General features: G+C 42.1%; 4 protein-coding genes and 1 long non-coding RNA gene across 60 annotated transcripts in view; 3 read left to right on the top strand and 2 right to left on the bottom strand.

Moving 5' to 3' along the window:
• The window catches only part of washc2c (WASH complex subunit 2C), a 33,390-nt gene extending 11,963 nt beyond the window's left edge, over positions 1-21,427 (bottom strand). For 15 of the 21 annotated variants that reach the window (XR_016491013.1, XR_016491015.1, XR_016491014.1 and 12 more), the window contains exons 1-16: positions 21,000-21,427; positions 20,224-20,367; positions 19,774-19,938; positions 19,116-19,184; positions 18,828-19,001; positions 16,191-16,284; positions 9,678-9,739; positions 9,469-9,522; positions 9,038-9,136; positions 8,730-8,814; positions 7,255-7,320; positions 6,482-6,606; positions 6,197-6,269; positions 4,796-4,849; positions 4,333-4,527; positions 21-187 (exon numbers count right to left, since the gene is read on the bottom strand). Coding sequence is in view for 17 of the 21 variants with exons in the window: in XM_021580826.3 (XP_021436501.3) it covers positions 21-187; positions 4,333-4,527; positions 4,796-4,849; positions 6,197-6,269; positions 6,482-6,606; positions 7,255-7,320; positions 8,730-8,814; positions 9,038-9,136; positions 9,469-9,522; positions 9,678-9,739; positions 16,191-16,284; positions 18,828-19,001; positions 19,116-19,184; positions 19,774-19,938; positions 20,224-20,367 (1,626 nt within the window). In the remaining 4 variants the exon portion in view is untranslated. The remainder of the gene's footprint in view (positions 1-20; positions 188-4,332; positions 4,528-4,795; positions 4,850-6,196; positions 6,270-6,481; positions 6,607-7,254; positions 7,321-8,729; positions 8,815-9,037; positions 9,137-9,468; positions 9,523-9,677; positions 9,740-16,190; positions 16,285-18,827; positions 19,002-19,115; positions 19,185-19,773; positions 19,939-20,223; positions 20,368-20,999) is intronic. The other 6 variants (XR_016491016.1, XM_090217168.1, XM_090217172.1 and 3 more) reach the window with 1 other exon arrangement.
• Positions 21,428-33,546: 12,119 nt separating this feature from the next.
• anxa11a (annexin A11a) lies at positions 33,547-59,937 on the top strand. 2 transcript variants are annotated; one of them, XM_090217166.1, is made up of 15 exons: positions 33,547-33,843; positions 45,384-45,646; positions 47,781-47,869; positions 48,437-48,652; positions 48,931-49,018; positions 52,095-52,189; positions 52,714-52,827; positions 53,027-53,117; positions 53,227-53,306; positions 55,047-55,103; positions 55,300-55,393; positions 56,417-56,512; positions 58,480-58,538; positions 58,795-58,917; positions 59,066-59,937. In XM_090217166.1, the coding sequence occupies exons 2-15, from the start codon at positions 45,394-45,396 to the stop codon at positions 59,123-59,125; spliced, it is 1,515 nt and encodes a 504-aa protein (XP_090073292.1). In that variant the 5' UTR covers positions 33,547-33,843; positions 45,384-45,393; the 3' UTR covers positions 59,126-59,937. The 2 variants fall into 2 exon arrangements, with proteins under 2 accessions (XP_090073292.1, XP_090073293.1); XM_090217167.1 differs by lacking the exon at positions 45,384-45,646 and having other exon boundaries at positions 33,660-33,843.
• Positions 49,901-63,113, bottom strand: LOC149972549 (uncharacterized). The gene is made up of 3 exons (XR_016491010.1): positions 62,848-63,113; positions 62,418-62,479; positions 49,901-49,925 (listed from the first exon to the last, which is right to left on the bottom strand). It is a non-coding gene; the product is annotated as an uncharacterized LOC149972549 (long non-coding RNA).
• A 10,905-nt stretch (positions 63,114-74,018) lies between these two features.
• Positions 74,019-136,174, top strand: dlg5a (discs large MAGUK scaffold protein 5a). Of its 13 annotated transcripts, none has more exons than XM_021580816.3 (35): positions 74,020-74,808; positions 92,448-92,516; positions 94,228-94,381; positions 98,424-98,567; positions 99,531-99,714; positions 100,692-100,951; positions 101,054-101,252; positions 101,473-101,586; positions 101,919-102,149; positions 102,771-102,955; positions 103,185-103,310; positions 106,624-106,756; positions 106,961-107,088; positions 107,195-107,370; positions 109,623-109,726; positions 111,181-111,273; positions 111,733-112,815; positions 113,811-113,931; positions 115,428-115,581; positions 116,097-116,233; positions 116,403-116,492; positions 117,170-117,338; positions 121,009-121,086; positions 121,787-121,949; positions 122,274-122,407; positions 122,714-122,878; positions 123,010-123,196; positions 124,680-124,828; positions 128,627-128,797; positions 128,878-129,071; positions 129,213-129,356; positions 130,201-130,328; positions 130,719-130,828; positions 133,410-133,519; positions 133,721-136,174. In XM_021580816.3, exons 1-35 carry the CDS (start codon positions 74,508-74,510, stop codon positions 133,822-133,824), a joined length of 6,192 nt encoding a protein of 2,063 aa, XP_021436491.2. In that variant the 5' UTR covers positions 74,020-74,507; the 3' UTR covers positions 133,825-136,174. The 13 variants fall into 13 exon arrangements, 11 of the variants coding, with proteins under 11 accessions (XP_090073290.1, XP_021436491.2, XP_090073288.1 ...); XR_016491008.1 differs by having other exon boundaries at positions 74,025-74,808; positions 94,204-94,381; positions 130,690-130,828; XM_090217162.1 differs by having other exon boundaries at positions 74,025-74,808; positions 106,624-106,732.
• A 5,441-nt stretch (positions 136,175-141,615) lies between these two features.
• kcnma1a (potassium calcium-activated channel subfamily M alpha 1a) overlaps positions 141,616-144,179 on the top strand; it is a 300,575-nt gene continuing 298,011 nt past the window's right edge. For 15 of the 23 annotated variants that reach the window (XM_036960301.2, XM_036960294.2, XM_090217146.1 and 12 more), the window contains exon 1: positions 141,622-142,830. In XM_036960301.2, the coding sequence (XP_036816196.1) occupies positions 142,543-142,830 (288 nt within the window). In that variant the 5' untranslated portion in view covers positions 141,622-142,542. Of the gene's footprint in view, positions 142,831-144,179 lie in introns of all 23 variants that reach the window. The other 8 variants (XM_036960289.2, XM_090217158.1, XM_090217155.1 and 5 more) reach the window with 1 other exon arrangement.

The following is a 144,179-nucleotide window of genomic DNA, read 5'->3' as shown; positions in this document are numbered from 1 at the left end:
GTACACGTGTGTATATTCACCTTTTTCTGAGGAGCCTGTTTCACCTCTTCTTCCTCCTCCACCACCACCTCATTCCTGCTCTGTAGAGTGGGTGGGGCGACAGAGCTCTCACCAAAGATGTCACCATCCTCATCATCTCCTCCAAACAGATCCACTGTCTTCTCTTGCTTGGATTTCTTCTGTTCAGCTGAACACGGGTAACATATTAGTGCTTGCGCTGAATACAGTTTTAGTGCTTCAATCTATAGCTAGATGACTTCTGATATCTCCAGGAGTGATAAGTATCATTTTGGTCTTAAACTGTTGTCTAGTACTGTCTTTTTGCTAGTTAGGGCCATCTGCTTTAAGTGCTGTCTATCTTCTCAGTAGCCTACTTGGTTTGTGAACTGCTGACAACTTGCAGCTGATTGTTGACACACCAACCACTATTAAAGGGGTATTTCAGTTTTGATTTCCACTTACTTTTAGTTTTGAAGCATCATCCAGACAGTTGGTTTGGAGTTCCATTCCTGAGATTTCTCTAGCTGGCTTAGTTGCTTGCATGAGCCATATAGTAGTAGTAGTGGCCAGACTCAACAAAAAAACGTGCTTCAAACGTCCCCACAAGAAACTCTACAGCCATCTCACGTCTTGTGGGCTATACATGCATATCAATATCAAAACACTTGGCTATTTTCACTATTACGTGCATAAATGTGTTTAACTTCAATTGTGCTCACTTCCTGTTTTCGCATAGTCACACCTACATATTATGGTTCTCGAGGCAAGCGCAGTGCAGACACAGCATTCAAGCTCTACACCACCCAAAATCATTCAATCAAAACATGTCTGAATCGGACAGCTACGAGCCTGAAAAGGATAAATACTTTGCAGAACCATATTTATACTGAACAAAAATATAAAAACGCAACAACTTCAAAGATTTTACTGAGTTACAGTTCATATAAGGAAATCAGTCAATTAAAATACATTAATTAGGCCCTAATCTATGGATTTCACATTACAGGGAATTGGTCACAGATACCTTAAAATAAATAAGGGCGTGGATCACAAACCTAGTCACTATCTGGTTTGACCACAAGCAGCGCGGACATCTTCGCATAGATTTGATCAGGCTGTTGATTGTGGTCTACGGAATGTGGTCCGTCTTATTCCAATGGCTGTGCAAAGTTGCTGGATATTGGTGGACCTGGAACACAGTCGTACACGTTGATCCAGAGAGTCCCAAACATTCTCAATTGGTGACAAATCTGGTGAGTATGCAGGCCATTAAAGAACTGGCACATTTTCAGCTTCCAGGAATTGTATACAGATCCTTGCGACATGAGGCCATGCATCATCATGCTGAAACATGAGGTGATAGCGGTGGATGAATGGCACAATGGGCCTCAGGATCTCGTCACGGTATATATGTGCATTCAACTTGACAAAGAAAAAATGCAATTGTGTTCGGTGCCCGTAGCTTATGCCTGCCCATACCATAACCCCACCATGGGGCACTCCGTTCACAAGGTTGATATCAGCAAACCGCTCGCACACACAACGTCATGCGTGCCATCTACCATCTGCCCAGTATAGTTGGAACTGTGATTCATCCGTGAAGAGCACACTTCTCCAGCGTGCCAGTGGCCATCAAAGGTGAGCATTTTCCCATTGAAGTCGGTTATGACGCCGAACTGCCATCAGGTCAAGACCCTGGTGAGGATGACGAGCACGCAGTTAAGCGAGTTTGTGCAAACCCACAGTTTCAGCTGCCCGTGCGGCTGGTCTCAGACAATCCCGCATGTGAAGAAGCCAGATTTGGAGGTCCTGGGCTGGAGTGGTTACACGTGGTCTGAAGTTGTGGGGCCGGTTGAACCTACTGCCAAATTGTCTTAAATGATGCTGGAGGCTGCTTATGGTAGAGAAATTAAAAAAATATTCTGTGGCAACAGCTCGGGTGGACATTCTTGCAGTCAGCATGCCAACCGCATGCTCCCTCAAAACTTCAGACATCTGTTGCATTGCCTTGTGTGACAAAACTGCACATTTTCGAGTGGCCTTTTGTCCCCAGCACAAGGTGCACCTGTGTAATGATCATGCTGTTTAAATCAGCTTCTTGATATGCCACACCTGTCAGGTGGATCAATTATCTTGTCAAAGGAGAAATGCTCACTAACAGGGATGTCAACCAATTTGTTCACATTTTACAGAAATACAGTAAGCTTTTTGTGCGTATGGAACATTTCTGGGATCTTTTATTTCAGCTCATGAAACGTGATCACGACTTTACATGTTGTGTTTATATTTTTGTTCAGTATATTTAAAGATAATCAAATTTAGATATTTTGTAGTTTTTTTTCCAACTATGTGCGTGTTTTCTATACCTGTTCGCTCCTCTCCCTGTAGGCTTTTTACAGATGCTCCCCACCCCTTGCCTGCAACCTTTCTAAATTTAGTGTACACTGCACTCACAACCTAAGTAGAATTATTGGTCTCAGCGTTTGGAACTGCCGATCTGTGGTCAAGAACGCTGAGTTCATCTCAGTCTATGCTGCTCTTCAGTCCCTAGACGTTTTGGCCATGACGGTGACATGGATCACCCCATAGAACACTGCTACTCCAGCTCCTCCCTGCCTACGTGTTCTGTCATAGTCCGAGACAGGGCTACTTATTTGTGGAGATACTCTTTTCTCCCTGACTCAGTTGTCTTGCTCCTCAATTGAATTCCATGCGGTCACTGTCACTTGTCCACTCAAGTTTAACATTGTGAGTTCCTCAATGAGTTTGACATTGTGATAAGCGCATTTCCTGACAACTGCTAACCGCTTTTCGTACTAGGTGACTTCTACCTCCCGATGTCTGCCATCGATTCATTTCTTTCCCCTACTTGGTCTTTTGATCTCACCATTTCCTAGTCCCCTGCCACTCAAGGCAGGCAATACTCTTGACCTCATCTTTACTAGAGACTGGTAGCCTACTAATCTCACTGCCCTCCCCCCCCCCCCCCCCCCCCCCAGGTCTCTTATCACTACTTTGTTTCCTTTTCTGTCTCCCTCTCCTCCAATCCTACCCACTCAGACCCTACCCAGATTGTCATGCGCCAACATAATATTCTCTCCCTTCTGCTAAATCCTTCTCCCTCCGTTCTCCTGATTCTGCCTCTTTGACCCTCCTCTCCTCCCTTTCCACATCCTATGACTCGCACTGTCTCCTTTCCTTCCGTCTCGGCCCTCCCCTCCTGTTCCATGGCTCATTGCAAGCGTACAGAAACGTCCGGGGGACCCATAATTTTTTCACTCCCTCCCCTCTACCTTGTCTTCCTCTGTATCCTCTGCTAAAACCACTTTCTATCACTGTAAATGTCAAGCTTCTTCTCCTTCTCATCCCTCCTTAATCCTCCACACGGATGATTTTGTCGACACTTTGAAAATAAGGTTGACAACATCCGCTCCTCATTCAATCAGCCTATTGAGTCCACTGGCCCCACTCCCACAGAACTACCCTATGTCTCGACCGCTTTCTCCCGTTTCCAGATTAAATCCTAAGACTAGTGAAGTCTGGCTGCCCAAGAACTTTCCCGCTTGACCCTGTTGACAACCCCACGATTCTCTGCAAATATCAAAGCAGTTACTCACTCCTGCAGGTTCATGCTCTACAACATCTGTAATGTACGACCCTGCCTCACACAGGAAGCGGCGCAGGTCCTAATCCAGGCACATGTCATCTCCTGTCTGGACTACTGAAACGAGCTGTTGGCTGGGATCCCTGCTTATGCCATCAAACCCCTACAAATTATCCAGAATTCTGCAGCCCGCCTGGTGTTCAACCTTCTTAAGTTCTCCCATGTCACTCCCCTCCTCCGCACACTCCACTGGCTTCCATTCGAAGCTCACTATAATCAAAACCTACACCCCAACCAGAGTACTCCATTCTGCCACCTCCGGTCCCTCCCAAAGGCCTTATGTGAACTAACACTCGCACTTTACTTTTTTCCTCCTTACTAGCTCTGACTTTGTTGATAGCTACTTTGAGGAAATATTTACTTACTATGACTGAGATATGTGGTTGTCCCACATACCTATCTTAAGACGAATGCACTAACTAAGTTGCTCTGGATAAGAGCATCTGCTAAATGACTAAAATGTAAATGTAGTGAGGCAAAATGTTAGATGTGAAACTCATTGCATGAATGAAAATAGGGTGAAAACAGGCTGACTCCTAACTTGAGATTCACATGACTAAGAGTAAATTATGTACTTGCGATTTTCACTGATATTTTACAATCGTTGATTTCAAGTTCGGATCTCACTAAACGTGCTAAAGAGATAAGTCAGTCAAACAGTAACCTACCTGAGCTGGACTTCTTAAGGCTTTTGCCAGTGAAGAAGTCATCCTCTTCATCATCATCGAACAGCCCCCCTCCTCCTCCCCCTAAAGAGGTCTTTCTAGGGGCTGATGTCTGGGTCTTGTTGGATTTGGCTAGACTGCCGTTCTCTCTGCCCTCCACTGAATCAGAGTTATTGGGAATGCCAAACAGGCTGTTCTCTATGGGAAAAGAGGAGGACAGGATAGATTCAGAGGATGATCTTCTCAATACCATTACAGAAATGTCAACATGTACTGTGTGTAGTCATGTTATGTAGCAGTATTTAGTTTGAATTGAACAAATTCCATTTCCATTTCAAAAGGGTAAGAGTGAATCTGTAGAGGCATACTGTCCTCAAGCCCCCCAAAATTGTTAGACAGTTATTACTGTTATAATCAATGTCATCTTTGAAAGGCCTTTGCTGTCCTTGGGGCATGTTTCTGTTACCTGGGAATATTGACACAGCCACTGAAGGAATCTTCTTAGCAGACTTGACAGGTTCTGGCAGAAACATAAGAGAAATACAAGTTCTGTAAACAGGTCCAAGTCTCAATACTGTCCAGGAAAAAGCATCTAAAAATTAACCTGTTGAGTCTATGGGGGCGCTATTTCATTATTGGATAAAAAAAACGTGTCAGTTTTAAGCGCAATATTTTGTCACGAAAAGATCGACTATGCATATAATTGGCAGCTTTGGAAAGAAAACAGTCTAACGTTTCCAAAACTGCAAAGATATTATCTGTGAGTGCCACAGAACTCATGCTACAGGCGAAACCAAGATGAAACTTCAAACAGGAAATTAGCAGAATTTCTGAAGCTCTGTTTTTCAATGTCTCCTTATATGGCTGTGAATGCACCAGGAACGAGCCTGCGCTTTCTGTCGTTTCTTCAAGATGTCTGCAGCATTGTGAGGTATTTGTAGGCATATCATTGGAAGATTGGCCATAAGAGACTACATTTTCCAGGGATCCGCCCGGTGTCCTTTGTCTAAATTGGTGCGTAATCTTCAGTTGCGGTCATTTTCTCCTGGGATTCAGGACAGAAAGCACACTTCCACGAACGATATATCATCGAAGAGATATGTGAAAAACACCTTGAGGATTGGTTCTAAACAACGTTTGCCATGTTTCAGTCGATATTATGGAGTTAATTTGGAAAAAAGTTTGCCGTTTTGATGACTGGATTTTCGGGGTTTTTTGCTAGTCAAACGTGACGCACCAAACGGAGCGATTTCTCCTAAACAAATAATCTTTCAGGAAAAACTGAACATTTGCTATCTAACAGAGTCTCCTCATTGAAAACATCTGAAGTTCTTCAAAGGTAAATGATTTTATTTGAATGCTTTTCTGTTTTTTGTGAAAATGTTGCCTGCTGAATGCTAATGCTAACGCTAAATGCTACACTAGCTAGCTACTGTTACACAAATGATTGTTTTCCTATGGTTGAGAAGCATATTTTGAAAATCTGAGATGACAGTGTTGTTAACAAAAGGCTAAGCTTGAGAGCTAGCATATTTATTTCATTTCATTTGCGATTTTCATGAATAGTTAACGTTGCGTTATGGTAATGAGCTTGAGTCTGTATTCACGATCCCGGATCCGGGATGGCTAAGTGCAACTGGTTGATGGTAACCCACGACAACTAAATTAGACACCATGACCACAGCCATTGTACAAAATTAACAACATTCTCAATTAATAACATGCCCAAACTGAGAGACATGGAAAGCTACTATTTGAACTTGCCCAACAAGAAATGTTGGTTTACAAAACATTTTGCTACAAAGTGCCCTAAATAAAAACGGTATTGTTGGGCAAGTTCAAATGTTAGTTGTAGGACCATTATTACCTGTGGCGTGAGCTGTGTTCCTGGTCTTCTCCTCTGCTACAGGCTGTTTCGGTGCATCAGAGAACAGATCCCCCTGGACAACAAACATATCATTAGGTCTGCTATGGATTGATTTAAATATAAATAAATAAATAAATAAATAAATATACACACACTCTCTCTCTTTGGGAGCCTTTAACAGGCCAGATAGATTTTGTTCTAACATATCAAATGAAATTACAATTGGTAAGTCACATTTAAAAATTAAGATATGGAAGCTACAAAAAGGCATTCAGGTGAGCATACTTCATCGTCATCATCAAACAGTCCTCTTCCTCCACTGAAGAGGCCTCCTTTCCCTCCGAACGGAGAGAAGTCCTCGTCCTCCAGCTTCGGCGGCCCAAACAACTCCTCACTTTCATCTTCAATAGCTACAACAACAAACAATCAGGTCTTTTGTCTACAAGAAACATATAAATATAAAAAAATATAAAAAATGGAATGTCATTTTATTATAAAATTACTTATAAAATGATATCCAATTCAGTTACTTTGAAGCGAGAATACCTCCACTGATGTTCTTCTGACTGAAGTGTTAGCTTAGCAGGGACAATATACACTGAGTGAACAAACATTCAGAACACCTGCTCTTTCCATGACAGACTAAACAGGTGTATCCAGACAAAAGCTATGATCCCTTATTGATGTCACTAGTTAAATCCAATTAAAATCAGTATAGATGAAAGGGAGGAGACAGGTTAAAGAAGGATTTTTAAGCCATTCTGAGGGTGAATGGGCAAGACAAAGGGTTTAGGTGCCTTTGAACAGGGTATGCCAGTTGGTACCAGGCATTGGAGTCAACATGAGCCAGCATCCCTGTGGAACACTTTCGTCACCTTGTAGAGTCCATGCCACGATGAATGAGGGCAAGGGGGGGTGAAACACAATATTAGGAAAGTGTTCCTAATGTTTGGTATACTCAGTGTAATTGGATGCATGGAGTGTGAGATTAGGTGCTTGTTCACGACGCAAAGTAACGGAAACCCTCCTTTACATAAGTGAGTGAATGAATGTCCTACCCTGTGGCCTCTCAGTCTTGGGCTCTTTCTTTGTTTTACTCTTCTTCTTAGAGGCAGACGATAATGCTTCATAGAGGTGACATGGGAAAGGAAACATGAGCATGCATATGCAGAACAATAATGAAGTGAAACATCTATGTACTCTTGTAATTCGCAAAGACAAACATGTTCTGCTGTATGGCATCACATTTGATGTATGGCCTACATAAACTGAAAACACATCTTCAAGTCTATATGGAGCAAACAGTGATGATACGATTCAAACAGGGAGGAAAGATGATTGACTTTAGGTGTGCCAAACGGTTTCTGTATACAAATTAGGGCCTGGTGTTTTGCTCAATCACATAACATAGCAAGATTTTATCCTGTATTTTAAGCATGAATTGAGAATTACAATAAAAATTGAAGCAATTGTCTGAGGATGATGCTGGACCATCTGACAAAAAAAGGAAACAAGTGGGCAAGGCAATAAGTTATCTATAGCAGAAACACACTGGTACCCAGGCTAGTAGAGAAGATCATACAGAAACAGGGAGTGTGTGCAGGGCCGGCCCGCCCATCAGGCAGGATTAGAGCGGCAGATTGACAAGGGCAGTATTTTCCGAGCTAAACTGACCAAGACGCACCCACTTTGACGAAGACAGGGGTGCACAATATCTATCTTGTCCATGCCCAGAGCGCCTCTCCACTGCTGCTGTTGGAGAGACGCAGCGGCACTCCACCAAAGCTCCGTCAATTTTCCAACAAGTAGAGTGTCTACAGCCTCTAGCGCCCTATCAAATAGCAATGTGCTTCGATGTGAATATTAATTAACATGTTAACACACCATATCCTACAAACAGGACAGGTCAAAATACAATTTTCCAACAGGTAGAGTCTCTATAGCCCTGGCAGATGGCCTTGCCCCTAAAATGATTCAAATTCTATTTTGCGGGTATAGTAGGAGGGCGGGATGTTTTTTTGTCTAGCCTAGGGCGGCTTATACGCCATTACTTAAATCTATAAGAAAGTAGAACTATAGGAAATCTAAGATGTGTCAAATAAATTATATCCATCTCAGGGCTCCAGCTATGCATTTGGCTTGCTAGCTAAGTGGCTATATGTCAAGATGAAGCTTATTGGTTACAGCAGAGACGTTCAATCCCCTCCTGTTGCCTAAATTGTTTTGTGCGTTAAAATTTAAAAAATACCTTTTTATTTTTTTAAATATGTTACATTCAGTAATATTGTATGGTACAGAAACGGTATGAAAATCTGGATACTGCCCAACTTTAGTGTTGAACAGTTTGAAATACAGGTCATCATAGCTGCGGGAACTACCCCATGATAAATCATAATTTATTATAAAAATATTTTTTAAATGTGTGCGCACTGGACCTTTATGACTCCTGTATGATCAGACATAAATAGTAGTCAGCAGCACAGGGAAAACACTCTCTCTCTGCAGCCATGCAGGTTATATCAAGTCAACTTACATGTGCGATCTCCCTCCGGCTTGCTGATAGGTTCCCCTTTAATTCTGGCAGCCAGCTCATCAGCAAAGGATGATGGTCCTGTGTTCTGAATGTGACACAAAGACTTACGTAAAAGAGAGGTGGAATAGAACATTTCATATTCATGCAAGGGGACATGTAAACATGCAATTAACTAACATGTTATATTCCCTTAAGTCATAGCAATGTTGACTTACCTGGATAAATAAAGGTTGTAATATTTAATACATTACCGGTTTGTAATAATGTTAGTATCATTATCCAGCAGTAAACTTTAATCACAAGCATACCGTTATGCACTCATCATCGTCGTCGTCATCATCTTTGTCCGATTCTCCGAATATGTCTGATTCTTCCCCCTCGTCGTCATCACTCAACATGGACGACTTCTGCAGAAGAAATCATTCAATGTCATCCATGCTGTTGCAAATTGCATTTACATTCCTGACTAAGATAAGAGAGTCCTCTAAATGACTAAAATGTCATCATTACCATTGTCACCATAAACAATAGCATTCTTATGGCCAGTGTCCAGTGTAGGTCCAGTGCACACTTTTCTGTTGTTTCGTCTTTGATTAAATTGGCAAATACCCTAATCATCCCTTGTCAGAATTATTCACAGAGATACAATCCTGTGCGTGTGTTATTGTTATCGCAAAGATATCCACCAACTCTGGGTTTGAACGTTGACCCTGACAGTCAAGAGTGAAATTGTCCTCACCTTCTTAATGCTGCTTGGCCCCTCCTCGTCCTGGTCAAAGTCTTCGTCTGACTGCTGTTCACAAACACCACAGGGATAATACAATTATCTGAATCAAATAGAATTTTCTGTATTTTCACCTCGTTTGGATCAAGATTTTAAATTATGCCAACTTTACGCTCTAAAAAACATCTGTTTCTTTCTGAATGAGTAGAGAAAAAAAGTCTTACATCAGCATCTTTGCCATCTTCGCTGTCGATAACACTGTCCCGATCGCTGTCGATTGATATTTCTGTATAGTAAAAAAAAAAGAAAAAAAGTTTCACAAAAAATACATGACAGAGGTTCTTCGACAGAGGTTACTCTTCCCAGCAGGGGTTGGAACCAGTTCTGGGAAGAGAAACGAAAATCGGAAAAGAACAAAATTTTTCAGGGAACAGAATCAGAACCGGGAACGAAAGTGACCTATACTTATCTTGAAACAGAACAGTTAATTTAAAAGTATGGGAACCAGTTAAAGTTATTTTACGTTGCGGGCATTTTTTTTGGAGACCCACAAAAAAACAGAACAAAAGCACCTATACAAAGCCCTCCCTCTGTCAATCAGTAATTTCTTCCAGTGTCTGGCTGCCAGCTGAGAATCTTTGAAGTGTGCGTTACAAGCATGATTCAAAAGATAAGGAGAGGGATTTTTAATTCGAGAAGAATGGATTCACTTTTCAAAGCTAGTTAGGGATACTATATTTATCGCATTGGATTTATTAACTACAAAACATTTAAAAGGTGTTATTAATTCTGGTGCTGCTCTTCACGCACAAGATTGTTAGCTAGCAAAGCAAACTTTAAAGTTCGAAGACATTCAAAGTTCTTCCATAGAAGCCCTCCTCCATATGTATAATTACAGGGCTAATTCAGATAATGCATGTCATCACAAGAACCCAAGCGATTCAATCTAAGGCTCCGCTCCTCCTCCACCCATCCTCAAAACTGCACCCTATAGTTGTCTTTCCATCATGCATTTAAACATCTCACTGAGCTATAGCTTGCCTGCTCCATAGCAAGCTGCTCTATCAGCACTGCATGATTGGGGAAGTAATTTAATGTTGAGCTAAATGTAAAAAAGTATGATTTCAGAGGTTTAAAAAGGAACATAAAGGAACAATATAAACCAGTACTTTTTGGGGGTTTGAACCGGTTCAGAACTTTATTTTACTGGTCGGACCTGTGGAACGGAACAAAAAAAAACAATACAATTTCATTTCCAACCACTGCTTCCCAGTACGTGGAAGAAGCGTATTGTGATGCTCTCCAAACTGTGCCAAAAGTTGCTGGGCAAAAGTGTGAAAACTGCTTTGTTACATGTAGAACCACATGTACCCCTAAAGCAAAAATGATCAAACATTCTGTGATGCAGCACTGGCATTGTTTATAAACTAATAAAAACTTGCTAGAGCAAGCATTAACTCTGGCTCCAAACAAACCCTCCTTGCGCCTCTCAGAAATGGCAATCATCCCTGTGGCAATTGCGCACAGAGTAAAGTAAAAAACCCTGACTTTAGACACCCTCGGTCTGGTAAAAGGTTTAACGTTAAAGGCTTTATTACATGTAACACTATGAATGTTAATTGCATCTTACGTTGCCCATGTGATATGGCCATAACATTTTTATTGACGAGTTCATCTGACTTTGAGAAAGTAGACAAAGGGCTTCATTGCCAAAATCCTGAAGTATCCCTTTAAGCAAAGAATTAGTGAGCATAAGAGCACTATAAGGCATAATGATGACAATTACCCTGTTGCCTGCCACTTGAAGAAAATGTTCAGTGTCTTTACGTTTTCAGGGTATTAAAAAAGTTAAACTTTCACGGAGAGGAGATAGCGCTGCCGCTATCAAGGAGCGGGAAACTAATCCGCAAGCTTATAAAAAATCCCACGACGCCTTCGACGAACCATCAAACAAGAAAAGCATCAATACAGGACTAAGACCGGCTCTGACGCTCGTCGATTGTGGATTACAGGGAAACACACCCACGAGCTGCCCAGTTACGCAAACCTACGTGACGAGATAAATGCTTCCTATGCTCACTTTGAGGAAAGCAACGCTGAACCATGCATAAGAGCACCAGCTGTTCCGGACGACTTTGTGATCAAGCCAATGTAGCTAAGACCATTAAGTTATTTGGGACTGGGGGGCAGTATTGAGTAGCTTGGATGAATAAGGTGCCCAGAGTAAACTGCCTACTACTCAGGCCCAAAAGCTAGAATATGCATATCATTTGATATGGATAGAAAACAAAAGTTTCTAAAACTGTTTGAATGATGTCTGTGAATATAACAGAACTCATGTGGCAGGCAAAAACCTGAGAAAAAAATCTAACCAGGAAGTGAGAAATCTGAGGTTTGTAATTTTTCAAGTCATTGCCTATCCAATATACAGTCTATGGGGTCATATTGCACTTACTAAGGCTTCCACTAGATGTTAACAGTCTTTAGAACCTTGTTTCAGGCTTCCACTGTGAAGGGGGAGAGAATAAGAGCTGTTTCAACCAGGTGTCTGGCAGAATGCCATGAGCTCAGTCAGGCGCGCGACCGTGAGATGTAGCTGCATTCCTTTTCCTTTCTAAAGACAAAGGAATTGCCCGGTTGACACATTATTGAAGATTTATGATAAAAACATCCTAAAGATTGTTTGACATGTTTCTACAAACTGTAATGGAACTGTTGTCTGAACTAAGTGCCTGTGCCGTGTGAATTTGTATTTGTGAACTAAACGCACAAACAAAAAGGAGGTATTTGGACATAAATTATGGACTTTATGGAGAAAAAAAAAACATTTATTGTGGAACTGGGATTCCTGGGAGTGAATTCCGATGAAGATCATCAAAGGTAGGTGACTATTTAGAACGCTATTTCTGAGTTTTGCGACACCTCTCCTTCTTTGGAAAATGGCAGTATGTTTTTGTGACTACGCGCTGACCTAACATAATCGCAAGGTGTGCTTTCGCCGTAAAGCCTTTTTGAAATCAGACACTGTGGTTGGATTAACGAGAAATTTATTTTTAAAATGATGTATAATACTTGTATGTTTGAGGAATTTTAATTATGAGGTTTCTGTTGTTTTGAATTTGGCACCCTGCAATTCCACTGGCTGTTGTTGAGGTGGGGCGCTAGTGTCCCACATATCCCAGAGAAGTTAAACAGGTTAACATTCACAAGGCCGCAGGATCATACAGATTACCAGGATGTGTACTCAGAGCATTCGCTGACCAGCTGGCTTCACTGACATTTTTTTTATTTCTCCTTGACCCAGTCTAACACCTACAGTTGAAGTTGGAAGTTTACATAAACTAGTTTTAATGAAGCCAACCTAAGTGTTTCATCCACTCCACAAATTTCTTGTTAACAAACTATAGTTTTGACAAGATGGTTAGGACATCTACTTTGTGCATAACACAAGTCATTTTTCCAACAATTGTTTAAAGACAGATTATTTCACTTATAATTCATTGTAACACAATTCCAGTGGGTCAGAAGTTTACATACACTAAGTTAACTGTGCCTTTAAACAGCTTGGAAACCCCCAGAAAATGATGACATGATTTTAGAAGCTCCTGATAGGCTAGTTGACATCATTTGAGTCAATTGGAGGTGTACCTGTGGATGTATTTCAAGGCCTACCTTCAAACTCAGTGCCTCTTTGCTTGACATCATGGGAAAATCAAAAGAAAACAGCCAAAACCTCAGAAAAATAATTGTACACCTTCACAAGTCTGGATCATCCTTGGGAGTAATTTCCAAACACCTGAAAGCACGACATTCATCTGTACAAACAATAGTACGCAAGTATAAACACCATGGAACCACACAGCTGTCATACCGCTCAGGAAGAAGAAGCGTTCTGTCTCGTAGAGATAAACATACCTTGGTCCAAAAAGTGCAAATCAATCCCAGAACAACAGCAAAGGACCTTGTGAAGATGCTGGAGGAAACAGGTACAATAGTATCTATATCCACAGTAAAACGAGTCCTATATCGACATAACCTGAAAGGCCGCACAGCATGGGAGAAGCCACTGCTCCAAAACTGCCATAAAAAAAGCCAGACTACGGTTTGCAACTGCACATGGGGACAAAGATCGTACTTTTTGGAGAAATGTCCTCTGGTCTGATGAAACAAAAATAGAACTGCTTGGCCATAATGACCATTGTTATGTTTGGAGGAAAAGGGGGGAGGCTTGCAAGCTGAAGAACACCATCCCAACCGTGAAGCACGGGGTGGCAGCATCATGTTGTGGGGGTGCTTTGCTGCAGGAGGGACTGGTGCACTTCACAAAATAGATGGCATCATGAGGGAGGGAAATTATGTGGATAAATTGAAGCAACATCTCAAGACATCAGTCAGAAAGTTAAAGCTTGGTCGCCAATGGGTCTTCCAAATGGACAACGACCCCAAGCATACTTCCAAAGTTGTGGAAAAATGGCTTAAGGACAACAAAGTCAAGGTATTGGAGTAGCCATCACAAAGTCCTGACCTCAATCCAATAGAACATTTGTGGGCAGAACTGAAAAAGCGTGTGTGAGTAAGGAGGACTACAAGCCTTACTCAGTTACACCAGCTCTGCCAGGAGGAATGGGCCAATATTCCCCCAACTTGTGGAAAGCTTGTGGAAGGCTACCTGTAACATTTGACCCAAGCTAAACAATTGAAAGGCAATGCTAATTTAGTGCATGTAAACTTCTGACCACCTGGGAATGTGATGAAAGAAATAAAAGCTGAAATAATTCACTCTACTATCATTCTGACATTTCACATTCTTAAAATAAAGTGGTGATCTAACTAGCCTACGACAGGTAATTTTTACTAGGATTAAATGTCAGGAATTGTGAAAACCTGACTTTAAATGTAATTGTCTAAGGTGTATATAAACTTCTGACTTCAACTGTACATGTTTCAAGCAGACTACCATAGTCCCTATGCTCAAGAACACTAAGGTAACCTGCCTAAATGAATATTGTTCCGTAGCACTCACAACTGTAGCCATGAAATGCTTTGAAAGGTTGGTCATGGCTCAAATCAATACCATCATCCTAGACACCCTGGACCCACTCCAATTCGCATACTGCCACAACAGATGCACAGATGACGCAATCTCTATTGCACTACACACTGCCCTCTCCCACTTGGAAAAGATGAACACCTACGTAAAAAGCTGTTCATTGAATGCTGAGCTGTAGTCAACACCATTGTGCCTTCCAAGCTCAATTAACTAAGGACCCTAGGACTGGACACATCCCTCTGCAACTGGATCCTTGACTTCCTGACGGCCGCCCCCAGGTAGTGGGTAGGCAGCAACACATCCGCCACTCTGACCCGCAACACGGGGGCCCCTCAGGGGTGCATGCTTAGTCCCCTCCTGTAATCCCTGTTCACCCACGACTGATTTGCCACACACGACTCCAACACCATCCTTAAGTTTGTAGACGGTGGTAGGCCTGATCACCGACGACGGTGTGGTACCAGAACAACAACCTCTCCCTCAATATCAGCAAGACAATGGAGCTGATCGTGGACTACAACAAACGGATTCACATCTACCAGGCTGTAATGGAGCGGGTCGAGAGATTAAAGTTCCTCAGTGTGCATATAACTAAGGGTCTATCATGGTCGGCACACCAACTAAGTCATGAACAGGGCATGACAACACCTCTTCCCCTTCAGGAGACTAAAAATATTTGTCAGGGGCCCTCAGATCCTCATAAAAGAATCCTCATCTACAGCTGCGCAACCAGAAAAAAAACTTTAATGTTAGCTAAGTGGCTAACATTAGCTTGCAAGATCAAGCTTCTCGGATTAAGATCCCTGCTGTCTAATATTTGTTTTGTGCATGCTGCAAACTGCGTTTTGAAATACTTGCATTAGCTGGTTTGTCTGTCTTAGTAGTGAATGTTTGTATGCGCTCATTATCATTTACCTAGCATCCACTATGGTGGTTCCGTAGTACTTGTTAACATTTTGTGAGCATTCTAGTAAGTAAAGTATATATATATTTAAAATGTTTACTTTCGCAAAATAAAAGAGCTCCCTACCATCTAGGACCTCTATACCAGGCGGTGTCAGAGGAAGACCCTAAAAATTGTCAAAGACTCCAGCCACCCTTGTCATAGACTGTTCTCTCTGCTACCGCACGGCAAACTGTACAAGTCTGGAGCCAAGACATGAGGGCCATGCTTTAATATGGTTCCCCCTAACCCCTAGCTTTATGTGGTTCCTGTCATTTATGACTTTTCTTTAGCCTGAGGATTTTCCTGGTCTTAAAAAAAAAAGAAGAAAAGAAATGTGTTTATGCATTATGTAAAAAGGTATAAAAATAAATGAACTGTCAAAAATATACTGAAACGAAAAAATATAAACTGTCTCGAAGTCTTTGAACTTTTGCTCATCATGTCTGATTGCATTGACGCACGTTGCCTATATGTGGTCTCTGTCATGTGTTTTGTATGCTCTGATGAAGGTCTGCCGACCAAAAGCGCAGCCTAAATAAATAGAAAATTGTGCATTGATCCGGAGTGTGCAGAGAATTATTTTCATTACGAAAAAATACATGAGAAACAATAATGTTACACAAGAAACACAATGCTTGGAAGAGAGTATTGAACACTAACAATATAAACACATGCTAAGAAAATACACAGACTTTCTTTCAGTAGAAATAGTATATTAAGAAAAGAGTTGAAGTGACCTACCTTCACTGGAAAGGTCTCCCAGTCCTACGTCGTCTTGCTCCATAAAAAGTTGAGAGCCAATAAGATACGGTAAAGGCCTGTCCACATACAGGTCCTACAGACACAGCGAGAGGTGGGTTGGAGAAAGAGAGAGGGAGAAGAAAGCAGACAGAGATAACATTGGTCAACACGGACAGAACCATTCAAATGTTCCTCAAAAACACCCCTTTTACATCAACAATTGTCACAAAGTAGTTATTACGACCTAGACCCAAAAGAGAAATCTGAAGCACAGTGGCAAGGAAAGATTAGCCAGGGAAGAAAACTTGAGAGGAACCAGACTCAGAGGAGTGCCAATCATCCCTTAGATGTACTGGATAGGTATTAATTAGGGGTGTAACAGTTAACCAAAACCAACATTTCGGTACGGATTGCAGTTTTGGGGGAAAGGATTGGTTAGGTTTCGGAAATGCCAACAGTTACTGTAGTTAATTTTGGTTGACTTACGAAAACACGAAGTGTTGGTATTCCTGATTACATATACACTACATGGCCAAGAACATTTAATTCCAAATTTATGGGCATTGATATGGAGTTAGCCCCCCCTTTGCTGCCTTAACAGCCTCCACTCTTCTGGGAAGGCTTCCCACAAGATGTTGGAACATTGCTGTAGCGTTAAGATTTCCCTTCACTGGAACTACAGGGCTTAGCCCGAACCATGAAAAACAGCCCCAGACCATTATTCCTCCTCCACCGAACTTTACAGTTGGCACTATGCATTGCGGCAGGTAGCGTTGTCCTGGCATCAGCCACACCCAGATTTGTCAGTTGGAATGCCAGATTGATCACTCCAGAGAACGGGTTGACTGCTCCAAAATCCAATGGCAGCGAGCTTTATACCACTCCAGCTGACGCTTGGCATTGTGCCTGGTGCTCCTAGACGTTTCCACTTCACAATAACAGCACTTACAGTTAACCGGGGCGGCTCTAGCAGTGCAGAAATTTTACAAACTGACTAGTTGGAAAGGTGGCATCCTATGACGGTGCCATGTTGAAAGGCACTAAGCTCTTCAGTACGAGCCAATGTTTGTCTATGGAGATTGCATGGCGGTGTGCTTGATTTTGTACACCTGTCAGCAAAGGGTGTAGCCGAATCCACTAATTTGAAGCGGTGTTAACATACTTTTGGCCATTTAGTGTATGATTAGGAGTCATATAATTAAGCAATAAGGCACCAGGGGGTGTGGTATATAGCCAATATACCACTGCTAAGGGCTGTTCTTAAACTCGAGCTGTGGTATGTTGGTCATATAACACAAACCCCTGAGGTGAATTATTGCTATTATAAACTGGTTACCAACGTAATTAGAGCAGTAACAAGAAACGTTGTCATACATGTGGTATACAGTCTGATAAACCACTGTCAGCCAATCAGCACTCAGTGCTCGAACCACCCAGTTTATAATACCCGATAAGAGCACAATCAGGAATACCACACGTTGTATTTTCTTAACTGAAAACACACGATTGCTCATCAACAACACTAAAATAAAGTGCAATATGTGTGTGAAATCAATATGTAAACATTGCTCGGACATTGTATAGGCCTATGCTATAATGTTTTCTAACCAAGAGAAAAATATGCGCACTTGTGTGACTCTCAAAGGGGGTGTGTCTGTAGCACTGTCCTTCACATTTCCCACTCAGGTGTAACGTGACGGGCTGTCACTGTTAAGTAGCTCTCTGAAGCCCTGGAGGTCCATCCATATGTAGTAAGCGGAACACTGGAAGGAATTGGCCAATTCTTTGACATCTTCTACTTTAGCTTTCTTATATAGAATGGGTACTACCTGTTTGATGAAATGGGTGCAAAAGCGCGATGTTCGTAATGTGGCTAGAGCATTTTCACGAGGTGTTAAAACCCCCTATTCTTCTCAACCACCAAGAATGGGCGCATATTCACGGCTATAAACATACCTAATCGCCCTTGTAATTTCTTTGGCCAGGTCAGAATCAGCTGCGAAGAGCTGCTTGAATACAGAGGGAAGACAAAGTTGTGTTGTTGGTTTATTTTTCCTCCGGTGGTAGGAATACTGGGGTGAAGTTTGCATAAATGTGTCAACGTGTTTGAGGTGATGGCAGCTACATAGGCCATTCTCGTTGAGCAGTGGCAACATACTCTCTCTGTCCATCGCCGTTGTAATCTACTGGAAGGCCAAAACGTTCCCAAACTGGAAACGATGGAGAATCCTCCTGGTTTGTCGACCCCACCATTAGCCATCATACAGAACAAGTTTCCGGCTGTGCCTCACAAAAGGACAGTTTGAAATGAGCCAATAAAGACATTAATTTTGATTACAACATGCCCATAGACTCTAGTTGTTTTAACAGAATAGCGTGAAATGTTTTTTCAGCTCAGATTTACTCAAGAGGCATACAACATAGCATAGGTTAGGTAGGGAAGGAATAGGTAGGCCTAGGTCTTTATGTATTAATTCGGATTCACAGTGAGGACTAAACCAAGGTCCCTGTACCGAACGGTTCGGTACGAATACACGTATTACACCCCTAGTATTAATCCTAACATGATATCTGCAGGCATAAGTAACTTGAATTTCATCTGTAATCCTGTATGTTTCCAGATGATTCCACCCTCACCTTGGGCTCTAGTATTGGCTCCACTCTGTCTGTGGCCTCCTCGTCCTCCGAGTCAGAGTTTCCTGCTTTGATGTCCAATTGTTCAAAGGCAGAGTCTAGCACCCTCAGACCGAAGTTCACTGCTTCCTGGACCTTAGGGATAAGCTCAGCTTCCTTCTGCTCACGAGTCTTTTCCTGGGGGGGAATTGAATTTAACATTAACTCGAGGGAGGAAATTAAGATGTTATGTGTAGACCTGTGACATCACAAAAAACGACATTCCCGGGAAGGAGCAGGTATATTATTTACCAGTTCAGGTTGTCTCTCCAAGGCCTCAGCCTTTGGCACTGGCTCCTCCACCTCCTCATCATACACTCTCTGAGGTCAACAAACACAAAGATCAGTAACATCACACAATCAATATAAAAATGAGTTAGAATCAAACATAAGACCCTCTGTGATATAGTCAGCAAACAGCGGAGCCACCATCAGTAACCACAAGATTAAATACAAGAGGACTCAGTTCCTCAGTCCCAGGGGGATGACTTCCACATTTTCCTTACCATGTAACACGATTAATATTTTCTTAATTAGGTTAAAAGCTTGATACATTTCAAAAGGTCTGGGAAATGTCAAACACAGCACAACCATCATCTAAAGAAGAGGGGCACCTAGCTCAACAGAGGAACAAGATATGGGTTGTGTTCATTTAGGCACACCAAAGTCAAATTAAAGAAATAAAAAATATATATAACAAAGCATCTTAGAGTAGGAGTGCTGATCTTAGATCTGTTAAATTACTCTTACTCATTATGAACTAAAAGCTAAACTGATCCTAGATCAGTACTCCTACTCAGAAGCTTTGTGGACACGGTCCCATGACAAGACTCTGTTTCAGTCCATTTTCTTCCGTTAAAATTATCTAACATACACAACCATGGTATTTCCTGTTCACACCACAACATACATTTTCAATGAACTGTGTGTTGGAGAGCATGAGGAAGTCGTTGAAGACAGTATGCAGGCAACAGTCTGTGGCCTTCGTGTCCCTGATCAGTCCATCCAGCTGCTTCTCTATCTCATGAGTCTTTGACAGCATTCTCTGGGAGAAGTCTTGCAGGAACAGGAAGAGCTGTGGAGGAGATGAAACATTGGTTTCATCTTCATCTATTCAATAGTGTATCTGATTGTCCACAAGCAGCCATTGTGTTTGGCCCTAAAATAAATAGTTAGTAATGCATTCACATGGAAGAGATCATGTTTACAATGCTGTGCGATTCCTCTACCCATAATATGTAGATTAAGAGGATTACACATTGCTGAATGCAGACAAAACAGGCAGGTAATCAGAGACTGAATAATAACTCAGGAGATACTAGCCTAAATGAAGGTCATAAACAAATGCCAATTAGCCTACCCCTGAGTCTGCAGCCAGGGACCAGTTGGCGCTGGTCTGTCGCATTTCTTCCAGGGTCCAGGGTCTCTCCCACACCTGGCCATCCTCTCCGGCGTGGTTGCTCTGGCTGGGGACATTCGCCATGCCATCTGGCAACCCGCTCATCTGAAACAATATTTGGGGCTTGTTCAAAGGTAATAAACAGGAGAAAACATTTGAAACGGGGGTTCAGCGTGGCAATTGCAAAAACCTATTATTTTGCAAAAAGTTTCGCCTGTTGTAAACTGTTTACTACAAACGGAAAACTAAAGTTTCTATTGGATAAATTCAGTTAAGTCCTTCCCCGTTTCGTTCGCTTCCGTTTGGTTCTTAAACGATAAACGGTTTCCGTTGCAAGACGTAATGAATAAATTACATTCCTGATCTGTCGAAAATAACCCCAAATTATAACTTATTAATAGCGACAGACATGTATTGGCAAATGCGAGCATAAAATGAGCTGCCACCACCGGCCTCTTTCTTGCATGCATGCCAGATTAGCTAGTTAACAAACTACGAACACAGCAGTGCAAAAATGTTTCTTTGGGAAGTCACAATCTTTCGCAAAATGTTATTTGGAATGATAGTTAGTTGAGTGAATGTTTATGCACCTCCTGACACTGGCTTGTTAAAGTCAAAGATATGTATAAACCCGTCTATATGTGTTATCACACGAGCTAACAGTTAGCTAGCTAACGTTAGCTAGGCAGTTTGAGAGCCTACTCTCGCACTTACATGGATCTTCTTATTAAACTCACCTTAGTTACTGTTGGCAAATGTTGTCCACGATAGTAAAATATGAGCCCAAACCAAACGACGTGAAAAGAGAATCGATTATGCTAAACTCGACCGTTTCCTCATTGGGCTTCTGACAGGTCGGCCATGTTCTGTCTGTCTGGAGACAATCAGCTGACCGCAGTCACCTGACTAATGTGGCGGGGTAACACCAACGCAATACCACATAACATTCTCTAACGTGATCAATACATTATGTTGGATGTCAATAATACACAACAGCCACGTAGCCACGGGTGGGCCTGGGTCACCCACCAGGGAGCCAAGCCCACGCAATCAGATTGAACAAAAAAAGCTCTCTACCTGTCAGTGTTCCCGAACGGGACATTATTTGTCTTTTTACCGAAACATGCAAACACCATCAGATAGAATTCATAGCTAGCAGTGCACTGTAAAAAAAAATATATATAATAATCCAAGAAGGCTCAAGGTCATTGGCCACAGATAAAATGACGTCACTTCACGTTATATCTACCTAGCTTTGATTGGACTGATCATGTCAACATACACACTTTCAAAATTTTAGCATAAAATTATGATAATCTACTGGCAAATCATTTTCAATCTTTCTCATATGAAGATAAATTATAGAGCCATTGGACATTACACAATACACATTAAATTGGAAATCGCAAATTCAACAATGAGTGGTTTGGAAGGAATCAGTGGCTAACTGCAAGCATTGCAAAACAATCACTAGCCTGCTATTCAGTGGAGTGCGTGTGTGGTCCAAGTCTGGGTTTTAAGGGTCTCTTTTTCAAGATTAAAAGGGGAAACATTCAACATTGGCCATGCTGTCAATCCAGCATGACTTCTTCTGCTTTCAAAAGAACTGGAGATTTGGAATTGGGAAATCTCAGATTTCGGAAATCCCAGCTCCGACTGGGAAAATACGTTTTGAACGTCATCCAACTCGAAATTCCAAGTCAGGAACTAGGGCCTCTTTCTAGAGCTCCGACCTGAAGATCACTGACATTATGATTCAACCTTGTTTGTTTTCGAGTTCCCAGTTGTCTTGAAAGCACCATAAATCCAGAGAATGCCAGACTTTGATGACAGTTTTATGACAAAATTTGCCCACGAAGGACCGCCGTGCCACCTTCCTGTTCAAGTCAGCACTGTTCAAGTCAGCACCTTGTCCAAGAGATATTTACATGGTTATCAAAATGTCACAACAGGGTAAGTGTAACAGTATAACTTTAGACCGTCCCCTCGCCCATACCCGGGCGCGAACCAGGGACCCTCTGCACACATCAACAACAGTCACCCACGAAGCATCGTGACCCATCGCTCCACAAAAGCCAGGGCCCTTGCAGAGCAAGGGGAACTACTACTTCAAGGTCTCAGAGCAAGTGACGTAACCGATTGAAACGCTATTTAGCGCACACCACCAACTAAGTTAGCTGTTTCACATCCGTTACATAAGCCTACACAAAACACAGCCCTTATTTGAAACATGCCCCCAGGTGGTAAGGTTAGGCAACAACCCATCTGCCATGCTGATCCTCAACACGGGGGCCCCTCAGGGGTGCGTGCTTAGTCCGATCCTGTACTCTCTGTTCACCCACGACTGAGTAGCCAACGCACGACTCCAACACAATCTTTGTTTTCCGACGACACAATGGTGATCACTGACAACAATGACCAGAGGACACTTCTCCAGTGTGCCAGTGGCAATCGAAGGTGAGCATTTGCCTGAAGTCGATGACAATGCCCAACTGCAGTCAGATCAAGAACCTGGTGAGGACGACGAGCACACAAGTGAGCTTCCCTGAGACAGTTTCTGACAGTTTGTGAAGAAATTCTTTGGTTGTGCAAACCCACAGTTTCATCAGCTGTCCAGGTGGCTGGTCTCAGACAAGTCCACAGGGGAAGAAGACAGATGTGGAGGTCCTGGGCTGGCGTGGTTACACATGGTCTACTGTTATGGGGCCGGTTGGACGTACTGCCAAATTCTATAAAGTGACGGTGGCGGCTTATGATAGAGAAATTAACATTCAATTCTCTGGCAACAGCTCTGGTGGACATTCCTGCAGTCAGCATGCCAATTGCATGCTCCCTCAAAACTTGAGACATCTGTAGCATTGTGTCGTGTGACAAAACTGCACATTTTAGAGTGGTCTTTTATTGTCCCCCGCACATGGTGCACCTGTGTAATGAGCACAAGTGATATTTACATTTCTATACAGGCTATTGTTAAAAAAGAGGATAGTCTTAGTTTGGAACATTGCTAACGTTGTCTATCAACTGTAAAAATTGAGTGCAACTGAACCAGTTACAACTGAAGTATCTGATCATCAATGAATTAGAGAAAATGCCATGCATTTTTTACAACAGCAGCTGCATATCATCAGGTAGGCCTATATGCACTTGTACTTTTTATCATTTGGGAAACTATCATTTTCAAATGTATTCTATTTTATTCCATGATATTGTTCTTACAAAATAGATTTGTGTTGACTGTGGGCATGGGAATATAAGATCATCTGCTAGGCTAAATGAACAAACAAGGCTCACCACATGATCCTCAAAACAGAGACTGGCCAAACTCGTTTTTCTAAAGTGATTTCAAAGGCATTTTAAAATGACTGTATAGCCTAATAAGGAATTTTTTCTTCAGTATTTAATAAAATGTTTGTTTTTACATTTCATTTTATACAGCCTAAAGGCTAAATCTATAGGCATGTTGCCTAGTTAAATAAAGTTTAAGTAAACATATAAAAAAATTAATGCATAAATGCTATTGATGTGTTGTTGAAATGCTGAGCGCTCCTGCCAGCCTGTGGCTTGTCACAAATGCTACACAATTGATTTCTTAAATGGCAGGGTATATCCTTGAAATAATAGTAATATAGAACAAATTATTTTTAGACTATCTGACTTGTTCCTGACTGATTTATGTTCGTTTAATAGCCTGTTGAAACGTCAAACTGTCACGACTTCTGCCGAAGTCGTTGCCTCTCCTTGTTCGGGCGGTGCTCGGCGGTCGACGTCACCGGTCTTCTAGCCATCATTGATCCATTTTTCATTTTCCATTGGTTTTGTCTTGTCTTCCCACACACCTGTTTTCAATCCCATTCATTACTTGTTGTGTATTTAACCCTCTGTTTCCCCTCATGTCTTTGTCAGAGATGTTTTTTTTTTTTTTTTTGGTCAGTGTTGTTGTATAGGTGCGCGACGGGTCCTCGTACCCATGTTTGTTTATATCTGTTCTTATTAGTGTTATGGAGCATGTTACGTGGACATTCATTAAAAGACTCCATTTTACACTTTGTTTGACTCTCCTGCGCCTGACTTCCAAGCAAAGTAATTTTTTGTCTCCTCGGCTACAGAAGGTTGTAGTGAGGCAGACAAACCAAAGATATCCCATATGCATTGGAGTCACGTCTTTCCCCGGCATTTTACAGCTTGTTTCTAGCATAAACCATTGCGGACTAAAGTGTGTTTGTAGATTAATTTATATAATTAGGTCCATTGAATTTGCTTCGAACTCTTATGCTCTCTCCCTCTCAAACTGAACAGGACATCCGATATTGAATTGTTGTACAAATTAAAAGAAGCTTTTGACTCGCTTCCTGAAGTGCCACCTTACACAGCACAGCCATTGGTTAGGCAGCACAAAAGGCTTTAGGCCTACATCAGTAAGGGCAGGGCTGGCCAGGGCCCATGATTGAGAAAGCCTATTCATTGTGGTGTGTAATGCAGTATATCGGTCCGGACTGGGAACTGTCACAGGAAGCTCTGGACTGCACAGGACGTACTGGACTGTGGATGCGCACTGGAGGCTTGGTGCATGGGGCCGGTACAGGTGGCACCCGGCTGATGACACGCACCTCAGGGCGAGTGCGGGGAGGAGGCACACGACATACTGGACTGTGGAGGCGCACTGGGGAGACAGTACGTATGGCCGGCGCATACGTACTGTGTGGGCCGGAGGCGCACTGGAGGTCTGGAGCGTAGAGCTGGGCCAACGAGTCCTGGCTGGATGCTCACTTTAGCCCGGCAAGTGCGAGGAGCTGGCACAGAACGCACCGGGCTGTGGATGCGCACTGGAGACACATTGCGTATCTCCGCAAAATATGGTGGTTTCACGCTCCTCACGGCGACTGTCTTGTTCCAGACACCAAAACATCCACTCTACTTCATCACTCCCCTCATCTATCTCACGCTCAGTCTATCCCAATATTCCTCTTCGATCTCAGATTCGCCGACCAACCCGTGTGTCCCCCCCAAAAAAGTTTGAGGGCTGGGCTTCCGTCGTGCTCGTAAACTTCGGAGTCACCGTTGATCCTCCTGCGTCTGCTTCCATGGAAGGCTTTCGTCTCCTGCCATTATCTCCTCCCAAGTCTAGGATCTCTTCTCCTCCTGTCCACGCTGCTTGGTACGTTTTTTGGTGGGATCTTCTGTCACGATCGTTATAAGGAGTGGAACAAGATGCAGCATGGTATGTTTCCATCCTTTATTTTGGAATAGAAAACATTAAAGAACAAAACGAACAAACGAAACATGAAGCTACTATAATGCTCACAGGCAACTATACATAGACAAGATCCCACAAAGCACAATGGGAAAATGGCTACCTAAATATGATCCCAACAATAAACAGCTTCCTCTGATTGGAAACCATACTAGGCCAACGTAGAAATATAATTCATCTTGATAACCCACCCTTAAATCACACCCTGACCTAACCAACATAGAGAATAAAAGCTCTCTATGGTCAGGGTGTGACAAATACCTACACACAAACAGTAGATAGCCTACGCACATACATACACACGAACAGTAGGTGAGATGTATCCTTCCCCATAGTTCTCACCACTGTTTATCACTACCCAGCCGACAGTTCCATTCCCACGAGATTAGAGGAACCTTGAAAGGACTCCCTGTCCTATTGTAAGTTTCTCAGAGTTGTAGCCAGGTCAGGTCATACAGTTTAATTGTTCTCAGTATCTTCTTAGTCACACACACACATACACTTCTCTCCCTCACATGTCTCTACCGAACATTATTGGACTTACGTTTACGTTAATTATTCATTATACATGCTATATAAACTAATAATCACTAATAGTTATGACTCAGGGTGGAATTATTTAATCATTACCTTAAACCTATAAATTCCCTTATCAATGACCCTCCCCCATTTTCCTCCGGGTAATAATTGTGTACATTTTGACGGTTCCCTTAGCTATAAAACTGCACATTTCCCTCTCTGCCCGATGGCAAAATGTGTAGAATTACATGAATTTAGCAATTGAACTGATCAAAACCATCTGATGTGGTCCCCTATAGGTATATTTTCAGAATTTTATTTTATGTATAGCTCAGTGGATAACGTACAGTCACAACCAAAATTATTGCCACCCTTGATAAAGATGAACAAAAAAGACTATAAATAAATTAAATAAATAAACAATAAATTAAGACAATAAATTAAAACAATAACTGACCTTATTGTATGCTGCCCAAAAATGTCAAATTACATTATTTGAAAGAAATGTTTTTATTTAACAACTAAAAAACAATTATCAACAAGATAGGGGTCAAAATTATTGGCACCACTGTTTTCGATACTGAGCCTTTCTCTAAAATGTTTTATGAGATTAGATAACACATTGGGAAGGATCTTTGACCATTTCTCCATACAGAATCTTTTCAGATTCTTGATATCTTTTGTCTGCGCTTGTGGACTGCCCTCTTCAATTCAACCCACAGGTTTTCAATGGGGTTCAAGTACAAAGACTGAGCTGGCCATTGCAAAAAAATAATTTTGTTGTCTTTGTGGGTTTTGATTGTTTTGCAGATCCACTTGCAGCCAAGTTTCAGCCTACTTGCAGAGGCAAAAATGTCAAAAATATCCTGCTGTGTAAATTTTGGCAGCTTTTTTGTTGTTTTAGTTTTAGTCATAAAATACCTTTTTCAGTAATTGAATATTTTGTTAGTTTTAGTTGTCAGTCGACTAAAACTCCGGACAATTTTAGTCACAGACATTTTAGTCACATTTTTGATCCTATTAGATAGTGAATATTTAGTCTATTTAGTTTAACTTCCATCCAACTAGGCCTACTATCCCTTCCTATACCTAAGCTGACAATGTTGCCAGCTTAGGTATAGGAAGGGATAGTAGGCCTAGTTGGATGGAAGTTAAACTAAATAGACTAAATATTCACTATCTAATAGGATCAAAAATGTGACTAAAATGTCTGTGACTAAAGTTGTCTGGAGTTTTAGTCGACTGACAACTAAAACTAATTAGTAATATTGCGGCAGATGCATAATTAACCATATAAACTTTAAAGCAAGAGGGGAAATTGTATTATCCAATTGGCAGTTAGAGTCTTGTCCCATCGCTGCAACTGTGGAGGAGAAGGTCGAAAGCCGTGCATCCGAAACATGACCCAGCCAAGCCGCACTGCTTCTTGACACAATGCCCTCTAAACCCGGAAGCCAGCCGCACCAATGTGTCGGAGGAAACACTGTACAACTGCGACCGTGTCAGCATGCATGCGCCCGGCCCGCCACAGGAGTCACTAGACAAGGAAATCTCGGCCTACCAAACCTTCTCCTAACCCGGACGACGCTGATTGTGCCAATTGTGCACCGCCTCATGGGTCTCCCAGTTACAGCCAACTGTGACACAGCCTGGGATCGAACCCGGGTTTGTAGTGACGCCTCCTTAGACCGCAGCCTTAGACCGCTGCGCCACTCGGGAGGTCCCTGCAAATTGATTTTAATTAACAATTGGTCCCCCAAAAAATGCGTCCCTCCATTGAATTTCAAAATCCTGATGTGGCCCTCGAGCCAAAAAGTTTGCCCACCCTTGCTTTAAAGCCTTGGCTACAGGTTAAACAATTTATAGCTCTGATTTTCTCCCCATCATAAACATCAAGTTTGGTAAGGGGTTTTCTTTAAAAGGTGAGAATTTCAGCTTCTAATATTCAACAAATAGCATTAATTTTCTTCCCATAGGAGAAAAGCAACCGCAACTTGCATTTGTGGACTGCACCGCACGAGCAGCAGCACAGATTAATAAATAACCATGCACATGGAAAAATAGACCTTCTGATGTGATCAAAGCAAATATAGCCTACATGAAAGTAAGTGAGAGAGTAAACATTGTAGTTGAGGTTAGTTAGTGAAGTGAAGTGCCCTGGCTTCGCATCAGTTCAAAATATTGAGGGGTGACTGAAGTGACCACCTGAAAGATGTCAATTCTGCCAATGAGAGGATTGCATGAAATATTCTGCATGCATGAACAAAACAGATGAAAGGGAGGTTCATGCCAAATTTAATGTCCAATAGTCTCACATGGAATTCTCGTCTCGTCACATTTTCGTTGATTAAAATGAAAAGTAATTTGTAATAGTTATAATTTTTTCCCCCAAGGCATCTCGTCTTGTTATCAGAGTTTAGCCTTTATCATAAATAAAGGTAAAATAAAATTTAAAAAAAATCATAGTCATAAGAATATTTTCCGGCATAGTTATTGTTGTTAACATTGATATCCTGGTACTGGGAAAAATTATTGACGTAGTTGACAAGGGCCCCAAGACTCGTGGAAGCAAAATAGCCCCATACTGGTGTGCATGGCCAAAGAGCTTTATTTTCATGTCATCCAACAAATGTAAACGCTTGGACATTGCTGAACGGCATTGGCACTTGAAATGGAACCGACTCTGTGGTCAGATGACACAAAAATAGAGCTCTTTGGCCACACACACCAGTGGGTTTGGCGTCGAAAGAAGGATGCATATGCAGAAAATGACCCCTTACCTACTGTAAAATATGGTGGTGGATTTTTGATGTTAAAGGGGCTATTTTGCTTCCACTGGTCCTGGGGCAGTTATTAAGGTCAATGGCATCATTAACCTTTCCCAGTACCAGCACATTTTTGCCAAAAACCTGATTGCCTCTTCCAGGAGGTTGAAACTTGGCCGCAAGGGGATCTTCCAGCAAGACAATAACCCCAAGCACACATCAAAATCCACAAGTAAATGTTTAATTGACCAAAAAAAAATCAACATTTCACAATGCCATCTGTCTCTGGACTTGAGCCCCATTAAAAACCTGTGGTTTGAATCAAATAGGGCAGTCCTTAGGCACAGACATAGGATATCATCTGGAAAGATGCTGTATGGTGGAATGGTCTAAGATCCCTCCCAATGTGTTAGCCAATGTCTTAAAACATTTTAGAAAAAGGCTTTAGAATACAGTCTTTTTTGCTCATCTTTATCAAGGCTATCAAAAATGTTAACCTGAAGCCTTGTGGTCCAGCAGCTTCCTAAGCTAACTGCATTTGCACAAAAAAACAGAAGCAGGAAGAGAGTAACAGGTTGCTGTGCATACAGTATCTCTGGTCTTTATTGAGGCAGAGAGAGTTTCTATCTTGACTTTGTCGAAACATCTCAAAACCAGGGTTGTGGTCTGAACACAGCGGGTAAAGTTTCTCCTAGGTACAGAAAGATCTAGGATCAGATTCCCCTTCCCAATCCTAACCGTAGCCATTTGTGGGGGAAATGACCCGGGATCAGCATCTTGGGGCAACTTCACCCTACACTGATCTGAACCATGGACAAATAACCTTTTTTTAACCTATGTAATACTTTTGTAATAAACACAAAGCTTTCTTTTCATAAAATAAATAAATAAAAATAAAAGCCTATTCTAAATAACCAGCTGAGAATAACCTGAATAATCAGCATAATAACCTACACTTACACATTTACTGAACAAATTCTTCATTGTTTTGTTTGTCATTTTTAAAATGTATTTTTTATTAACAAATATCAACAAACAAAAGAGGAATAGTCACATGCAAACAAGCATACATACAAACTATTTACCTTTCAAGGAATCCTAAACAAACAAATCATATTCATTGATAATACAACAAGTTTTAATTGCGTTTTTGTTTTCCATTTTAGTTCAAGTAGTGCCATATTGTTTAAATTAATTTATAAAGTGAAGAAAGTTAAGTTTTGAATTAGACCTTAGGCATTTGTGAATATGAAATGTACCTAGTATTATTAGCAGTTGAATTAAATATACTACATCTTCATCTGTGTCAGAATTTCTGAAATAAATCATATCAAAACCATTAAATAGTACAACCGGTCCTATTTTTTTTGTAACAAAATTCTGTTTGATAAATTGTTCGTCATCATTAAAGGTAGACTCAGCGATATGACTGACGTAGGGGCTCAAAATAAACAGCATAGTGGGTCAATTTCCGAAACAACTAAGAGCGTTGAAGCACGAGTCTAAACTCTCTCATTGTTTTGGACCCGTACCTACCACGCTCTATGCGAACCCATGCACATGTGCAGATACTGTGTGTGACAGTGTGGGAGCGAAGTCTTGCATCTCGCTTATTGCAATATCTGCGGTGCTGCTCATGGCAGCATCATTTTGCTGAGTCTACCTTTAAATTGTCCTGTAGGCTACACTAGTCTAGTCTATAGTAGATCTTCAATTCCACTGTGAATGAAATAGGCCTATTCCAGAGTAGCTTAACCAAATAATTCACAATGCTATTGTTACAAATTCCCTGCCAGTGACTGTTATAATCACCTCACATCCCTGAGCTGCACACTCCACTCCAATCTCCCACAACCAGAGCTTGAGTGTCTTAGGGTACCATGAATCTGCCTCTCAAACTCTCCCTGGCCTGTGTCCTGATAGGTTGCTAGGGATGTTACTCGGGCAGGTCATCTGCTTATCCGAGTTTCCGTATCCCATGAAGCCTTGCGCGAATTATGAGCATTATTTCCGGCTCTAAGTAAACAAATGGTTTCTTCATTCATTCATAAAGAGCTTGCCAAACAAATAATGATGTGGGAACACAACCTAACGGAGATCAAGAAGGGTAAGCCTACCTTTACCCTCCGTAATTGATGGTTGGTTGGGAAGGTGATGTGAAGAAGTGACCTCGTATCACGTACGGTAGCATATTTACTTACTTTGTTGAATCCGTAGCTTGCGATGGTAAGGCGATGAGCAACTTAAAAAGTTTGGAGGCGTACTAATATCTACACAGTAACAAAGTCGGACGGGTGTTATTGAAAGATGCTGGAGACGACCGTGTCTACCTAAAAGCAGACATAGAGCCGAGTCAGAGCCTGCGCGCATCTCATCACAAGGCGTGGGTACTTGCATCAACGACAGGTTGCTCATGTATTGCAGGGCCAGGACACTCTTGTAGTCATGCTGCAGCAATTCTGTGGAAGGTCAGGAAAGTAACAACCAAAAATGACATGAAAGTGCAGAACAACGGGTACTCAAAGAGAGGTTTGGGTCAAATGGTCTTCTTCAACTAAGTTGCACATGTAGACAACAGCAGCAAAGCAGGCCCACGCCAACATGATTCAGCCTACACGAACACACTGTCACACTGAGCACAGCACAACACTAACCTGAAGGAAGTGCACAATGTTTTATGAGGCCTACATCAAATGATCCCCCGTACAAGCAGCTACATTGATGGAGGAAACCAAGATCCAAAGTGCTTCACAGCTATGGCATGATGCTTGGAAGCTGCGTCTAACAGCCAGCACAGCAAAACGAGAACCCCAAACTAAACACCACAGATCCCAAAAAATGTGAATATGAGCATTTGTACCAAACCTTCACTGGCAATACAGCAACAAAGCATGGCAAGGAAAATTAGGTCAATGTCATCACACTCCTGGAGAGCAGAGGGCATGTTGTGGAGAACAGAGGCCTGGTGGTGCACCCTGACCATCCTTGGTTGGTAGCCAGCCCAGATAGGATCCTTGATGCAACACAGCTCCTTGAGATCAAGTGCCCCTTTAAGAGTTCCACATCTCTAACAGAATTTCTGAGTCGACCAAATGGTGACATCAAAAGCTTGGATGATGGATAGTACCTAATTTGTCCCAATGGAAAAATGGATACTACCTTCAGGTGGGTAAAAATGTTTAAGAAAATAGATGATTACCTGTATTATTACAACTACTGAACATTGTATTGTAAACTCATATTAATCAGAATTGTGTGGCAATGTGCTTTCGTATTCCTTCTTTCAGACATAAGTGTCCATGATGTGCCTGGGCCTACAGAGCTGCAAGCTGGTTGTCTGGACACCAAGCAAGCACATAGAAGTGGACATTCCATTTGATAAAGACTACACAGTTGCACATGTGCAACAGCTGCATAAGTTCTACTTTTTACAGATGCTACCTAGGTTGGCTGATGATTTGGCTGAAAAGAAGATACATCTCTGCCCAAAGTACCTGGTCTCTGGGCATACACAATTCAATTAGTTTGGGTGTGGACTTACTTCAAGAAGTACTGTTTTAATAAATATATATATTAAATAATACATAAGATACTAATATTAGATAATCAATTTATTAAGAGATATACCTACACAAACACAGTGTAATGATAAAACACAGTGTAATGATAAATTACCCTGAAAAATCTGTGGCATAGTAGCCTTTGTCTCACAAGGCAGCCATGGAATGAGATCCTTTGTGTGCTCAGCAATGACATCTATCCAGAATTTCGATGTTTTACAGAACTGACCGGGTGACCTTTTGAAGAGTCTTGCTAAATCAGCTACAACAAAGTTCTGTTTAAGTTTCATTAGTGTCAACAGAATTTGGTCTACAACTGGCATCGTTGATGATGTGGGGGCAAAAACTTTTAAGCAAGACACAAGTGTTGAATTCTAGTAGTGGAATCCCTGTGTTCAGCAGACAGTCTGCATCCTCTTTCAAAGTAACATCTGCAACAGACAGTGGTGACCTCTCGGGCTGGTGCAGTCGTCATGCCACATGTAATGGAGTAGGTGTGGTCCTCCATTGCTGGGTCTGACTGCTGTGTTTGGGCATCATGGAAGGTCTTTGAAATAGGACCTGGCTCCTCAGAAACCTCCACCACACCTGACTCACCTGCAGGTGATTAGTTGAAAATGAATATGAATATAGATGATTAGTTCATGAGATTATTTGTTAAGGATCTGGAAAAGCAAATACACTCATTTGAGATACTTTTAGAAACATTTTAAACTCCCTGTGCCTTAAAGCGTTTATCAGACTGTTCTCTACTGCAAATAAGCACTCTAAACCCAGTGGGATACATAGACTAGGTTTAATATTTTCTAAATAAATATGATATCTATTAGCTAGAACAGGGAATGACATTAACACTTGCCAAATACATATTAAATGTTGGATGTGGCAGGCAAACATTTCAGGTCACTTGCCACCATGGCAGATAAAATAACCTATTAATATTATTATACTTTAAAAAATAATAATGGATTAAGGTTACACTATGTACCATATTTGTAATGTCAAGTAGCCTACCACTCACTCAGAGTTTACAATTATAAAGCGTTTAACATAGATTTCATAACTGGCAGATTTTTTTTTAAGTGTCTGGGAGAAATTAAAGAGATTAATTTCAGACCCTGACAAGAAGCTATCGTAGTCAAATATCTAGCAAAAACTGAAGACAAACACGCGAGATCAAAACTACTCGACATGTCTGTCAACCATCCTGCTGAGGCGGTGTCTCTTCTCTGGTGGCCTCTCATTGCAACATATGCATGTGACTGAGCAAATGTGTCATCATTTGTCATTTTTTCCCTATCTCGATGATTCACCCAACACGTCACTGTCATACGTTTGTACATTCAATAGTGCACCACTGTGAAGTAATTAGTGAGAGACTGAGTTGGAAAGTATGAGGAGTCCCACCCACCTTCGTTATATACATACAGGCTGAGCTTGAAAAATAGAACAGCGCGGGCAGGGAGAGACGTCTAGCAAACCAAAAGTAAGTGACAAACTAAATGCATTTTTTGCGTAAATCGAAGCTGAACTAGCTATAATATATCAATCGTTTCCAGTAGCGATAGTGCATAATACATTTTTCGGGTTTTTGACACATTGCTTGGATATATTCATTTCTCTACTAGCGAGCCTTCTTGCGCGAAGGCTATACACAGTATAACAAAATGTCTCATTGCAATGATAAAGTAGGCTAGGCCTATGGTTAGTTATAGAACTACTTGAAATTTATGTTTGAGTAATTTGCCTGACAACGACAGGCGGCTTCGGTAAATTTGCTTTTCTTCCGATTAGCTTCCCGATGCGGAAGCTTGACAATGTAGCAAAAGTACAACTTAAAGTGTAAAATGTAAAGTTTCCCTGGCTACCTTCCGCCTAAAAAGTCGACCAAAAGTTTAGTGGTGTCATTTTTGCATGTTTTCGATATTTTGCTTTCGTCCCTCTCCTCACCCCAACCTGGGCTCGAACCAGGGTCCCTCTGCACACGTAGACAACAGTTACCCTTTGCCCAGGTAGGGGCGAGGAGAATAACGGGAGCTATAATGGTACATTGATGATGTTGACCCGGATCACTGGTTGCTGCGGAAAAGGAGGGGGTCAAAAGGGGGGTGAATGTAACCGGTGTGAAATGGCTAGCTAGTTAGCGGGGTGCGTTTCTAAAATGTATTTTTCGTTTTTATTTCACCTTTATTTAACCAGGTAGGCTAGTTGAGGACAAGTTCTCATTTGCAACTGCGACCTGGCCAAGATAAAGCAAAGCAGTGTGACACAGACAACAACACAGAGTTACACATGGAGTAAACAATAAACAAGCCAATAACACAAACAAATCAATGACACAGTAGAAAAAAATAGTCTAGAGTGTGCAAAAGGCAGAGTGTGCAAAAGGCATGAGGAGGTAGGCAATAAATAGGCCATAGGAGCGAATAGTTACAATGTAGCAGATTAATACTGGAGTGATAAATGAGCAGATGATGGTGTGCAAGTAGAGATACTGGTGTGCAAAAGAGCAGAAAAGTAAATAAAATAAAAGCAGTATGGTAATGAGGTAGATTGGGTGGGCTATTTACAGATGAACTATGTACAGCTGCAGCGATCGGTTAGCTGCTCAGATAATTGATGTTTAAAGTTGGTGAGGGAAATAAAAGTCTCCAACTTCAGCAATTTTTTGTTTTGTTTTTTGCAATTCGTTCCAGTCACTGGCAGCAGAGAACTGGAAGGAAAGGCGCCCAAATGAGGTGTTGGCTTTGGGGATGATCAGTGAGATAGACCTGCTGGAACGTGTGCTACGGGTGGGTGTTGTTATCGTGACCAGTGAACTGAGATAAGGCAGAGCTTTACCTAGCATAGACTTATAGATGACCTGGAGCCAGTGGGTCTGGCGACGAATATGTAGCGAGGGCCAGCCGACTAGAGCATACAGGTCGCAGTGGTGGGTGGTATATGGGGCATTGGTGACAAAACGGATGGCACTGTGATAGACTGCATCCAATTTGCTGAGTAGAGTGTTGGAAGCTATTTTGTAGATGACATCGCCGAAGTCGAGGATCGGTAGGATAGTCAGTTTTACTAGGGTAAGTTTGGCGGCGTGAGCGAAGGAGGCTTTGTTGCCAAATAGAAAGCCGTTTCTAGATTTGATTTTTGATTGGAGATGTTTAATATGAGTCTAGAAGGAGAGTTTACAGTCTAGCCAGACACCTAGGTATTTATAGTTGTCCACATATTCTAGGTCGGAACCGTCCAGGGTGGTGATGTTAGTCGGGTGGGCGGGCAGCCAACTGTTGAAAAGCATGCGTTTGGTTTTACTAGCGTTTAACCTCTAGTGACACCCCATCCTGTGAACGGGACCGTTGTCATCATCTGACACTAATTAGCATAACGCAACGGACATAAATCTTCCTAGAAAATATTCCTATTCATGAAAATCACAAGTGAAATATATTGGAACACAGCTTAGCCTTTTGTTAATCACCCTGTCATCTCAGATTTTCAAAATATGTTTTACAGCCAAAGCTAGACAAGCATTTGTGTAAGTTTATCGATAGCCTAGCAGAGCATCATGCCTTGCTAGCAGCAGGCAACCTTGTCACGAAAATCAGAAAAATATTTTCCTTTGAACTTCGGATGTTTTCACTCACGGTACTCCCAGGTAGATAGCCAAAGTACAGTGCCTTGCGAAAGTATTCGGCCCCCTTGAACTTTGCGACCTTTTGCCACATTTCAGGCTTCAAACATAAAGATATAAAACTGTATTTTTTTGTGAAGAATCAACAACAAGTGGGACACAATCATGAAGTGGAACGACATTTATTGGATATTTCAAACTTTTTTAACAAATCAAAAACTGAAAAATTGGGCGTGCAAAATTATTCAGCCCCCTTAAGTTAATACTTTGTAGCGCCACCTTTTGCTGCGATTACAGCTGTAAGTCGCTTGGGGTATGTCTCTATCAGTTTTGCACATCGAGAGACTGACATTTTTTCCCATTCCTCCTTGCAAAACAGCTCGAGCTCAGTGAGGTTGGATGGAGAGCATTTGTGAACAGCAGTTTTCAGTTCTTTCCACAGATTCTCGATTGGATTCAGGTCTGGACTTTGACTTGGCCATTCTAACACCTGGATATGTTTATTTTTGAACCATTCCATTGTAGATTTTGCTTTATGTTTTGGATCATTGTCTTGTTGGAAGACAAATCTCCGTCCCAGTCTCAGGTCTTTTGCAGACTCCATCAGGTTTTCTTCCAGAATGGTCCTGTATTTGGCTCCATCCATCTTCCCATCAATTTGAACCATCTTCCCTGTCCCTGCTGAAGAAAAGCAGGCCGAAACCATGATGCTGCCACCACCATGTTTGACAGTGGGGATGGTGTGTTCAGCTGTGTTGCTTTTACGCCAAACATAACGTTTTGCATTTTTGCCAAAAAGTTCAATTTTGGTTTCATCTGACCAGAGCACCTTCTTCCACATGTTTGGTGTGTCTCCCAGGTGGCTTGTGGCAAACTTTAAACGACACTTTTTATGGATATCTTTAAGAAATGGCTTTCTTCTTGCCACTCTTCCATAAAGGCCAGATTTGTGCAATATACGACTGATTGTTGTCCTATGGACAGAGTCTCCCACCTCAGCTGTAGATCTCTGCAGTTCATCCAGAGTGATCATGGGCCTCTTGGCTGCATCTCTGATCAGTCTTCTCCTTGTATGAGCTGAAAGTTTTGAGGGACGGCCAGGTCTTGGTAGATTTGCAGTGGTCTGATACTCCTTCCATTTCAATATTATCGCTTGCACAGTGCTCCTTGGGATGTTTAAAGCTTGGGAAATCTTTTTGTATCCAAATCCGGCTTTAAACTTCTTCACAACAATATCTCGGTCCTGCCTAGTGTGTTCCTTGTTCTTCATGATGCTCTCTGCGCTTTTAACGGACCTCTGAGACTATCACAGTGCAGGTGCATTTATACGGAGACTTGATTACACACAGGTGGATTGTATTTATCATCATTAGTCATTTAGGTCAACATTGGATCATTCAGAGATCCTCGCTGAACTTCTGGAGTGAGTTTGCTGCACTGAAAGTAAAGGGGCTGAATAATTTTGCACGCCCAATTTTTCAGTTTTTGATTTGTTAAAAAAGTTTGAAATATCCAATAAATGTCGTTCCACTTCATGATTGTGTCCCACTTGTTGTTGATTCTTCACAAAAAAATACAGTTTTATATCTTTATGTTTGAAGCCTGAAATGTGGCAAAAGGTCGCAAAGTTCAAGGGGGGCGAATACTTTCGCAAGGCACTGTATTTATATACAGATCTGTATACATGTGTAACGTTACTTACATTTGATCAATAGAAAGCTGCCACATTTCATTCTAATGTATCAGAGCGATTGTGTTCCAGGTGGTAGCCTGTTTCTTAATTTAGGCTGTATTTGCCATTGATTTGTGGTTTGATTATTATACAGGATGTTAATAGCCTATGGGCTTTGGTGAGTATGCTGAACTTGTGTTCTGGTCAAATGCTTTGGTTTCTTATGTTGATGTCTTTGTGTCACAATTTCACTCCTGTATTACACTGTTGCTTGTTTACTTGAAATCTATAGGCCTCAGGCCACTGATAAGGGAAAGAGAAATACATTTGTGTTGAAATTAGTATTAGTTGTAGATAGGTTAGATACATGAGAAGCATGGTTGATTGCTTTAGCCTCTGGTGTTTGGACTTTGGCTTTCTCGCTTAGTTTCATTTTAGGCTGTTGTCTTAGACTTGTGTCCGTATGGTACACTCCTAGAAAAAATGGTTCTGTGATTGTCCACATAGGAGAACCATTTTTGTTCCTGGTAGAACCCTTTTTGGGTCCAAGTTGAACTCTTTTGGGTTTCATGTAGAACACTCTGTGGAAACGGTTCTACATGGAACCCAAAAGGTGTTAATTAAAAGGTTATCCTATGGGAACAGCGAAAGTACCCTTTTTGTTATAGATAACACTTTTTTTCTAAGAATGTAGATTAAATGGATGACGGTGTAATAACAATTATGTAGTCCTTAAATCCATAAATATTATACTATAAAATTAGTTTGACACCCCTGCTGAACTTTGTACTGAATGTGCTTTTTATGTTGGCACACCTTGGGTCTAGTCAGTGACATGAAATAGAATGAATAGAGCTGACATGATTCCCTATTCTATTTGACACATAAATGTATGATGTAGAACAGATATGACTATCTGAACATTCTATAACTTTAAATCAAATCAAACGTATTTATAAAGCCCAGCTGATATCTCAAAGTGCTGTACAGAAACCCAGCCTAAAACCCCAAACAGTAAGCAATGCAGGTGTAGAAGCACGATGGCTAGGAAAAACTCCATAGAAAGGCCAGAACCTAGGAAGAAACCTAGCGAGGAACCAGGTTATGAGGGGTGGCCAGTCCTCTTCTGGCTGTGCTGGTGGAGATTATAACATAACATGGCCAAGATGTTCAAATGTTCATAGATGACCAGCAGGGTCAAATAATAATAATCACAGTGGTTGTCGAGGGTGCAACAGGTCAGCACCTCAGGAGTAAATGTCAGTTGACTGACTTTACATCTTCCGGAACAGGCTCTTGACCTAGAACTGTGTTCCTATTCAAATACAAAAAACAGTCTGTCATTCTTTTCAGTGTCACTAAAATGCAAATGATGAGAAGGAATACTTCCATGGAACCATACAGTGGCAAGAAAAAGTATGTGAACCCTTTCGAATTACCTGGACATACCTGGTCATACAATTTGATCTGATCTTCATCTAACAATAGACAAACACAGTCTGCTTAAACTAATAACACACAAACATTCATATGTTTTCATGTCTTTATTGAACACACCGTGTAAACAATCACATTGCAGAGTGGAACAAGTATGTGAACCCTTGGTTTTAATAACTGATTGACCCTACTTTGGCAGCAATAACCTCAAGCAAACGTTTTTTGTAGTTGCAGATCAGACCTGCACAACAATCAGGAGGAACAGCAATTTTCTTGTGATGTCTGTTGTGAACCACTATCTTGAGGTCATGCCACAGCATCTCAATCGGGTTGAGGTCAGGACTCTGATTGGGCCACTCCAGAAGGCGTATTTTCTTCTGTTGAAGCCATTCTGTTGTTCATTTACTTCTGTGTTTTGGGTCATTGTCCTGTTGCATCACCCAACTTCTGTTGATCTTCAATTGGTGGACACATACGATAACATTCTCCTGCAAAATGTCTTGATAAACTTGGGAATTCATTTTTCTGTTGATGATAGCAAGCTGTCCAGGCCCTGAGGCAGCAAAGCAGCCCCAAACCATGATGCCCCTTTCACCATACTTTACAGTTGGGATGAGACTTTGATGTTGGTGTGCTGTGCCTTTCTTTCTCCACACATAGTGTTGTGTGTTTCTTCCAAACAACTCAACTTTAGTTTCATCTGTCCACAGAATATTTTGCCAGTAGTGCTGTGGAACATCTAGATGTTATTTTGCGAACTTCAGACGTGCAGCAATGTTTCTTTTGGACACCAGTGGCTTCTTTCGTGGTGTCCTTCCATGAACACCATTCTTGTTTAGTGTTTTACATATCATAGACTCGTCAACAGGGATGTTAGCATGTTCCAGGGATTCCTGTAAGTCTTTAGCTGACACTAGGATTCTTCTTAACTGTCACGCCCTGACCGTAGATTGCTTTGTATGTTTCTGTTTTTTGTTTGGTCAGGGTGTGATGTGGGTGGGCATTCTATGCTTGTATGTCTAGGTTTTGTATTTCTATGTTTTGGCCGGGTATGGTTCTCAATCAGGGGCAGCTGTCTTTCGTTGTCTCTGATTGAGAACCATACTTAAGTAGCCTGTTTTCCCACTGTTAGTTGTGGGTGGTTATTTTCTGTTTAGTGTTTGTTGCACCTGTCAGAACTGTTTCGGCTATGCTTTTTGTATTCAGTTCTCAGTCAGAATAAATAATATGAACATGTACCACGCTGCACCTTGGTCTTCACCTTCTTCTAATGAAAGTCGTTACATTAACCTCATTGAACATTCTGTGCTGTGCTCTTGCAGTCTTCTTTGCAGGACGGCCATTCCCAGGGAGAGTAGCAACAGTGCTGAACTTTCTCCATTAATAGACCATTTGTCTTACCGTGGACTGATGATCATCAAGGCTTTTAGAGATACTTTTGTAACCCTTTCCAGCTTTATGCAAGTCAACAATTCTTAATCTTGGGTATTCTGAGATATATTTAGTTTGTGGCATGATTCACATCAGGCAATGCTTCTTGTGAATAGCAAACTCACATTTTATGAGGGTTTTTTATAGGGCAGAGCGGCTCTAACCAAAATCTCCAATCTCGTCTCAATGATTGTACTCCAGGTTAGCTGACTCCTGACTCCTATTATATAATTGGAGAAGTCATTAGCCTTGGGGTTCATACTTTTTCCAACCTACACTGTGAATGTTTAAATTATGTATTCAATATAATTTGTGTGTTATTAGTTTAAGCAGACTGTGTTTGTCAGTTGTTGTGACTTAGATGAAGAACATATCTAATTTTATGACCAATTTATGCAGAAATCCAGATAATTCCAAAGGGTTCACATACTTTTTCTTGCCACTGTAGGTGTCTGAGCAATGCAGCAAACAACCCACTTTCAAAATAGGGGTGCAAACGTATGTTCTGGCATTCCACATTTTTAACCAGAAAATGATCATGGGTCATTGGGTAATTTGTCATTTTCAATTATTATCAATTAATTATTATGTTTTGAGCTAGTCTGTATTAAAATAGATATGTGCATTGTATATATGATATAACAATTAACAGATTGTATTTTGCACCCACTCCCCACTCAAGATTAATGGTTTTGCCCAATCAAAGTTTGATTTGCTCCAGTGCACCACTGATTTGGTTCAGTGCAGTTAGGAATCACTAGATGCACCACTGGTGTTTAAATTGAAAAGGCAACTGCAAAATATAATTATATATTTTGTGCTGTTAAATTTGTATAATTGTTTTATATATTTTGTTGTGCTATTGTTACATTTGTATAATTGTTTCATGTCCTATGGTGTTGGTCCAATGGTGTTACATATAATTTGAACTGTGTGCACCAGGAGCAAATTCAAGGCGTTCACACTTTATCAGCCCAGGGCCAAGAGCCTCTTTAGCCAAAGGGAGATTTTAGCCCGGGGCTAAGCGAGTGTTCACACTTGCACATTCTAAAGTGGGCTAGCACCAACCCAGGGTTAGCTGGCCCAGCTCCAGAGCAGGGTTAGCACCGATTTATAGCCTCTGAAACGCTGTGCCAAAATGGCCAGTTTGAATCAGGGTCAATAACAATGCCTAGAATGCCAAAGTCACTTAATTTACATAGCTATGCTTAAATTTGTATAATTGTTTTATATATTTTGTTGTGCTGTTGTAGTGCGTCCTGCTATCTGTCAATCGCCAGAATGCTTACTGTCCAATCACAAAAGCTCCACGGTCACTTAATTTACATAGCTATGCTTGTGACGCCTGTACGTTATGCAAATTGTTATGCAATGTTGGCTGCAAATCTATACGATTTCATCCTTCCATCTGTGGACAAAAAAAACAATACTTTAATCTGTGCAAAAACATTGGTTGCTATGCAGCAGGCTGGCTAACGTCTTCTCCCTTATCCAACTAAAGTTACAAACTCTACAGCTGGAAAGGCAGTAAACGCTCAATGTTTGTCCGTTTTCATAGGTTTGTATTTACATTTAATTTAATATATGATAATAGTGTTCCATGATTTCACCTGAATCAGAAAAGTTTCTCGTGCGGGCACAGCATGCTCTGTGACGTTACTGGGGCGAGATCGTGAAACATTTCAAAAGTGAAACATTGTTTCCGAGGTCAGACAGGCAGAGAGCAAGGTTTATACAGACCGTCACTGTTGGAAATCAAATGCTAGGCTAGAAGCAATATGAAATGTAAGGCATAAACGCCGACGTTCTGTAAATTGCCTTGGAAATAATGGAGGACGCCGTTCCGGAAAACAGCTGGTCAAACTAGAAACACGTGGAAGGATTTGACAGCACAGAGCCACTTGAGGGACCACTTGAGACATTCATGTTCATCACTCACCACGTTAGGTTACCAATCGATGGTCTCTGCAAAAACAAATCACTACGTTTTTCTTCCTCGTTGGACCAGCGTTTACAATGTATATCATTTCAGCTTGTGTAGTTGTTGGTTTAGCTTTCTATAATGTTGTAGCAAGTAAGGTCTGCATGTATGTGTAGGCGCATATTGCGTCATGATTGCAAGGTGTCCCGATAACTTTTCCAACTGTCCCGTTGTCTGGTTTTAATGTCCATTATTGAATGCCCTTCTAGCCAATCAAAAACGAGTATTCAACAACGTTGTGGTATATTTAAAGTGTAATTTTCCTCCACACGCGGTTTACAGGCATTTAACACCATATGGCATTTTTTTGCCATCTATTTTCCAACTTCAATCGGTTAAATCACATTCGTAAAATGTTTTTATGCAGTTACAAAGGTAATGGTCCTGGCTGAGCCCCATATGCGAGCTCAGCAGTGCACCATGGCCGAATCACGGTTACAAATCAAATTGTATTCCTGCTTATGCTTTGTAAACAACAGGTGTGGACTAACATTGAAATGCTTACTTTCGGCCGTTCCCAACAATGCAGGGACGAAAGAAATAGAGAAAGTATAGAAAAGTAAAACACATAATAATACAAGTAATAATAGTTACACAATGAGTAGGCTAATGATAACAATATACACTGAACAAAAATCAAAAGGCAACATTTAAAGTGTTGGTCCCATGTTTCATGAGCTGAAATAAAAGATCTCAGAAATGTCTCTCAAATTTTGTGCACAAATTTGTTTACATGTCTGTTATTGAGCATTTCTTCTTTGCCAAAAAGAAGAAGTTCTACTGGCATCCGCCAAACCCAGATTCGTCTGTCGGACTGCCAGATGTTCTCTGGAGTGATGAATCACGCTTTACCGTGTTTCCACTGCTCCAGAGTCCAATGGCAGCGAGCTTTACACCAAGCTTGTGTGGCCTACCACTTTGCAGCTGAGCTGTTGTTGCTCCTAGACGTTTCCACTTCATGATAACAGCACTTACAGTTGACTAGGGCAGCTCTAGCAGGGCACACATTTTACAAACTGACTTGTTGGAAAGGTGGAAAGTCACTGAGCTCTTCAGTAAGGCCATTTTACTGCCAATGTTTGTCTGTGGAGAATGCATGGCTGTGTGCTCGATTTTAAACACCTGTCAGCAACGGGTGTGACTGAAATAGCCGAATCCACTCATTTGAATGAGTGTCCACATAACATGTGTATATATAGTGTAATTTATTGTGGCAAAACCTAAAAAAATGTTCTGTTCTCTTCATGAATATGGATTCCCACTGTTAAACAGTGTGGAATTGTAGGAAAAATGTATCTAAAATATTCTGGGGGAAATACCCCAGACCCCCCCCCCCCCCTTACAATTGTCTGTAAGGTCCCTTAGTCGAGCAGTGAATTTCAAACACAGATTTAACCACAAAGATGAGGGAGGGTTTTCAATGCCTCTCAAAGAAGGGCACCTATTGGTAGATGGGTAAGAACAAAAAAAGCATATCCCTTTGAGCATGAAATTAATAATTACACTTTGGTTGGTGTATCAATACACCCAGTCACTACAAAGATACAGGTGTCCATCCTAACTCAGTTGCTGGAGACGAAGGAAACCGCTCAGGGATTTCACCAAGAGGCCAATTGTGACTTTAAAACAGTTGCAGAGTTCAATGGCTGTGATAGGAGAAAACTGAGGACAAATTAACAACATTGTAATTACTCAACAATACTAACCTAAATGACAGAGTGTAAAGAAGGAAGCTTGTATAGAATAAAAATATACCAAAACACGTATCCTGTAATAAGGAACTAAAGTAAAACTGCAAAAAACGTGGCAAAGAAATTTACTTTAAGTCCTGAATACAAAGCATTGTTTGTGGCAAATCCAACACAACGCATCACTGAGTAACACTCTTCTTATTTTCAAGCATGGTGGTGGCTGCATCATGTTATGGGGGATATGCTTGTCATTGGCAAGGACTAGGGAGTTTTATTAGAATAAAAATAAACTGAATAGAACTAAGCACAGGCAAAATCCTTCAGAAAAACCTTTTTATCTGCTTTCCAACAGATACTGGGAGAGGAATTCACCTTTGAGCAGGACATTAACCTAAATCACAAGGCCAAATATTCACTGGAGTTGCTTACCAAGACATCATTGAATGTTCCTGAGTGACCTAGTTACAGTTTTGACTTAAATAGGCTTGAACATCTATGGCAAGACTTGAAAATGGCCATCTAGCAATGATTTACAACAAACTCCACAGAGTTTGAAGAATTTAAAAAAAAGAATTATGTGCAAATATTGTACAATCCAGGTGTGAAAATATCTTAGACTCACAGCTGTAATTGCTGCCAAAGGTGATTCTAACATGTATTGACTCAGGGGTGTGAATACTTATGTAAATGAGAGATTTCTGTATTTCATTTTCAATAAATGTGCAGAAATGTCAAAAGTGTTTTCACTTTGTCATTATAGGGTATTGTCTGTAGATGGGTGAGAAAAAAAAATATTTTGAATTCTGGCTGTTACACAACAAAATGTGGAATAAGTTAAGGGGTATTAATAGTTTCTGAAGGCACTGTATGTGTCCCAAAAATATTATTTCTGTGTTTATTTTTTGTAAACTTCATGTATGTAGTTGTTCCATTTATACACAGTTACCCATAAATTGATCATGTTAAAAATTAAACCATCAGCCAAGGAAATCACGATTCATTCCTGCTTAATGGGTCATCCTGAGAAATATAGCCATGTTTCTTCTCCCCAGCTAAACTTCATGGAGAGGGGAGTGGCCCACTGCATTTTCCTGTCATCATAACCTAACCCGGAACAGAAAAACTCCAAACAGAATGCATTTACACATAAAAAATAGTCCTTACATTTAGATATTTTTCCTTATTTCAGACCATAAACCATGAGTTATCCAGGATACCCCGCTCAAGCTGGTGGCTATCCCCCTCAGCCGGGCGCCTACCCACCCCAAGCTGGAGGCTATCCCCCTCAGCCGGGCGCCTACCCACCCCAAGCCGGAGGCTATCCACCCCAGGCAGGTGGTTACCCCCCACAGGCAGGTGGTTACCCCCCACAGGCTGGTGGTTACCCCCCTCAGGCTGGTGGCTATCCACCACAGCCTGGAGCTGGAGGGTACCCAGCCATACCCCCAGCAGGTAAGGCCTCAGGACAACAGATGCCTAATACAGTGCCTTGCGAAAGTATTCGGCCCCCTTGAACTTTGCGACCTTTTGCCACATTTCAGGCTTCAAACATAAAGATATAAAACTGTATTTTTTTGTGAAGAATCAACAACAAGTGGGACACAATCATGAAGTGGAACGACATTTATTGGATATTTCAAACTTTTTTAACAAGTCAAAAACTGAAAAATTGGGCATGCAAAATTATTCAGCCCCCTTAAGTTAATACTTTGTAGCGCCACCTTTTGCTGCGATTACAGCTGTAAGTCGCTTGGGGTATGTCTCTATCAGTTTTGCACATCGAGAGACTGACATTTTTTCCCATTCCTCCTTGCAAAACAGCTCGAGCTCAGTGAGGTTGGATGGAGAGCATTTGTGAACAGCAGTTTTCAGTTCTTTCCACAGATTCTCGATTGGATTCAGGTCTGGACTTTGACTTGGCCATTCTAACACCTGGATATGTTTATTTTTGAACCATTCCATTGTAGATTTTGCTTTATGTTTTGGATCATTGTCTTGTTGGAAGACAAATCTCCGTCCCAGTCTCAGGTCTTTTGCAGACTCCATCAGGTTTTCTTCCAGAATGGTCCTGTATTTGGCTCCATCCATCTTCCCATCAATTTGAACCATCTTCCCTGTCCCTGCTGAAGAAAAGCAGGCCCAAACCATGATGCTGCCACCACCATGTTTGACAGTGGGGATGGTGTGTTCAGCTGTGTTGCTTTTACGCCAAACATAACGTTTTGCATTTTTGCCAAAAAGTTCAATTTTGGTTTCATCTGACCAGAGCACCTTCTTCCACATGTTTGGTGTGTCTCCCAGGTGGCTTGTGGCAAACTTTAAACGACACTTTTTATGGATATCTTTAAGAAATGGCTTTCTTCTTGCCACTCTTCCATAAAGGCCAGATTTGTGCAATATACGACTGATTGTTGTCCTATGGACAGAGTCTCCCACCTCAGCTGTAGATCTCTGCAGTTCATCCAGAGTGATCATGGGCCTCTTGGCTGCATCTCTGATCAGTCTTCTCCTTGTATGAGCTGAAAGTTTAGAGGGACGGCCAGGTCTTGGTAGATTTGCAGTGGTCTGATACTCCTTCCATTTCAATATTATCGCTTGCACAGTGCTCCTTGGGATGTTTAAAGCTTGGGAAATCTTTTTGTATCCAAATCCGGCTTTAAACTTCTTTACAGCAGTATCTCGGACCTGCCTGGTGTGTTCCTTGTTCTTCATGATGCTCTCTGCGCTTTTGACGGACCTCTGAGACTATCACAGTGCAGGTGCATTTATACGGAGACTTGATTACACACAGGTGGATTGTATTTATCATCATTAGTCATTTAGGTCAACATTGGATCATTCAGAGATCCTCACTGAACTTCTGGAGAGAGTTTGCTGCACTGAAAGTAAAGGGGCTGAATAATTTTGCACGCCCAATTTTTCAGTTTTTGATTTGTTAAAAAAGTTTGAAATATCCAATAAATGTCGTTCCACTTCATGATTGTGTCCCACTTGTTGTTGATTCTTCACAAAAAAATACAGTTTTATATCTTTATGTTTGAAGCCTGAAATGTGGCAAAAGGTCGCAAAGTTCAAGGGGGCCGAATACTTTCGCAAGGCACTGTATATGCACATGCAGCATGTTTTATATGTTTTATTCTCTAAACAACCTTCGCTGTGCTGAGAGACAACACTCACAGACCAACTTGTGACTGACATAGTACTCCCATTCTGCTGACTAGAATTGGCAAGTGTGTTTATTGCTAGTCCTGGTGTTTCATTCCAAAGCCAATTTAATACGGACCCATTTCTTTACCTCTCTGCCCTAGCAGCAATACCAGATATTTGTTAAAACTTCTCTAGTATGAAGTTTAAGCACTTTCTATTTCTATTTAAAATAGAACAATTATCCTCTGGTTTCTGGTACCCCTGATTGAAGGATTTATTGATTGATTGATTAATCAATTACTTGATAGGTTGACTACAATCATATACAACCACAACATCAAAGCAAAACAGTCCAAACTTTTGTAAAACAGTAGTAATAGTACATAGTGATTTGCCATAAACAGTTTAGTGGCATGCCCATCTATGTCATCTGTTACAGATAGTTGGGGAGGTGGTGCTGGTTTCCCCGCCTTTGGTCTTGACAATCTGTCCAACCCTGGATTCAGCGCAGGCAATCTCCCAGCCATGGTAAGTCTGGCATGAAAATACAGTACAACCCCCCCCCCCCCCCCCCCCCCCCCCCCCCCATGAATTGCACGGCCAATAATGGAAATCACAACCCAATTATTGACTTTTTACCCAGGTCATCTTTTTCTCATATCTATCGATGTTGCAGCTTTCTTGCTAACCTTCCTTAATAGTCTCTCGCGTGACTAAAATAATGTAGCTCATGTTTATTAGCTTAGATAGTGCTTCAAAAACATAATTTGCTGCAACCTTCTCTTTCACTGTTGTAATCCTTCAAAACTCCATGTTTTGTATACTTTATTTTTTATATTGTCTTTTATTTTCTCTTTATTAAACAAACAAAAGCAGATGTTTAATCAACATCTATAATACATAATTGATTATTTACAAAACAGCTTTGCTTGCAGATTAATTGAAACCAATCAGCTTCCTGCACATTTTATTGGATGCCCACTTCTGCTCCAATCACATGCCAACCCGATCTCCGCAGCCATGTTCATCTCTGGTGGATACCCCCACCCTGCCCCCCAGCCCCCTAACCAACAGCCCTATGTTATGTACCCCCAGCCAGGAGGGCAGATGCCCCAGCCTCAAGGCCCAGGCATGGCCTATCCAGGCCAGCCCATGCCTGGCTACCCACGGGCACCCTCACCCAACCCCTCCATGCCGGGTTACGGAGGAGGACCAGCGCCTAATCAGCCCATGCCAGTGTACCCTCAAGCCCCGTCGCCCAACCCGTCCATGCCTGGAGGTGGAGCCATTCCAGTCTCTCCTGCCATCAATGTAAGACACACTGGGAGGATTTAACCCTATTTTGACAATAGTCCTTCAAAATACCATTTTAGGACAGGCATACATCTGTTTAAGGGTCCATACTTTATCCAATGGTTTAAACTTGAATACCTAAATGTTCTGCACTAATATTGATTGGGCTTCTATCGTTTTCTTACTCTTCTTGAGATGTCAATTATAAGAGATTTTGCCAGGAGTTTTACTAGCAAATAACACTGACAGTGTTAAGCAATCAGATTTCATTATGGATTAATTCCCTTTTCTTTCAGAGAGGATTCAGGGGAAGCATCAAGGATTATCCGGGAGCAGACCCACTGAGAGATGTGGAGGTTCTGAGGAAAGCCATGAAGGGCTTTGGTGAGTTGGTTAAATAGACCCTGTCCAGAAACAACCCCTAGCCCCTTAAACTGGAGTCTCGTGAGTGAGTTAGACCCTGTCCAGAAACAACCCCTAACCTTTTATACATTGGTCCAGTGATTGAGTTAGTTAGTGGCCAGCCATATTTGACTTTTGTATATACAGTGTGTATGATATTATAAATACCTCACATGCGACTCGTAATAAGACTAAGCAATAGGCCAATATTTTTTTTAATCTGACTCATAAAGATAATTACGAATATGCAAAAGACTACAGTTAAACCATGTGCAATCGAGTATAATGCGTTTAGCTGACTAAGGAATGGTCATGGGTAGTGACTATCAAAGCAGGTATTATTTCATAACTGTAAAATGAATACAAGACATAAAGCTTAAGTTATAAGGTTAAACTGACATTAACAAAGCATTATTGTAGGCATATACACTATCGGTCAAGTTTTAGAACACCTACTCATTCAAGGGTTTTTCTTTATTTTTTACTATTTGCTACATTGTAGAATAATAGTGAAGACATCAACACTATGAAATAACACATATGAAATCATGTAGTAACTAAAACAGTGTTAAGCAAATCAAAATATATTTTATATTTAAACATTTTTAAATAGCCACCCTTTGCCTTGATGACAGCTTTGCATAATCTTGGGATTCTCTCAACCAGCTTCACCTGGAATGCTTTTCCAACAGTCTTGAAGGAGTTCCCACATATGCTGAGCACTTGTTGGCTGCTTTTCCTTCACTCGGTGGTCCAACACATCCCAAACCATCTAAATTTGGTTGAGGTCAGGTGATTGTGGAGGTCAGGTCATCTGATGCAGCACTCCATCACTCTCCTTCTTGGTAAAATAGCCCTAACACAGCCTACAGTGTGTTGGGTTATTGTCCTGTTGAAAAACAAATGATAGTCCCACTAAGCCCAAACCAGATTGGATGGCGTATAGCTGCAGAATGCTGTGATAGCCATGCTGGTTAAGTGTGCCTTGAATTCTAAATAAATCACAGACAGTGTCACCAGAAAAGCACCGCCACACCATATCACCTCCTCCTTCATGCTTCACGGTGGGAAATACACATGCGGAGATCATCCGTTCTACCATACCGCGTCTCACAAAGACACGGAGGTTGGAACCAAAAATCTCCAATTTGGACTCATCAGACCAAAGGACACATTTCCACCGGTCTAATGTCCTTTGCTCGTATTTCTTGGCCCAAGCAAGTCTATTCTTCTTATTGGTGTCCTTTAGTAGTGGTTTCTTTGCAACAATTCGACCATGAAGGCCTGATTCACGCAGTCTCCTCTGAACAGTTGATGTTGAGATGTGTCTGTTACTTAAACTCTGTGAAGCATTTATTTGGGCTGCAATTTCTGAGGCAGGTAACTCTAATGAAATTATACTCTGCAGCAGAGGTAACTCTGGGTCTTCTATTCCTGTGGAGGTCCTCATGAGAGACAGTTTCATCATAGCGCTTGATGGTTTATACGACTGCACTTGAAGGAACTTTCAAAGTACTCCATGTGTACTCCATGTACTCCATGTGTAACTCCATGTGTAACTCTGTGTCCTTGTATCTGTCGAACTGCTTTGCTTTATCTTGACCAGGTCGCAATTGTAAATTAGAACTTGTTCTCAACTTGCCTACCTGGTTAAATAAAGGTAAAATAAAAAATAAATAAATAAAAAGTTCTTTAAGTTTTCCGTATTGACTGACCTTCGTGTTTTAAAGTAATGATGGACTGTAATTTCTCTTTGCTTATTTGACCTGTTCTTGCCATAATATGGACTTGGTCTTTTATTATTACCAGGGCTATCTTCTGTATACCACCCCTACCTTGTCACAACACAACTGTTTGGCTCAAACGCATTAAGAAGGAAAGAAATTCCACAAATTAACTTTAAGGAGGCACACCTGTTAATTGAAATGCATTCCAGGTGACTATCTTATGAAGCTGATTGAGAGAATGCCGAGAGCATGCAAAGCTGTCATCAAGGCAAAGGGTGGCTATTTGAAAAATATAAAATATATTTAGATTTGTTTAATACTTTGGGTTACTACATGATTCCATATGTGTTATTTCATAGTTTTGATGTCTTCACTAGTATTCTGCAATGTAGAAAATATGAAAAAGAAATACAAATTCTTGAATGAGTAGGTGTTCTAAAACTTTTGACCGGTAGTGTAGATTCTAAGGTTAACTTACAAGGCAAAGCATGGACAAAGAGACGCTTACTAGCCAGAGGCCTAGAAGCCGAGGAAATGAGAATTGATCATACAACCTCCTCCATGGACTGGATACAGGATAAGAGACAGAACAAAGGCATTTAATTCCATTTATAACATCTGAAGGTGTATCCTTTCAACTCAGAACCAATCACCTTTGATCAATCAAACGATACAAAGTTTACAGTGTAACCTGACCACCAAGGCCCAATCTCCCCAGGGTGTCACAGCATTTAAATGGTTTTGTGGGGGATGAGACCAGTGTAAATATGACATAATTCCTGAGAGGACCATAAAACCTTTTTGCATATAGCAATTCAGATTTCACCCTGTACAGATACAAGTAACCACAGAGATCATACATGCACATAGTTAGCATCAGAGTTATCCTCAGTGAACACGTTTCAGATATATACCAAACATGGATACTATAGTACTATTCAATCACATTCAATAGTCAGTCTTCTGAATACTGTAACAGAGAGAAACATTTTGGTGGAGGGAGGGGGGGGGGGACCAGAAACAAATATTACATGCGTAATGGCCAGATGTCACGAGAGAATAGGCCCTGTCCAGAAACAACCCCTTGTCAGTAACCTTATACAATACACACTTGTGTAGATCTGAAAGGAATGGATAGGTAAATTCAACACTAGCAACGACATTGCCTTCTATCATTGAGCCTCAATCTTTGAATTACTTAATTATGTATGAAGACCTGGTAATGATATTTGCTGAGCTATACTAGTAAAAAAAAATGATGTTATAAACTCATGAAGGGAAATGGATGGGCAGTATTGAATATGTGTTCTGACAGGGAACTTGTCCAACAGGTACTGATGAACAGGCCATCATAGACCTGCTAGGGAGTCGCTCAAACATACAGCGTGTTCCCATGCTCGCGGCCTTCAAAACTTCCTACGGAAAGGTAATACAGTTACATTTAAAAACGTGATACTTTATTTATCTAATTTGAGTTATTATGGAACAAATGAATATAATGAGTGTTACAGCATCATACAATGATCTGTATAAGTGAGGTTCAGGGAGGGTCAGAGGGTATATCTCAACAGCAGCTGATGGTTCTGCCAGTTAACAACGTAGCTGGGGGACTTGATTCCCTCAGACCCCATAATAGCAGTACCTGGAACACACATGGCACAGCAGTTGAACACAGATAGCATTAATGCTTGAAGTGAACTGAAGTAGGTCCCGCCACTCATTTTGGGTGCCGGTACGCTTTCTATATATTTGCCGTTACTTATCATATTTTACAGCCAATATTCTAAAAGAGGTGCCAGTACTCAAGCAGTACAGGAAATGACGGTGCCGATATTCAAGTTATAGAACAGTGAAAGTGCTTGTTCTCTGTACCACTGAGCACCAGCCCAACTCAAGAATATCTTGGTTAGCATTGAATTATACCAAGCTTGTATCCACTTACCTTCCTAGGATCTGGTTAAGGATCTGAAGTCAGAGCTGTCAGGGAACTTTGAGAAGCTGGTGCTGGCCATGTTGAAGACCCCAGCCCAGCTTGATGCATATGAACTCAAAGATGCCATTAAGGTTTGTGAAAGGGTTTTTATAATCACTGACATGGATACTCTCTCTTAGCGTGTGTGTATGTTTGCGTTCGTACGTGCAAACAAGTGGAATGTTTTTGTTTTGTGTTTGACACAACTAGCTAAACTAGTTTAACGAATAGAGAAATAGTAATATTCATGTTGTAAACCTACCAACTGTTCTCTACTGTATGTTCTGACAGGGTGCAGGGACAGACGAGGCTTGTCTGATAGAGATCCTGTCCTCTCGCTCCAACGCAGAGATCAGAGAGATCAACATGGTCTACAAGACAGGTAAGTACAGGGATGACAGACAGCGTTGAGGAAAAAACCTTTGAAATAAATATGAGAAGTGTACTGCTCTGTACTGTGCTGTGTAAGAAAGCTGTGTGTGTTATTTCAGAGAATAAGAAGTCACTGGAAGATGCCATCAGTGGGGACACCTCAGGACACTTCCGTAGACTCCTCATCTCTCTGGCCCAGGTACAGCCTATGGCCCATAGATGTAGAATAATGTATACATTGGAAATACATATACATAGGAATAGATACAGTACATACAGTTGAAGTCGGAGGTTTACATACACCTTAGTCAAATACCTTTAAACTCAGTTTTTCACAATTCCTTACATTGAATCCTAGTAAAACATTCCCTGTCTTAGGTCAGTTAGGATCAGCACTTTATTTTAAGAATGTGAAATGTCAGAATAATAGTAGAGAGAGTTATTTATTTCAGCTTTTATTTCTTTCATCATTCCCAGTGGGTCAGAAGTTTACATACACTTAATTAGTATTTGGTAGCATTGCCTTTAAATTGTTTAACTTGGGTCAAACGTTTAAGGTACCCTTCCACACGCTTCCCACAATAAGTTGGGTGAATTTTGGCCCATTCCTCCTGACAGAGCTGGTGTAACTAACTCCTAGCTCGCACACGCTTTTTCAGTTCTGTCCACACATTTTCTTCAGGATTGAGGTCAGGGCTTTGTGATGGCCACTCCAATACCTTGACTTTGTTCGTCCTTAATCCATTTTGCCACAATGCTTGGGGTCATTGTCCATTTGGAAGACCCATTGCGACCAAGCTTTAACTTCCTGACTGATGTCTTGAGATGTTGCTTGAATATAGACACATAATTTTCCTGCCTCATGATGCCATCTATTTTGTGAAGTGCACCAGTCTCTCCTGCAGCAAAGCACCCCCACAACATGATGCTGCCACCCCCGTGCTTCACGGTTGGGATGGTGTTCTTCAGCTTGCAAGCCTCCCCTTTTTCCTCCAAACATAACCATGGTCATTATGGCCAAACAGTTCTATTTTTGTTTCATCAGACCGGAGGACATTTCTCCAAAAAGTGCAGTCTTTGTCCCAGTGTGCAGTTGCAAACTGTAGTCTGGCTTTTTTCATGGCGGTTTTTCAGCAGTGGCTTCTTCCTTGCCGAGCGGCCTTTCAGGTTATGTCGATATAGGACTCGTTTTACTGTGGATATAGATACTTTTGTACCTGTTTCCTCTAGCATCTTCACAAGGTCCTTTGCTGTTGTTTTGGGATTGATTTGCACTTTTCGCACCAAGGTACGTCGATTTCTAGGAGACAGAACGCGTCTCCTTCCTGAGTGGTATGACGGCTGCGTGGTCCCATGGTGTTTATACTTGCGAACTATTGTTTGTACAGATGAACGTGGTACCTTCAGGCGTTTGGACATTGCTCCCAATGATGAACCAGACTTGTGGTTGAAGTCTGTAGTTGTAAAAATTGTGAAAAATTAGTTTTACATTTGTAAAGTTTTGTAACACATTTCATACAATTATACTCTTTGTGCCATGGGGCAGAGATACCTTTTTGAAGTTTTAAAGCAAATTTCCTGCAATTCTACACATTTTGCCATGACTTATGCCATGTTAGTGATATCTGAGTGAGAGTGACTAACAAAATCAATGGGCCCTGCGTGCCCTGTCAGTATTCGCCCATTAACACTACAAGGTGTAGATAACTGGCTGGACTAATTTACTAACCTACTTGTTAGCTGATATGGTTAATTGAGTGACTGTCAGTGACTGAAAAAACAAGAGAAAAACTGCTGATGCACAACCAAATGTCTAACTTGCACGTTGGGTATTCTACCATTCTAACTCTCAACAGTTCCAGTCGGGGTCCCTAAGCGATCGCTTATGTTGCCTATGCCTGCATCTGGCCCTGATTATGTGTTGTGTTTGTGCTCTCAGGGTAATCGAGATGAAAGAGAGACAGTGGACATCTCTGTAGCCAAACAAGATGCCCAGGTAAATTGTCATTTCTTATCTATAATGAACCTTGTGACGTCTAAATCTACAGACTGTATTGTGTCTTCAACATACTTAGGAACAGGTGTTTTTCATCAAATTTGAGCTGGAAAAACTCAGGACCCTACACGGCATACTTTAAATCTCTACCTACTCATTGAAAGATGCCTGTGTGTATTGTCTGCCCTCTGTCCAGGCCCTGTATGCTGCTGGAGAGAACAAGGTGGGAACAGATGAGTCCAAGTTCAATGCCATCCTGTGTGCCAGGAGCAAACCCCACCTCAGAGCAGGTAACTACAAGGGAGAGGAATGGTACTGTAAGAAGTCAAATATAAATTAAATGTACACTCACTTGCCAGTTTATTATGTACACCACCCATTCACGAATATGGTTCACTCCTTCAGACGGTGAGTAACGTGGCCGTGGCTTGCTATATAAAGCAAGCAGGCAGACAGGCATCGAAGCATTCAGTTACTGTTAGAATCTACGGTAGAATGGGCATAACTAGTGACCTAAAGGACTTTGAGCATAGTATGGTCTTCAGTGTCAGGCGCACCGGTTCCAGTGTCTCAGAAACGGCTGCCCTCCTGGGCTTTTCACGCACGAGAGTGTCTAGGGTTGACAGAGAACTGTGGGACAAACAAAAAACATCCAGTCGGCTGCGGTCCTGTGGGCGAAAACATCTTGTTGATGAGAAGGAGAATGGCAAGAATCGTGCAAGCTAGCATGCTGGCCACAAACATGCAAACAACGCCGCAGCACAACAGTGGTGTGCAGAACGCACAACTCGTTAAACCCTGTCACGGATGGGCTATTGCAGCAGACGACCACACTGGGTTCCTATCAGCTACAAAAAGCAGCTCAAGTGGGCACGCGATCACCAACACTGGACAATTAAGGAGTGAAAAAATATTGCCTGGTGTGACAAATCCCAGTTCCTGTTGCATCATGCTGATGGCCGAGTCAGGATTTGGCGTAAGCAGCATGAGTCCATGGACACATCCTGCCTGGTATCAACTGTACAATCTGGTGGTGTAATTGTGTGGGGAATATTTTCCTGGCACACGTTAGGTCCCTTGATACCAATTGAGCAACGTTTGAACGCCACACCTTGTAGAATCCATGCCTCGAGGATTCCGGCTGTTCAGGAGGCAAAAGGGGTCTGACCCGGTACTAGATGGCCACTGAGTGTATATGAAATATCAGTCCTCTGGTGCTGTCCGCTCATCTTGATTCATAGCTTTTGCCACTACCTTATCTGTGTGTGTGTGTGTGTGTGTGTGTGTGCCTGTGTGTGCGTGCATATGTGCAGTGTTCCATGAGTATCAGCAAATGTGTGGCAGAGACCTAGAGAAGAGCATCGACAGAGAAATGTCTGGAAACCTGGAGAGTGGAATGGTGGCCGTGGGTAAGAGGACACCTTTTCGTTAACACACACCCACACCCACGTCTCTACGCAAACACATACTAACACTCTATGTCACACCACTACACACACAGAGTGAAATACCCAGATGTATGTGTAGGGGATTACCAAAAAAAAACTTGAACAATGGTTCCACCCAATTCCTGTATGGGGTTTCACTGTTTGACGTAACAGTAGCTGGGAATTTATTTTTAAGCTGAATGTGTTATGTTATGGGATTTATATGAATAATGACTAAATTATGTATACATTTAACGTAGAACTATAACTAAACAGTAGAATACTACCCTGTCACTGTATGAATGTATGAATCCTATTATAATCAAAACACTGAATATAATGTGTGTAGTTTTAGTCAAGAATTAGAACGAGGACTTTCTGTTCCTTGTTCGAAACGAATGGAGCTATCGCCAGACCGGCTGGAATACTGTGTTCCTTACAGGACATTCTGTAGATTGTAGTAGATTGTCTGTCACCTGTTAAACAATGTGAGAAGGCTTGTCAACTATATTGCCATTGTATCTGAGAGGAGGAGGGACATTTATGACGAAATGTGAGGTATATAAACCAATGTGCATGGTATTATGAGCAGAGCTCTCGAGAATAAGCACTATTGGCTAAGTTGACTGATCTCTGTCCGTTTCATTTAAATAAGAACCTTACAAATTCTTAGAAAAAGACAGAGTGTGTTAATTGCATTGGAAAATGAACATGAGAACAAAATTCTCTTGACAGTTAACACCCATAGCTTACTCATTCTTACTGTGAAAATATGTTATAGAAGATGCAATAACAATATGTGAGTTGTCACACTGTTGCTGTCTGAATGAGTAATTGTTGTTGTTATTTTCCTTCACTTGGCTATCGTTGCTCCGGTTAATGGTACAGTAACATGCTTTTAGATTATTTTGACTGGGTGACATCGTTGTTATTATCTGACTTTGTATCAAGAGATGCTCACTCTCCATACACACTTCATAGTAATGATGTGTTGTTTGCTTGTTCCATTATGCATGATGTTTGTCCGTACAGAAGTCATGTTGATGTGATGTTTAAAAATGTATTTCACGCTTCTGACTGTGTTTATCAAACTACATTCATATATTTTCATATACACTGAGTATACAAAACATTATGAACTCTTTGCATGACATAGACTGACCAGGTGAAAGCTATGATCCCTTATTGATGTCACCTGTTAAATACACTTCAATCAGTGTAGATGAAGGGGAGGAGACAGTTTAAAGAAGGATTTTTAAGCATTGAGACAATTGAGACATGGATTGTGTATGTGTGCCATTCAGAGGGTGAATGTCCAATAGAGAAAATGGGCTTTTGAAAGGGGTATGGTAGTCGGTGCCAGGCACATCAATTTGTGTCAAGAACTGCAACACTGCTGGGTTTTTCACGCTTAACAGTTTCCTGTGTGTATCAAGAATAGTCCACCCCCCAAAGACCATCCAACCAACTTGACACAACTGTTGGAAACATTGGTGTCAACATGGGCCAGCAGCCCTGTGGAACACTTTCGACACCTTGTAGAGTCCAGGCCCTGGCGAATTGAGACTGTTCTGCGTGCGGGCAAAAGGGGCGGGTGCAACTCAATATTTGTATGTTTTGTACACTCAGGGTATTTTCAAGTTCTGGTTTCAGATATGACTTGACAATCTTTTCAGTTTTATCCCATCATATAATTTTTAACCGTTAGTTTTGTTTGTTTCTGAGAGTTTCCTTCAACACACAGTATCAGTCACCTTGTCTCAAGTCTGTTTTTGCTCTTGCAAACTCAAAGGGTTCATTTTCAAGCTAAACATTTGGCATGACAATGACTGACTAGGAGTTGGCATTGTAGCACAAACAGACTGGGCCATGTTATCAGTCCCTCCCTCCGAAGACTAGCGCCCGCCTACTAAGGTTAATTCTAACCCTCTGCTCTCTCTGTGTTCCAGTCAAGTGTATTAAGAACACACCCGCCTACTTTGCTGAGAGACTTTACAAGGCCATGAAGGTAAGACACGCCCCGTTTCTGTCTGTATGTCTGTCTGTCTGGACTGATTACAACATACTGTACATACAGCACAGAACAACAAAACTGTCCACGACAGATAAGTGAACACTGTTTACACTCACTAAATTTTCACTTTACCAGTCCCAATGATATTGCATTGTTATTACAGTAATTGCTTCTGATAACTGTACTCTTTAAATAAGTGTGCGTGTGTGTGTTTGTGTTTGTGTGCGCGTGCATGTGCGTGTTTTCTCAGGGGGCCGGGACCAAGGACAAAACCCTGATTAGGATAATGGTGACCCGTTCTGAGGTGGACATGTTGGATATCCGTCAGGAATACGTCAAGACATATGGCAAGTCGCTCTACACAGACATCTCTGTAAGTATCTCTCCTCATCACTACACAAATTCCAACACACATACACACACCAGTACCTTCAATAATGCTACTGCTATAGAGCAAGTTAGGCATTCTAGTATGATGTTCTGGACTAGTTTGTTGATGTGTTTGTTGTTGTCTATGACAGGGAGACACTTCAGGGGACTATAAGAAACTGCTGTTAAAGCTGTGTGGAGGGAGCGACTAGAGGAACCATGTCAGCTTTCTTTACAGGATGTCCCCCACACTATATCTCCAATGTTTACATATATACCCATTTACTGACTAGCCTATAATAGTGTGTATATATATATATATATATGTGTATGTATGTATGTATGTATGTGTGTGTGTATATATATATAATATATATATGTATATGTGTGTGTGTGTGTGTGTGTGTATATATATATATATATATATATATATATATATATATATATATATATATATCTATGCATGCACCACAGTCAGCAATACTGCATGCCCTGCCATCCATTTTCTTCATTGCAACTTTTAGCACATGTTATGATATGAGAACCTCCAATCATAAAAGCTGTTCCTTTTCTATATTTTGTATGAGCAAGAAAGTATATGTTTTTCCATAAGTGTAATATCAGTGCTGGATATTATAACTTAGTCAGGGTAAAAATGCCCTAAAGGTGCAACTTTGATTAGAATTGGAATTTAAATCAATATATATTTTATTTTTTCAAGCCTGTGCCAATATTATGCATATCTAATTGTAAATGTTAACTAAGTAGTAATTGGTTTAGTTGAAATGTTAAATCCATGACTCTGAAGTCAGAATACTTAGCAGCTAAAGTACCTAAAGTACCAAAGTGTTCGGTTTATATTTGTGTTTATATGGTGTGTGTGTACACTATCATTGTGTTTTTTTGTCTGCTGTTTGCTCCAATCTCTTTGAGCATATCTGTCAATCTAACTTCTAACTAAAATCTAATTTCATTAACGGTGCTCTGATTTAATATTACATCTGAAAATAAATGTTGAGAAACACTGCTGTTTTTTCCCCTACTGATGATTTCATCCATTTAAAAAAAATGTTTAACCTTTATTTAACCAGGCAAGTCAGTTAAGAACAAATTCTTATTTTCAATGACAGTGGCAGAACGACAGATTTGTACCTTGTCAGCTCGGGGGTTTGAACTTGCAACCTTCCGGTTACTAGTCCAACACTCTAACCACTAGGCTACCCTGCCCATCCATGCTAATGTTGTTGTTGCATTATACTGTGTTTTAGTCTTGAGGCAAGGAAGAGCACTAATTCCTGTTTCTGACCCCAGGCCCCTGACACTTTCAACAAATGGCTGATGTTCTTGGCCTGTTATTTGTGGAGTCAGTGAGCAAAGGAGAAAACCGTGCCAGTTGCAATGACCTTTATTTGAAAGCAGTCACAGCAATATGATTTTGTAGACAAGTCGTTTTTATTTTTTTATTTCACCCTTATTTAGCCAGGTAGGCAAGTTGAAACAAGTTCTCATTTACAACTGCGACCTGGCCAAGAATAAAGCATACATACAACAACACAGAGTTACACATGGAATAAACAAAACATACAGTCAATAATACAGTTGTAGAAAACCTATATACAGTGTGTGCAAATTAGGTAAGAAAATGAAGGGAAGGCAATAAATAGGCCATGGTGGCGAAGTAATTACAATATACCAATTAGACACTAGAGTGATTGATATGCAGAATATTAATTTGCAATTAGAGATACTGGGGTACAAAGGAGCAAGATAAATAAATAAATACAGTATGGGGATGAGGTACAGTGCCTTGCGAAAGTATTCGGCCCCCTTGAACTTTGCGACCTTTTGCCACATTTCAGGCTTCAAACATAAAGATATAAAACTGTATTTTTTTGTGAAGAATCAACAACAAGTGGGACACAATCATGAAGTGGAACGACATTTATTGGATATTTCAAACTTTTTTTAACAAATCAAAAACTGAAAAATTGGGCGTGCAAAATTATTCAGCCCCTTTACTTTCAGTGCAGCAAACTCTCTCCAGAAGTTCAGTGAGGATCTCTGAATGATCCAATGTTGACCTAAATGACTAATGATGATAAATACAATCCACCTGTGTGTAATCAAGTCTCCGTATAAATGCACCTGCACTGTGATAGTCTCAGAGGTCCGTTAAAAGCGCAGAGAGCATCATGAAGAACAAGGAACACACCAGATACTGTTGTGAAGAAGTTTAAAGCCGGATTTGGATACAAAAAGATTTCCCAAGCTTTAAACATCCCAAGGAGCACTGTGCAAGCGATAATATTGAAATGGAAGGAGTATCAGACTACTGCAAATCTACCAAGACCTGGCCGTCCCTCTAAACTTTCAGCTCATACAAGGAGAAGACTGATCAGAGATGCAGCCAAGAGGCCCATGATCACTCTGGATGAACTGCAGAGATCTACAGCTGAGGTGGGAGACTCTGTCCATAGGACAACAATCAGTCGTATATTGCACAAATCTGGCCTTTATGGAAGAGTGGCAAGAAGAAAGCCATTTCTTAAAGATATCCATAAAAAGTGTTGTTTAAAGTTTGCCACAAGCCACCTGGGAGACACACCAAACATGTGGAAGAAGGTGCTCTGGTCAGATGAAACCAAAATTTAACTTTTTGGCAACAATGCCAAACGTTATGTTTGGCGTAAAAGCAACACAGCTCATCACACTGAACACACCATCCCCACTGTCAAACATGGTGGTGGCAGCATCATGGTTTGGGCCTGCTTTTCTTCAGCAGGGACAGGGAAGATGGTTAAAATTGATGGGAAGATGGATGGAGCCAAATACAGGACCATTCTGGAAGAAAACCTGATGGAGTCTGCAAAAGACCTGAGACTGGGACGGAGATTTGTCTTCCAACAAGACAATGATCCAAAACATAAAGCAAAATCTACAATGGAATGGTTCAAAAATAAACATATCCAGGTGTTAGAATGGCCAAGTCAAAGTCCAGACCTGAATCCAATCGAGAATCTGTGGAAAGAACTGAAAACTGCTGTTCACAAATGCTCTCCATCCAACCTCACTGAGCTCGAGCTGTTTTGCAAGGAGGAATGGGAAAAAATTTCAGTCTCTCGATGTGCAAAACTGATAGAGACATACCCCAAGCGACTTACAGCTGTAATCGCAGCAAAAGGTGGCGCTACAAAGTATTAACTTAACCTTTCTGATCTCCCCATCCCGGATCCGGGATCGTGAATACAGACTCAAGCTCATTACCATAACGCAACGTTAACTATTCATGAAAATCGCAAATGAAATGAAATAAATATGCTAGCTCTCAAGCTTAGCCTTTTGTTAACAACACTGTCATCTCAGATTTTCAAAATATGCTTCTCAACCATTGCAAAACAAGCATTTGTGTAACAGTATTGATGGCTAACGTAGCATTTAGCATTAGCATTCAGCTGGCAACATTTACACAAAAAAACAGAAAAGCATTCAAATAAAATCATTTACCTTTGAAGAACTTCAGATGTTTTCAATGAGGAGACTCTCAGATAGCAAATGTTCAGTTTTTCCTGAAAGATTATTTGTTAATAAAATTATTATTTTTTCTGCGTCACGTTTAGCTATGAAAAAACCCCTGTATCCAGGATTGTGTAAATCTATCAGCAAGCTCATTAGCATAACACAACGTTAACTATTCATGAAAATCGCAAATGAAATTAAATAAATATGCCATCTCTCAAGCTTAGCCTTTTGTAAACAACACTGTCATCTCAGATTTTCAAAATATGCTTCTCAACCATAGGAAAACAATCATTTGTGTAAAAGTAGCTAGCTAGCGTTAGCATTTAGCGTTAGCATTTAGCGTTAGCATTAGCGTTAGCATCCAGCACGCAACATTTCAACAAAAACATAAAAGCCTTCAAATAAAATAATTTACCTTTGAAGAACTTCTGATGTTTTCAATGAGGATACTCTCAGTTAGATAGCAGATGCTCAGTTTTTCCAAAAAGATTCTTTGTGTATTAGAAATAGCTCCGTTTTATACATCACATTTGGCTACCAAAAAAAATCAGAAAATTCAGTCCTCAAAACGCGAACTTTTTTCCAAATTAACTCCATAATATCGACTGAAAACATGGCAAACGTTGTTTAGAATAAATCATCAAGGTGTTTTTCACATATCTCTTCATTGATACATCGTTCTTGGACACATGGTTTCTCCCCTATATCAAATGGAAAAGTACGAGCAGCTGGCAATTGCGCACCGAATTCCACGCAGGACACCAGGCGGACACTTGGAAAATGTAGTCTCTTATGGTCAATCTTCCAATGATATGCCTACAAATAGCTCATTCCTTGCGCAATCACAGCCATATAAGGAGACAATGGAAAACAGAGCTTCAGAAATTCTGCTAATTCCTGGTTGATGCATCATCTTGGTTTCGCCTGTAGAATGAGTTCTGGGGCACTTACAGACAAAATCTTTGCAGATTCTGAAACTTCAGAATGTTTTCTTTCCAAAACTGTCAAGAATATACATAGTCGAGCATCTTTTCGTGACAAAATATCGCGCTTAAAACGGGAACGTTTTTTATCCAAAAATGAAATAGCGCCCCTAGAGATCTAACAGGGGGCTGAATCATTTTGCACGCCCAATTTTTCAGTTTTTGATTTGTTAAAAAAGTTTGAAATATCCAATAAATGTCGTTCCACTTCATGATTGTGTCCCACTTGTTGTTGATTCTTCACAAAAAAATACAGTTTTATATCTTTATGTTTGAAGCCTGAAATGTGGCAAAAGGTCGCAAAGTTCAAGGGGGCCGAATTCAAGGTACTGTAGTTAGATGGGCTATGTACAGGTGCAGTGCTCTGACAGCTGGTGCTTAAAGCTAGTGAGGGAGATATGAGTCTCCAGCTTCAGTGATTTTTGCAATTCATTCCAGTCATTGGCAGCAGAGAACTGGAAGGAAAGGCGGCCAAAGGAGGAATTGGCTTTGGGGGTGACTAGAGAGATATACCTGCTGGAGCGCGTGCTACGGGTGGGTGCTGCCATGGTGACCAGTGAGCTGAGCTAAGGCGGGGCCTTACCTATCAAAGATTTGTAGATGACCTGAAGCCAGTGGGTTTGGCGACGAGTATGAAGCGAGGGCCAGCCAACGAGAGCGTACAGGTCGCAGTGGTGGGTAGTATATGGTGCTTTGGTGACAAAACGGATGGCACTGTAATAGACTGCATCCAATTTGTTGAGTAGAGTGTTGGGGGCTATTTTGTAAATGACATTGCCAAAGTCGAGGATCGGTAGGATGGTCAGTTTTACGAGGGTATATTTGGCAGCATGAGTGAAGGATGCTTTGTTTCGAAATAGGAAGCCGATTCTAGATTTAATTTTGGATTGGAAATGCTTAATGTGAGTCTGGAAGGAGAGTTTACAGTCTAACCAGACACCTACGTATTTGTAGTTGTCCACATATTCTTAAGTCAGAACCGTCCAGAGTAGTGATGCTGACCGGCGGGCAGGTGTGGGCAGTGATCGGTTGAAGAGCATGCTTTTGGTTTTATTTGCATTTAAGAGCAGTTGGAGGCTGCGGAAGGAGAGTTGTATGGCATTGAAGCTCGTCTGGAGGTTAGTTAACACAGTGTCCAAAGAATGGCCAGAAGTATACAGAATGGTGTCGTTTGCGTAGAGGTGGATCAAAGAATCACCAGCAGCAAGAGCGACATCATTGATGTATACAGAGAAGAGAGTCAGCCTGAGGATTGAACCCTGTGGCACCTCCATAGAGACTGCCAGAGGTCCAGACAACAGGCCCTCCGATTTGACACAATGAACTCTGTCAGAGAAGTAGTTGATGAATCAGGCGAGGCAGTCATTTGAGAAACCAAGGCTGTTTAGTCTGCCGATAAAAATGTGGTGATTGACAGAGTCTAAAGCCTTGGCCAGGTCGATGAATACGGCTGCACAGGAATGTCTCTTATTGATGGCAGTTATGATATTGTTTAGGACCTTGAGCGTGGCTGAGGTGCACCCATGACCAGCTCTGAAACCATATTTCATAGCAGAGAAGGTACGGTGGGATTCGAAATGGTCGGTAATCTGCTTGTTGACTTGGCTTTTGAAGACCTTAGAAAGGCAGGGTATGATAGATATAGGTCTGTAGCAGTTTGGGTCTAGAGTGTCTCCCCCTTTGAAGAGGGGGATGACCGTGGCAGCTTTCCAATCTTTGGGAATCTCACGATACGAACGAGAGGTTGAACAGGCTAGTAATAGGGGTTGCAACAATTTCGGCAGATAATTTTAGAAAGAGAGGGTCCAGATTTTCTAGCCCGGCTGATTTGTAGGGGTCCAGATTTTGCAGCTCTTCCAGAACATCAGCTATCTGGATTTAGGTGAAGGAGAAATGGTGGGGGGTTAGGCGGGTTGCTGTGGAGGGTGCCGGGCAGTTGACCGGGGTAGGGGTAGCCAGGTGGAAAGCATGGCCAGCCTTAGAGAAATGCTTATTGAAATTCTCAATTTTAGTGGATTTATCAGTGGTGACAGTGTTTCCTAGCCTCAGTGCAGTGGGCAGCTGGGAGGAGGTGCTCTTATTCTCCAAGAACTTTAGTGTCCCAGAATTTTTTTAGTTTGTACTACAGGATGCAAATTTCTGTTTTAAAATGCTAGCCTTAGCTTTCCTAACTGCCTGTGTATATTGGTTCCTAACTTCCTTGAAAAGTTGCATAACACGGGGGCTATTCAATGCTAATGCAGAACGCCACACAATTTTTGTTGTGCTGGTCAAGGGCTGACAGGTCTGGAGTGAACCAAGGACTATATCTATTCCTAGTTCTACATTTTGTGAATGGAGCATGCTTATTTAAGATGGTGAGGAAACTACTTTTAAAGAATAACCCGGCATCCTCTACTGACGGGATGAGGTCAATGTCATTCCAGGATACCCCGGCCAGGTCGATTAGAAAGGCCTGTTCGCTGAAGTGTTTTAGGGCATGTTTGACAGTGATGAGGGGTGGTCGTTTGACCGCAGACCCATTACAGATGCAGGCAGTGATCGCTGAGATCTTGGTTGAAAACAGCAGAGGTGTATTTGAAGGGCGAATTGGTTAGGATGATATGAGGGTGCCCGTGTTTACAGATTTGGGGTTGATCATTTGTGTGAGGTTGAGAGCATCAAGCTTAGATTGTAGGATGGCAGGGGTATTAAGCATGTCCCAGTTTAGGTCACCTAACAGCATGAGCTCAGAAGATAGATGAGGGGGCAATCGATTCACATATGGTGTCCAGGGCACAGCTGGGGCAGAGGGTGGTCTGCAGGCTATCTCTGAAGTAGATTGCAATACCGCCCCGTTTGGCAGTTCTATCTTGGCGGAAAATGTTATAGTTAGGGACGGAAATTTCAGGAGTTTTGGTGGTTTTCCTAAGCCAGGATTCAGACACGACTAAGACTTCCGGTTTGGCAGAGTGTGCTAAAGCAGTGAATACAACAAACTTAGGGAGGAGGCTTCTAATGTTAACATGCATGAAACCAAGGCTTTTATGGTTGCAGAAGTCAACAAAGGAGAACACCTGGGGAGTGGGAGGGGAGCTAGGCACTGCAGGTCCTGGATTAACCTCTACATCGCCAGAGGAGAAGTAGGATAAGGGTACGACTAAAGACTATAAGAACTGGTCGTCTAGTATGTTCAGAACATAGAGTAAAGGGAGCAGGTTTCTGTTGGGGTTACATAAGCCATCACATAATTCATCCATAGGCTGTACCTGAGTGTTTTTATTAATGAGGGTTCTATCCACTGGGCTGGGGTCTGGTCCTGCAGACGTTACCACTGACTATCTTCCACATGATAAATCATTCTCCTGTTCAGGGATGACTCACCCCACACATTTGAAGGGACATTACACGATTTTTCAAATTCATATTCATCATCTCCAGGAGCACCCCAACATCAATATATTTGAGAAAGGCATGATCCTCTCTTTTGTAGTCAAAAAGATCAATGAGGAGAAGTGTTTACGATGCCATCATCTGGGGTGCATCACGTGATTTTATTAATCAACTATGAGTAGACAAAAGTAGCCAAAGGTCATAGTTGATTAAAATCATATGATACACCGGATGTCATCGGAAACACTGCCCTTTTCACATGTGTTGAGGTGGTGCTTGATATGATAAATATGAATAAAAAAATTGACATTTCCCTTGACCCTTTTCTTCACACTGGTCAATAAACTCTGCTCCAATACAGAAGACACTGGGACTGGAGTTCAGGCATAATCAAGAGGCCAATAGTTAATACATGTGATCAATGTTAATTTGGTGCATATATGACTAGAATTATGTTTATGAGATACAATGTTTATGTTTATGAGATACAACCTGCCATACATGTTGTTTTCATTCTGGCCCCCAGATGGCAATAATGCCCTGTAGCTCAGTGCAGTTCACAGACCGTGCTTGCTGAGAGACCATGTTTGTATTAGTGGTTGATAAAAATCCATAATGTGTAACTACATTGTATGTACACTTTATCTTCCTATATACACTAACTACCATGTAAATACATAGGTATTAGGCACACAGCCGGTCACATGAGCATTATCCCTGTGAAGTTGATTGTTTTGGGGTGATTTTTAGTCCCTGTAGCTGGAAAAGAACATCAGCCATCTGTTCATAACTAATCCTGTCTATTTTTACAGACTGATATTTTCTTCTGCAATCAGAATTTGTGTGTGAGTAGTGCAGCATTATTCCTAAAACCACTTACTGAGAAACAGATTTTCAGCATTTTTTAGAAACTTATACAGGGAAATCTGGTGATATATTTAGATTGAGTAGCCAGGGTCTTAGCTGAATATTTTCAGCCCTGCGGAATATCTGTTAAAGTGTGCCGTCAATGAAGGCTAACATGACCTTCCATACACAGACACCATCAGCCCAGCAACAATCCATACATGGCCAGGGCATCCATTCTAGAATTTCTTACAAATCCACAGAGTTCTTAGAATCTTCTATTTATTTGACTTCCAAGGCATTCTAGGGATTCTCTGAATTCTTAAAACCTAAGATGTATCTGATGGCCATGATACACAAGTTATTCATAGCATTAGGTAATGGAAGACACTCATATGCTTCTCCGTTGGAGTGCCTCAGAAGTAGAGGATGTGTTGTGAAGTGAATGGAAGAAGTAGCCAACCTCTCAACTCTTATTGTAATGTTGCAAGTAATATGGTCAGAAAATAAAGGGATAAGCTGTGTTGGAAGTGCAAGGAAAGACATATTGCTGAGCAAAAATGTATTTTAAACCATTTCTGAAGACTTTAGGCAGAATACAAAGCAATAAGACAAGGGTTGGTGTAACATCAGGAATTGAGAAAATATAAACTCAGCATAAAAATAAATGTCTCTTTTTCAGGACCCTGTCTTTCAAAGATAATTCATAAAAATCCAAATAACTTCACAGATATTCATTGTAAAGTGTTTAAACAGTGTTTCCCATGCTACAATTAATGAACATGCACCTGTGGAACGGTCATTAAGACACTAACAGTTTACAGACGGTAGGCAATAAAGGCCACAGTTATGAAAACTTAGGACACAAAATAGGCCTTTCTACTGACTCTGAAAAACAGGCATGAGGACTGCAGATCTGGCCAGGGCAATAAATTGCAATGTCAGTACTGTGAGACACCTAAGACAGCACTACAGGGAGACAGGATGGACAGCTGATCATCCTCGCAGTGGCAGACCACGTGTAACAACACCTGCACAGGATCGGTGCATCCGAACATCACACCTGCGGGACAGGTACAGGATGGCAACAACTGCCCGAGTTACACCAGGAACGCACAATCCCTCCATCAGTGCTCAGACTGTCCACAATAGGCTGAGAGATGCTGGATTGAGGGCTTGTAGACATGTTGTACAGCAGGTCCTCACCAGACATCACCGGCAACAACATCGCCTATGGGCACAAACCCACCATCGCTGGACCAGACAGGACTGGCAAAAAGTGCTCTGACAAGCCGCAATTTTGTCTCACCAGGGGTGATGGTCGGATTCGCATTTATCGTCAAAGAAATGAGTGCTACACCGAGGCCTGTACTCTGGAGCCGGGATCGAATTGGAGGTGGAGGGTCCGTCATGGTCTGGGGCGGTGTGTCACAACATCATCGGACTGAGCTTGTTGTCATTGCAGGCAATCTCAACACTGTGCATTACAGGGAAGACATACTCCTCCCTCATGTGGTACTCTTCCTGCAGGCTCATCCTGACATGACCCTCCAGCATGACAATGCCATCATCCATACTGCTCGTTCTGTGCGTGATTTCCTGCAAGAAATGAATATCAGTGTTCTGCCATGGCCAGCGAATAGCCCGGATCTAAATCCCATTGAGAATATCTGGGACCTGTTGGATTGGAGGGTGAGGGCTAGGGCCATTCCCCCCCAGAAATATCCGGGAACTTGCAGGTGCCTTGGTGGAAGAGTGGGGTAGCATCTCACAGCAAGAACCGGCAAATCTGGTGCGGTCCATGAGCAGGAAATGCACTGCAGTACTTAATGCAGCTGGTGGCCACACCAGATACTGACTGTTACTTTTGATTTTGACCCCCCCCCCCCTCCCCTTTGTTCAGGGACACATTACATTTCTGTTAGTCACATGTCTGTGGAACTTGATCAGTTTGTGTCTCAGTTGTTGAATCTTGTTATGTTCACACAAATATTTACACCGTTTTTCAGTTTGCTGAAAATACATGCAGTTGACAGTGAGAGGATGTTTATTTTTTTGCGAAGTTTAGGTCTGTTCCCTTTACAAAACTGATATTTCTAGCCTTAAAAAATATTAAAAACACTAATTTTATCTACAGTTGAAGTCGGAAGTTTACATACACCTTAGCCAGCTACATTTGAACTCAGTTTTTCACAATTCCTGACATTTAATCGTAGTAAAAATTCCCTGTCTTAGGTCAGTTAGGATCACCACTTAATTTTAAGAATGTGAAATGTCAGAATAATAGTAGAGATAATTATTTATTTCAGCTTTTATTTCTTTCATCACATTCCCAGTGGGTCAGAGGTTTACATACACTCATTAGTATTTGGTAGCATTTCTTTAAAAATGTTTAACTTGGGTCAAACATTACAGGTAGCCTTCCACAAGCTTTCTGCAATAAGTTGGGTGAATGTTGGCCCATTCCTCCTGACAGAGCTGGTGTTTCTGTCAGATTTGTAGGCCTCCTTGCTCTCACACATGCTTTTCAGTTCTGCCCACAAATGTTATATAGGATTGAGGTCAGGGCTTTGTGATGGCCACTCCAATACCTTGACTTTGTTGTCCTTTAGCCATTTTGCCACAACTTTGGAAGTGTGCTTGGGGTCATTGTCCATTTGGAAGACCCATTTGCGACCAAGCTTTAACTTCCTGACTGATGTCTTGAGATGTTGCTTCAATATATCCACATATTTTTCCTCCCTCCATGAAGCCATCTGTTTTGTGACATGCACCAGTCCCTCCTAGAGCAAAGCACCCCCACAACATGATGCTGCCACCCCGTGCTTCACTGTTGGGATGGTGTTCTTCAGCTTGCAAGCTCGCCCCCTTTTCCTCCAAACATAACTATGGTCATTATGGCCAAACAGTTCTATTTTTGTTTCATCAGACCAGAGGACATTTCTCCAAAAAGTACGATCTTTGTCCCCATGTGCAGTTGCATGCCGTAGTCTGGCTTTTTATGATGGTTTTTGAGCAGTGGCTTCTTCCTTGCTGAGCGGCCTTTCAGGTTATGTCGGTATAGGACTCGTTTTACTGTGGATATAGATACTTTTGTACCTGTTTCCTCCAGCATCTTCACAAGGTCCTTTGCTATTGTTCTGGGAGTTTCGCACCAAGGTACGTTGATCTCTAGGAGACAGAACGTGTCTCCTTCCTGAGTGGTATGACGGCTGCGTGGTCCCATGGTGTTTATACTTGCGTACTATTGTTTGTACAGATGAACGTGGCACCTTCAGGCATTTGGAAATTGCTCCCGAGGATGAACCAGACATTTGGAGGTTACAATTATTTTTCTGAGGTCTTGGCTGATTTCTTTTGATTTTCCCATGATGTCAAGCAAAGAAGCACTGAGTTTGAAGGTAGGCCTTGAAATACATCCACAGGTACACCTCCAATTGACTCAAATGATGTCAATTAGCCTATCAGAATCTTCTAAAGCCATGACATAATTTTCTGGAATTTTCCAAGCTGTTTAAAGGTACAGTCAACTTAGTGTATGCAAACTTCTGACCCACTGGAATTGTGATACAGTGAATTATAAGTGAAATAATCTGTCTGTAAACAATTGTTGGATAAATGACTTGTGTCATGCACAAAGTAGATGTCCTAATCGACTTGCCAAAACGATAGTTTGTTAACAAGAAATTTGTGGAGTGGTTGAAAAATGAATTTGAATGACTCCAACCTAAGTGTATGTAAACGTATGACTTCAACTGTATATAGCAAAGCAATAAGCACCCACCCACCTTTGAACATGCAGGTAAGTGTTGGAACTCAACCTCTAATTTACAGTCATCGTCACAGGGGTTTATAGTTGATTCAGTGACGGACAAACCTGTGGATGGATAACAATGAAAGTGAAAACCAAAATAAACCAAAATGGAGAGAAGATTGAATACTTATATGTATGAAGATTTGATTTTCCCTTTTGGACTTCTGTTTGCTGAGAAGATCATGTTTCAACATAGGGAAGAATAAGATGCAATAGCTTGTTGGCTCCACCACTTGGTAATCAACAATTCCAGCATTCCAATCTTGCTGGACAGGGACATCTGAATCTAATCATTATCTTGGCATGAGTTTGTGAGCCTAAAGTGTGACCAGAGAAGTATTGAACACTATTCCTGCAGCCTACAGGGTTTGAGTTTGACCTGGATAATATAAACAGTGTTTCTTCGCTGCTACTTGCTATTACAGGCGTGTGTCCCCCAAGAAATATGGATTCAGAGCTAGCCAAACTCCTTACAGATCCAGCTGAATTCCATTTTAGCATATGAGAATTACATGTCGCATTGTCTAAATAGAGAATGTTTAACCATGCTGTGGATCAGGTGGAAATGAGGTTCAATTTTCATAAAATCCCCAGACCCCCTATGAAAAAGTTGGACATTTTTGTCTCCCCCATGCCACTTTTATTTTTAATGCGTGAAATGACTTTAGCTTGAGCATTAAAGGATTACTTAATTTCTTTAGACTTGGCTCTTTTTTTCAACTACCCTAACAGTAGTCTATGGGACAGGAGATGGTCATTCACCATTCAGATTTGTTTATAAAAACCCTGCTAAACCAGAAAGTGATGTGAGCAATCTCACCATGTTACACTTTTTGGGCCAAATCACATCTAACTTCAAAAACCAAGTCATACAATTTTGGACATTGTGAGTTTGCCCTGATCACTCCAATTGATGTTGATTTGCAATGGTTTCTGAAACAAATCTGAAGGTGAATGACAGTTGCTCCATAAACTACTTTCAGTTCATAACCAAGTGGGAATGTGGTATTTACCACTTAAGACTGAGAAACATCTACGTAAACACCCTCCAACTGGTAGTTACTAGTGGGAAACTTGTCTATCATCCCTGAGCTGATAGTCTTCTCCCACATGCTGGCCTCTGAGGTCACCTACTAAGGGAATTACCTAGATAACAGCATTTTCTGCAGTTAATGCAACAGCAAAACATTATTTATAAAAATCAATCTATTAATATGGTTTTTGAACACGATAATTTGTTTACAAGCATGATAGCTGTACTTTTAATTTATGGTTGACGCAGCTTGTTGGCCATTAGCCAATTGCCATTTCTCACAAGTTCAAAGCACGTGAATGCATCCAACTGGTATTCACGACTTCACAACTGGTGATAACCACCTTCCCACTTATGACTACTCAGCAGACCTGGGGTGCATTCAGTTAGATTAAAATATGCTACATTGCGTAATGATTCCACAAAATGTTCAACGTTCTTGAACATTTTCTACATTTGATGGGTGTGGTAGGATGTGACTTGAAGCAATGAGTGATGTATTTAAAGGCTGACATGCTGACAGCTTTTCCCAACCCACAGCCCAAACCCTCCCAGTTTTACAACTGGTCGTTCAGAACAGCTGAATTTCTGTTTAATTGAAATTTGCATTATGTTTTTTCGTACTGAACACAGACATTGGTTAGACTAAATGTGTATTTGAGTATTTGTTAAATACATTTTAAAAAGTGTTTTTGAGTATTTTGAAATACACAGCCCAAAACTAGTACATTTATTTGAGTACTTGAATGCTTATTTGTAAAAACCAAATAGTCGACCAAATTGTATTTTAAAATACTTACTTCAAATACTATTTTCTAATACCTGGGTTAAATGCATGGGAGTGTATTTGAGTATTTTCAAATACTTTTCAAATGTATTTCCAAATATATTCCAATGTTCAACCTCTTGTTTTTTTTTTCAAATAAAGGTTATCTGAATACGTGTCGTGAAATGTAGTTTCATTACCTGAAATTGTTTTTAAAACCAGGTCTGCTACTCAGTGACTATTTGATCTGATTCACAACCAACATGGTATTCATCTTCTTGGTTGCTGCCTCTCTTCAATTAATTTTGGCTGCACAGCAATGTGGTAGGAATGTATGAATCTTGTTGGTACAGGTGGCACACTGGTAAGAATTGTTCCTATCATATGTATATTTTGCAATGTAATAAAACAGAAAACATTTTAAATTAAAACAATATGATATAATATAATATTTTTTTTTATCTATATCTAAATATATTAATTTATATGTATATCAATGTCATCAAAAATCTCCTCTTCATCTCACCAAAATGGTTATGTTGGATACCAAAGAAAATGTTTAAGTGGCTAGAACAATGTTTGCTGAGTTGGTTGTCACTTCTGCCTCTGCTTCAATGTACTGTATCTCTGATACAATGTATCACAGAAACGTTTGCATGCAAAATAAATTATCCATTGTCATCTTTTCCGCCTGGAATTTCAGAACGTACTACGGAGCACGCCCATTGAAAAATCAGGTGTGTCTTGGGGTAAGGCCCGCCCCGTTTTTACCTTACATGGCATTGTATGGGAATTTGATTGACAGCATGCAGCAGCTGCTGAACAGCCCAGACATGGCGGAGGATACAGTGTAAGTGGGGAACGGCGAGAGAGTTACGATAGTTTGCCTAGCAGTTCAGTCGGTTTAGTGCTTTATAGAAAAAGCAAATGTGTCAGGCATGTTTTCTTCGGAATAACACAAAAATGGACGAAGTTGCCAGACGTAAGTAAGCTGGGAAAATGTATATCTGTTTAGTGCAGTTTACGGTCGTAGACAACAAATATGGCTTCTTGTGCCTTTTCCTATTTGTTATAAACAACTGCTCTCCCATGCCATTACATGTCATGGCTGTAATGCAAAATTCATACAAGTGACAATTAGGAAGTTAGTTCCTTGTTCGCTTATCGGGCAGGGGGTCATTTTGGAGAAATAAAGCCGAGGATACGTTAGCTAAACAGACTGCTAGCTAGTTAGCTAGCTACGGAACTGAAGCGAACGGCAATGGAGCCAAAGCACAAAGAGTTGTTAGAACAATTCCACCAAAACTTGCTGGACTCTATAACAGACGCAGATCGACTGATAGAGTTACTGATACTCTCCGGTACTCTGAGCCAGCTCGACCGCTTCGAACTGGACCAAAACTGCTCTTCCAGCGCGGAGAAAGTGGACCAGCTTTTGAAGATGCTTGTGAACAAGGAAAGCGACCATTTCCTCGAGCTGTGTGTGGCCTTGGAAAAGGCGTACCCTGACCTGTATTCTGCACTCTTTACCAACGGCGGTGGACCCGTGGACCATTCCTCCGGTAAGTCACCATGCACGCAAATGTTGGATGCATGCTTGCTACATTCCTCTACACAGCCTTTGAGATATTGAACACGTTTTACGGCTACCCCAAGTCTCATAATTCACTTACAGGGTGGTCACCCGTGCAATACTTCTATGGATAATTGACTAGATCATTCTCATTTATATTTATTATCAGAGCATGTTTACGTTAGGGATGTTGATATGCCGCATTCGAAGCAAGAACTTGGACTTTGCTAACAACCTAAAATGTTACCAAAGTTCCGTTTCAGCATCACATTGTTCATTCCACAGCAATATTTAACATTAAAAAAGCTAGTAATCACCAGGAGAGGCATAGATGCCACAGGCTCTAAAACCAAATTCCATCACTATTTGCTTCATGGGAGTGAGTGGACTCTGCTACTCTGTGGCTAGGCAGTAGATGAAAAATTAACACGCTTGCCAACCCTCCCTTTGAATGAGAACGGTTTCGTAATTTAGCAGATGCTCTTATCCAGAGCGACTTACAGAAGCAATTAGGGTTAAGTGCTTTGCTCAAGGGCACAATGACAGGTTTTTCACCAAGTCTACTCTGGGATTCCAACCAGCGACCTTTCGGTTACTGGCTCGCTCTTAACCTCATATTTTATTTATTCCAGACACACTTCAGAGACCTCATGTATCCAGGCCCCAACATGTTCGGCACAGTTGCAATGTGTGCTACATAGCCTGTAGTAAAATCATGGAGTAGCCTACATATACCTATTCTACAATGTAAAGGATACAGATGGGTCTATTTCACTGTATTTAGGTTTCAGATTTTCCATCAAACTAATTTGTTCTTTTACTTTAGATTTATTAGTGGAAATTAAATGCAGTAGGGTAATTCCATGGTAACAGAATTACCCTGACTTTTTCATAATGTATTCCAACCAAAAAACATTGATTTCAAAGTTTGATCAAACCATATAACTCTATGCACAATGACTACTTTTAACAATTTCCACTGACAATTTTATAAAAACACATGTACAGGAAGAACTGTGCAGATACTACGTTCTGTAACAGAATAAAACTGCTGAAGACAATTTTACCATAATCATGTTACCAAACTATGCACCTGCACTGTTATTCTCGTAAAATATTTTATTTACTGTGTAAATTGTTTAAAGTAGTCATTGTTCATAAGGTCCTGTTGTGGTTTTTATCTCCATATTAAATCATTTCCGGGTAACAATTTAAATACCTTACTGTTTTCAATTAAAATGGTCAATAATAACTAAAAATAGCTATTGATGGCAGAGGTTTGGGACCCTCTTTCTTATTGGTCTTTTAACTAATCTGGTTATGTCATCAGGCAGGCCAAAACGCCATCTATACCAAAACAGGTTGAAATTTCAAGCTGTCTTTTCAAACAGAGCTTATACTAAAAGGGATATTTCATCCGCGTAGTGTGGAAATACATATAAAACACAGGAAAATACTGTTTTTGACTGCAATGGGTCTTTAATCGTTGAAATCTATGTTTGATTTTTTAAAACTTTAAACGTATGTTAAAAAACATCTCCGCATAATTCCATGGAATTGCCCAGTAGCCTATTCTAGGTAGGTATAGATGTGCACAGCAATCTCCCAAGTTGTCATCAATGGTTTGCAATACTAATATCATGTCTTTGGATGGAAAAACAAATTACAAGTGCTTCCTCTTATGTTATTTGCTCACAGATAGCCTGAATTGTTTCTATGGAAACGCTCTTGCGGCTGATGTGACGTTTCATATCGACCCTTGCGTGGTGTGCGTACGTATAACCATGCTTAAGAATCCATAATATTGCGCCAGTCATATTCTCTATTTTCCATGTACAGTAGTGGGCCTATAAGCCAGTAGTATACTATACCCCCAGTTATTGTCCTACGAGACCATTAAAATGTCTGTTAAGACAGTGGCTGTGTGGGGAGAGGAGAGGCTAAATCGAGACAGACTCAAGTCGTTGTATTTATCAGGAGTCTACTTTATAGGCCTAGTTTGGTCATCTGAAAGACTATGACAACTTTCATTATGAAGAGTGCTAACACCAGTCTTAAGGTCTCATTCCAGGTCACTCATCACACCGGCATGGATCACTCACTGAACCACATTCGGTACACTTGCAACATTTGCAATTTGCAACCTTGGTGTATAATGCTGTAGACGAGGGGAGCAGCAGCAGGGCTGTAGGTATGTAAACTTGCCTGCGTCCCACAAGGCACCCTATGGGCTTATGGGCCCTAGTCAAAAGTAGTGCACTACATAGAGGATATTGTGCCGTTTAGGGCGCAACCCTAGTGAGTTCATGGTGGTTATTCACCAGAGGATTAGCTCTACGCTGCCTGCCTGTTGTAAGCTCTCTCTGTGAGACGTGTATTATCATGCCTCCACAGCCCTCTCTTCTGTATTTTCTCCTGCTCCCTCCCGGCTGCTGCTGCTTCGACACAGACAGAGAGAGAGCGTGGCAGGCAGATGTAGTGGAGAGGTATTTTTGAACACTTTTCATTATCTTTAGTGCAGCGATTCAGGCTGACGCGATTACTGCATTTAACCAGGCTGCCTGGCTGGTGAGAGAGTGGAGATGAGCCTCCTCGTTGCTTCAGGCTGAGAGGGAAAGGGACCGTAGAGATGAAAGACTGAGCTCCAGTGCGTGTGTGTGATCTGCGCTGATAACAACCTGCTCTTAAGCCATTCTCTCATACTGGCTGCCTTTGCCTTTACTCACTGGCAGGTTTCCTCTGCCCTTCAATGAGAGACACACACACACGAGACACACCCCTATAACTTAACTGCACACACATACACTTGCATGCATGTAGACAGTGACAGCGGGGATGGTTCAAAGCAGGGTTCTCCCCCCCAACATGGCTGCTGTAGGAAACCGAGAGAAATATTGTCACGTTTATTTTATGCACTATTTATTGAATCTAAATCCAGGCATGTCACATCATTGCACAAAACACAGCGCCCTAATTCCACATTTGTTTATCATGTTAATTATTTTAATAAGATATTAAGTAAATTTATCCTGTCAGTCCATCAAACTGCCAATATGATCATTTTTATTTAGTTAATATGAGAATATCTTGCCTATGTAGACTACACCTGTATCAGTGCTTTGCCGATAAGAAACCGTGCTAGAGCATTTCAAGCTGATTTAATTCATACACATTGCAATAATCAGAAACAATTTCATTGCCTTTACTTTGTCTTATGCAGTGCTTTGACGTTAGACTTCTCTTAGACCTCTGCAGTGCTTTGTTGTTTCACCTATAGAGTAGTTATACCTGTAACTCTACTTACGAACTGTGACATTGATTCAAACACACACAAAGAGGAAGGTGTGACGCAATGCTCCTTGACAGGATGCTGTGTTTGCGTCCACTCAAAGTCCTACTCCCTCCCTCACTGTGTGTGTAGAAGATGGGCCATTCCCTTTGGGTGACTACTATACCTCAAATCAGCTGAGAGCTGTGTGCACTAGGGCTGGAGCAATTACCGTACAACTGTGTAACCGACGGTTATGGGTGAAGACTGTCATGAAAATAAAATAACCATTGAATAGATAGACTACAACAGGCTTAAAACCTTGGCAATTTGACTGGTAAACTCATTGGTACACACGCAATGGCTGCCTGGTCTTGTGATGCAATAATTCCCATTCAAATGATATTAACTGATGTGGCTCATGCAGTGGAATGTATTTTTTTTTGTAATGCGAGTTGAATCAACCAATCACAGCAAATTTTAGCGCGTATTTTACTAGCTGCTTTTCTTCTATGGGTACACTTGCAATGGCCGCCAGTCCACCAATTCTGGCGTCATTGACCTGAATGGGGAGGAAATGTCTTCTATTATTTATATGGCAGCACATGCAGTCAGGAGTGGAAGAGAGGAGAAAATGTACAAATAAAAAATACTTTTTTAAACGTGCAATCTGCAGCAATCGCTCCACCATTTCCTGGTTGCGAAAATTCTAATAGCCTAATTTCAGTTTGTGACGAAACAAGCAATGCATAGTGTTGAGAATTATTGTACCATCTAAACTAGAGGTTGACCGATTATGGTTTTTCAACACCGATACCGATTATTGGAGGACCAAAAAAGCCGATACCGTTTAATCGGCCAATTTAAAAAATATAAATGTATTTGTAATAATGACAATTACAACAATACTGAATGAACACTTATTTTAACTTAATATAATACATCAATAAAATCAAATAAATAATGAAACATGTTCAATTTGGTTTAAATAATGCAAAAACAAAGTGTTAGAAGTAAAAGTGCAATATGTTCTATGTAAGAAAGATGAGAACATATGAAAGCTGGTGGTTCCTTTTAACGAGTCTTCGATATTCCCAGATAAGAAGTTTTAGGTTGTAGTTATTATAGGAATTATAGGACTATTTCCCTCTATACCATTTGTATTTCATTAACTTTTGACTATTGGATGTTCTTATAAGCACTTTAGTATTGCCAGTGTAACAGTATAGCTTCCGTCCCTCTCCTCGCTCCCTGCTGGGCTCGAACCAGCAACACAACGACAACAGCCACCAACGAAGCAGCATTACCCATGCAGAGCAAAGGAAACAACCACCCCAAGGCTCAGAGCGAGTGAAGTTTGAAACGCTATTAGCGCGCACCAACTAGCTAGCCATTTCACTTCGGTTACAACAGCCTCAACTCGGGAGTTTATAGGCTTAAAGTCATAAACAGCACAATGCTTGACGCACAACGAAGAGCTGCTGGAAAAATGCACGAAAGTGCTGTTTGAATGAATGTTTACTCGCCTGCTTCTGCCTACCACCGCTCAGTCAGATGCTTGTATCCTCAGTCAGAATATATGCAACGCAGGACACGCTAGATAATATCTAGTAATATCATCAACCATGTGTAGTTAACAAGTGATTATGGTTGATTGTTTTTTATAAGATAAGTTTAATGCTAACTAGCAACTTACCTTGGCTTACTACATTCGTGTAACAGGCAGTCTCCATGTTGAGTGCAACGAGAGGCAGGTCGTTATTGCGTTGGACTAGTTAACCGTAAGGTTGCAAGATTGGATCCCCCGAGCTGACAAGGTGAAAATCCGTCGTTCTGCCCCTGAACAAGGCAGTCAATCGGCGCCCAAAAATACTGATTTCCGATTTATGAAAACTTGAAATCAGCCCTAATTAATCGTCCATTCCGATTAATTGGTCGACCACTAATCTAAACTGCTGTGAAATATACAGTTGAAGTCGGAAGTTTACATACATTTAGGTTGGAGTCATTTAAAACTCGTTTTTCAACCACTCCACAAATTTCTTGTTAACAAACGATAATTTTGGCAAGTCGGTTAGGACATCTACTTTGTGCATGACACAAGTCATTTTTCCAACAATTGTTTACAGACAGATTATTTCACTTATAATTCACAGTATCACAATCCAAGTGGGTCAGAAGTTTGCATACACTAAGTTGACTGTACCTTTAAACAGCTTGGAAAATTCCAGAAAATGATGTCATGGCTTTAGAAGCTTCTGATAGGCTAATTGACATCATTTGAGTCAATTGGAGGTGTACCTGTGGATGTACAGTGCTCAAAAAAAATAAAGGGAACACTTAAACACAATGTCAATCACACTTCTGTGGAATCAAACTGTCCACTTAGGAAGCAACACTGATTGACAATAAATTTCACATGCTGTTGTGCAAATGGAATAGACAACAGGTGGAAATTATAGGCAATTAGCAAGACACCCCCAATAAAGGAGTGGTTCTGCAGGTGGTGACCACAGACCACTTCTCAGTTCCTATGCTTCCTGGCTGATGTTTTGGTCACTTTTGATTGCTGGCGGTGCTTTCACTCTAGTGGTAGCATGAGACGGAGTCTACAACCCACACAAGTGGCTCAGGTAGTGCAGCTCATCCAGGATGGCACATCAATGCGAGCTGTAGCAAGAAGGTTTGCTGTGCCTGTCAGCGTAGTGTCCAGAGCATGGAGGCGCTACCAGGAGACAGGCCAGTACATCAGGAGACGTGGAGGAGGCCGTAGGAGGGCAACAACCCAGCAGCAGGACAGCTACCTCCGCCTTTGTGCAAGGAGGAGCAGGAGGAGCACTGCCAGAGCCCTGCAAAATGACTTCCAGCAGGCCACAAATGTGCATGTGTCTGCTCAAATGGTCAGAAACTCCATGAAACTCCCTCCATGAGGGTGGTATGAGGGCCCGACGTCCTGCACGGTGTTGGGCTGTAAGCACAACCCCCACCTGTGGACGTTTTTCATTTGCCAGTGAACACCAAGATTGGCAAATTCGCCACTGGCGCCCTGTGCTCTTCACAGATGAAAGCAGGTTCACACTGAGCACATGTGACAGTCTGGAGACGCCGTGGAGAATGTTCTGCTGCCTGCAACATCCTCCAGCATGACCGGTTTGGCGGTGGGTCAGTCATGGTGTGGGGTGGCATTTCTTCGGGGGGGGCGCACAGCCCTCCATGTGCTCGCCAGAGGTAGCCTGACTGCCATTAGGTACCGAGATGAGATCCTCAGATCCATTGTGAGACCATATGCTGGTGCGGTTGACCCTGGGTTCCTCCTAATGCAAGACCATGCTAGACCTCATGTGGCTGGAGTGTGTCAGCAGTTCCTGCAAGAGGAAGGCATTGATGCTATGGACTGGCCCGCCCGTTCCCCAGACCTGAATCCAATTGAGCACATCTGGGCCATCATGTCTCGCTCCATCCACCAATGCCACGTTGCACCACAGACTGTCCAGGAGTTGGCGGATGCTTTAGTCCAGGTTTGGGAGGAGATCTCTCGGGAGACCATCCAGGAGGCCTTACAAACCTGACTCCGTTACACCAGCTCTGTCAGGAGGAATGGGCCAACATTCACCCAACTTATTGCAGGAAGCTTGTGGAAGGCTACCTGAAATGTTTGACCCAAGTTAAACAATTTAAAGGCAATACTACCAAACACTAATTGAGTATGTAAACTTCTGACCCACTGGGAATGTGATGAAAGAAATAAAAGCTGAAATAAATCATTCTCACTATTATTCTGACATTTCACGTTCTTAAAATAAATTGGTGATCCTAACTGACCTAAGGCAGGACATTTTACTTGGATTAAATGTCAGGAATTGTGAAACAGTTTAAATGTATTTGACTGAGGTGTATATAAACTTCAGACTATAACTGTATATATTGTCAATAACCAAAAATATTGTATTTTCAACTGTTTGTAGCTAGTGTACAAAACCGAAGGTGGAACAAACACGAAACTTGAGAGCAGGAAGCATAGAAATGGCACTCATTGAACAAGTCTACGGCTGCTTAGACTTGCTTTCAGTTAGAATGACAGATCTATAACTCACATTTCTATGTGAATTTAGTCATGTCGCCCAAGAAGTTACAATATTGCAGCTTTATTGAAGCTTTTCAAGTGGTTATTTTTGTGACCGCGGTCATTTGGCTGGCAAATTACCGTCATCCAAAATGTTATAACCGTCAGAGCCCCAGTGTACAGTGTACTCAGAAAACAGCTCTGTTTTTTCCACATCACTCTACCACTCAACACTTTGTGGTGAGGTGCGAGGCAGTTAACAGCAGGCATCTCTTTCTATATTCTTCTCTCACCAAATCCTCTATCTCACCCACCTTCCCAGTTTCTCTCTTTTCTAGGCTCCACGATTTCTCTTTCGTTTCTTCTTCAGACTTGGCTGAGTGGTGGTTACTCCTCTGTGGTGTTAGAGGGACTGGCGAGAGGTTGCTAGATAAGAGAGAGAGGGATACACACAGACAACGGGCCCTTTGTTTTGGTGGGTAGCAGGCCCAAAGTGCTCAGTCAGGAGCTCGCTGTTGTGTGTGTTTGTGCGGCCTAGGACAGGACCAGTGGGGCTGTCTGCCTGCCTGTCAACCAGTGTCCCACTCCCGGCAGCACATAAACCATGGGGACACAATGAGTTATGTCCTGACACTGTGTCACTACCAACTAATGCTTTTATATCTCTCCTGGGATCTTACTACTGTAGCTTCTAGCTACAGTCTATCCTTCTCTCTACTCCCTCTCCCTACCACCCTACTCTTTCTCTCCCTTTCCCTCCCCCCTCTTTTCCCCCCCTCCCTTTCTCTCCATGCATGTGTGTCTAGATTAGGCCATCAATCCATCCATTGTACACCCAGCCTGGCTGCTGGGTGTTATTGATGTCATTTCATAGCCCTTATTTTATACTACATGTCACTGGGCATTTTATTATTGCGCATTGCCGTGCTGGTGTATCCACTCCAGCATAACAGGTTACAACTAAAATGGGTATAGATTGCTCTCTTTTGTCAGACATAAACTTTAATGTAGTAGGAACGATCATAGCTGGAGGTGTTGTGACTACTCACTAATGTTGACCAATAAAGCCATCTGATTAAGCCACATGTAGCCAATAAGAGATTGACATTTTTTTCTGGGTCAGTGGTGCCTTGTCCCAATTTAACTCAATTGAGCTCTGATAGCCTATTTAAACATGTGAACTGAGTACCCTGCTCCTTTCTTTTCAATGCAGTGGGCTGATGTAAATGTTGATTTGGAAGTGGTGAGAAAGGTCGTCTCCTCTTCTTACTCTCGATGCTGTGTGGGGTTTGTATTCTGACTGTTCCAGAAGGCAGTGCAGCAGTAAGAACAGGGCTTCATTACCATTTACACGTGTTGTTGCTGTGCTTCCTAATCACCCCGCAAGGCAGAGGAAATGCCACAGTCTAAACTCGCACAGTGTGGTGAGGTCATGGAAATAAACAGACAGAACTACTCCCCTCTACCCCTCTCTCTTGATCATCTACCCCTCTGTCTTTCTCTTTTGCACTGCTGTTTGTTCTTTCTCGTCTACAACGCTCTATCTCCTCTACCCCGGTTCTGTGTTTTTGTTGCAATGCTTTGCTTTATCTTGGCCAGGTTGCAGTTGTAAATGAGAACTTGTTCTCAACTGGCCTACCTGGTTAAATAAAGGTGAAATAAAAAAAATAGACAGAACCTGTTTTGTAAAATGATCTACCCTGCTCAGTCTCTCCTTCTGCTCTCTCACTCCTTTCTTTCCTACTGTGTTGCTTCTCTCTCTACCTTTCTCTCTCTCCCATTCTATTTCTCCTCTACCCCTCTGTATTTTTGCTCTCTTCTCTATCTCTCTCCCCCATCCAGTCTCTGATGCATGACAAAAGGCCTGTGTTTTCCTTCACTGTTTTTAATGTCATGATAATATATAGAGGTGTGATAATAACATACTTTTGAATTTATAGTGCATGTTGACACCCCTTAAAAATAGTGGATTCATCCACACCTGTTGCTGACAGGTGTATAAAATCGAGCACCCATCCATGCAATCTCCATAGACAAACATTGCCAGTAGAATGTCCTTACTGAAGAGCTCAGTCACTTTCAAGGTGGCATCGTCATAGGATGCCAACTTTCCAACAATCATTAAGTCACATTTCTGCCCTGCTCGAGCTGCCCCGGTCAACAGTAAGTGCTGGTATTGTGAAGTTGAACTTCAGGAGCAACAACGGCTCAGCTGTGACGTGGTAGGCCACACAAGCTCATAGAACTTTAGCGCTTAAAAATCATCTGTCCTCGGTTGCAACAATCACTACGGATTTCCAAACTGCTTCTGGAAGCAACATCTGCACAATAACTGTTCGGGAGCTTCATGAAATTGGTTTCCATGGCCGAGCAGCCACTCACAAGCCTAAGATCACCCTGCGCAATTCGAAGCGTCTGGAGTGGTATAACGCTCGCCGCCATTGTACTCTGGAGCAGTGGAAATACGTTCTCTGGAATTATTAATCACTCTTCACCATCTGGCAGTCCGACGGATGAATCGGGGGTTAGCAGATGCCAAGAGAATGCTGCCTGGCTGACGGCATAGTGCCAACTGTAAAGTTTGGTGGGGGAGGAATAATGGTCTGGGGATGTTTTTCATGGTTCGGTCTAGACCCCAAAGTTCCAGTGAAGGGGAATCTTAACACTACAGCATACAATGACATTCAAGACGATTCTGTGCACAATACGAGGTCCGTATTTTGACCGGCACAAAGCCCCAACCTCAACCCCCATCAAACACCTTTTGGGATGAATTGGAAAGCAACATCAGTGCCCGACCTCACTAATGCTCTTGTGGCTGAATGGAAGTAAGTCTCTGCAGCAATCTTCCAACATCTAGTAGAAAGCATTCCCAGAAGAGTGGAGGCTGTTATATCAGCAAAGGGGGGGACAAACTCCATATTAATGCACATGATTTTGGAATAAGATGTTTGATGAGCAGGTGTCCAATTACTTTTGTTCATGTATTTTACTTACTTACATTGTTCATAAAGGAGCTACAGTATCGCTCAGGGTTCTGCTCTGAGGAAAGTTTAGAAAATTCAAGATTACCTTCATAATTTAAAGATGATATCATCTGTTCAGAATATATGACACCATACCTATGTAACGCTATAGCCAAATGATGATAAACTTAGTACATTGCCAAGTGGTCACCGCATTCTGCTGCTCCCTGGCATTTGATGCTTCTGATTGGCTAGAGAATGCGCAAACTTGAAGTGTTTCACTTGTCATAAGACAAGGGTGAAATACAGCAGGGCTACATCCCCCAGAGGACCAGTGCTGTTCACCTCTGGGTAGAGTCATGAGCTTCTATCCTATTTCAGTTTTTGCTGCCGTTCAGCGTTTTTGATGGACCTTAGGCACTTGGGCTTCACCCCAGACAATGTCTTTCTATTAGAGGGGCAGAGAGCAGACTCTTTACCCCAGCCTAGTCCCAGATCTATTAAGTGCCACCTTGCACTTAGCATAAAGATGACTAAATGCCAGCACCTATAGGATTTGGGCGATACAGCTCTTGAGAGATCTAGGTCCAGGCTGACTTCAGCCAGCCTCGACTTCTTCAGTGCTCAAAGATCTGAAGTGGCTGGATTGGTATAAGAAGGATGGTGATCATGGCGTGTTGTACGGAAGTTCCTCCATGTTTTTCTCTTATCAAGGTATTTTCAGATGTTCTGAATATTGAATAATTGTCATTTAGGAGGATTTGTTCTCAAGCAGTAAGGGTGTATTACACTGCTATACAGCACACGACTGCTCAGTGATGACTTTTAGCACCTTTTATTTAGCAAAATTAGTTTAGTTTGAATTTCAGTCCTGAGGAAAAGACTAGGTACGACTCATGAGTGGTCTCAGATTTGTTTAGCCTGCGTTCGTCGGTTAGGCCATGTCTCTAATAGAAAGACATTGTACTGGGTGGGATTCAGAAGGGCACAATATTGCAAAAGATTTTTGCATGGGTGCAACTAAAACAGGAGTTTCTGTTGGACAAATTCAGGTTATGTACCTCCGTTTTGTTTACGTTTGATTCCGTTTAAGAAACCATTTGCAACAGAATCAATGTAATGAATACGCCCCTTGTAGTACCTCCCCGTTTCAAAATGTTTTCCTTCTGTTGACCACGACCCTGGAGACTCTTCTGGTCATGTGGCACAGCAGCCATTATCTCACTCCCCAGAATCCTGGCTCTTGGTGCCACTGCCATGCATGGCCTTGTGAGACACAGACCCCCTAGCCAAACAAGTGGTCTTTTCTCTCTCTAACACACGCACACAATTTGATATTGAATTCAGACACAAAGTGAGAGGAGCTCATGGTGGTTAATACAGAATAGCAGTTCTTTTTTTGAATGTAACAATAATAACCTTCTCCAACAGCCACTGAAATGTCCTTCTCCTCGGGAAGAGAATATCTTGCATCATATCGGTAGTTTCAGAGTTGTCAAGGTCTTAAGATAGAAAGTGTTTTGAAATGGCAGAATCCGATTCTTTACATTTTGGGTAGTTGGTGCATTTTTAGATAAGATAATTATCTGGGTCTCCTCATACATTTGTTTTAGTCACAGTTGACTCTCTTCTCCCTGATAAGGATGGGGTAACACTGTCGTTCCTTGCCACTTCTTATTTTTGTCACGCTGCAGAATTTAGTATTCCTCTACTTCAGGGAAGGGGAAGATAATATGGTCGTAAGGAACAACTGTTGACCCTTGATGGGAGGGGGGAGAGGGAGGAGTGATAGACAGAGGGGAGGAGGAGAAGATGGGGAGGCAAAGATGAAATGGAGAGTGAGGGGAGACTTAAGGGAGATGATGAGAAGCTTCAGAGTTGTGGAGGGGAAGCTAGGAGGATAGAATGATGGAGGGGGTGTAGTGGAGCCCCCAAGGCAGAGCCAGGGTTCCCCTGACCTAGTTAAAGACATGGGGGGAGTCAGGAAGGGGAGAGGAACCTTTGTTCTAGTATCCCTGACTGTCTACCATCAGCTCAGCTCTCATTTTACTATATACTGCTGGATCTCTACTATCATCACATCCACACACTGTGAGTAGTAGTAGGCTACAACTCACCTCTGGGTAATTACAGTAGCTAGTGGCTTCGTCTGCACTTGAGGACCATATAGCTTGGTGAAACCAGACTGAACGCTGTGCTCAAAGTGAAGTGAAACAATAGTGAAACCTTTGTCTTTTGTTAAGTAAATCAGGTAATAAATCAGGTGAAAGGAGACTGGAGTGCCACTTTAATGCCCCTTCATTGACTGAGTGTGACAGTGCTGCAGCAGTCTCAGCTCCAGTGGCTAATACAGGCCTAGATGTTGTTTCATGGCTACAGTGTGTTTTGATCAGTGTGTTTGGAGGTGTTTTGAGACTGCAGTTAACTTCCAAACTGTCAGGATAGATCTTCAGTAAGGCTGTGAATGTTTAAACGAAATTGGGATCCTTAACATTTAAGAAAAAATCCCTAATGGGAAAAATGATGCTTGTGTGTGTTCAGTTTGCGTGTAGAATATTCTAGCTTATTCATGGATGGGCCCTGCTTTGCAGCTGTTGATTGCCGATAGATGGGCCTAGTGTGTTTGGTGGCCAACATGCCTATACTGTGCCCCTGCCCTCTCTCGCCGTCCCTTGCTAGCTCGCTATGAAAAGATGCAAGTTTTTGTTCTCTGCAACTAATCAGTTTCCTCCGTTCCAAAAATACTGAATCTTAAGTCGATTCTTAGCGGAATATGTTTTTCTTTCTATTAAATGTCTTGGTAAATCGCGATATTTAACAAACTTGTTAAAGTATTTTTTTTAGGAGAGGATAGTCTGGGCGCCGGCAGTTGGAGATTATTTGATCGACAGTTCTGGTCGCCTAGTGATGGTCTGTCCCTCTTTGAAGCAGCATTCCTTTACAGACAAGTAAAATGCCCGTTCAGAGAAGGTTTTGTGTTGGCATTTAAAAAGATGTAGTGTACCCTGACAGACAGACATGCCGTAGCTGATGCGCTTTCTAGGCTATATGACTGTGGTAGAGAGAACATTTATTTTTACCCCCCTTTTCTCCCCAATTTCGTGATTACGATCTTGTCTCATCCTCCGACACATGATCTGCCAAGCTGCGCTTCTTAACACTCGCCAGCTTAACCCTGAAGCCAGGTGCACCAATGTGTCAAAGGAAACACCGTTCAACTGACAACCGAAGTCAGACTGCAGGCACTCAGCCCGCCACAAGAAGTCGCTAGAGCACGATGAGCTAAGTAAATCCTTCCCTAACCCAGACGACGCTGGCCCAATTGTGCACCTCCCTATGGGACTCCCGGTCGCGGCTGGTGGTATCACAGTCTGGGATTGAACCCCAGCCTGTATTTACGCTGCAACACTGCAATGCAGTGCTTAAAACCGCTGCGCCACTCTGAAGGCAATTATTATTATTTTTTTTTCCTTTTTTTCCTGTTTAAATGGAAAACCGATAAAATAATTGCTGTTAACATTAAACCAGATTTTCCATTTGTCACATCCCTTATCGGTAGGAATGGGACCTGGATGTCACATTGCATCGCTCAAGGATTGACACTGACTGGCATAAGGCGTATTCTCCAAGGTCGCGTTCAGAATTCTTCCTAAAGTGTGCTTTGCTCACTCACCCTCAGTGATTTAAAAGCATTGGATTTTGGTGAATGTGTGCACACCTCGGTTGCATTCTGATTCCCCACACTTCTTCACAAGGTGTCCATTTACTCACACCCCCCCTCATGGCGCGTGCACACTTCAGGGTAGAAGGGCTGAGAATTGGACAGTCTGCAGCCTAAGTGCCGACCACTAGATCTTTTGCAGCTCTAATTCATGTACTATTTATTGATGCTGTCAGCTTGTTTACAAATGAACGGCCCGGCTGAAAGAGGCTAAAGTCTAATTGCTATTGATGATAAAAGGCCTGTTGGAGAGGTCTATCGCTGCTGACCCCTTCACCACCAGATGGCCTACAGCCATTTAATATCTATTCTGCATCATTGACCTGCTAAAAGGGACTTAGTGTAGACTGTTGCCACTACTGAGTATTCAGCATTTAGTTAATTTCTATGCTCTTTCTCAATGTCCATATTAGAGGTTGATCGATTATGATTTTTCAACACCGATACCGATTATTGGAGGGCCAAAAAAGCCGATACCGTTTAATCGGCCAATGTAAAAATAAAAATGTATTTGTAATAATGACAATTACAACAATACTGAATGAACACTTATTTTAACTTAATATAATACATCAATAAAATCAAATAAATAATGAAACATGTTCAATTTGGTTTAAATAATGCAAAAACAAAGTGTTAGAAGTAAAAGTGCAATATGTTCTATGTAAGAAAGATGAGAACATATGAAAGCTGGTGGTTCCTTTTAACGAGTCTTCAATATTCCCAGATAAGAAGTTTTAGGTTGTAGTTATTATAGGAATTATAGGACTATTTCCCTCTATACCATTTGTATTTCATTAACCTTTGACTATTGGATGTTCTTATAGGCACTTTAGTATTGCCAGTGTAACAGTACAGCTTCCGTCCCTCTCCTCACTCCTCCCTGGGCTCGAACCAGCAACACAACGACAACAGCCACCATCGAAGCAGCGTTACCCATGCAGAGCAAGGGAAACAACCACCCCAAGGCTCAGAGCGAGTGAAGTTTGAAAAGCTTGTATGCTCAGTCAGACAGGCAGTCTCCTTGTGGAGTGCAACGAGAGAGAGGCAGGTCGTTATTGCGTTGGACTAGTTAACCGTAAGATTGCAAGATTGGATCCCCCGAGCTGACATGGTGAAAATCTGTCGTTCTGCCCCTGAACGAGGCAGTTAACCCACAGTTCCTAGGCCGTCATTGGAAATAAGAATGTGTTCTTAACTGACTTGCCTAGTTAAATAAAGGTCTAAAAAATTTTAAATATATATATTTTTTTAAATCGGCAAATCGGCGCCCATTTATACCGATTTCCGATTGTTATGAAAACTTGAAATCGGCCCTAATTAATCGGTCGACCTCTAGTCCATATTGTATGTTATACCATCTATGTCTGTTGAAGTGGGAACAGCATAGGAGAGGCCAGGCCCTAGCGTTTTGGACAAATTAAATCTGTAGTGAGCTGTGATGATTATTACAGAAGTGATTTTGGTCTAAGCAATGTGGCATAACATGCTGGTCCCAGAGGGGACAAATAACTGAGAATCTCGATTTATTTTGGTGTCCCGGGGCTTGCTTTGTCAAATCCATCCCACATCTCCCAGCCCTGTTTAATCCCTAGCCCCATAATGAACTTTGATTTATTGCATTGGTAAAAAAATATATATATATTTTTGGCAAATAGCCTCAGACTTCCATGTAAGAGGATGGATTATCTGCTAACTGAGGAGCAAGAGTCCTCCTGTCAAAATAAATACTAGCGGTTTACTTCACACTGGTCTAAAATATCTGACACAAGTTTAGAAAGTTGTAGCCACTACTTTTTCTATATCATCTGGGAGAATGTGTGTAACAAGAATGTAGGAGCTGCCCGCCTGCTTTCAGTGTGCAGCAGAGGTGTAGTAGGCTCTGCCTGGTTCTCATGTCAAGCTGCTCTGAATGTGTATCACAGTGGAGAGCAGCAGCAGAGAGAGCAGTGAGCACAGAGCTTCGGGGAGTGTCAGAACAGATTAAAAGCCAGTCTCTTCTCTTCTACCCCCATTTTTTATTTATTCTCTTTCTCTCGCTTTCTCCCTCGCTATATATGTATGTACACTGAGAGTCTCAGTGAGGGAGAGATCCTAGCTAATGAGGCTTGGCCTTGTCTGAGCTGCAGGGTTGGTGTTGTAAGGACTTTACCTGACACAGCAGGGTGGGAAGGACACTGATGGACATCTGGGATAGTGGGATTTGATCGATGACCTCTTGACGTTATCTCTCCCGTTGGTGTGCGTCATGACTGGGTTTTTAGAGGACACACTAATTGCAGTCTTATGTCTGCTTGAAATGTGACAGACACATCGTAGTTAATCGCAATATAGCTATTTAGAACCAGCTATTATATATCTATTTGACTTAATACTCTGAGGACTAAACATTGTCTAAATATGCTGTTCTATGGCAAACCTTTTAACTTATTGTTATAGACGACACCAACAATGCCTGCTAATTCAATATTTCCTGAACTGTAAAAATCCATAAGTGGAACACTGAAAATGACGACATTCTAAGAACTCTATAACTCCACAAAGGGTTATACCCATGATATGTTTGTGGCCCTTTAGAAAAGGCAGTCCATTTGCTACTGCAGCTAGAGCTGTGATGTGCAGCAGAATGACATACTATATCCCCCCTTTCTCGACATGGAATATCCCTTGGCTTAGCAGTGTGCAGCACTATGCAAATAGGACATCATTGTCCTGAGTGCCTTCTCCATGTGCTGCTTGACTTAGAAAGGAGAAAATTACATTCTAACCACGTTACACTCTGCTTGACTAGCAGGGACATACGGGGAAGATGCATCAAAGCAATGTACTAGGTGCATGGAGAGGGGACATGAGTAAAGAGGAATCCTGAGTTAAGAACTAGGAGTCCAGAAATACAGGAGAAAATGTATGTATAATGCATGGCCAAAAGTATGTGGACACGTGCTTGTCGACCATCTTATTTGCTGCTGTAACAGCCTACAATCTCCTGGGAAGACTTTCCACTAGATGTTGGAACATTGCTGCAGGGACTTCCGTTCAGCTACAAGAGCATTAGTGAAGCCGGGGACTGATGTTGGCCGATTAGGCCTGGCTCCCAGTCGGCGTTCCAATTCATCCAAAAAGTGTTCGATGGGGTTGAGGTCAGGGCTCCTGAGCAGGCCAGCACTCGGCGTCCCCGTTCTGCACTTACAGTTGACCGGGGCAGCTCTAGCAGGGCAGAAATTTGACGAACTGACTTGTTGGAAAGGTGTCATCCATTGAGGGTGCCATGTTGAAAGTCACTGAGCTCTTCAGTTTGGGCTGTTCTACTGCCAATATTTGTCTATGCAGATTGCATGGATGTGTCCTTGATTTTATACACCTGTCAGCAACGGGTGTGGCTGAAATGGCTGAATCCACAAATTTTTACTAATCCATATACCTTATGTATGTGGTGTATTTTTCAATATATTTCATGCGGATTTGTACTGTGTTATGAAACGTTACACTATTAATTCATCATCGATTGGCAAACCAATCGTTTCAAAGACTTCATGGAAAAGAGCATATGATTTTATTTTTTACTGATTGCTGATGTCATCTCTTCTTCCCCATATCACTCGCTCTGCAGGCTCTACATACAGTGTTCTCTCCACCATGCCCTCAGACTCTGAGAGTAGCAGTTCCCTAAGCAGTGTCGGTAAGTATGAGGCCAATACGTGTGTGTGTGTGTGTGATCCAAGTCATGGTTTCTGTAGTGTCAATGCCTCTCAGTGCAGCTTTGTTTATACCAGAATAACCCCACTAGTCCAATAAGACATCTTTCACTAAAGACGCATTAGTGCTTGCCAATGCCCCCTACGGCAGCCCACCTGGCCAATCTCTCTCCTTTCTCTCGTCCATGAGTTTAGTTCACCATGCTACCTCCTTAACATGCACACTCACTTACTCACTCTTGCTACCAGAGCTTGACAGTGGTCCAAATGACTCAGCGCGTCACTGGCTGTTACATAAACCCTTAAGGGCCCAACCTGGTGCCAAGGATCCTCTGAGTTCCTTCCTGGCGCTGACTCTGCCTGTCGGTCTGTCTGTTGGCCTGGCCCGCTCCTTCTGTTTCTGTTCTAGGAAAGCGGGAGGGAGGTAGAGAGAAAAGGGGTCTGCTGCCTGTCTGTTGGCCTCCCTGACAGGCCCGCTCCTTCTGTTCTGGGAAGAGTGGGGAGGAGAAGGGAGGTTTGTGAAAGGGGGAGATCCAATAATTTCACATAAGTGGTCGCAAGGAACAAAAAGGTATCTTTTTTAAAAGTATTGGTAAACAGCCCTGAGCATGGAAGACATTTTATAACCGTGGTTAAGGGAACATGGCTAGAAGGAAATTATTAATTTCAATAGTAAGTAAACATTTCACGGTAAGGTCTGCACGCGTATGTGAGAAATAAAATTTTATTTGAATATTCATCTTCTACTCAATTACTTACACAGACCTTTCTTACTCTTTTTGAATGACTGCACAAATGTGTTGGTTAATCCACTACTATGAAAGTGCCCTGGAGACTGCATAAGCCAGCCAGACACAGTACCAGGAATGTTTTATTAAGTCTGATCTCCAATATACTGCTTGTCATTTTCCTGTCTGAGATTACCAGTATTGCTTCCATGTGAATCTGAGGGTATCTTGGGAAATGTGGAAAAGATTGTCATGGAAAAGATTAAAGAGGAATTTCATATCAGACAACCGCTGTTCTAAAGCAGTACCTTTGGGTAGTGAATTGTTAAGAATGTCTAGGACAAGGCCTAAACCACTTTAGACCTTATGTGAGCAATGAGCATTGTAATGCTCTATAGTTTTTGTCATTGTCCAGTGTTTTCTGTGATGCATTCAATCATCATTTACTGTCCCAGTCTACTGGTGATGGAAACTGCGTTTTTCAGAAATATTACACTTAAACCCAACATAATATAGTATTCAATAGAAGTTGACATCAAGTTGCATGAGGTTCAAGTGAGGTTGCTCTTTCCTGTTTGTAAGCTAAAATCATAACTTGGGATTTGTGTGCTTAACCTCAACCTGAATAATACACTGTCAACTAAATATTGTTGCAAAGGTCAGATTCTTGTTTAAGTAGCTAACTTTTGTAACTCAAGTCAGATGTCAGCTGTGGCAGGCCTGCACCTGAGGTAGAACTCTATTCCCCAGAATGAAACACAGGAGAACTAGATCAACCATCATGTCCAGTTAGAATCATCTCTAATACAAAGGACTGAGCTTATAAATGGATATACCCTTGTTTGTTTATATTGTGATGTAAGCGTTGTCCTCTCCTTCCTGTCCCGTGTATTCCGGTGGCAGTGAGCTGCTCTTGCTCCTGGTGACATACTCACTGTTGCAGGTTCACCTCCCGGTAACGGCTCAGCCTCGTCCCCGCCCCCGGTCGTCAACGACAACCGGCCAGCCGGTGACAACCTGGACACCATCCTGTTCCAGCTGCGTCAGGTGACCCGTGAGAGGGACGAGCTCCGCAAGCGCCTGGCTCTGGCATCGCCCGGCACCACCTTCGACGACTGCAGGTACAGACAACCCCCTTCCCCCTTACCACACAACTGAGGAGAGGGTGGCGTGGAATGTCTTTATTCTGTACATCAGTATATTAATGCAGTAAGTAGTCAAATACAACATCTAGACATAAGTAGAGTAGATTGTCTTCATACTGTACTATACACCAATGTCTCCATGCAACAAGTAGTCAAAATACAAGATTTAGACAGACCGAGAATACATTCCAGCCAGTCATTAAAATTAAGGTAGCCTACAGCAGAGTAAAAATTATATTCAGCCATTGTTGTGTTATCCTTAACCTGAACTACATCACACGCTCTGCTATGATAGACTGACTGCAACATTTGGTTAATTGCTGTCTGTATGGGTCATTACTTTGAGGTCAGCGACCTGTAGGTTTATGATTGGTCATGTTTACACACACTTTTATAAATCAAATCGTATTGGTCACATACACATGGTTAGCAGATGTTAATGTGAGTGTAGCGAAATGCTTGTGTTTCTAGTTCTGACAGTGCAGTAATATCGAACAAGTAATCTAACAATTCCCCAACCACTACCTAATATACACAAATCTAAAGGGATGGAATAAGAATATATCCATATAAATATATGGATGAGCGATGTCCGAGGGGCAAATACATATGAGATGAGTAATGTAAGATATGTAAACATTATTAAAGTGGCATTGTTTAAAGTGACTAGTGAGTTTCTATGTCGCAAGCAGTGAACAAGCAGTGGCTCGGGTGGTGGTTGTCCTTGATGATCTTTTTGGCCTTCCTGTGACATCGGGTGCTGTAGGTGTTCTGGAGGGCAGGTAGTTTGCCCCCCGGTGATGAGTTGTGTAGACTGCACCACTCTCTGGAAAACCTTGCGGTTGAGGGTGGTGCAGTCACCGTACCAGGTGGTGATACAGCCCGACGGGATGCTCTCAAGCCTCCTGTTTCCTGAAGCCGTTGTGCAGAATCATGAGGGATGCACAATAGTGAGTTCATCTCAGGTAGTCCTGAGGACCATGCCTTAGGACTCCTTGCTTTCCCCAGTCCACTTGTCCGTGCTGCTGCTCAAGTTTCAACTGTTCTGCCTGCGGCTATGGAACCCTGACCTGTTCACCGGACGTGCTACCTGTCCCAGACCTGCTGTTTTCAACTCTCTAGAGACAGCAGGAGTGGTAGAGATACTCTTAATGATCAGCTATGAAAAGCCAACTGACATTTACTCCTGAGGTGCTGACTTGCTGCACCCTCGACAACTACTGTGATTATTATTATTTGACCATGCTGGTCATTTATGAACATTTGAACATCTTGGCCATGTTATGTTATAATCTCCACCGGCACAGCCAGAAGAGGACTGGCCACCCCTCATAGCCTGGTTCCTCGCTAGGTTTCTTCCTAGGTTCTGGCCTTTCTAGGGAGTTTTTCCTAGCCACCGTGCTTCTACACCTGCATTGCTTGCTGCTTGGGGTTTTAGGCTGGGTTTCTGTACAGCACTTTGAGATATCAGCTGATGAAAGAAGGGCTATATAAATACATTTGATTTGACCTTTCACAAGCAGACATGTACCCTCAGGGGAAAGGTTTAGGATCCGATGATGATATTAGGAACGTTTTCTAAACAAGTCAACGAAGTGTATGTACAGACACTGCTATGAAAAGTAGTCTCTAACCATAGGCCTAACCATCCGGTAACCACCCTGCTCTGTTTATGAATGCTTTCTTGAGTTCCAGGTACCAGGTTGATAAAAACGCAATTCACAACTGGGAGGGATGCCTAGTGGATTTGACCTGTGAGAGAAAGCACTGACAGAGAGGGAGGGAGATTTATATTAATTTATTAGTACCGGTCAAAAGTTTGGACACCTACTCATTCCAGGGTTTTTTCTTAATTTGTACTATTTCCTACATTGTAGAATAATAGTGAAGACATCAACACTATAAAATTAAACAGATATAATCATGTAGTAACCAAAAAAGTGTTAAATAAATCAAAATATATATATATATTTTTTTTAAGTAGCCACCCGTTGCCTTGATGACAGCATTGTACACTCTTGGCATTCTCTCCAGAGCCAACCAGATTCATGAGGAATGCTTTTCCAATAGTCTTGAAGGAGTTCCCACATATGCTGAGCACGTTGGCTTTTCTTTCACTCTGCAGTCCAACTCAACCCAATTGAGATGGTTTGGGATGAAGTCGGGTGATTGTGGAGGAAAGGTCATCTGACGCAGCAATCAATCATTCTCCTTGGAGAGGTGATGTTTTTCCACTAGTCAATTGTCCAGTGTTGGTGATCCCGTGCCCACAGCAGCCATTTCTTTTTGTTTTTAGAGGATATGAGTGGAACCCGGTGTGGTTGTCTGCTGTAAAACTACTGTTGTGCTGTTATTTGTCTTTGTTTTTTTTTAATTACACTCTGTGCTCAAAGGAAGAAAAAAAACTGCTGCTCCAGATTTGCTCCATTTCATTAAAATTACAATTTAACCAACACCCATCTGTGACTACCTGGACCAACCATTTGGTTTTCAAATATTGAAACCAAACCATAGGGATTTGAATGAAAAGTATTTGACATGGAAAGGTCAATGTAAGAAGCGCACATAATTACAAATAGGATATAAGTCATATTAAACAGCATATAAACACTCTAGATAGGTGAGGAGCCAGACAGGCAGCCTAAGAAGGAATGAAAATGAATTATTTAAGCTTTATTATTTCAAGGCTATAGCCTACAAATAAATACATTGATGCATTTGCGATTGACACAATAGGCTGGTAGGGACATAAAGCGCTCAGCATTTACATAATATTTTGTTGTATTAAATCATTGTAGTCTAAGTTGCGCATATAGCCTGTGACTTAGAATTAAATACAAATTCAACTAAAAATGACTTAGTGCCTTTGAATTTTTTTTAGAAACACGTGATTGTCCAGTCTGTGGCTTCTGTCTCATGTGATGGTGCCTGGAGCCGGCCAGCAGCAGAGAATATCCTCTCCACACTTGCCGAGCCACTGGGGATGCTAAACACTCTTTTGGCCACCCTTGCCAGGCTGGGCAGAGATGCAACCTTGTTGTTTTATTCTTCTATAGGTAGGGATAAAGGTTTTTAGGCAAAATAACCCAATCAAAACAGAAAGCTCCTTAAACGTGAGAATATGCCAGGCTTATTGGGCCAAAATCAATTATGGCCTTTTGTATAATAGAACAAAAATGAAAAACGTTTAAGAGATCAGAATTTTTGTTTATAAATACTTTGCTACAATGAGACTAAGCTAGCTACCCAACTCGTTCCTTTCTTTTAGCATGTGCACATAGTAAGTACACCATCATGCTTTCGGGATATGGGTCTTTTCAGATTCCACAAGGATTCTTTAGTTGTGGACACTACATCACCACACTCTCTCTTGCTCTTGGTCCTCATCTTTGTAAGTCACCTTGATTTCAGCACCTGTGTTTTTTCTTCATGAAAATATTTAGCCGACATGACAGTAGCTAAAGCAAGTGACTATAGCAACACACAAGTAGACTACAAATGTTCAATTGGAGGGGGTGGGAAGGCCAACGCTCCAGCCTTTGGGAATCTCGCGCCATGCTCCAGTCAAATTGGGCACGCTCCTCGCTCCGCTCCAGCTCTGCTCCACTCACATACTCTGGTTTGGACACTGCAGACAGAAGTTGGCAGATCGGATGTACCGACTTCAGACGAGTCCCGTGACGCTGGTGGGGGTCTTAGTGCAAACCTTTCGGACTCTACAGACGTTTTCTTGGGGAATACCAATTTTCAAGATGTTTGATGGTCTGATAAACAACGCTGTAGCTCTGCCACCTTCCACTTAAAATGCCAAACGCTGCCATTGGTGGATGCGGTGGATTGAGACGCAGCCCAGGCAAAAACACATCTAGGGGATGGGGATATTTTTATAATGGTAATTCGATTTCTGCGGGGGTGAGAACATCAACTAGGGGGTTAACTGACATTGGGCTTACTTTGTAGACAAGGTCTCAGGTTGTTTGTGATGCATTACTCAGCTCGTGTCCTTGTTTCCCCAAAGGCCAAATTCCAAAGCCAGCCACGACTACGAGCGACTGAAGAGTCAGTGTATGCGGGCCATGGCAGACCTGCAGTCTCTACAGAACCAACACACCAAGACTCTGAAGAGGTGTGAGGAGGCCGTCAAGGAGGCTGATTTCTACCAGTGAGTACCACCATCATCAACACTGATTTGGCTGGCTGGCTGGCTGGTCGACTGACTGGTTTGTTGGTTAAAAGACATGTTTAGTCCTTTGAGAACACTGCCCAGTCTGTCAGGAATCATCTGTTAGTCCAATAACTCTTTCTGAATAGACTGTTGTAATTAGATGGGAATAATTCTAGGTTTTATGGCATCATTGTTTTACTCATTTACAGACTGTAGAAGTGCCAGGTGCTGCAATTACAAATTGAAGGAACATTTATGTGCTAATGGGTCTGTTTCCATTTAAGTGGAAGAGGGATTACCTAATGTGAATTAAGGCGTTGTACAGCAATATATTTTATAGTCAATTGTAAATTTAGTCATATCAAGTTATGTTCTATAGGGCTACCAAACCCAGCACTAAACCTACAATAATTCTAGCCATCATGCTTTTAATCTGGGGGGTCTTCTTTGTACGCACTTACTAGAGTAAACATAAACTCGTAAGAGTACCACACATGTACAGCTTTGTAAAGTTCTATAAGGACAATATCTGGTAATCTGTGGTATTATATCCAGGCATGTAAGGTGTGTGTGTGTGTGTGTGTGTGTGTGTCACAGTGAGACAGACACAGGGTGAGAGAGATGAGGATTATCACTCCACTCCACCCTCCAGCAGGTCTGTGTGTGATTGGATGTAAGCCCCTGTCGCTGTCTGTCCAGGAAAGCAATCAAACATAATGTGTTAATCTCCCTCCTAACCTCTGTCTGCCTTGTCATTGACTTATATGTTCACTGGGGGGAGGGAGGAACATGTATTGCAATCAGTACTTACCAATTCAGGTCTGCAGAGAGGTTAGTATGTACTTTCACCTTAACCTGCCTTTTGCTGACATCCTAGTAATTGCAATCTGCTGTATAACGAATGTAACCTCTTGGTAATCTTCCCTCCTGCAGTTTTAACCTCTCCCTCTTTGTCTCCAGTATGCTCCACAGTCGTGTGTTAGGAGACCAGTCTCAGCTGAAAGAGGAGCTGGATGTGTTGAGGAGAGACAACACTCAGCTGGTCAGGGAACACAACCACCTGAAGCAGAGCTGTGAGGAGCTCCGCAGGCTGCACAGCGAGGACCAGAAGGAGGTGGCCGACATGAGGCGGCAGCAGCAAGAGGTACACGCGCGCTCACACACACGGTTGCTGTGACCTATACTGGGTTGCTGCGCTTTCAGAAACCCACACGTCACTGGAGAAGACGGCACACACACACACACACACACAGCTGGGAGATGCATACAGAGCACTTCTGTAAAGGGCAGTGTTGGAGAACAAGGTCATTGGCTCATGTACAGGGCATGTCGGCACATTCCGCTTGTACCTACTGCTCCTCCTGTGTTCACAGATCTGTACATTCAGGAGAGGTGTTTAAACTCACCAGTTTAGAATGCTATGGCTCCATCTCCTGCATACTGCCCTGGGGTCACACCTGGTCCCACAGCAATCACTACAGACTCCAGCAAGCCTTACATACACCACACACTCAACTCAACACACAAAAACATCAGGGAGGTATTTGCATTTTATTGGTGATTTTATGATTGTGAAGGCCCAGCAAAAATGAAACCTAAGGGCTGGTTAGTTACACCATAGTACCTAAGGCTCCATTTACACAGGCTGAACAATTCTCATCTTTTGCCCAAATATTGGTCTTTTGACCAATCAGGTCCTTTGCCGATAATTGGGGAAAATATCAATATTGGTCTTCCTATGTAAATGCAGCCAAATAGTCCATATACTGCAGCTGCTCACTGCTGCCATCTGCTGATTAACTGGTGTAAAAGGAATCAATGTCATTCTACCTTGGTTATTGTTCCAGTGGCTTGGTTTGGTTTCCATATGCTTCAGAATAAGTAAATAACCACACACTATCACTCTGAAAAAATACATGTATTAATTAAATAAAGCAATAGCAAGCTTCGTTCATCGTTGTTTCAGCATGGTGCTTGAAACACCAAAATGGTGGTTTTGAATATATGTCAACTGTACATTAACTTTATTTGTATAGCACAATTCATACGTGGCAAATGAAGGTGTGCTTAACTGTATGTGCATGTAGAAAATCCTCAGCTGAATGACTGTCCTTCCTCCAGGTGATGAGAGAAAACGGTTCATCAGAGGTTCTCAACAAGCTCTATGACACAGCTATGGACAAGCTGGAGGGGGTGAGGAAAGAATACGATTCGCTGAGCAAACGCTACAGCGAGAAGGTAGCTAATCACAACACGGACCTGAGCAGGCTGGAGCAGGTGGAGGAAGAGAACCGCCGATTACAGAAACAGATGGACACGTTGCTGAGACAACGAGACACGGCTATACACTACCAACAACAGTGCTCTACGTCCATGAGGAGGTAACACGGACAGACACACTCCTCAACCCAAAGATGCATGGTTATACACCACACACACGCACACATATACTACTACACACCTCACCATCTTCCTCTCCCCAGGTTTGACTCTGTACAACAGGAGCTGAACAAGTCTTCAGGCCAGAACAAGGAGCTGCAGAGGGAGATGGAGCGGCTGCAGTCGGAGGTGACGCGCTGTAAGAACTTCCAGCTGAAGGCAGTAAAGGACTGTGAGAAGTACAAGGAGGAGAGGGACTCTGTGTTCAACGAGTACAGGCTCATCATGAGTGAGAGGGACCAGGTCAGAGAGATACATATAATACATTATGGTTTCATAGATACAGATTACGGCTAGTCCTGGATTAAGAAGCTACTTTCCATGTATCTACATTGAGGATGTTATTATACATTATTTCAGGACTAGGCTTAACCTTTAAGCAGTTGTTCATCCCAACCTTTTATGATAATACAATAATAAAACTTAGCAATAATGAAGTGGGTTATTAAATTCTGGGTAACAGGTGATCAAGGAGCTGGACAAGCTGCAGACAGAGCTGGAGGCTGCAGAGGCCCGCCTCAAAAACACCTCGTCTGAAAGGATGGTGGCCAGCGAGGAGATGGAGGCTCTCAGACAGGTACAGGTCAATTAATCATTTTATCTATCAGTCAGTCAAACACCTAGTCTGAGAGGTTAATCAATTATTTAAGCAATCTATCGATCAGTTTATTAATAGTCAGTCTAAACACTTAGAGGGTGATAGCCAAGGAGGAGATTGAGGCTCGCAGACAGGTCATGTTAACCAAGTTAATATATTTCAATTAATATCAGTTTATTAATCAAACTCACCTCGTCTGAAAGAATGCTGGCCAGTGAAGCTCTGACAGCTGCTCGATCAATTAGCTAAATTTGTTGCTGATCACCAAGGGGTTGTGTTTTGGCATTAAATCTGATTTGATTGTTTTTTAGGAGCTGAACTCGTCGTTGGTGGACCGGGACAGGGCAATCTGTGAGAGGAACGAGCTGTTGGAGAAGTACTGCCACGAGGTGAAGGATAAGGCTGAGGCCCAAAAGGAGCTGAGCCAAGCCTGTAAAGATATTGAGACGGTCCGCGAGGAGAGAGACGTGGCCCGCAAGGAGAGGACAGAGGCCATCATACAGAGAGACCAGCTACTGAGAGAATACTACCAGGCAAGACAGGTAACATTAACACACCTGAAAACAACACGCACCTTACAGGTATGATAAACAACTGTATTAGGGAGAGGACAGAGGCTGTCAAAAGGTGACAGCTCCCAGCCAAAGGTATTACACATATGATAAAGAGCTTAGAGGATCCCATAAACTGTCAACCATTGGATTATGTCAGTTGCATGACCCTAAAGCGGATTTAGTGCTTTAGACAAATGCTGCTGTTTCTGCTCCTGACACTTCCCTGTTCAGACCACTAGATGGCCCCCCTACCACGGTTTTACATGACAGAAGTCGGGATGCTTGAAATCTGTGATAGAAATCCCAGTTGAAGGATTCCCTCGCTACTGATTCCAGGAATTCTACAACTAGGTTTTCTGAGAAATCTGTGAACTTGTAGAAAGTTTCAGGAAATTTGTTTTTGATCTCTTGAAGCTTCATGTTTTGAAAGTGGCTAACTAGCGTGTATCCATGTGTGTGTCTGTGCGTGTATCCATGTGTGTCTGTGCGTGTATCCATGTGTGTCTGTGCGTGTATCCATGTGTGTCTGTGCGTGTATCCGTGTGTGTATCTGTGCCTGTGCGTGTATCCATGTGTGCCTGTGTGCCCGTGTCTGTGTGTGCTCGACAGAAACAAGACTCTGCCACCCTGGACATAGAGCGGGCCAACAAGGAGATTGAGGTGTTGAGGAAGCAGTATGAGGCCATGTCCCAGGAGCTGAAGGAGGCTACGCAGGAGGCCGAGGTGGCCAAGTGTCGACGTGACTGGGCCTTCCAGGAGAGAGACAAGATAGTGGCAGAGAGAGAGAGCATACGGTGAGAGAAAGCAGGAATAGTGGCGTAGGCTCTTTCTTAATTCCTTTTTCTTTGATTCCTTGCACCTTCTCTCCTTGCCTCCTTCTGAAAACGCATTGGAGTAGAAGGTCCAAGAGGACTCTTGCATCTTCCCTAATGTTTTGAGGAGGAGGCATGGAGAGAGGACGCAGTGAATATTAACTGACTAAACTGTGCTGATGCTTGATGATGTCATATCCTGCCCCTCCAGGACGCTGTGTGACAACCTGCGTAGGGAGCGGGACCGGGCGGTCAGCGATCTGGCCGACGCCCTGCGTAACCTTGACGACATGAGGAAGCAGAAGAATGACGCGTCACGGGAACTGAAGGAACTCAAGTGAGTCCCAGAGCACGCAGAAAATGTCTGGCCTCCTCTAAATAACCTTTTTCAAAGCTGGTAAGAATATAGTTGAATAGCCCTGGTTTATGAGGTTAATTTAAACACACACATACCATACCACATCACACACTTTCCACTTTCTCAACCCCCTTGAAGTGATGTGAAATGCTCCCTCTACTGGTCAGTATGTGACTGCCATATTAAATTCTCTCTGTCTTTTCTTTGAGAGCTCATCCTCTTTTCCTGCTGACGAAGAAGAAAGGAGTAACATTTTGGTTTAAGTCAGCCACCCCCTCTAGGCATGCCTCATAAGGACATAATGTATCTTAGTGACAGTCAGCCACCCCCTCTAGGCATGCCTCATAAGGACATAATGTATCTTAGTGACAGTCATCCACCCCCTCTAGGCATGCCTCATAAGGACATAATGTATCTTAGTGACAGTCAGCCACCCCCTCTAGGCATGCCTCATAAGGACATAATGTATCTTAGTGACAGTCAGCCACCCCCTCTAGGCATGCCTCATAAGGACATAATGTATCTTAGTGACAGTCAGCCACCCCCTCTAGGCATGCCTCATAAGGACATAATGCATCTTAGTGACAGTCAGCCACCCCCTCTAGGCATGCCTCATAAGGACATAATGCATCTTAGTGACAGTCAGCCACCCCCTCTAGGCATGCCTCATAAGGACATAATGTATCTTAGTGACAGTCAGCCACCCCCTCTAGGCATGCCTCATAAGGACATAATGTATCTTAGTGACCGTCAGCCACCATAGGCCTATTTCTCCTTCAGCCTTTCCTTTACACACTGTAGAATATGACTTTGCTGCCACTTTTTAGACTTTGGTGACACTTCCCTTGCAGCACTTTGAACGGTTGCTTTGCCTTATAGACATCTATGGTGCTCTATAGATATCTATGGTGCTCTATAGACATCTATGGTGCTCTATAGATATCTATGGTGCTCTATAGACATCTATGGTGCTCTATAGATATCTATGGTGCTCTATAGATATCTATGGTGCTCTATAGACATCTATGGTGCTCTATAGATATCTATGGTGCTCTATAGACATCTATGGTGCTCTATAGATATCTATGGTGCTCTATAGACATCTATGGTGCTCTATAGATATCTATGGTGCTCTATAGACATCTATGGTGCTCTATAGATATCTATGGTGCTCTATAGACATCTATGGTGCTCTATAGACATCTATGGTGCTCTATAGATATCTATGGTGCTCTATAGATATCTATGGTGCTCTATAGATATCTATGGTGCTCTATAGACATCTATGGTGCTCTATAGATATCTATGGTGCTCTATAGACATCTATGGTGCTCTATAGATATCTATGGTGCTCTATAGACATCTATGGTGCTCTATAGATATCTATGGTGCTCTATAGATATCTATGGTGCTCTATAGATATCTATGGTGCTCTATAGACATCTATGGTGCTCTATAGACATCTATGGTGCTCTATAGATATCTATGGTGCTCTATAGACATCTATGGTGCTCTATAGATATCTATGGTGCTCTATAGATATCTATGGTGCTCTATAGATATCTATGGTGCTCTATAGATATCTATGGTGCTCTATAGATATCTATGCAGACCTGCCAATATGCACTAATTTTGCGTACCAACTATGCAATTCTCTGTCCATGTATGCATGTACGAGATCCGAGTTCAAAGTACGCAGAAATTAATAGGGCCTGATTATTAAAAATGAAAAAAACATTTTAATACAAAATAACTCCACTGAGTAAATTTAACATCCTGATAATCGCTCTGCAACACACAGACATGTTCTGAGTTTGTGTCAACAGACATGGCGATTAATGCATCATTATTCGATGTAGCAACCGGGTGTCTGCCCCTCCTGTTTGTTGTGATGCTGAGTTTGCCGGCTGTCAGCTGTACGTGAACACATGGACAAAATCCCCTTTCGACTCCGCGTGTTGTGGAAAGGTAAACTCTAATTGTTTCAAGCTAACGTTAGCGAACATAAGATCGACATTCGGTGAGCTCTAAAATGCCAGCAGTTCACTCGCATTTGCTCGTGAAATAGTTAAATGCAAATACGAAAAATAACTGGTCGCATTTGTGCGATGTGATATACATTTAATTCTGCGTCCCATTAGTTGTATATTCCACGTAACATTACGAGGATCACGCAACCCGATGGATGGACTGTACCTGTAAGTATGATCCACGTCACAAAAAGCTTTACAAAAGTATAATTAAAAATAAATATTTACATCTTGGCATTAAATGGGGTCGGGAGTTTAGGAGACTGCGCAATGAAGAATGAATGAGTGTCTGGTTTTTGGCTATATAGGCAATGCTTCTAAAATGGCTGCACTAGATTTGAGATTTTATGAATTTAGAACATCTGAAATGATCTATGTGCTGCAAATAAGTACAATAGGCACCTTTACATAGGCTGAAACAGCGGACTCTTCTCGCAAACAGCATTCAGATTCCCTTTGCGGTAGCTTGCTTTGCGTAGCCAGTTTGTGGTCTGTTTCAATTCGATCACCTGTTTTTGTTTTTATGTTTTCAAATAGATGTTTCTTTTAGTGTTGATTTGGAACCGTGTCTAAAAAGCCAATACTTGTTAGCTGGTCCAAGTGATTGGCCCTGTTTGAGAGTTGACAAGCGTTCCTCCACTATAGAGACTAAATTTGGGGGCATGTGCTAAGAAAAACATTATAGATAATTAACTCCGTTCTACATGTAATGGCATAAACATGCAGACAATCTGTGCTAATTCCACAAAACATATATTTATTTTATATGTTCTGTACTTATCAGTATGAATCTTTTATTTATGTTTTGTAAATACCTTTTCAGAGGACTGAACTGAACCAGGTGTGATCCATAATGTTTGTCTAAGCACATGTGCTCATGAAAAAAAAGTTAGCTTAGGTTGTGCAATAACAAAATTAGCAGCTAATATAGCAAGTCATTGTTATTTCAGCCAGTCAGTAAATCTATGCCAGATGATGAGAGTGAGGAGACTGAGAGAAACAGACCGGGCAGCAGTTACATGCAAGTTGAATCTCCAATTTGCTGCATGTGTCTGGTATTCTAAAAAGTTTGACAGGGTTGGCAGGTCTGTCTATGGTGCCCTATAGATGTAGTTGTGCAACATTTAGAAACTCTATGAAAATGCTACAAGGCACATGTTTCCTCATTTAGCAGATAGTGTACATGCACTCAGTGACATGTAGATATATCCTGCACACTGTTGTGATGTGTTCTGACCTGTGACATCCCTTCCTGTGGTCAGAGAGAAGATGGAGAGCCAGCTGGACAAGGAGGCCAGGTTTTGTCAGCTGATGGCCCACAGCTCCCATGACTCCGCCATCGACACAGACTCTCTGGAGTGGGAGACGGAGGTTGTGGAGTTTGAGAAGGACAGGGTGATTCTGGAGAGACAATACTTTAGTTGATTTGATTGAATGCTTATTTGACTTACTGTTGATGTATTGATTGGATGGGTGAATGGATGGATTGATTGATTGATCAGATGAATTCATTTCCAGCAAATGTTAAAATCCAGCTTAATAAAGGCACTGATATGTATGTAGATAACCAGTATGTTTAATTTAGCTGTTTTCCTGCAGGATGACATGGATTTAAAGGCACTTGGGTTTGACATAGCAGAGGGGGTAAACGACCCATATTTACCAGGAGATTGTGGAATATTTGTGACAAGAGTGGACAAAGGAAGTATTGCAGATGGAAGGTTAAGGTAATTCTCTGATTTGTAAAATTTCTTGAGGTTCAAGTTCAGAAACCCCTGTTCGTTCCGCATCTTCATCATCCCCAATATCACGTTTTTACTTCCTGCTTTTCAGAGTGAACGATTGGTTGCTGAAGATAAATGACATGGACCTGACCAACAAGGACAGGAAGCAGGTGGTAAAGGCGGTGCTTAACAGAGGCGGGCTGATCAACATGGTGGTTCGCAGGAGGAAGTCCCTGGGAGGAAGGCTGGTCACCCCTGTACACATCAACCTGATCGGACACAAAGGTAACACTTGTGGCACTCCTGGTGTGTATTCATTAGGAAACCATTTACTCCAAATGTAAAATGTTTTGCAAAGAAAACAAGTTCCTATTCGACAAATTCAGGTTGGTCCATCCCCCTTCTTTCTGTTTGCTTCCGTCTGGTTCTTAGAATAAATTGTAAATCACGCAACAAAACTAGAACAGGTCTATTCATCAGTCGGATTATGTTGCAAAAATGTTTGGTCTGTCTCAAAACGGTTTGCATCGGAATTCGACTAATGAATTCACCCCTGTTCTTGTTTTAATGTTCTGTTGAATGATTGATTGGGTGATTGATTTGATTTATTGATTCAGTGCATGGTTGTATTATATCAGCCACCTAGAAAAGGTGGCAAATTTTTCCAAAAACCAGCATGAAACTCTTTCTAAAGACTGACATCTAGTGGAAGCCAAAGAAACTGCAATCTGGGAGGATTTCGCCTTGTAAAAAGTGACAGCCATTAAAAACAGTGGTGGGGGGGGGGGGGGGTTGTCCTCTCAGTTTCTCCTGCCATCAGTTCTGTTATACTCATACATTATTTTAATTGTGTTTTCTATCCAAATCTACCAATTATATGCATATCGTAGCTTCTGGGCCTGAGTAACAGGGAGTTTACTTTAGGCACGCTTTTCATCCGGATGTGAAAATACTGCCCCCTACCCAAGAGGTTAATTGAAATGCATTCCAGATGATTACTTCACGAAACTGGTTGAGAGAATGCCAAGAGTGTTCAAAGCTGTCATCAAGGCAAAGAGTGGCTACTTTGAAAAATCTCAAATATAAAATATATTTTGATTTGTTTAACACTTTTTAGTTTTTTTGGTTACTACATGATTCCATATGTGTTATTTCATAGTTTTGATGTCTTCACTTGTATTCTAACGTCAGTGTTATAGGTCTCCTCTCTACCCCAGACAGTGGTATAGGTCTGAAGTGTGTAATACATATTGTATTCTCCTCTGTACTCCAGACAGTGGTATAGGTTTGAAGTGTGTAATACATATTGTATTCTCCTCTCTACCCCAGACAGTGGTATAGGTCTCCTCTCTACTCCAGACAGTGGTATAGGTCTCCTCTCTACTCCAGACAGTGGTATAGGTCTGAAGTGTGTAATACATATTGTATTCTCCTCTCTACCACAGACAGTGGTATAGGTCTCCTCTCTACCCCAGACAGTGGTATAGGTCTGAAGTGTGTAATACATATTGTATTCTCCTCTCTACTCCAGACAGTGGTATAGGTCTCCTCTCTACTCCAGACAGTGGTATAGGTCTGACGTGTGTAATACATATTGTATTCTCCTCTCTACTCCAGACAGTGGTATAGGTCTCCTCTCTACTCCAGACAGTGGTATAGGTCTCCTCTCTACCCCAGACAGTGGTATAGGTCTCCTCTCTACCCCAGACAGTGGTATAGGTCTGACGTGTGTAATACATATTGTATTCTCCTCTCTACCCCAGACAGTGGTATAGGTCTCCTCTCTACTCCAGACAGTGGTATAGGTCTGAAGTGTGTAATACATATTGTATTCTCCTCTCTACCCCAGACAGTGGTATAGGTCTCCTCTCTACTCCAGACAGTGGTATAGGTCTCCTCTCTACCCCAGACAGTGGTATAGGTCTGACGTGTGTAATACATATTGTATTCTCCTCTCTACTCCAGACAGTGGTATAGGTCTCCTCTCTACTCCAGACAGTGGAATAGGTCTGAAGTGTGTAATACATATTGTATTCTCCTCTCTACCACAGACAGTGGTATAGGTCTGAAGTGTATAATACATATTGTATTCTCCTCTCTACCCCAGACAGTGGTATAGGTCTGAAGTGTATAATACATATTGTATTCTCCTCTCTACTCCAGACAGTGGTATAGGTCTCCTCTCTACCCCAGACAGTGGTATAGGTCTGAAATGTGTAATACATATTGTATTCTCCTCTCTACCACAGACAGTGGTATAGGTCTCCTCTCTACTCCAGACAGTGGTATAGGTCTCCTCTCTACTCCAGACAGTGGTATAGGTCTCCTCTCTACTCCAGACAGTGGTATAGGTCTGAAGTGTGTAATACATATTGTATTCTCCTCTCTACCCCAGACAGTGGTATAGGTCTGAAGTGTGTAATACATATTGTATTCTCCTCTCTACCCCAGACAGTGGTATAGGTCTCCTCTCTACTCCAGACAGTGGTATAGGTCTGAAGTGTGTAATACATATTGTATTCTCCTCTCTACTCCAGACAGTGGTATAGGTCTGGAGAATGGTGTGTTTGTGACAGCCCTCGTCCAGGGGAGTCCTGCTTCCAGGGAGGGATCTCTGACTGTTGGAGACAGACTTATCGCTGTGAGTCCTCCTCCACCACCTCTGTTTCTCCTCCTCATTTTCCTCATACTCTTCATTCCTGTTCTTCCTCCATCGCCCCCTCCTTCTCCACCTCACCTCCTTATCTTCCTCCTCCTGTTTCTACTCCTCTCTTCCAACCTCTACCTCCCCCTCCACCTGATTTGACCCCTGTTCCATTTTGGTCTCTAGTGATTTGGCGACAGAAACAATGTTAGCCAGTCATCACTCTACCTGGCAAAATGACCTTCTCTCTAATCATGATCCACCTACTGAATCTGCTGTCATAATCCTCCAGGTCCGTACTGTGAAGTTCTTCTGCTTAGTAAAACCACTGGGCTTAGATATCTCCCCACTCACCTTTTAATGGCAGACCAAGTCTCAAATTGCACCCTATTCCCTACACAGAGTACTGTTTTTGACCAGAGCCCATACGGCCAAGGTCGAGACTAATGCGCAATATATGAAATGGGGTGCCAGTTCGGACGCACCCCTGTTGACACCCTCAACTTTAATAGTGAAGCCTGGCTAGCTGATATGGGACATGATAGCTAAGTGTTGGTGATTAGCAAACATTAGACCAGATGCCTGCAGATGTCAATCATGGTTGTGTATCGTCTTATACCATGTCCTTGTAGTTGTTAATAACTTAATGTAGCAGGTTATATTTCACATATACAGATCTGTTTAATTATGTTAGTAAGCGAAGGACTTGAACATGCTGAACCAACAGCGACATATGCAGTCAGTGCACAATTTTGCATATGTCACAGCTGCACTCTTAATGCTCATTACTCCGACTTAGACTGGACTCCCCAGATGGAATAACATGCTTCAAAGAGGACTGTTTCATTTTAGATGTTAAAAGTTCACTAGTCTGATCTCTTTTTGGGGGGTGGGCAGCAGGTAGCCTAGTGTTGGGCCAGTAACTGAAAGGTCGCTGGTTCGAATACCCAAGCCGACAAGGTGAAAAAATCTGCCGATGTGCCCTTGAGAAAGGCACTTAACCCTAATTAGCAAGGCTGACCCTGTAAAACAACATTTCACTACACCTATCGGTATATATGACAAATATTTTTGCTCAGGCTTGAATACATTACCTACTTTCCTGTTTCCTCTCCCTGCGCTCCTCTCCTTGCTGCAGTATTTTATAATTCATCTCAGGCCTATTGTCATGGAAATGTGGGGATTGAGAAAGGAGTGTGGGGGTGTTAAAGTTCTAAGAAGAACCACTGGCCTAGATTTTCTAAAGTATCCCACTGCAGCAGCAGGCAGACTCAAAGCTCTGGCACTGAGTTCTTCAGGTGCAGGGGATCTCTATTTGGGGTTAGGGTAGTTGAATTCTCAATCTCCCTGGAAAGCAATACCACCTAGCAAAACTGTATGTGTTTTAGAAGGATGTGTGGGAAGTGAGTAGTGTGTGTACACTTTTTTTATGTGGCTTCTGTTTCCCCCAGATCAACGGCATCGCTCTGGACAACAAGTCGGTGACGGAGTGTGAGACACTGCTGAGGAACTGTAGGGACTCTCTTAGCCTCTCTCTCATGAAGGTGAATCTAAACTAGCTCCTCTACTAAGCTCCTTGAATGCACACTAACCTCAAATTAGACTAAAGACAAGTTCTCCTCCAGTCAATGTGGTGCCACATAACAGCCTTATTTTAAACATAGGGCTTTGACTTGAAGGTGAATCTAAACTTCACCGCCCGCTGGCCTCAAATCAGCCTTAATTTAGACTCAAGTTCTCCTGAAGTCCATGTAGTGCCATACACTGCAACACCCTTATTTGATGCTATAGCGGGCACTCTTTTTTTTAGGACAGCGACTGACTTTCTCAAGAACAAACATGTTAGATATTACTGCACTGCAGTGACTAGATTCCTGGATAGTGTGAACTTTATTTTTGGCGGAAAGTTTAGAGTTTAGGAAAAAAGGAAATGTGTTTTTACTCGTCTAGTGCTATTCCTAACACCCCCTTTATCTCTGTCCTCTATCCTTTTATGTTCCCAGTTCTTCCCTCACAGTTCGTCGGGCCAGAACATCTTCGACAGCCTGCGCGAGTCATCGTCCAACAGCCGTCTCTCCGAGGTCCACTCCAGGAACAGTCGTAACCTCAAACACAACAGCTCCACACAGACAGACATCTTCTGCCCCGACACAGGTGGGAGTGGGGGAGGTGTCAATGTCCAAGGAGAGAGGAGGAAAAGCAGGGGTGGGGAGGCCGAGGAGGGGATGGGCCCCTACGGGGACGTCAGGAAGCCCTTCTCCACGGGGTCTCTCCATGCCACCAGCCTCCGGCCGTCCTCTGACCTTGGTCTGGGTCCCCCGAGCCGCTACGGCCCCAGCGCCTTCCAGGAGTGCTGCTCTGGGTCCCCCTACGCCAAGCCCCCTCCACCCCCCATGACCTATGACCCCTCTAACCCCCCCGACTGCATCACCATGGAGACCACCCTGGAGAAGAAACACAGCGGCGGTACCTGGCCGAAGATGATCGTCGGCGGGATGTCTGTCGCCGTGGATACGACCACAGCGACGACTCCGACCCAGCTGTCCATCTTCAAGTCACCCAAACAGAGGAAGTCCATCTTCGACACGGACGCCTTCAAACCACGGCCTGAGATGGCTCCCCCATCTTCCAAGATAGAGTACCTGTTGCCCAGTCAGCTGGTGGCCCACTCCCCGCAGACCTCCAAGACGGAATCTCTCTCCTCCTCCTCTACGGCCACACCCACCCCCCCTCTGCCGCCTACCCGCAGTGATTCGTTCAAATTCAAACACAAACAGCAGAGCAATTCCGCCTCCGACTGCACGCTCACCTCCGACGGGAACGGCGGCAAGGGGGAGGCTGTTTCCATGGTTACCGGGGAGGGCCACGGGGAACACGAGATGGAACGAGAAAGGGAGAGGGAAAGAGACAGAAACGGGAACCACTACTTCCTGGACGGGAAAGTGCTGACATCGAGGAAGTCATGTGATGAGGACATTGGACGCACCAGGGGGGAGGAGCCTGATGTGAAGAGGCCCCGCCCTAAATCAGCACCAGCTCTCCGACGCAGGATGACCCCCCAGTCCATCACTCTGCCCTCCTTCCAGGTCTGTTTGATGTTAATGTAGAGTGCTTTTCACTAAGGCTGATTACAATAGTCTGAAGTGGCTTCTTCGCTTCTCCTCTCCATATGCATTAACATTAAAGAACTGAACAGGTGAAGTCATCCTCTAATATGTTGTGTTTACATACAGTGGGGAAAACAAGTATTTAGTCAGCCACCAATTGTGCAAGTTCTCCCACTTAAAAACATGAGGCCTGTAATTTTCATCATAGGTACACTTCAACTATGACAGACAAAATTTGATTTTTTTCTCTCCGGAAAATCACATTGTAGGATTTTTTATGAATTTATTTGCAAATTATGGTGGAAAATAAGTATTTGGTCACCTACAAACAAGCAAGATTTCTGGCTCTCACAGACCTGTGAGAGCCAGGTCTGTGAGAAGTCATCAATGCCCATTTTGTCTGTCATAGTTGAAGTGTACCTATGATAAATTACAGGTCTCTCTCATCTTTGTAAGTGGGAGAACTTGCACAATTGGTGGCTGACTAAATAATTTTTTGCCCCACTGTACCTAGCCTATGATCAAGGAGACAAGACGTGCATGCCACTTAAGACTACTGAGATGCACCTTATGTCTCAAAACACTTAATTTAAAAAGAGAAACACCAGCACTGCGTGGCCTCGCACCCAGCCAGTACTCCAGGGTGATACACGGCAGCCTTTTTGTGGCAGTATTTACAGCCCTTTCTGTGTGTGCCTCGCCACCAGGCTGCCTCAATGGTGATTGATGCCTCTGTACAGAGCTCCAGGCGATATGCAGCCCAGGGCTCAAAGTGCTGAGTCCGGGGGCTGTGGTCTCATCCCAGCACTCTTAAACAGCTCCTTCAGTTTACTTCCCGTCATTCTCTTCTTTCTGTTTCTGGTCATTGGACTGTGACTGGGTTCCCACTCTGAAATGGGTCCTTCTCCTTATTCTCCTACTCTTTCTGTTCCTCATCATTAAACCCAATGATTTCTGTATCTGTCAACCATCAGAGCTACTCCAATGACGATCACTCCCCAGAGCCCAGAGAGATGCTTCGCTCCTCTCCCAACCGCTCTCACAGACACAGTGTGGGCTTCGTCTCCACCGTCTACAACAGTACCCTACCTGCAAGTGAGTCACTCTCTCTCACACACACACACACACACACACACACACAAACTTTCCTCCTTTTTAATAAAAATAATAAATAATTTAGCCTCTTTTCCTCTTCAATTTCGATCTCATCGCTGCAACTCCCTAATGGGTTCAGGGGCCGAAGGTCGAGTCATGTGTCCTCAGAAACATGACCAGCCCAACCGCGCTTCTTAATCTCTCTAGGGTATGTCAGGTGGGACGCTAGCGTCCCACCTTGCCAACATCCAGTGAGATTGCAGAGCGCCAAATTCAAATACAAAAATACTCATTATAAAAATTCAGAAAAGATATGACTATTTTACATGGGTTTAAAGATTAACTCCTTGTGAATCCAACCACTGTTCAGATTTCAAAAATGCTTTACGTCGAAAGCATACCTTACGATTATTTGAGAACATAGCCCAGCAGACAAATCATTACAAACAGTAACCAGCCAAGTAGAAGTTACACAAGTCAGAAATATAGATAAAATTAATCACTTACCTTTGACGATCTTCATATGGTGGCACTCAGAAGACATTAATTTATTCAATAAATGTTCCTTTTGTTCGATAAAGTCTCTCTTTATATCCGAAAACCTCAGTTTTGTTCGCGTTTTCGATAATCGATAATATTTCAACCGGACAATAACATTGTCAATATAAAAGGTAAACAAGAAAGGCACTCTCTCGGTCACGCCCATGAAAAAGCTCTGTGACACGGCAGGGTCCACTCATTCAGACTGCTCTTACTCCCTCATTTTTCAAAATACAATTTCTAAAGACTGACGTCTAGTGGAAGGCATAGGAACTGCAATTTAAGCCCTAAGTCAATGGACACTGTAATGGCATTGAATAGAAAACTACAACAAAAAAATCCTACTCCCGGAATGGATTTTTCTCAGGTTTTCGCCTGCCAAATCAGTTCTGTTAATACTCATAGACACTATTTTAACAGTTTTGGAAACTTTTGTGTTTTCTATCCATATCTACTATTATATTATATGCATATCCTATCCTCTGGGCCTGCTTTTCATCCAAAATTCCAAATGCTGCCCCCTACCCTAGAGAAGTTAACACCCGCCCGCTTAACCCAGAAATCAGCCGCACCAGTGTGTCGGAGGAAACACCTTTCACCTGATGACCAAGGTCAGCCTGTATCCGCCCGGCCCGCCACAAGGATTCGCTGAAAGCGCAATGAGCCAAGTAGTCCCCCGGCCAAACCCTCCCCTAACACGGATGATGCTGAGACAATTGTGATCCGCCCTATGGGACTCCCGATCACGGCCGGTTGTGACACTGCCCGGGATCGAACTCTGGTCTGTAGTGACGCCTTTAACACTGCGATGCAGTGCCTTAGACCGCTGCACCACTCAGGAGGACCCATAACACATTTCTATCTGGAGCCTCTCTAGCCAGTGTGTGTTCCTCCTATTTAACCGGTGTGGTGGTTGTTGTTCTCTAATCAGTGTGTGTGTGTGTGTGTTCTATCAGACTCGGCCCATCGTGGCCTGGCCCCGTGTCCAGCGGTGACCGCAGTGATGAGGAACCCAGTCTACACAGTCCGCAGCCATAGAGTCCACACCAACAACTGTCCCTCTGTCTCCTCCCAGATCTGCCAACACCAGCACAACAACCAACACCCCAGGTAATTACCCCAGACAGAATAACAACCCCGACAGAATAACTACCCCGAAAAGTGGAGCCCAGTCATTCCTCAAGGGGGCAAATTATTGTTTAGTCTAAATAATTGGCTTGAAAATATGACATTGCTTAAGTAGGCAAATATTTAGTAGGAAACAACTTGGTCATCATTATGATGAAGGCAATTTTTCTTTATGGCAATGTTGCCTTCAGTTAGGTTAGTTGGTTAAAAATACCTTGCAATGCTAACGTTAGCTAGCTGAAATCCAGTGCTCTCCCCTCAATCTTAGCTAGCTAGCTAATGTTATACTACATCTAAAGTCAATCTGACAACATTACAATGATGACAAGTTTCTCCTACTAAATAGTTGCTTCCTTTGGAGATGTCGTGCTGTTTGAGAATGCATTGAGTAGCAGATTCAGTCGTGTACCAGTCCCTAAGATGACTTTCATAAAAAGGCGTTAGTGGCGCTATGTTCAACCCATGAATTATGTAGGAAGAGAGTGTGTGTGTGTCAGTCCGCAGCACCAGGGGCGTCTGAGCCTGGACCTGAGCCAAAAGCGTCCAGCAGCAGACTACTCCGAGTCCTCGTCACGCAGCAGCCGCACCTCCCATGGTACCAACTCACTACCCTCCAGTGCTCGCCTGGGCCTTGGTCAGTCACCCATGCACGCACGCCACATACACGCGCTCGTATTATACATGCTTGCGCACACACAAAAAATACTTATTATACCCATGCCACACACACAATAATTGTATTATATACGCGTGCGCACACACACACACACACACACTGATGGACTTTTCCTCTATTGCATCAGATTCTTCCAGTAACGTCCAGTACCGGACAGAGAGGATTAAGATCCCCTCCACTCCCCGCTACCCTCGATCTATGCTGGGCTCTGACAGAGGTACGTGCATGGATGGATGGATGCATAATTGAACAAACAAATTTAGTTTAGTGGGTGGATAGACAAATTAATGAATTAACAAATGAGTGGATGGATGAATGAACACGTATTAAGATGCCTATTCCCTGAATACTGTACCTCTCGACCAATATTACCTGACTCTGGTCCCAAGGGGACTTTAGAATGCTCATTTTCCACTCAACTAAAGAATATTATTCCAAATCAAACAGCTGACTACACTTGTTTTTTTCTCTGAGATGTGATACCCCTGTTAGCAGGTCATTTAAAGGTGCTGTTCTGTAATCTACTGCTGAAAAAGTTGGACACAGGGAAACACTAATCTACTGTTGAAAAAACACTAAACACAGGGAAACACTTTAACCATATAGATTTTGTGTCCTGGGCCATTAAAGCTGGGTGTTAATATGCTTGTGTCAGGATATTTACAACCTGGTTACCTGTCTGAGAAATGACACTAACTATGGACCAATTATTTCCCTTTCTCACTCTCGCTTTCGCTCTACTACCATGTTTTAACTGTTGTGAGTACTTGAATTGTTTTTACTATGGTTGTAAGAATGACAAACAAATTTTCCCTTGGGAATTAATAAAGTACGATCTCATCTTAATATCTCATTTAAAGTCTCTTATCCTCTCTCCCCGCCACCCCTCGACAGGGTCCCTGTCACATTCAGAGTGCAGCAGTCCCAGCCTCATCACTCCCCCCCAATCACCTCTGAACCTGGAGACTTCCTCCTTCGCCAGCAGCCAATCACAGAGCTCCATATCCACCCTGCCCAGAATCTCCGTCAGCCCTGTGCCAATTGGAGAGCGGAGGAAAGACCGGTAGGATGGGAAAGATGACAAATGTGAGATAGGGCTGGACAGTCTAAAACATGGTGTGGAATGGAGTATCCCCAGCAGTTTTATTTATTTACTATTTTCCACTACTAGCAATCCTCATTCAATTGGTCAAATAATCACCAAGCTCTTTGTTAGCTGGCTGTATCACAACTGGCCGTGATTGGGAGTCCCATAGGGCGACACAGAATTGGCCCAGCGTCTTCTGGGTTTGGCCCGGGGTAGACCGTCATTGTAAATAAGAATTTGTTCTTAACGGACTTGCCTCGTTAAATAAAGGTTAAATTAAAGCTAACTCAGGTGGACTAGTACTAGAATATATTAAATAACACTGGTCTAAAGGAGTACAGGTAGGAAGTGTGTGATGCGTAGATTATATATCAGCTATAATGCTCTTGGTATATGCAGCATTAAGGTCAGTTGAGTGTTGCTGTCGTTTCTCCTTGTAGCCTGGTCCCAGATCTGTTTGTGCTTTAGCCAACTCCTCTGACCATGACAGTGGAATGATCAAATTTGTCACATGCGCCGAATACAACTGGTGTAGACGTTACCATCAAATGCATGCTTACGAGCCCTTCCAAACTATGCAAAGTTTAAAAATAAAATAGTAAAAATAGTAAAATAAAATACACAAGAATGGAGCTATATACAGGGAGTACCAGTACCAGATCAATGTGGAGCTATGTACAGGGAGTACCAGTACCAGATCAATGTGGAGCTATATACAGGGAGTACCAGTACCAGATCAATGTGGAGCTATATACAGGGAGTACCAGTACCAGATCAATGTGGAGCTATATACAGGGAGTACCAGTACCAGATCAATGTGGAGCTATATACAGGGAGCACCAGTACCAGATCAGCGTGGAGCTATATACAGGAAGCACCAGTACCAGATCAATGTGGAGCTATATACAGGGAGTACCAGTACCAGATCAATGTGGAGCTATATACAGGGAGTACCAGTACCAGATCAATGTGGAGCTATATACAGGGAGTACCAGTACCAGCTCAATGTGGAGCTATATACAGGGAGTACCAGTACCAGATCAATGTGGCGCTATATACAGGGAGCACCAGTACCAGATCAGCGTGGAGCTATATACAGGGAGCACCAGTACCAGATCAGCGTGGAGCTATATACAGGGAGCACCAGTACCAGATCAATGTGGCGCTATATACAGGGAGCACCAGTACCAGATCAGCGTGGAGCTATATACAGGGAGTACCAGATCAATGTGGCGCTATATACAGGGAGCACCAGTACCAGATCAGCGTGGAGCTATATACAGGGAGCACCAGTACCAGATCAATGTGGCGCTATATACAGGGAGTACCAGTACCAGATCAATGTGGCGCTATATACAGGGAGCACCAGTACCAGATCAGCGTGGAGCTTTATACAGGGAGCACCAGTACCAGATCAGCGTGGAGCTATATACAGGGAGCACCAATACCAGATCAATGTGGAGCTATATACAGGGAGTACCAATACCAGATCAATGTGGAGCTATATACAGGGAGCACCAGTACCAGATCAATGTGGAGCTATATAGAGAGAGCACCAGTACCAGATCAATGTGGAGCTATATAGAGGGAGCACCAGTACCAGATCAATGTGGAGCTATATAGAGGGAGCACCAGTACCAGATCAATGTGAAGCTATATTCAGGGAGTACCAGTACCAGATCAATGTGCAGAGGTACCAGATATTTGAAATAGATATGTACAGTGCCTTGCGAAAGTATTCGGCCCCCTTGAACTTTGCGACCTTTTGCCACATTTCAGGCTTCAAACATAAAGATATAAAACTGTATGGGGGACACAATCATGAAGTGGAACGACATTTATTGGATATTTCAAACTTTTTTTACAAATCAAAAACTGAAAAATTGGGCGTGCAAAATTATTCAGCCCCTTTACTTTCAGTGCAGCAAACTCTCTCCAGAAGTTCAGTGAGGATCTCTGAATGATCCAATGTTGACCTAAATGACTAATGATGATAAATACAATCCACCTGTGTGTAATCAAGTCTCCGTATAAATGCACCTGCACTGTGATAGTCTCAGAGGTCCGTTAAAAGCGCAGAGAGCATCATGAAGAACAAGGAACACACCAGGCAGGTCCGAGATACTGTTGTGAAGAAGTTTAAAGCCGGATTTGGATACAAAAAGATTTCCCAAGCTTTAAACATCCCAAGGAGCACTGTGCAAGCGATAATATTGAAATGGAAGGAATATCAGACCACTGCAAATCTACCAAGACCTGGCCGTCCCTCTAAACTTTCAGCTCATACAAGGAGAAGACTGATCAGAGATGCAGCCAAGAGGCCCATGATCACTCTGGATGAACTGCAGAGATCTACAGCTGAGGTGGGAGACTCTGTCCATAGGACAACAATCAGTCATATATTGCACAAATCTGGCCTTTATGGAAGAGTGGCAAGAAGAAAGCCATTTCTTAAAGATATCCATAAAAAGTGTCGTTTAAATTTTGCCACAAGCCACTTGGGGGAGACACCAAACATGTGGAAGAAGGTGCTCTGGTCAGATGAAACCAAAATGGAACTTTTTGGCAACAATGCAAAACGTTATGTTTGGCGTAAAAGCAACACAGCTGAACACACCATCCCCACTGTCAAACATGGTGGTGGCAGCTTCATGGTTTGGGCCTGCTTTTCTTCAGCAGGGACAGGGAAGATGGTTAAAATTGATGGGAAGATGGATGGAGCCAAATACAGGACCATTCTGGAAGAAAACCTGATGGAGTCTGCAAAAGACCTGAGACTGGGACGGAGATTTGTCTTCCAACAAGACAATGATCCAAAACATAAAGCAAAATCTACAATGGAATGGTTCAAAAATAAGTCAATGTCAAAGTCCAGACCTGAATCCAATCGAGAATCTGTGGAAAGAACTGAAAACTGCTGTTCACAAATGCTCTCCATCCAACCTCACTGAGCTCGAGCTGTTTTGCAAGGAGGAATGGGAAAAAATGTCAGTCTCTCGATGTGCAAAACTGATAGACATACCCCAAGCGACTTACAGCTGTAATCGCAGCAAAAGGTGGCGCTACAAAGTATTAACTTAAGGGGGCTGAATAATTTTGCACGCCCAATTTTTCAGTTTTTGATTTGTTAAAAAAGTTTGAAATATCCAATAAATGTCGTTCCACTTCATGATTGTGTCCCACTTGTTGTTGATTCTTCACAAAAAAATACAGTTTTATATCTTTATGTTTGAAGCCTGAAATGTGGCAAAAGGTCGCAAAGTTCAAGGGGGCCGAATACTTTCGCAAGGCACTGTACATGAAGGCAGGATAAAGTGACTAGTCATCATGATAGATAATGTTAAGAATTAAATAAAGAAAAGAGTAGTAGCAGTAGCACATGGGTGTAAAAGTGTGTGTGATGTGTACGTATGCATGTTTGTGTGTTAGAAGGGTTTGCTAAACACATGCAGAAGGAACCAGGCTATTTTCCTTTTGTAATATTTAGTTGTTTCTTCTTCTCACACCAGACCTGTTTGGCCTCTGCATTTCCGTCTGTTTTCTTTTACTGCCTGTCCTTCCTGTCCACTTCGTGTCTGTTTTTTCTCTCGTCCATCTCCTCTCTCGTTTCTTCTCTTCCATCTGCCGTGTGTGTAAATGTCTCCAGGTCTCTGCACCGTAACAGGTCTTTTCTGAGGATCCCTCTGGCTGCTAGGCCGAGGTTCTCCTCTCTCAGGAGCCTCAGGTTTGTTGACTGACTGACTGATGGTCTTACTGTTACCTTGCTTGAGTGTTGGATAGAAATACTGAAATTAAGATGTAGACACAGGCCCACTTCAGAAACAACTCCTTGCCCCCCCAGTCTTGTGATTAGGAGCCAGGAGTTGTTTCCAGGCAGAGCCCATAGAGACTTGGAATGTGTAGAGCATGTGCTGTGGGGTATTTCTCACCCCTGAACAGCAGCTAGGTCTAGAATCCCACTTCTCTGTTGAACAGGTCAGTGCACGCCAGGTTTACGTTAGCCTGCGTTTCATGGAAAAGATCCAGAAAACATCTAAACTATTCTAACACTATGATGTGGCCAGTTTCATGTGTGAAGTCCTCACTGAGGCTGCATGATACTGAATGTCCGTGCCCTTTTGCAGATGGGATGGCATTCTGAGTGTGTTTGGGCCCAATGCTAGTCACCAGGCTGAATGTGAAGATAACTCTGTCCACCTCACAACCTCTGGATCTTTTACTTGTCTTCTCCTTGTAGCACACAGTCTCTCTGTTATTTCTATCTGTTGGTTTTTCATGTGATATGTAATATGTCTCTGTCTTGTGAAAATCAATATGAGAGTTTCATAGCACCCTAATCCCTATGTAGTGCACAACTTTTGGTAATACCCTCATAGGGGAGATGAGATGCAGCCCTGAAGTTTCTCATCCCTCCGTCCCGTCAGGCCGTACCTGGAGGAACCTCGTAATGTGATCGTTCACAAAGGGGCGGAGCCTCTGGGCATCTCTATCGTCAGCGGCGAGAACGGCGGTATTTTCGTCTCCAAGGTAACCGGAGGCAGCATCGCCCATCAGGCCGGGCTGGAGTACGGCGACCAACTCCTTGAGGTAACTTTCCTGTTTCATTGCTCCTTCCTGCCAGGGTTAAGGGTCATATCCGTTTCAGCTCAGGAGGAAATTATAAATGTGACGATGTGCAAGCGACTGCTCTGGCTGCAGTCAACATCTAGACTACACATACTCCAGTTCCCCCTCATGGAATATAACATTACATTTAGGATTTTTGTCATTTAGCAGTTGTTCTTATCCAGAGTGACCTAGTCTGCCGTTCATGCCTGAGAATGACAATTGAGAAGTGCTATTTATTTTCAGTGAGGTTTATTTCAATAACATCTTACCTTTCTCTCCTCCGTTTCATCTCCCCTCCTCCAGTATAATGGTATTAACTTGCGTAATGCCACAGAGCAGCAAGCCAGGCTGATAATTGGTCAGCAGTGTGACACCATCACCATCATGGCTCAGTACAACCCCCACATGTACCAGCTGGGAAACCACTCACGCTCCAGGTCATACACACACACACAGCTGGAAAACCATTCAAAATCCACATAAAAAAAAATAATAATAATCTTCCCAGAGGTTAGTTTTTTAAATGAAAGGTAATCAAAGACCAAATGTTATTCATAGTTCAAAAGTGGTGTAAAGTTGACCTCCGACCATGCCATGTATTATGTAAATCCCAAAGTAATCATCTGGAGAAATATACAGGCATCATTTGGCACCTCTATCCAATTTAAATAGATGGCACCAATCTCTCCCATTCATTTGACTGAGGTATTAAGGTTTTTGTTTCTCTCTCTTTGCGTGTGTAGTTCTCGTCTGGAGCCGGTGAGCAGCCAGTCAACTCCCCATGGCAGTGGAGCCACCACCCCTGACAACCACTCTACTATAGACACTCTGAGTGAACAAGACGAAGGAACACTCACCCCCTCCTCCAAACAGACCACCCCTACAACTAGTCCTCATAGTTTCATCAGGTAACAAACACACCTCTGACTGCTCCAGCCTCTCTAACCTAATGTGTGTTTGTACTGAAAGGGTTGGATACAGCAGCAGACACATTTCTGTTTCGTAAGGATGAGTAAAGTCTTCTTCCCTCCCCATCCAGGATGTTGTCAGAGGGTAGTCGTAAGGTGTGTGAACCACGGGTGGTGACGGTGCGCAGAGCCCAGGGGGCAGAACTGGGGCTGGGGCTATGTGGAGGGAACCTCCGCGGGGTCTATGTAGAGAGTCTGGAAGAGGACAGCCCTGCTAGGGGAACAGAGGGTCTGCAGCCTGGGGACCTCATACTGGAGGTAGGTTTTTACATAAACCAGCATGTGTGCAGATTTGATTTGAGACACTAGGGATGGTGTTTTGAAAAAATGGCGCTATTGGAATAGTATTTATTTTTGTTGGATATCCGGATATTAAAAAAATACGTACCTGAGCACTGCTGCGCGGGGGAGAGGCTGGCTCTATTGCTTCAGCGGCCTGCGGAGTTTATATGGGGCAGTGTGTGTTGCGAGCAGACAGAGGGAGAGAGTGAGACACAAAGGACATTTTGCTACAGCCAAGACTAGCTAAAGCAGTCACTTGAAGCATTCACTATGTTATTTTATAACAGTGCCTGTCTTGACTGGAGTAGCCTATAGAAGCTAGCTAGCTACATACTTTTTAGCATTTTCACTAACCCAAATCCTTTTCCTAACCATAACCTCAGTCTCCTAACCTGCTACGAAAAAGTAACTTTAGTATCAAAGTGGCAAGAAAATAGTTTTTCTCCAACTATAGCTAGCTAGGCTAATTAAGGCCATATGCTACACTTTATCCCCAACCCAATTCAAATAAAACAGCCTACCGGTTTCTCTTTATAGCCTACTCTTCATTACCCTAACTTTTAATTCTGTTATTTTATTCCATCTTGCATTGCATTAGTGAACGCTCACTCAACTTGCAAAGCATTGAGCCTCTTTGATTGGCCAACATTAACAACAAGCTACTCACGTGAAGGTTGCCGGTCTTCATTTATGGGGCGAATGGTGCACGTCATAAAAACAACATTGAAAAGTTTGTTTCATTAAAATGAAAGATTTGAAATGTCATGGTATATCCTTGTATGTAACAATGTCACATGGATATTTTCATTTAATTTAGATAAAGCCTTTTGTGTTAAAATCAGTTTAAATGTTCAGATATTTTGAATAATCCTGCACATCCTTAACACACACACACACACACACACACACACACACACACACACACACACACACAGAGATTGTATAATAACTTTTTTCTAAGTGAACAGTTTGCACCCTGCAGTATCTCTTCCATAGCTCATTACCATTCCTCCTGCCTGTCTTTGTTCCTTCATCGATTGCCCCCCTCTTTCTCTATCATGACATACTGTGGTCGATCTAACTCATACTATCCCATTCCTGGCATGCTCCCTCCCTGTCCCTATAAGCTCTGTTCTCCAAACAGACCTAGAGCTTTTTCATCAGGACAGAACACGCAGTAGAGCTTTCACCTTTCATCCCCCTGGCAATTCTCCTCATCTTCTGTCATCATCCTCCTCCCCCCCAGAATGAATCAATAGACGGACACTTCATACAGCCAAGGGATTTCCCTCCTCCTTTCCTCTTCTCTCTGTCTCTCTCTTGTGCACGCTCACACTCTTGATCTCCCTCTTTTCGTTATAATTTGTTACGGAAATTTGAATGTTTGTTTTCATTTGTTTGTGTAATGTATGGTGTTGACCCAGTAAAGGCCATTGTAAATTCAAATTCTCTCTCTCAGTATGGGTCAGTAAACATGAAGAACAAGACAGTGGAGGAGGTGTATGTAGAGATGCTGAAGCCAGCCGAGACGGTCACACTCAAAGTCCAACAACGACAGGAGGACTTCAACATTGTCAAAGACACACCGGGGGACGGCTTCTATATCAGGTACACACACATATCCTGTCCCCAAAGTGCCTGTTTTTCATGATACCCTCAATGCAATCTACTGTACCTCATGCACCTCCACTTCTATGCCTTCAGAAAGTATTCTGTGGGGCGGCAGGTAGCCTAGTGGTTAGAGCGTTGGACTAGTAACCGAAAGGTTGCAAGATCGAATCCCCGATCTGTCATTCTGCCCCTGAACAAAGCAGTTAACCCACTGTTCCTAGGCTGTCATTGAAAATAAGAATTTGTTCTAAACTGATTTGCCTAGAGGCATAAAGGTATATAAAAAAAATAAAAAAAACATTCACACCCCTTTTTCCACATTTTGGATTTAATTGAAATGCGTTGTCACCAAACTACAAAAAATAGTATATTTTTCCATTTTTTTTTGTGATGAACAATTTAACACCGTATCTTGATTAGATGAATATTCAACCCCCTCACCTTTGGCAGTGATTATCAGTCAATGTAGTCTTGGTAAGCAAATCCAGTGCATATTTGGCCTTTTGTTTTAGGTTATTGTCATGCTGAAAGGTGAATTTGTCTCCCAGTGGCTGAACCAAGTTTTCCTTAAGGATTTAGCCTGTGCTTAGATCTGTTCAGTTTCTTTTTATCCAAAAAAACTCCCTAGTCCTTGCCGATGACAAGCATACCCACAACATGATGCAGCCACCACCATGCTTGAAATATGATGAGGGTGGTACTCTGATGTGTTGAATTTGCCCCAAACATAACGCTTTGTATTCATGACAGAGTTCATTTCTAAGCAATTTTTTAAGCAATATATTTAGTGCCTGATTGCAAACAGGATGCATGTTTTGGAATATTGTCTTTTACAGGCTTCCTTTTCACACTGTCCATTTGTTAGTATTTTGGCATAACTACAATGTTGTTGATCCATCCTCAGTTATCTCCTATCACTGCCATTAAGCTCTAACTTGTTTTAAAATTAACACTGAGCTCATGGGGTACTCCCTGAGCGGTTTCCTTCCTCTCCGGCAACTGAGTTAGGAATGATGCCTGTATTTTTGTGGTGACTGAATGTATTGATACACCATCCAAAGTGTAATTAATAAGTTAACCACGCTGAAAGGAATATTCTCTCAGCTTTTTTTATTTATTATTTTTACACATCTACCAATAGGTGCTTTGAAATGTGCTTGAAATTCACTGCTTGACTGAGGACCTTACCGATAATTGTATATGTGGGATACAGAGATGGGGTAGTCATTTAAAAATCATGGTATACACTATCATTGCACACGTGCAACTTGTGAATTGTTGAGCACATTTTTACTCCTGAATTTAGGCTTGCCATAAAAGGGGTTGAATGCTTATTGACTCAAGACATTTCAGCTTTACATTTTTTTATGAATTTGTTAGAAATGTTAAGAAGTTCCACAATCTCAATTTAACCATTTGAAATTCAGGCTGTAACACAACAAAATGTGGACAAAGTTGAGGGGTGTGAATACTTTCAGAGCACATACAGTGCATTCTTTACAGCCTGAATTTTAAATGGATTCAATTGAAATAATACCCCATAATGACAAAGCGAAAAACATTATCTAAAAAAAAAATGTAATAAATACAAAAACTACCTTTTTTATGTAAGTATTTAGACCTTTTGCTATGATACTTGAAATTGAGCTCAGGTGCATCCTGTTTCTATTGATCATTCTTGAAATGTTTCTACGACTTGATTGGAGTCCACCTTTTAGTAAATCAATTGATTGGACATGATTTGGACATGATTTGGAAAGACACACACATTGTGTCGAGGCACAGATCTGGGGAAAGGTACCATAACATTTCTGAAGCATTGAAGGTCCCCAAGAACACAGTGGCCTCCATCATTCTTAAGTGGAAGAAGTTTGGAACCACCAAGACTCTTCCTAGAGCTGGGTCACCTGGCCAAATGGAGCAATCGGGAAGTTAACCAAGAACCCTCTGTTCTCTGTGGAGATGGGAGAATGTTCCAGAAGGACAACCATCTCTGTAGCACTTCACCAATCAGGACTTTATAGTAGAGTGGCCAGACGGAAGCCACTCCTCAGTAAAAGGCATATGACAGCCCACTTGGAGTTTGCCAAAAGGACTCTCAGACCATGAGAAACCAGATTATCTGGTCTGATGATACTAAGGTTGAACTTTTTGGCCTGAATGACAAGCGTCACATCTAGAGGAAACCTTGCACTATCCCTACGGTGAAGCATAGTTGTGGCAGCAGCATCATGCTATCATGTTTTTCAGCGACAGGGACTGGGAGACTAGTCAGGATCGAGGGAAAGATGAATGTAGCAAAGTACAGAAAGATCCTTGATGACAACCAGTGGTGTAAAGTACTTAAGTAAAAATACTATAAAGTACTACTTAAGTAGTTTTTTGGGGTATCTGTACTTACTATGTATATTTTTGACTATTTTTACTTCACTACATGCCTAAAGAAAATTGTATTTTTACTCCATACATTTTCCATGACACCCAAAAGTACTCGTTACATTTTGAATGCTTTGAAGGACAGAAAATGATTCAATTCACAAGCTTATCAAGAGAACATCCCTGGTCATCCCTACTGCCTCTGATCTGGCGGACTCACTAAACACATGCTTTGTTTGTAAATTATGTCTAAATTGTGCCATCTGGTTTGCTTACTATCAGTATTTTTATTTGTACTTTTACTTGGATACTTCAGTATTTTTTAGCAATTACGTTTACTCAAGTAGGATTTTACTGGATGATTTTCTATTAAGTTATCTTTACTTAACAATTGAGGTCCTGCTCCAGAGCGCTCAGGACCTCAGACTGGGGCGAAGGTTCACCTTCCAATAGGACAATGACCCTAAGCACAGGCAAGACAATGCAGGAGAAACTCCCCATATACAGGCGTGCCAAGCTTGTCACGTCATACCCAAGAAAACTCGAGGTTGTAATTGCTGCTTAAGGTGCTTCAACAAAGTACTGAGTAAAGGGTCTGAATACTTGTAAATGAGTTAATTCAGATTTTAATTTTCAATACATTTGCGGAATTGTTAATCTGTTTTTGCTTTGTCATTATGGTGTATTGTGTGTAGATTGATAAGGGAAAGATGCACTTTCTCTTCATCTAAAGCAATTAGGTCCCACATCCAGGAGGACCATCCCATCCACCATCTCTCTCCCTAGAGATACTATCTATCATACATTCAGCAGGGTTGGTTTACCTGCGGACAGACTGAGGAGACTCTCTTCATTGCGCCCAGGCTAAATGCCCTTGTAGAAAGTGTCTGCGTGAGCGCATGTCTGTCACTTTGCATCTATGTAGGCTCAAGGCAGACTGAGACAGACCATACAGTAAATAAAGGCTGTGAATGAAGAGGAGGGGGAAGTCTGTTGGTAAGTGCAGCTGTTTGTTGTTAGAAGTCTGTAGAAAGCTGAGAGGTTGTGTCCCAAATGGCACCTTATTCCCTATACAGTACCCATTTTCTTTTTTTTTTATAAACCAGACCTCATTGGGCTCTGGTCAAAGGTAGTGCACTATATAAGGAATATGGTGCCATTTGGGACTTAGTCGGAGTTTCTGCATGGCAGCCGCAGTCACTAGTCATACAGGCTGGGTCGTGATGTCATTGGCACTAACTCTGCACACAGCCCCACAGATATACTTCGAAAGAGTTATGGGGCTCCAACCATACTGGGTGCAGGGTTGCACACACGGACACACTGAACACGCATGCGCGCACACACACACTAACCCTCTCTTCCTTTCTCTCCCTCCTGCATTCTTTCTTCCTACCCTCCTTACCTCCATCTCTCCAGAGCACTTTATGAGCGGACAGTGGAGGCAGAGCTGGACCTTAGTTTTAAGAAGGATGACATCCTGTATGTGGATGATACTCTACCAAAGGGCAGCTTTGGCACCTGGATGGCCTGGCAGCTGGATGAGAATGCACAGCAGATCCAGAGAGGACAGATACCCAGCAAATACATGTGAGACACACTCAGACATGCAGACGCATACACACACACGCGTCATGGCTCTTGTGTAATTATATTGTGTGTCTGTGTAGGATGGACCAGGAGTTGTACCGTAGACACAGTATGACAGAGCTGAAAGACGACAAGGACAGTAAGAGCCTCTCTGCCGCCGCCAGGCGATCCTTCTTCAGGAGGAAGCACAAACACAAACGCAGTGGCTCCAAAGATGGCAAGGAACTGGTGGCTCTGGACGCCATTAGCACAGACTCTATACCATTCCTAGAGGGTGAGGGGACACACACCTTTACATGGATAGAGAATTGGGCTGGAGTGTAACTACCTACAGGCTAGGTGCAACTTATTTGATTTTGGTATTGGGCATTTGTGTGTGTTTGACCATGTATATGGGTGTCTCACTCCCTCTCAGACTGTGTGAGCATGGCGTACCAGCGGGTCCAGAAGGTAGAGTGTGTGTCTCCCAGGCCGGTTCTGATCCTCGGTCCTCTCTCAGACCCCGTCAAGGACATGCTGGTCAAAGAGTCCCCCGGGAAGTTTTGCAGATGTGTCCTGGGTGAGTAAAGTACAACAGTTCTAATAATACATTACAACAGCGTACACAAGTATCTACAAAATAGGCCTACCCCAACTTGCTGACTGAGCTCAAGTCCTAGAGATTATGTTCCAAATGGCACCCTATTCCCTATATAGTGCACTACTTTTGACCGGGCCCTGGGGATAGGCTGCCGTTTCTGACAGACATTGTCTTGCTTGGACTCCAAAAGCCACCTTTTGTCTTAAAATAATTAGAAAATAAGAAAATTTAATCATTTAGCAGATGCTCTTATCCAGAGGAACTTAGTTAGTGTATTCATCATAAGATAGCTGGGTGGGCAAAACACATTTCTTAGTCATAGTAAGTACATTTTTCCTCAAAGTAGCTATCAGCAAAGTCAATTCAAGTGCAAGTGTTTAGTTTACGAAAATCTTTTTTGTACCATGGTCTTGTAGTGGATGGGCGCTTCGACTGGGCCAATTGTGCGCCGCCCTATGATACTCCCGGTCACGGCCGGTTGTGACAGCCTGGGATCTAACCCGGGTTTATAGTGACACCTCAAGCTTTGCGCTGCAGTGCCTGAGACCACTACACCGTTAGGGAGGCTCTCTGTATTCCATTTTCAATAAATGTGCAAACATTTCTATAAATATGTTTTCACTTTGTCATTATGGAGTAGTGTGTGTGTGTGTGTGTGTGTGTGTGTGTATATAGACATTTTTGCAATGGAAATGAGAATTTCTTATTGGAGAAGTTGAGGTAGTCCCTCCCTGTTTCAGTCTGTTTTCTGCTGTTTGGTGCCTAATGAATATGACCCTGGTGTTCTGTGGTTCTGACGTGTGTGTGTGTGTGGTTTCCTCAGAGGTGATGAAGGCGTCCCAGCAGGCTATAGAGCGCGGCGTCAAAGACTGCCTCTTCATCGACTACAAACGCAGGAGCGGCCATTTTGACGTGACCACCGTGGCCTCCATCAAGGAGATAACAGAGAAGGTACAGCGTCAGGGCTGGTCTAGGATAAGTTTGACCTTTTTTAAGATAATAGTGAATAAGATTATATGAACTGGGGGACCTGATCCTAGATAAACATTCCTTCTTCGTTACATCCTCTTCTCTTTTGTCAGATACAAGTGTTCCCCTTTGATATTTCAGAATTTGTGAAAGGTGGGTCAATTTATAAATGTAGCATTTTAAAGATGTGGTCAATTAATAGCAGATTTTATGCCACCTCAAAAGAATTCCTTGGGTTTTTGGATTATCACAATTAACGTTCTGTGGTACCGGAAGTGAAGTCTCTTTCGTGTGATCCATTCTGAATGTAGTATGATCATGTTGCTTGTTGTACCTTAAACAGAACTGATCTAAGATGTCCTCCTCTCCCAGGACTGTCACTGTCTGCTAGACATCGCACCCCATGCCATTGAGAGGCTGCACAGCGTCCACATTTACCCAATCGTCATCTTCATCCGCTACAAAAACTCCAAGCAGATAAAGTAAGAAGCCAGCCAAACCCATCATCTTCAAAGACCTTTAGTGTTAAAACATTCTAGATCTTTTAAATGTGATCTTTAGTGTGTTTTCTCCATTTCTACTTGGTGGTTGAGTTCACAGAAATCTTTTGTGTGTGGGATGTTCCCATGGGTCAGTAACTCATTGGAGAAATGAATGGGATGTAAGGGTGTTTAGTTTTAAATAGTGCTACAGTATAATAGCGTTATAATCCCCAGGCTCCTTTTCTTCTCGACTACCCCCCCCCCCCCCCACACACACACACACACAGAAATCTCCTGGCTGTATCTCAATGTTCTTTGATAACTTACTCTACTTCTTGACCGGTCAGTAATGAAGAGATTGGATAGATATCCTCTATACCATGGTACCATTAATCACTCAGCACTAATAGGCTTGTCCCAGTAGTGAGTTGAGTTGTAGTGCCATGTTTTGGGGACTTAGAGAGATCAGTCTATTATTTAGAAAATATATATAAAAATATTGTATAGATCAATAAATACAAAGGCTATGAAAATAGGGGTACTTTTTTTATTATTATTATTATTTGTACATATACTGTATAGTATGTGGCCCTAAGTTTTATCATTACAAAGATACAGTTGAAGTCGGAAGTTAGCCAGATACATTTAAACTCAGTTTTTCACAATTCCTGACATTTGATCCTAGTAGAAAGTCCCTGTCTTAGGTCAGTTAGGATCCCCACTTTGTTTTAAGAATGTGAAATGTCAGAATAATAGTAGTGATTTATTTCAGCTTTTATTTCTTTCATCACATTCCCAGTGGGTCAGAAGTTTACATACTCAATTAGTGTTTGGTAGTATTGCCTTTAAAATGTTTAACTTGGGTCAAATGTTACAGGTAGCCTTCCAAAAGCTTCCCACAATAAGTTGGGTGAATTTTGGCCCATTCCTCCTGACAGAGCTGGTGTAAATGAGTCAGGTTTGTAGGCCTCCTTGCTCACACATGCCTTTTCCGTTCTGCCCACAACTTTTCTATAGGATGAGGTCAGGGCTTTGTGATGGCCGCCCCAATATCTTGACTTTGTTGTCCTTAAGCCATTTTGCCACAACTTTGGAAGTATGCTTGGGGTCATTGTCCATTTGGAAGACCCATTTGCGACCAAGCTTTAGCTTCCTGACTGATGTCTTGAGATGTTGCTTCAATACATCCACATACTTTTCCTCCTCATGATGCCATCTCTTTTGTCAAGTGCACCAGTCCCTCCTGCAGCAAAGCACCCCTACAACATGATGCAGCCAACCCCGTGCTTCACGGTTGGGATGGTGTTCTTCGGCTTGCAAGTTTTTCCTCCAAACATAACCATGGTCATTATGGCCAAACAGTTCTATTTTTGTTTCATCAGACCTGAGGACATTTCTCCAAAAAGTACGAGCTTTGTCCCCATGTGCAGTTGCAAACCGTAGTCTTGCTTTTTTGTGGAGGTTTTGGAGCAGTGGCTTCTTCCTTGCTGAGTGGCCTTTCAGGTTATGTCGATATAGGACTCGTTTTACTGTGGATGTAGATACTTTTGTACCTGTTTTCTCCAGCATCTTCACAAGGTCCTTTGCTATTGTTCTGGGATTGACTTGCACATTTCGCACCAAAGTACGTTCATTTCTAGGAGACAGAACGCGTCTCCTTCCTGAGCGGTATGACGGCTGTGTGGTTCCATGGTGTTTATACTTGCGTACTATTGTTTGTACAGATGTACGTGGTACCTTCAGGCATTTGGAAATTGCTCCCAAGGATGAACCAGACTTGTGGAGGTCTAAAAAAAATGTTTCTGAGGTCTTGGCTGATTTATTTTTATTTCCCCATGATGTCAAGCAAAGAAGCACTGAGTTTGAAGGTAGGCCTTGAAATACATCCACAGGTACACCTCCAATTGACTAAAAGGATGTCAATTAGCCTATAAAAACTTCTAAATCCATGAAATCATTTTCTGGAATTTTCCCAAGCTGCTTAAAGGCACAGTCAACTTAGTGTATGTAGACTTCTGACCCATTGGAATTGTGATACAATGAATTATAAGTGAAATAATCTGTCTGTAAACAATTGTTGGAAAAATGACTTGTCATGCACAAAGTAGATGTCCTAACCGACTTGCTAAAACTATAGTTTAACAAGAAATTTGTGCAGTGTTTGAAAATCGAGTTTTAAAGACTTACGACTTCAACTGTATATAAGGACCTTGAGCATTCTCCAGTGGCAAACTATTATCAGGGGAAGGGTCTATATTAAAGAACATTATAAGCTAATCACACCCTATTAGTATGTCAAACATTTGAAGATTCCATTGATCATTTATCTAAATAAAAAAGTGGCATTGGTCTTACTTAAATGATTGGAAATGATACTGTGAGCTAAATTAATCATCGTAACACTTTAGTAAATAATTTAAAGGGCTAATTACCACAAATGTCATGCCCAGAGGTTGTGTTTTAATACTCTAAACAGGCTTCCTTTCCTCTTGTACTCTGCCAACTTTTGAGAGAAGAGTTTTGTCTGTGTGTTAGTAGCGAGCCTGTGTCCTAATACTTTGTGCTGGTTTCCTCTCCTCAGGGAACAGAAGGATCCAGTGTATCTGCGGGACAAGGTCTCTCAAAAACATTCCAAGGAGCAGTTTGAGGTCGCACAGAAGATTGAGCAGGAGTATAGCAAATTCTTTACAGGTTGGCATATTGCACTGTACTGTGTTGTCTGTCTGTGTGTTTGCCTTTGGTTATGCCCGTGTGTGTATGTGGGTAGATGAGTGTCTGCATGTGTGGCTGTGTGGCGTCTTCCCTGATGAAGACTGCTTAAGTATGCAGCTTTTCTTTTAATGTGTGGCATCTTCCTACCTTATTAACCGTTTGTCTGCTGTATCTTTACAGGTATTGTCCAGGGCGGCACTCTTCCCTACATTTGCACTCAGATCATGACAATAGTTGATCAGGAACAGAGTAAGGTCCTGTGGACTCCCCTTGGCTGCTCCTAGGGGGTGGAGGCCACCACTGCACGCTGCGTCACTGCGCCTCATCTCCACTCACAACAAACACTAAAAAACCTTCCACACTATACCAATAGGTACACTACAGTGAGCTATTACACATGTAAACTAGTGATATTTTTGTTATATAGTTTTATTATGATGTTGATTCGTACCTTAACCGGAGCCTCTTATTTTTCTGTGTATTCTGGAGCAGGTTGGTAGCACTGACAGTTGATGTTAAAGTTAATTCGGTCTTCCTTAAGGGTTTTATGGTTGTGTTTTTGTAATGTTGCGTTGTATGCATCTGTTTACAGTTTTTTTTAAAACGAGTCTTGAGTATTGAGTATTGGTGTTCAATGTTCTGCTTGAATGTGCATTACACCCCCCCCCCCCCCCCCAGATGAAGTAAAGAACCCTGACCCAGAATCGGCCCCAAACAAACCTGTGTACCAAATGACATCAACCTGTTTTACACACCACGTTCAATGACTGACAACTAATAATGTGGAAGAATAATGTCTGCGTGTGTGTATGAGAGTTTGTGTGTACGAGTGATAGTTATGTTATTGATAAACTAATGACTTTGTTGGTTGGATTGAAACATGGATTTTGAAGTTGACGCCATAGAAACTAAACCTGCAGAACAGATATAAAGCTCTCCAAGCGACATTTCTTATCTATAAAAAAAGAAAATGTAATCCGAAAGTCGATTTTTGGATCTGTCAATCAATTCTGGCTTCAGACCAAACTTCTATGTGCACCATGTGTGCAACAGTGTATCAATCAATTCAATTGTGTTTCTATAAGAAAGAAAAAGCCATGAAAATCAGACATGGCAGTAGCGAATGGTGTCTGTTCTACTCGTTATGTTTCTATGGTCACTGTATGTGAGTGGACAGTTTACAGGCCTATCAGAAGTGCCTTCTGTCGTAGACTTGGTCCAAAAACAGACCCCCAGCCCTTACCCATTCAGATCTAATGGAACAGGATAAGTAGAAGCAATATGGAGGTAAACCTCCCCACTGCCCATTGGAAGGCTAGGTGGAGCCATCACCATGTTGTTTACACTTATCTGGTACCTTCAGATCTGTAAACACCATAGTGTTAACACTAAATCTGCAAACACCATAGTGTTATCACTATAGATCCACTTACAATGTTAAGTGTTAACACTAAAGATCTACAAATAAACACTATAGAGTGTAAACGCTATAGATCTGCAATGCTCGGGCTTGTTTTGGGGCGGGGCAGTACAGAGCATATGACAATGGTAAGGTTGTGAGGGCGACCACCTCAGAATGCACTCCAGGGCTAGACAGACCACTGTGTCTCTATCACATGCTATCTCTTGGTCACATATTTAAAGACGCTATAGAATATAACAAATATATGTGTGTAGGAGTATACATACAAACTCACAGGCACTTGAGTACCTGTATGTACAGTATGCAGATGCATCTGAGATCTTATATTAGATGTATTTTGACTAGGTCTCAGGCCTAGGGAAGTTCAAACAGTTAAGTCATGTCTTAGCAGGTATTAGCATGTTTTTTTAACGGTTTTATTTTTGTCTTGTTTTGTGGTTTGTTGTCAGTCACTTTTTAAATGTACTCACAAACCAGAAAGACACCATGGAGCAAATGTGCAGGGGAAAATCTTTCTTAAAGAAAATACTTTGTTTCTCTTCCTTAAATCCGTTGAAATGTTAGGTTTTTTCATTATTTAATTTCTTTATTTTTTTTATCCAAGAGGCACAAAAATATTGCTATTGTCCCTCATTCTTCTGTCATCCTTGAACCCCATTCTCCTGTATCCTAATGTTGTGCCAAAATCCAGTACGTCAGTTTTATCTTTTTACTTCTGTTTTGCACTTGTTATTCTGTGGACCTTAAAACAAATAGCTGTTTCCCAGTAGACTTTATAAATAGGTACTATATTATCATTTTTACTGTAACTAATTCACATTTTAAATGTATCACGTCAGTTCCTTACATTTCATTGATGGCCTTTTTATTCTTTAACCTTGATTAGAAAACTGACAGATTGCTCCTCAGTTGCATTCTCGATGAAAAAGGGATTTCTTGCACAGTTTATCAAATGAAAATCGGACATGAAGTTTGACTATTGGGCTATATGATTAGGCATAGTAAGTAAAATTGTAATGTAACCCATTTTCTGAGTAGATTTTAGATGGTTTAAAATTAGAAGAGGGATGCCACGTAACATGGTTTTATTTTTAGGAGGAACGACTAGTTGCCAGGTACTATTCTGATTGCGGTTTTCTTTATTAAAAATAATGATTTGTATCAAATGTTGAGACATTAACATGAGAATAAAAGTCTTTCTTTATCACGACGACATGGCTTCTGTGTCAGACTCTTTAGTGGGGACTCACACTTGGCGACAATGGTGAGACTATCAGCAACCAGTCATTTTCAATAGAAGAAGACAGACACAGCGACTTAACGTTTGGCAACTAGAGCTAGAAACCAATGTTCAACATTTCACAAATGTATAAAGATTTCAGCAATGTGACTGCACAACAGTCAATTAGGAGACCCCAGCTCTTGCAAGCAAGCTTTGATATTGGCTAACAACCAAACTGCCATCATGCATACTGTTTGAAGGATACACCCACCAGGGGAGATCTCCCTGACTTGATCGCTGATTATCTCGGCAAGTCTGAGTCCCCAGTTATTCGTCTCTTTCACTCTCTCCCTGTCCTTGAATGAGTTAGTTAGCAACCTTGTTTCATTCAGTGCTAGGAAAATTAGAATTTAGACCGTTTAAAGGTCCAATGCAGCTGTTTTTATCTCAATATAAAATATTTTCTGGGTAACAGTGAAGTACCATACTGTGATTGTTTTCAATTAAAAAATAAACCAAAATGGCTTCTTAGCTAAGAGCAATTGCTCAAGCTAGAATTTTTCAGGAGTTCAGAAAACTGAAAATTAGCTGTTTTGAAAGTCATTCTTATTGGTCTGATTTACTGCCTGATGATGTCACCATGCAGGCCAAAAGGTCTGATGAAACCAAGATTGAACTCTTTGGCCTGAATGCCAAGTGTCACGTCTGGAGGAAACCTGGCACCATCCCTACGGTGAAGCATGATGGTGGTAGCATCATGCTGTGGGGATGTTTTTCAGGGACTGGGAGACTTTTTTCACAAAAGGGATTTATTACAGACTGACTTAATCAGCTTCTTGATATACCACACTTGTCAGGTGGATGGATTATCTTCAAGGAGAAATGCTCACTGACAAGGATGTAACATATCATAAAAATGTATGGGTGAGGTAAAGGAGGTAGGGCAACGTTTTACAACTACAGGGTTGAGACATGACTTTAAGGAGGAAGAATGACAAAGTTCCTGATGTGTATTCTGTACCACCTTGTCCTCCAAGTCTCCTCCTGTCTTGCCTGTTTTAGAAAAGGTTAGGCTGCTTATGCCTGCCTTCTGTGGTGTCTGTTTCAAGACAGCTGCTGACAGCTCATCTTAACTTGAGAAAACTCACGTCTTACGGCCAGTGATCTTTGTTGTCAGCCCTGGCCCAAGCCGCAACCTTTCTCAGCTTAACATTCCCTCCAACCACGTTGCCATGGTGAGAGGTAATGTATATTTGTATTTTCATCTTTCTATCCGGTTAAGTTTTCAGCACCCCATGATTGAGGTCTTCCATCATGATGGTTGCATCCAAAATGGCACCTGATTCCCTTTATAGTGCACTACTTTTGACCAGGGCCCATAAGGCTCTCTCCAAAAGTAGTGCACTTTATAGGAAATAGCATGCCATTTAGGGACGTAACTGATGACTTCCAGTCCCACCCTTTCGAAATGGCCTGTAGGATTATCACCTGGCTGATGGTGAACCCTTCATCTCTTCACTGGTCCACACTGGGTCATATTCATTAGGCACTAAACGGAAGATGACACACAGACAGGGAAGGACCAGCTGAACTTGTCCAATAACAAAAGATTGTTATTGTTTTCTGTTGCAAAATGTGCAAAATGCCCAAAATATGTCCCAGGGCTAAGCTGGGTGGCTTTACCCTTCCTCATCTCTCTGGGCCCTACAGGAACTGACTCCTCAGCTGGCACCTTGCCACGACAGCTGGCCAGCCGTGACACACACATGCTTTCCTGGTACATGATCAGTCCAGGATCCTATGGCCTGTCCACTAATAAACACACTGAACACTACGGACAATTTACTATTTAGGGACAGGAGTTTTCCCTAAACAAGTGACTGGGCTATGAAAAACTCTGGGCCCTCTAGTCATACAGCGCCTTTAGTCTGATAATTAGTATACCATTTATCATATGTTATGGACACTGCATTGGATCCTGTTAAATATTATTGCCTACAGATTTGTATGTATTTGTATATGATATTACCCACTAGCTACATTAGATCTCAATAAAAATTGTTTAAAGAATGACACTGGAATCCATTATATGTGGATGGTTCCATATTATCTAGTAGATTACCCATGAATGGCTTACATGGGCCTTTGGCTACTTGGAACCTTTTTTTGACACCACACTCCAAAAAGCAAGTTATATAGGCTCTAGTTTGGTCTAATCTTGATTATTGTCCAGTCGTGTGGTTCAGTGCTGCAAGGAAAGACCTAGTTAAGCTGAGGCTGGTCCAGAACAGAGCGGCACATTTAGCTCTTAATTGTATTCAGAGGGTTGATATAAAACTATACATTCCAGTCTCTCTTGGCTAAGAGTTGAGGAGAGACTGACTGCACACTTCTTCTTTTTATAAAAAACAATGTGTTGAAAATCCCAAACTGTTTGCATAGTCAACTTACACACAGCTCTGACACACACACTTATCCCACCAGACATGCCACCAGGGATCTTTTCACAGTCCCCGAATCCAGAACAAATTCAAGAAAACGTACAGTATTATATAGACCCTTATTGCATGGAACTTCCTTCCATCTCATATTGCTCAAATAAACAGCAAACCTGGTTTCAAAAAACGGATAAAGCAACACCTCGCGGCACAACGCCTCTCCCTTACTTGACCTAGATAGTTTGTGTGTATAGATTGATATGTAGGCTACATGTGCCTTTCTTTTAAAATGCATGTAGTTCTGACCTTGAGCTGTTCTTGTCTATTGATGTTCTGTATTATGTTTTGTGTGGACCCCAGGAAGAGTAGCTTCTGCAACAGCTAATGGGGATCCTAATAAAATACCAAACTGACCAAAGCTTGGTTGATTTGCATACAACTGGTTGCTTCCTCTCCTGTTGGGCCAAACTAGGTCTCTGATGGGGACTATACACAAACAAAGTCCTCACACACTCCTCAGCCCACCAGAGGCCCTTCAGAGTGCCGCTTGGAGTGTTGTATTTCTTTGATCTACATTTATTTCAAAATCTGTTATTTATAGATGTATGAAACCTGCCTTAGCATGTAAGGAGGACACCTACTGATGTATGAAACCTGCCTTAGCGTGTAAGGAGGACACCTACTGATGTATGAAACCTGCCTTAGCGTGTAAGGAGGACACCTACTGATGTATGAAACCTGCCTTAGCATGTAAGGAGGACACCTACTGATGTATGAAACCTGCCTTAGCGTGTAAGGAGGACACCTACTGATGTATGAAACCTGCCTTAGCATGTAAGGAGGACACCTACTGATGTATGAAACCTGCCTTAGCGTGTAAGGAGGACACCTACTGATGTATGAAACCTGCCTTAGCATGTAAGGAGGACACCTACTGATGTATGAAACCTGCCTTAGCGTGTAAGGAGGACACCTACTGATGTATGAAACCTGCCTTAGCGTGTAAGGAGGACACCTACTGATGTATGAAACCTGCCTTAGCGTGTAAGGAGGACACCTACTGATGTATGAAACCTGCCTTAGCGTGTAAGGAGGACACCTACTGCAGCACTGTTCCGATAAGGCGAATTTCATCAACATTTGTAATATTTATTTTTTTCCAAAATAAGAGAATGTGAAATAAATGCAGACCAGACCATCATAAAATCCAGGTACAGTAAAAAAGTCAACATATACCAGCAAATCAACAATGCGTTGATCAGAGTGGGATTCCCTTGCCTTATTGGAATAGTGATTTATGATGTGTTGACGCTATTTTGACTTAATCTTGCAGTTCCTTAAATGTCCAGCAGGAGGACAACTAGCATGTCTTCAAGCAGTACTATACTGAGAGAGAACAGCAAAGGTTGCATTCATAACCTCTCATAGGTTACTATCGAGTGTAACATCAGTATATCATTTAAAGCACTAAATAAACCCATGTATACATCTGTAACATCAATACTGATTAGTATAGTTCGGCAAGACACGTTGGGCTCATTTCAAGTATAACAGTACAAAACACTGAATCAAAAATAAAAGAGGTTTAACATTTCATTAATTGATATGGAATTTGATTTGACAAAGATTCAATGTCTTTAAAGAGACAAGAGTTCAGTAAAGATGTGGCAAGTGAAAGGGTTTCTGCTTTCAGCAGTACAACCCTTTACCCCTTCCTCCTTAGTGTCACTACACTACAGAAGATCATTAACACTGATTTGTGGCATTTTGTCTCCATTTACAATGAAATCAAACTGCTTATAAAGACATACATCAAAGCTATATTCCTCCAATAGGCTCGCCTTTCAAAACGCATCCACCAGAGTGCAGATTTGGTTATGACAGCTATTTCGGTTGAGGGAATAATCTTCCTAACACTATAAATCAGCAGCATATAGCTCCCACTGACTCCACAGTATATCTTCTTTACACCTCAGTTAAACTGGATGTATGTTTACATTCTAAATATAAATGGTCTGACCAGGAGATCCTGTGTCCTAGTAACGACCACCCAAACTAAGACCAACATACTCTCAGACGCCAAGAAAAACATGGAGTGTATGAATGAATGAATTAACAAATGAATGAAAGAAGGAATGAATGAGAGGAGGGATTAATAAATTATGGAATGGTGGGATGGGTGAACGAGTGGATTCATTAATTACGTGATTAACCAGTAATATAACAATATCATTTTGTTGGCTTAGCTATCACCTTAACAAGTAGGCTACACATCTCCCTGTTGATTTAGTGAGATATATTTGATATGCGTATCCTTGGTTTCATCAACACTGATCTGAGACCAGTTTAACAGTGTAGTTAGTGAATAACCTGGTGAAAACTCATCAAAGGACAGAGATAATAAGGGAGGTGTTAAAACAGTGTAGCACACTATGACCTCTGACAAGACAAGAGGTCTGGACCTTTATGACACATGGTAGGCCTAGTGCACTTGCCCTGGAATGTTGACATGTTTGGTTCCAGTCCCAGCTGTGGATTCCCATGCCCTCTGTGACATCCTGTCCTGGGACACAGCCATGTCCTTCCATAGGCTATTGATGCACCGGGTTCCTGTCTTATCCTGCGTCTAATTGTCTTCAGAATCTAAAGACTAATTGACTGGGGGCAGAATAAGGTCTTTGGCAATGGAAACACCTGTTGTTGGTGAATGATTGAAGGAGCCTTCTTCAAATGCAGATGAAAATAAGCCAATGTCATTTACAGATCACAGAGAATAAGAGAACATCTTCATCATAGTGTCAGTGGCTGTGTGGCAAGGGAATTCCTATCGGATTCAGTTCTGAGAATAAAAATGGGGACAACTGCTGTGTTCCAGGCGCTCGATGGAATCATCTGTGGCCAAGCTAATAATGGTCTTAAAATGGAAGCCTTGGCATTTCACGCCGAAGCTGCTGTTGCATCACAGTAGGAGAGTTATAGTGGGCTGCTGCTCAAATGAACAGAGGCAGAGCGCAGCACGACAGTCACATATGCAGCTCAGAGACATGCGTCATTTTAAACACAACTACATTACACGGAAAGAACGCAATGTAGGCTGTTGCCTAAGTACTGACTGAGACAAGGGGCTGCTTGGCACTTCGTATAAATATCCGCGCTCAGCCGTATTACTGCGCTCTTTATGCCCATCTTTATTATTAGAGCAACGCCCCGCCCCTCCTACCTGTTCATCTCTCTACAGTTCTCTGGAGCGAGCGGATCTGACAGGCGCAATCAGCCTGAGCGGGAGCAGAGGAACAGTGGCGGAAGACTACATTTACCCGAGAGTTTATCATTGTTTGCTGAATTTAGTGGAAACACCGTTAGATTATGTATTTTGTGTTTTCGCATCGTGGCTACCGTTTGGGGACTTGAAATATATTCAGCCATTCGAAAACCATATAGGCTATCGATTAAATTGACGTTTAGAAAAGTGAAATCGATTGTCCGCGGTTAATCGACGGAATCACTGGACGGAAGACGGCTTGAGAGACCGGACAGAAGGTGGTTGAAGAAAACAGCCTTGGTTTAATGTCGCTGCGCCTATCATAATCTGAAACATTGGCAGCCTCGATGCCTGCTAGATGAGACCATCTTTGCCATGGCATTTGTCCTGAAAGACTTGGAAAACCCCTACAAATGAAAAACGCTCAACGCTTACTGCGGATTTAAATGCTTCTCGCGAATGGACACCGACCCGCTATTTCGCTCCAGTTTGTGCGTGCGGCGTTTTCCACTGTAGCGGAAATCTGAACTAGATTGCAATAAACAGTTAAGTGCGGGTGACAATAATATAGAACGCGAAGGGGGGTATTTTTGTTTCAAGCAATATGGCTGGTGAGTGGGGCTGGGGACGCTGGCACAGGCTCTCCAAGGCTCCTAGATGCTAGCTGAGCCGGATGCCACCGTTCTCCATGGAAGCGGCAACTCTATGATGAGTAGAAATATCTATCATAATAAAAATCAGGACTCCTCGATCTCTATATCCAAGATGGACGTGATTATCCCCTTCTCGCCAGACGTGCCCTGCGACAATAATGGCCAACGCATGTGGTGGGCATTCCTCGCCTCCTCTATGGTGACGTTTTTCGGGGGTCTCTTCATCATTCTCCTTTGGAGGACCCTTAAATACCTGTGGACCGTGTGCTGCCACTGCAACACCAAAAAGAAGGTAGGCTAATGACAAACACATAAACCGTTGGTTGTTGATGTGACGCTCATAACATAAACGTTATCTCGTGCGTAATTCAACCTTTATGGGGACATATTGCGCCACTGTCTTTCTTTACACATTTATACTGTATACCCTATGACCGACCCGACGTTGTCATCCATTGTTTATACGAGTTTACCAGCCTGGGCCGGGGCGGTTGATTTACCATGGCATATTGACTTGAGTCCAGTTCGTGTTGTGTTGCATTGGCCTTCACTGTGAAAGTGACTCACCATTACTTACACAGTACGAGGAGCTGCCCCATAGCTAGAACAACTGTCACCCACCTGCAACAACAGGCCAGTCTATGTGGTAAGGGAGTACACAGAATATAGGCTACCAACTTCTCTATTGTATCTTCATCTATGGTTATGTTCCAGACCCGTGGTCTACCCGTTATTACATGTTTTTTTCTTCAGTAGAATCAATGCTTTGTATATATCAGTATTTCAGTAGAATCAATGCTTTGTATATATCAGTATTTCAGTAGAATCAATGCTTTGTATATATCAGTATTTCAGTAGAATCAATGCTTTGTATATATCAGTATTTCAGTAGAATCAATGCTTTGTATATATCAGTATTTCAGTAGAATCAATGCTTTGTATATATCAGTATTTCAGTAGAATCAATGCTTTGTATATATCAGTATTTCAGTAGAATCAATGCTTTGTATATATCAGTATTTCAGTAGAATCAATGCTTTGTATATATCAGTATTTCAGTAAAATCAATGCTTGGTACATGTCCGTTTTTCGGTAGTATCAATACTTGGTATATTTCAGAAATTCAGTAGAATCTGTGCTTGGTATATTTCAGTATTCCAAAAAACTGAAATAACAATCCAAAGTAGATATATTAGAGTGAGAATCTAGAATATAAATAACTGGTGTGTGTATAGACAGTATATACTTTTGAAAATAGTATGTACAGCAGTAGGTATATTAGGATGAGCTATGTCCAGAATACAGTATATGCATACACATTGTGTAAACAACAGTATATAAACAGAATAGGAAGTGACTAGCATTCAATAACTGTGTATATATATGGGGCATTAGTCTCAAGGTGCAGGGATGAGTACTGGGCAGGTAGCTGGCTAGTGATGTGCTGTTCAACAGTCTGATGGCCAAGTGATAGAAGCTGCTTCACAGTCTCCTGGTCCCGGCTCTGATGCACTTGTACCGTCTCTACTAGATGGTAGTAGAGTGAACAGAGTGTGGCTCGGGTGGCTGAGGTCCTTTTAATGAGATTCTTGGCCTTCCTTTGACACCGAGTGCTGTAAATGGAGGGCAGCGTGCCCCCGG

This window comes from Oncorhynchus mykiss, chromosome 23, assembly GCF_057628025.1.
Source record: "Oncorhynchus mykiss isolate SJ-2025 chromosome 23, ASM5762802v1, whole genome shotgun sequence".
NCBI lineage: Eukaryota > Metazoa > Chordata > Actinopteri > Salmoniformes > Salmonidae > Oncorhynchus > Oncorhynchus mykiss.
The sequence above is the reverse complement of the archived record's forward strand: the minus strand, read 5'-3'. Positions and strand labels throughout refer to the sequence as shown.

Coding starts and splice junctions, on each gene's coding strand:
- anxa11a (XM_090217166.1), top strand. CDS start 45,394: ATGAGTTATCCAGGATACCCCGCTCAAGCTGGTGGCTATCCCCCTCAG. Junction 49,019..52,094: donor GAAAGCCATGAAGGGCTTTG/GTGAGTTGGTTA, acceptor CTTGTCCAACAG/GTACTGATGAACAGGCCATC. Junction 55,394..56,416: donor CAAACCCCACCTCAGAGCAG/GTAACTACAAGG, acceptor GCATATGTGCAG/TGTTCCATGAGTATCAGCAA.
- dlg5a (XM_021580814.3), top strand. CDS start 74,508: ATGGAGCCAAAGCACAAAGAGTTGTTAGAACAATTCCACCAAAACTTG. Junction 117,339..121,008: donor GGAGAGCGGAGGAAAGACCG/GTAGGATGGGAA, acceptor AAATGTCTCCAG/GTCTCTGCACCGTAACAGGT. Junction 121,087..121,786: donor TCCTCTCTCAGGAGCCTCAG/GTTTGTTGACTG, acceptor CCGTCCCGTCAG/GCCGTACCTGGAGGAACCTC.